This window comes from Ochotona princeps, chromosome 26 (genome assembly GCF_030435755.1).
Source record: "Ochotona princeps isolate mOchPri1 chromosome 26, mOchPri1.hap1, whole genome shotgun sequence".
Lineage (NCBI taxonomy): Eukaryota > Metazoa > Chordata > Mammalia > Lagomorpha > Ochotonidae > Ochotona > Ochotona princeps.
In genome coordinates, this window is record NC_080857.1 from 17,477,537 (window position 1) to 17,599,432 (window position 121,896).

The 121,896-nt window shown below is 50.7% G+C and overlaps 2 protein-coding genes across 2 annotated transcripts; one reads left to right on the plus strand and one right to left on the minus strand.

Annotated features, from left to right (window-relative positions):
- Window positions 1–25,736: 25,736 nt before the first annotated feature.
- IFT43 (intraflagellar transport 43) lies at window positions 25,737–97,855 on the minus strand. Its single transcript, XM_058655527.1, has 8 exons — window positions 97,734–97,855; window positions 95,543–95,641; window positions 70,146–70,210; window positions 42,222–42,274; window positions 26,943–27,015; window positions 26,600–26,675; window positions 26,175–26,237; window positions 25,737–26,037 (listed from the first exon to the last, which is right to left on the minus strand). Exons 1-8 carry the CDS (start codon window positions 97,785–97,787, stop codon window positions 25,918–25,920), a joined length of 603 nt encoding a protein of 200 aa, XP_058511510.1. The 5' UTR covers window positions 97,788–97,855; the 3' UTR covers window positions 25,737–25,917.
- A 4,473-nt stretch (window positions 97,856–102,328) lies between these two features.
- On the plus strand, window positions 102,329–119,964 carry TGFB3 (transforming growth factor beta 3). Its single transcript, XM_004584383.2, has 7 exons — window positions 102,329–103,793; window positions 109,383–109,546; window positions 109,810–109,939; window positions 115,012–115,119; window positions 117,097–117,268; window positions 118,694–118,847; window positions 119,769–119,964. Exons 1-7 carry the CDS (start codon window positions 103,442–103,444, stop codon window positions 119,925–119,927), a joined length of 1,239 nt encoding a protein of 412 aa, XP_004584440.1. The 5' UTR covers window positions 102,329–103,441; the 3' UTR covers window positions 119,928–119,964.
- The last annotated feature ends 1,932 nt before the right edge of the window (window positions 119,965–121,896 follow it).

The following is a 121,896-nucleotide window of genomic DNA, read 5'->3' on the forward strand; positions in this document are numbered from 1 at the left end:
CCAAGTGGCCGCATTGGTTGGAGCTGCACCAATCTGAAGGCAGGAGCCAGGAGATTCTTCCAGGTCTCCCACATGGGTGTAGGGTCCCAAGGCTTTGGGCCATCCTCTATTGTTTTTCCAGGCCACAAGCAGGGAGTTGGATGGGAAGTGGAGCAGCTGGGGCACAAACTGGCACTCATATGGAATCCCAGTGCTTACAAGGTGAGGATTTAGCCACTGAGCCAATATGCTGGACCACTTTCACCTATTTCCATAAACTTTGTGAAAAAAAACTGCTGAATACTAAGTATGGAGGAAATTTGGGAGCAGCTTTTGCTCCACTGCACCTATTATGGCACATGCCAAAGGACAACACACAAAGTTCTAAAGATGACAGGAAGAACGAGGCGCGAGAAGGAGCTTCCTTCGTCTAGAGACTGTGTGCATGTCTGTGCCTGACCTCAGGGGTGGCAGGCCACCAAGACGGGGATGGGTAGGTTCGGATTGCTTCAACTGAGCCAAAACTTCAGAAACCTAAGAAGTAGTCAAGCCAAGCCTGTGATGGAAGATTCTGGGCAGAATCGGAGCCTGGTCAACCTACGGGAATCAGAAGGCAACAGGCCCCTGAACTGCAAGGACGCCCCTGTCAGAGCCAGGTGAGCAAGCATGCACAGGCTCGGTGGATGGGAGGGGACTCATTCCCCTCTCGCGCATCCCTTAGGAAGCACCAACTCCCACCCACCCAAGCAGGGTCAGCCCAGACCGCAGCAGCGTTCTTACTTGAAAAGGAGTCACCATAAGGTCCCAAGGTAAGAGAGGGAGTGAGAGACACCCTCCCCTCCTCTCTTCCCAGCGGGGTCTGGGCCTCGGCAAAGCTGCAGTTCGCAGCTCCCCTGCACTCCCCCCATCTGGCATTTAACGATGATGGAAGTTGCTGTCAGTGCATGGCGACAGTAATAAACACTCTTCTTAATAACACAGGGTGTACCTCTTATTAAAATGAATGGACTCCCACGGCACAGCCCAGGCCTGTACGACTGGTCGCCAGCTGGGGATGACAGCCCTCCATGGCAGCCGTTTATCTGCCGTAATTATGGACAGGACAACGCAGTCAGTGGGGTAAGTGGAGCTGGGTGTGTGTGTGTGTGTGCTGGGAGAGGGCCCAAGCTCCGGCCATGCACAAACAGGTTCGCAGACCTGGAGATGCTTTCACAACTCTTGGGGGAACCCCAGCCAGAGCTCAAGCCAACTCAGGGCTACACCATGCCAGATCTATGGGCATACAAACACTCCTCCGCTCCAGGAAACACACATACACCTGGGATTGACACAGGATCCTGGGATGGGATGCCTGAAGTGGCAAAAAGCACCCACAGTAACAAAACCCCTCAGACTGTTATGCCTTCAGGGTTATCCATATACAAAGGCCTACGTGGAGGGCAAGGGCTCAGACCCAGGCAGCGCATGGAGGGCTGCACGAGAGTCCCACCTGTGTGCATAGATAAGGAGGAACTGCAAAAGGTCAAGGTAAAATAGGACTGCAAGATAAGCTTAGGAGTGAGTGCTGTGGCACAATGGGTTAGCTGCAACACTGGCATCCCATATCAGAGAGCCAGTTAGAGTCCCGGCTGCTCCACTTCTGATTCAGCTCCCTGCCAATGTGCCTGGGAAGGCAGCAGAAGATCGCCCAAGTACTTGGGCCCCTGCCACTCGTGGGGGAAACAGATGGGGTTCCTGGCTCCTAGCTTTAACTTGGTCCAGTTCCAGCCATTGCAGTCATTTGAGGAGTGAATAGAAGATCTGAAGATCTCTCTTTCTATGTTTTGTATTTCATCTTCTTTCTCTCTCTGGAGCTCTGCTTTTTAAGCAAATATATCTTCAAAAAATCATAAAATTTTGTCAGGCCTGACCAGGCAGCTGCATTCACTGGTACCTGTGTTGGCTGGTGTGGAAGATGGACTAACCTTGACCCTGCACTAATGACCCACACAAGTCAAGTCTGAGGACTTCCCAAAGTTTGTAGGGAGGCTCCCCAACTAGACCAACAGAATCAAACCCCATCATCAGGGAAAACCACAAGAATTGTCGTCCAACCTTGGAGTGCATGTGTCAATACTGGGCCTCCTTGGTTTCTAATGCCCATACAGTGGACAACATGCCCAGATGCACACGTGAGACAGAAAAGCCAGATCATCTAGGCTAGCAGAGGACATCGAATGTCTCATCAGACTATGGCAGGCAGAACAGGCTACACAACTCTTATTCGCAACAAGTGCTCACTGAGCAGTTCATATCAAGGCCTAGAGGTAGAGCATCTGGGACTCCAACCAGCATCCCATGGATATGGACACAGCAACCAATGAATTATACACTACACTATGCTGGACTGTGTGACTGCTTTTAAAGATGCCTGCAGGGACCTGGCAAAATAGTCTAGTGGCTAAAGTCCTCGTCTTGCATGCGTCAGGATCTCACATGGGCACTGGTTCATATCCTGGCTGCTCCACTTCCCATCAAGCCCCCTGCTTGTGGCCTGAGAAAGCAGTAAAGGACGGCTCAAGCCTTGGGAACCTGCATCCACATGGGAGACCCAGAAGAAGCTCCTGGATTTTGATCAGCTCAGCTCAAGCCGTTGTTGGGGAGTGAACCAGCGGATGGAGGATCTTTCTGTCTCTTCTTTCTGTAAATCTCACTTGCCACCCATGATGGATTTTAGGGCCCAGGAATAGTCCTGTGGATGAGGTTTCCATGAGCTCTACTTTGGATGCCTCCAATATGTGTGTCTTCAGTTAGAGGGAGGATGTAAGCTGTGGGCAGGAAAGAGACAGGCTCATTTGTCTCCAATGGATGCTGGGCACCTGTTTCACTCCGCACATCTCTGTCGCTCACATTGTGGTCCCTGGATCAGCAGCACTGGTACGACACGGAGTTTGTAGGACATGTAGCATCTCAGGCCTGGAGGCTCAGAACCCTCGCTCCATCATGGTGAGCACTGAGGAACATCAGGTTAGAACATCCCAGCATGTGCTGCAATTTTGTTTCCCTTTGGATGTTCCAAGTGAAAACACTGAGGCTGGGCCAGGTCGGGTAGCTTGTAGGTGGTCACACAGGTGGGAAATGGCAACTCTGGGATTCAAACCCTTGGGCAGCATAGCTTGGAAAACAAGACAGCAATGATGGGGGCTGATTTCTCTGACCCTGCCCCTTAGGGTTCTGCTTTTACAGCCTCCTCCACAAAAATAAGGATCTCTTACCTTCACTTCCGTAGTTCCACAGGAATCTGCAGGTGTGCACAAGGAGCCCAGCTCCCCCAGCAGACAGAGGCTTCAGCCACTTGCCCAGTCCCTGGGGCAGGAATACATCCTTTGGCCCCTCCCACGAAGCCAGCGACATCTCTGCCCAGTGGGGCTACGGCACACACTGCGTCTCATTCCCAGCCCTTCAATCTTCCCATTAGCTGAGATTGCAGGTGCAGCACACCAGCATCGCCGCCTGTCACTGCCACTGCACATCAGCCATCAGCCGGGAATGGTCTCGTCTCCTTCAATCCATCACGCAAGGTTTCCATTGCTCTCGGCCAAGATCCATAGGGAGTCCTAGGGGATTGGCTGCCTGATGAGGCTGCAGGAAGGAAGTGGAGGAGGCTGGAGACCACAGGTGCAGCCTGTTCCAAGAGGAAGGAACAGAGGGCCTCCCTGACCAGTCCCAAGACCAGGGCCCCTGGAGATGTGGTTACTGCTGTGAGACTCGCAGGGTTGGGACCTCACCTTCGGCTGGGGAGTAAGCAGTGACCAGGAGACTCTAGGGGACAGGATTTAGGATGATAAGCTAAAGGGTAGCCAGAGGTGAGCATTTGGTGCAGTGATTAATGCTTCGAGGCTAAGTCACCACTGGCAATAACTGATTCAAGTCACAGCTCCTCTACTTCTGAGACCAACTTTCTGCTAATGTGTATCCTGGGAGGTGACAGGTGATAGCTCAAGTGTTTTGATCTGTGTTACCCATGGGAGAGACTCAGACTGAGTTCCTGGCTTCTGGTTTCAACCTGGCCCAGCCCCGACTGTTATGGGCATCTGGGAAAATTATGGAAGATATCTTTATTTCTGTGTTTCAAATAAATATGTAAAATATGTGTATTTTTTTCTAAAGGGTAATCACATTGGAACCTGGAGGAAGCTAATGGAGATTATGAGGTTTGAGAATATCCCTCTGAAGTGGCATTGGAGTACCAACTAAAAGTGTGTATGAAAATAGGGCACTGTGCACTGAGGCCAAGGGACGCGCAAAGGTCCCAGTGGCAGGAAAGGGCTTAGCCAGCCCAGGGGGCAGCCAGTGGGAATGGAGAAGAGAGAGCTAGGAGAGGCCAACCCTAGGAAGAAAGTGGGTGACTCTGCTCCTACACAGACCATAGTGCCTAGACTCAAGCATCCGTGTGTGGAAATTGGGACCTCCTGCTACACAGCTCCTGCCCTCAATCCATCCCCTGTAATTGTCTCAGGGGGCTGGCCAAGACCTCACTAGGCCCTCTCACCTGTCCCCAGCAAACTCTGACACTGGGCCTGGCTAGGTATGTAGGAAAGGAATAGCTGGCCCACATACTTGGGGAAGGAGGGGCTTCTCCCCTGGGACCACAGATGCCTGGGGTCCCTGCACCTGCTTGGGCAGCCTTGACTCCACACACAGCTGGACAATGAACTCAAGGATGACGCTCTGCAGAGAGCCAGCTTCCCACAGGTTCCATTTAGAATCCCAAAGCAGGGGAAGCAGGATAAGGTGGGGTAAGGCTGTGTGGGAATTGGGGGGAGTGGGGAACCCTAGGAGCAGTAAGGTAGGCCTTGGGCTCTGAATATGAACTGCTCTCCCAGGCCTGAGAGCCAGCCAGGAGTGCTGGCCAAGGATTACTTCTGGTACCAGGAGTCTAGCTCAGCCTGGATGGAGCCTGTTTCCCTTTCTTGGCTTTCCAAGATCTCCCTGGGGTTTCACATTAAGGCCCTATGGTAAATCAGGAGGAACAGGCATTTGGCATGGAAGCTCAGACACTGCTGGGAAGCTCCTTGTCAGCTCCCAGCTGGCAGCTACACCCTGGGAAACAAAAGATGATGACTCAAGAACTTGGGTCCCCAGCACCCATATGGAAGACCCAGATGGGAGTTCTCAGCTCTTGGCTTTAACCTCACCCAATGCTGACTGGGGGCAGGGCTGGCTCAGGATGCAAGAAACAACGTGGCCAGTGCCAGCCAGGGCTCCGGGCACAGGGGAGTAATTAGGGTGAGATGGGGTTGTAAGGGTGGGGCTCTCACATCGGAATTGGTGGCCCTCTAAGAAGAGGAAGACCTGAGCTAGCACACTTTGCTCCCCTCTCTCCACCATCACTGACTCATAACCAGATGCTCCATAAGGAGGCACTATCCAGGTGCCAGCACCTTCATGTTGGACCTAGAACGGAGAGAAAGAACTGTCTTCTCTCCGTAAATTACTTGTATGTGGCATTCTGGGTTCAGAGAGTATCTGGACCCCAAGGCCCTCTCTGAGGAACCAGCCCTCCCCTTCATTCCAATTCTGTGTTTCGTGTGGCTGGGGTTATAGACCCAAGCCAGTCCCAGCCCCCACCATTCTGGACCTGTTCTCAGGGCTCACTCAGGATCAGCAAGGCATGAGGGCATCCTTCCTGGGAGTCTGACACTGAGGACGTGCAGATCTGGAACTGGCACTGCTGCAGCTACTTGGTGAGGCCATGGGGAGTAGGGCAGCACACCAGAGCCCCTCGGTTCCAGGCTGGTGGGAGGTAGTTCTGGCTTCCTGCCTGGAAGCTCTGTCTCTGGCTCTGTGGTGGTGGTGGTGTTTAGAAGGGAGCAGAATGACAACTGGGTGAGAAGGGGGGGGGCGTGTCGTTACGGAAACCAATACAAGACTTCTGGAAGCCTGGAGAGGTCAGAGGTCACCAGCTGGGGTGCTGGAGAAAAGAGAAGCAGCTGCTGGATTTGGCACTGGGGTGGAGAAGGGTCACTGGTGACCTCAGGTAGAGTGTCTTCGTGGAATAGAAGCTCAGCCCCATTGGAGTGGATGGGAGGAGAGGGGAGACAGAGCAAGGGAGGCAGATGCCCCATGAGCTGTTAGGGTTGGAATAGGATCCAGTTTCCCGACCTCAGGCAGACATCAAAACTACTGCGTCCTACATGAAGGGGTGCCTGGAACAGCGCCACAGTTGAGGGATTAAGGGGGAGACTTGACTTCACCCTGGGGGTTGGAGGGTGAGTGCTGAGAGGCTGCGAGTTCACGGGGTGTGTGGCCTGGGAAGGTTGCTCTCTCATGCGAGAGAATCAATTACACCTCCAAAGCAGGGTCTGGCTTCCCTGTCTGCTTCCTTGCTGCCTGATCATCCACCACCCACCTGCTTCAGATGCCAGGTGAAGGAGGCTGCTGGACCCGGGACTGGGAAACCCTTCCACTGTGAGTTAACATCCATCCCCCGCCTTCTTCCCTGGACGCTCCCCCAAGTGTTGGCTGGAACAAAGAGAACTGGCTTGCACAGCACCGAGCTTTTCTGAGCCTCAGTCCCCTCATCTGTGGAATGGGTACAGCCTTGACATACATTTCACGAGACAGTGAGGAGGAGCCTGACCAGAGGCAGAAAAGCTTTGGAAACCATAAAACCTGGGAAGACTGCAAATGCCTGGGGGCTCTTGAGTAGGGGGCTCGGGCTTGCTCCCCCTTGAACCATCTGTCTCTCCGATCTGGAATCTGTTCTGCCTGCCCCCTAGCTGACCGCAGGCGTCCTTCTCCCTCCATCCCACCATGCCTCCCCCTCTCACAGCCCTGGCAGGGCATTTGTGGGGAGCGAGGAAGAGGGGACTCCTGGTGGAATATGCAGATGCCTGCTGAGCCAGCTGGCACCTGTCTTCCAGAAACACATGTTCCAAAGTCCTCTGCTTCGCCGGGGACAAGGGGACCAGAGCCTCTCTCTGCCCCTCCACAGGCCCGAGAGGACGAATCAGCAAGCAACCAACAGCAAGCTTCTGGTCAAGAGCTGCCAGGTGGGGGAGACCAGCAGGTGAGGAACCGGTAACGCGGATTGAGCATGGGTGAGGCGGCACAGGGGTGGGCATGTGCCCATGCACACAAGGGCACACTGACCACTGTGCTACCCTTTGGGACTTCTGTAGAAAATACTAAAGGGCACCAAATTCCATTGGATTTGCAAAATTGGCCTTGCCTATAGCAAACAGATTGCATATTTATTAAAACTATTTACTTCTATGGGAAGAACTTAGAAATGACATGAAACTGAAAAAAATTACACCTCCCTCCACCACTACATTTAGACATAGATCCTGGTACCCAGTCGCCCTCCCACCCCCACCTCAACTCCCAGACTCCCAGAAAACACTGCAATTGCACTTGAGCCTCTTCCTTCCTGAGAGTGGATTCCTGAATAGGATGTAACATCATCTCACATGGTTGTGATTTTGGGGGGTATAAATGGCCACGGAATAGTTTACCTTTCTTTTTTGTAACTTGCTTTCTTGGCTACACATCCTCCTAATGGGACCTACGGGTGGTGACAGCTCGCTGCCATCTCGTTCCTGTTTTCCACAGTACCCCTAGGCTGAGACAGCACATTTAGTTCAAGACTTTAACCTTCTGTTTAGACGCAGACTCCAGGGGAAATTCAGCACCCATCTCCGGCATGGAGCTGGGGCCTGTTTCTGTCTCTGCAGCTACTGGTCCTGTGAAGGCTGGTGATGGAGGAGATTCGTGGGCAGGGAGGCAGAGCAGCAGGGGAAGGGAGGAAAAAGCAGAAATCTCTGTTTTTCCCAGCAGGCCCTTCACTAGCAGCAATCCTGGGGGCAGGTGTTTAACTCAGCCGGTAAGCTCTTGCTTGAGATGCGTACATCCCCTATCGGAGTGTTTGCGTTCAAAAAGTTCCAGCTCCAGCTTCCTGCTAACAGACACCTTGGAAGGGAAGCCAGCAGGTGATGGCTCAAGTGCTTGGGCTTCTGCCACTCACCTAGGAGATCCAGTCCTGGGTTCCTGGTGACCACTTAGCTAGTCCAGCCTGTTAAGGACATTGGAGAGTAAAGGATGGGCTCTCTCTCTCTCTCTCTCTAATTCTGCCTTTCATATATATGTGTGTGTATCAACTTTTCCTGCTATGTGTATATACATTGTTTTTATATATAAAGTTTATATAGATCAACTTTATATATATGTAAAACTTCAAAACCCTGAAGCTGGAATTGATCAAATTTTCCCTTGTTATGAAATTTTTCTCATGATTCCCCCCACCAAATATTTAAGATAAAAAAAAAAATCCTTTCTTAAACCATGGTCCCTGGGTACTATGAGCAGGGGTTTCCAGCTGGTCTGCAAGGCTGGAGTTCGCTGCTCTAGAAACAAAAGGCTGGACTGCAAAGCTGACAGGTCCCGGATCTGAATGACTTCTCTGATGCATTTTTTTAGCTGTGCAATTGTGGGCAAGGACTTAACCTCTGAATTCCTGGGCCTAAGATGCACTCCACTTATGGCTCTTCCCCCACAACTCTTATGCCTCTCTTCCCCTACTGTCATTGGTCAGAAAAAGTGTCCCGTGTGTGTGATGCAGAGGGGCTCCCCGTCTTGGCAGAAGTTGAAGTTCCCCACCCAGGAACTGCCCAGTCAGTACTGGTGCTGAACACTGAGCTATGAGCTATAGAAGAGAGCCCATCTACCTCTCCCCAGGACAAAGGGATCAAGCTGAGAAAATTCCAGAGCATTCTAGAGGATCTCAGGAGACATATGCTTTTCCTCACAAGACCCACCCAACTGAAAAAGTCAAGGGCACTGTCCACATTCCTTTCTTTTCTCCTCTGCCCTTGGCCCTGGGTGACCTCTGCACCTGCTGCTCAGAGGGTCATGTTTAGGAGTCATTGTGTCCCACCAGCCTTCCCAGGGTTCTTGGGCTCATTGGGCTTGCCCTGACAGGCAGGCAGGCACATCTGGTGCCAAGGCCACCCACCAGGCAACAGAGGAGGCTGCTCTCCCCAGGCCCTGACAAGCTCTTCATTCACTTCCCTGACCAGGAGGCCTTCAGATGTCAAGTCACCAGTTATGGTGCCAGGACTGCAGCTTCTACAAAGGCTGGGAGCCTTGCTGTGTCACTCACACCAGACACTTTTTCCAATCCGGGGGCGAAGAGGCTCTTAGGAGTGGAGGGAGGAGCCAGAGGTTGGGCAGCACAAGGCGGTGAGTCAGGCAGGTCCAGGGCCTGGCACTCAGCTCTGAGCCCTGGGAAGAACCATATGGAGCCAGCTTCCTCCCTCCACACGCATGCTGGGGCAAACTGGCCGCCCCAGGAAGATGAAGCATCTGGAATTTCTCTTTTTGGTGTTCTCCAAGCACATTTTGTTCAGGCCTAGGGCTGGAGGGGGCGACCTACACCCACAGCACAGTAGGGCAACCACACCGAGCTCTCTACCGGGGGAGCCTTCCACAGCTGGCGCCTACTCCCCCACACTTCCACAGGGTCAGCTAATGGGCTGCCTGCTTACTGTGTCCTCAGGGGACCTTTCCTCTAGGCACGTGCACGCCGAATGTCTCTTTGGGTGCTCAAAGTCCTCTTCCCATCACAACATCACTCAGATTGGATGAGGGCCCAGCCCTATGATCTTATTTAACTTCCTCTTTAAAAGCCTTGTCTCTAAATGCAGCCACCTTCTGGGGTACCAGAAATGAGGGTTCGGTGTGGGCATTGTTGGGGGGACATTGTCAGCCCATTAATGCCATCATCCCACCTTCAAGCCTGAGCTCTTTGCAGGTTCCCCGGCTGCCCCATCCTGTGAAGATGTGTCTGCCCAGGGAGCCCAGCTGCCTGGGGACCTTACAGGCCAATGAGTGTCTCTGGCAGATGGCTCTGCAGTGCTTGGGAGGTATCTAGGCAAAAAGGGGCTCCATCCTTGACACCAGTGATTCTGAGGAAGAACAGACTACAAGGCTCCCAGAACATGACTTTACAGAAAGGTTTGTTTATTTGAAAGTCAGAGTAATACAGAGGGCCTCAGTTGGGAGGTAGAGTTTCTCCATTCCCTGTTCTACTCTCTAAATGGCAGGTGCTAGCCCAGACCAAAACCAGGGTCCAGGAACTACACTGGGGTATCCCATGTGGATGGCTGAGCCAAGCCCTGGGAGTCATCTTCCACTGCTTTTCCAGGCACATTTGCAGGGAGTTGGATCAGAAGTGGAGCAGCCGGAACTCAAACCTGTGTTCCTCCTATGTGGCATGCTGGTGCTACCTGCTGTGCCGAGACACCTGTGGAAGCTGGGACACCTATGGAAGCCAGGACACCTGCAGCCCCAGAGTTGCACCTGCACTGTAATACATGGCCCCTTCTGCCCCCGCTCCACCCAAGTTTTGATACAAGCAGTCTCCTTCATGGCAGCCTGTTTAAAAGCACATGTTCCTCCCCTCGGCTCCTGGGTGTGGTAGAGAGGGCAGTGGCGAGCCATGCAGGGTGTGGGAGTGAGGATTCCCTGTAGCAAGGTTTGTAGAGAGGCCCTGTGAACACAGCCAGCGACTCCAGCTCACCTCAGGCTGGGCCCCTTTTCCTTTCACTGCCACATGCCAACCAGAGAACTTTCTCCAACTTACAGGCTTCCCTTCAGCTCTCCTCCCCCTGCTGCCACCCCTCCCCTTGGCTGTCCCTTCCCTTCCTCCCTCCCCAGCAGTTGCAGGAGGGCACCGGCAGGCTGGGAGCTGGCGCACATGCTGCCTGTCCCTTTATGGGTACCTCCTGGTACGATTATTAAACGCAAATTACAAAAGACGTGACCCAAGCGATCTTTATTTCTTCTTTCAACAAGTGTTGCCTGCGGGGCCCTGATTCCAAATTCCGTTTCAATTATCTCGGCCATTTTAGACTTAAAGCGACTGGTGTTTATGATTATCAGCTAGGAAGGAGGCAGCGAGAGGGAAGTCTGGAGGCTCTAGCACCCACGTCTGCCCTCCGATCTGAACTTGCGCAAGTGGCGATGAAGACACCCAAGGCAAAAGACAAACCCATTCCCGTACACACCATGACCACGTGGCCACATTACAGATTCCCAAGTCTCGGGTTTCACATTCCCTTCAAGCACAAGTCAGAAGGCCCCTCCTCTGCTCCCAAGAGAATGAGCTGCAGAAGTCCCTCACTCCCTGTTCCCCTCCCTGGAAGCCCCCGCATCTCCAAGGTGGAGATGTTTTAGGATGGACCAAGAGCAGGTGCATGGGCCCGGCGGCGTGGCCTAGCAGCTAAAGTCTTTGCCTTGAAAGCACTGGGATGCCATATGGGCGCCGGTTCTAATCCCAGCAGCTCCACTTCCCATCCAGCTCCCTGCTTGTGGCCTGGGAAAGCAGTTGAGGACAGCCCAAAGCCTTGGGACCCTGCACCCACGAGGGAGACCTAGAAGAAGTTCCTGGCTCCTGGCTCTGGATTGGTGCAGTACCGGCCAATGTGATCACTTGGGGAGTGACTCATCTGATGGAAGATCTTCCTCTGTGTCTCTCTTCCTCTCTGTATACCTGACTTTCCAATAAAACTAAGTAAATCTTAAAAATAAATAAATAAATATTAACAAAAAAAGCAGGTGCAGCCTCTGATTGCAGGTTCTGGGGAGCAAGACACACATGTTCTTTCCCTTGGCCACTGGTGGTACGGGTGTCCTGGAGACGGAAGCCAGTGATGGGCTTGGTTGCAATCTGGTCCCCAGGACATAAACCCATTAACATTTGGAGAATGGTGCAGCCTGGTGCCACCCACACAAGATGTGGGAGGGGAAGCCCAGACCTGGGAGGCAGGTGGGCTGCCTTGTGACTCTAGTTTGCCACTCAACAGGCAGGTGACCTTGGGCAGGTTGTGCGATCTTGTGACACCTCTCGCAGGCTCACTACCTATGGAATAGGGGACTGGTATGTGGCATCCACACCTCTTAGGGTTGTAGTGGGGATTTCAATAAGAGGGAATGTGAATTTTTAGCACAGAACCTGGCACGTGCAAAGTGAGCAGTAAGTGTTGGTGGTGGGAATAATGGCCTCGTCCATTAAGAGGGGTTCCAGAGGCCAGTATTTGGTGGCAATAGATAAGACGCTTATACTCCGTATCAGAGTGCCTGGGTCCAAGCCTTCACTCTGCTCCTGACCCCAACTTCCTGCTCATGTACCCCTGGGGAAGTCGCAGGGCTCAAGCACTTGGGTCTCCATCACCCAGGAGGCAGACGCACATACAATTCTTAGCTCTTGGTTTAGGCCTGTCCCAGCCTTGGCTGCAGAGGGCATTTGAAGAGTGAACTAGTAGGTGGAAAATTTCTCTCTCTCCATTTCAAATAAATAATTTTTTAAAAATCAACAAAAAGATGTGCTCTAGTCAGTGCCACAGGTGGGATCATTACAGTTCACCCTCCCCCACTACCGTGTGCACCCCACTCTAGTAGAGATACCCATGACCCCAGGAAAGCCCTGGGGTGGGCACAGAGCACAGTTCTGCTCCCCTGCGGGGAGGGGCGATTTACAGCGGCGCTTAGCGACGGCCGGGCAAGTCATTTGTCACGCAGGGTCCGGGCACCTTGTTTTACCTGTGTTGAGTGTGTTTTATTGGTGTTGAGCAGAGCGAGGCCAGAGTGGAGTCGGGGATAGGAAACCCACTCAAGTGAAAAATGAGGAAAGCCAAATGGGATTGAGCAGCAGGAAGGGGGGAGAGACAGCAGGCAGGGAGGTGAAGGGGCGGATTGTAAAACAAGACAAATGGGTGCTGGACAGCCCCCCGGGTTACTGGCTGGAAAGGGCTCCCACAATGCACCTTGCAGAGGTCCTGGGGAGCCACTTGAGGCTGCAATACCTGGGAGGTCAACAGTCCCATTTCCCCAACTGCACTGGGTGCTGGTTCCAGACATGGGTGGGCCTACCTGGCAAAGGGTTGGGGCCAAAGAAACAGCGTTTCCGAGAGAAAAGCAAACTCCAGTCTGCCACTCCCTTCCACAGCCACCTCCACTGCCATCATCACCACCCTGGAAAATGGAGGCCGGGCCCGTCTGCTCAGACTCCAACCCTCAGCAAGGAAGCTTCCAGTGCAAAATCACAAATGAGATTTAGAGATGTCCCTGTTAGGAACAAGGAGAGGGAGAAAGTGAGGGGGAGAGAGAAGGGGAAGATAGAGAGATAGACAGCGGGCTTTGTGCCTGCAACAAGCCACTAAAGGTGCATTTTTAATTAAATTTATACAAAATGTGTCAGTTTTATCTCTCGGTTTCAAACCTGACTCTTTTCTATCAAAGAGGAGTATTGATCTCCACTGCCCTGGAGCTACCTGACTGAATTAAACAGAATAAATAGGAGGAGGACCGGAAGGGCTCGTTGGCAGCACCGCACAGAGGCAGCGTCTAATGGCTCCACAGTCATTTGCTGCAATTAAAAAACAAAACCATTTAGAGGGCCTGTTAACACCTTGAAGTCAGAAAACTCCGGCTTCAAAAAAATAAAATAATAATTTGGGGGGAAAAAAGGCTCCCAACAGCTCCCAGGCAAAACATTTTAATTTTAATTGCTACAAATCCTTCCATCTTGGCCCAGCACTATCTGGGCAGCTTTGTGTCTAACCTGGGCAAGTTGGTGCAGCATTCACATCCCATGCCGCCTCCAACCATGGCAGCTCCCAACTCTTTCTGGTCCTTTGTATCCAGACCTGGGGTTGGGGAGCAGCCCTCAGCCTCAGGCATATGCTCAGGCTTCCCAGGCTGGTTTTCCTCACTTGCTGGATAAGGAACAGAGGCTCCTTCTTCCTCAGTCTTCCTATCTGTAAGACGGGTTGGTAACATGCTTTTTAGGATTGTTGGGAGGACAGGAGAACTTCCTGCTCCGCTTATAACCGTAAATATATAGGAGAGGTATGGTGGTTAGGGAACTGATTAAATCAACAGTTACCTGCTGTATCCCATATGGGAGCGCTGAGGTTCCGGACCCAGCTCCACTTCAAATCCAGCTTCCTGCTGGCACCCTGGGAAGCAAGAGGTGATGGGTGAAGTACTCACATAGGAGGCTGGAGTGGAATTCTCAGCCCCTGACTTCAGCCCCAGCCCTGGATGTTCTGAGCATCCAAGGCGTGAACCAGCAGATGGAAGATCTCTTCTCTCTCTGCCTTTCAGATTAACAGAAGTTAAAGCACAGACACAACTTCATGCTTCCTCTCACTGCCTGGCCATCAATAAGCTTTCACCATTCTCTACTCCAGCATTAACTTCATGGTCAGCGCTTCCCTTCCCAGTCCTGGACAGTCCCCCTCAGTCACGGAGGACTACAGCAGCCTCCTGTAGCATTCTGAGGCTTGCTAAATTGCAGAAGCTCCTTGGGGGGGGGGGTGCCTTCACTCAGCACCCCTGCTCCCAAGCTATTCCAGAGCCCCTGAGGTTGGGGTCCACTCTAGGACTCCCCCATACCCCGTGTTTCTCTGGGTCTTAAGGCCATCACGTCTCTGCCTTATCAGGAGAGCTGATCACTGCTGGGGCCACAGGGGGCAGTGGCGGGCTGACCAGCTGGCTTAATTAAAAGCAGGAGGAAGAGGGGGAAAGATGGGGTCTGTGCCAGAGAAGCAAGTGGGATTAGGACAGAAAGAATGCACAAGGGGCATGCTGTCAGCACCTGGCCTGGCCAGAGCGATTATTAATAATGATAAGCAGCAGAAGATGGAACAATCAAGGAATAATGAAGTGAGAGTGACAGGAGATGGAATCTGACAGTGGGCTGAGCCCCGGGGCAGGACTGGGGGTGGGGGAGAGACAGAGCAGGCAAGACTGCCTGCAGTGGAAGCTCTGGTTGGGCCCTGGGATGGGCCTGTTTCCTCTAACCAGGCCAAAAAGTCAGGGATCTGAGCAAACAACCTCACTACCTGAATACAATGCTGATGATCACTCCAACACTTACCTAGTGTACTAGACTTCACCTCCATCTTCAGTGCTGGCATCCCACATGGGTGCTGGTTGGAGTCCTGGCTGCTCTACTTCTGATCCAGCTCCCTGCTAACAGCCTGGGAAAACAACAGAAGGTGGCCCAAGTTCTTGGGACATACAGGAGAAGCTCCAGGCTCTGGGCTTCAGACCAGCCCAGCTCCAGCCATTGCAGCCATCTGGGGAGTGAGCCAGTGGAACCAGAAGACCTTGGTCTCTCTCTGTCAAGCTGCTCACCAAATTAAACAAACAAATAAATCTTTAAAAACAATGCACCTGGGAACTATGTTTAACATGTACACTCGCACGCTCTTCCTCAGAGATTCCCATCCCTAGTGAGGCACACCTGGCCCCAGTCAGCAGCCATGGCTAAGTGACGGCTGGCCGCTATTGCATGCCTACTTCCAACTGCAGGCTAGAAGCTGGGCCTTGGCGGAAGGATCTAGTGCAGGTGGTTCACGGCCAGGGAGGGACTTCAACCCACAGCAGGTGTGCAGAATCCTTCCCCAAGTACTTCTGGCAGTAGCTGCCAGAGGACACGCAAAGCAGGCTGGGAAGGGGTACCTGTGCCTCTTACATAGATTCAACAAAGCAGGATGAAGGTGTCGAGCTGCAGACAGGAAAGCAGAATGCTCTGGAATTGATCTTGTTCACCAAGGCTTGCTTGCTCGCTTGGCAATGGTGCAGATGAGCAGTAGCCTTACTGTTTCTTTGGTAGTGGTCACAAGCCCAAAGTGTCCACAGAAGCCGGGGGGAGAGGCTAGGCAATTAGAGAGGGCAGCCCTGGCACAGCTCTTGAAGGTGGTGCAGCATGGAACCCAGCACGGTCAGATCTTTCAGAGAAGACAAGGTGTCTGCGTTCCCTCCACCATTCAACCTGTCCAAGACTGACTGACTGCTTTGAAAGGCAGGGTCAGAGAGAGGAGAGTCAGAGAGAGAGAGCTTCCATTCATCCGCTGGTTCACTCCCCAAATGACAGCAAAGGCTGGGGCTGGGCCAGACTGAAGCCAGGAGCCTGGAACTCCATCCGGATCTTCCACATGGGTGGCAGATGTTTAAGAATCAGGGTCTTCTGCTGCTTTCCCCAGGTCATGAGCAGGAGCTGGATCAGAGGCAGAGCAGTCAGGCCTCCAACTGGCACTCCTACCCGATGTTGGGGATGCAAACCGTGGCTGCAGCCTCCAGGTCACAACTCCCACTCTAGTTGGCTAGTTTTGACTATGAGCCAGCATTTGCAACCTCCACCTTAAGCAAAGGTTCTCCAAAGGGGAGGGGCTTAGGGAGCTGTTTGCTTAAAATTCTTAAGCAGAGTGGAGCTTGTGGTACATCCCATCAAACTGCTTCTTGGGATGCCCACACCCCATATCAGACTGCTTGCTTTGGGTCCTGCCTCCTTATGACCGATTCCAACATACTTGCTAGTGGGTACCCCTGGTCAGCAACAGATATGCACCAAGGAGCTCTGGCTGCTGTGGGCACTTGGGAAATGAACCAGAGAATGGAAGATCAGTCTCTCGCTCTTTCTTCTCCCCCTAACTCCTGAGCCCTGCCCCCCACCCTCTGTCACACTGCCTCTCAAATGAATAAGTACTTTACAAACATGAAATGCATTCTCTCAGGACTTCCTTGTCCCAGACTCTATCCCAGTAAGCCAGGGAGCCCAAGGACCTGTAGTGCCATCAGCTCTGCAGGTGCCTCTGTTGCATGTGGGCTCTGGGCAGGTGGACTTCCCCGAGAAGGCCTGCCTTACAGGTGTAACCACTTTGCTTCTAGAAAAACACCATAACTAGCCCACTAGCAGGAGGCCAGAAGGAGAACCTGCTGTCCTTGACTCAAAGGCTGGCTGGCCACCAAGGTCAGAGCTTCTGTTACATTGAGTCAGCAGGCAGAGCCATTCAGCACTGGCCATACCCATCTACCCTTGCTTACTGATGGGGACCCCCCAGCTGCATCCTCAGTCAGAAGGGGCCACCCCAACACTGCTAAGCCTCAGTTCCTGCTCTTTCTGCAACAGGCATGAAGGAGAAGACTGAGCAAGATCAAGTGCACAGAGCATTCTGTTTGCTGCCCCACAGCTGGGGAGAGCGGCATAAAAGCCCCTCACTGCTAAGTTAGGTATGTTACCCATGAGCAAGGACACACCCACAAGGACACTGTGAGGACATTTAAAAAATATTTATTTCTCTGAATGGCAGAGTTATAGAGAGATAGATAAATAGATTTTCCTTCTGCTGATTCACCTCCCAGATGCCTGCAACAAGTGGGGCTATGGCAGGCCAAAGGCCAAGTCTCCCTTATGGGTGGCAGGGGCCCAAGCACCTGGACCATCTTCCAATGCTTGTCTGGATGCGTTAGAACGGAGCTGGATGGGACACGGAGCAGCTGAGACTTGAACCTGGGCTCACAGCAATAGCAATGCCAGCCCCAGGACTTGGTTCTTAGTCGTCCCCCGGTCGCAGAATGCATGAGAAGCCAATGTGCAAAAATCCCACCCGAAGACAGCCCTGCCTCATCCTGTAAGACCCCAGAGGGCCCTGGCTTGTCTCTGCCAGGGCTGCCATGTCACCTCCCTTGCAGCCTCACTCTCTGTGCTCCTCAGCCCCTCGCCTTGGAGGAGGTGTCCCAAGGACTGGCGTTCCTACCTCTGTTTGCCTGCGAATGGCTAAGCAGGAGACTGGCAGAGGCAGGAGGGCAGTGTCTGTGATGGTCCAGGGCTGGGGGAACAGGGACCCCCGGTGGCAGGTGTAGGCTCTGTCCAAGAGACCAAACCTGTGGAAGGGTAGTGAGGGAATGGGAAGTGGAGAACAATCTGGAATCGTTTGCACCACAGAGAACAAGGAGGAAGGTCCTGAGAGCAGGAGTCTTGCAAGGGGTCCTGTTACAGGGGCGAGTGTTTGGCCTGGTGCTTCGGCCACTGGCTGGACACCCACGTCCAATATCAGAGAGCCTGAATTCTTGCTTCTTTTCTGACTCTCAAATAAAAATATAACGTTCAAATGGTTTATTTAAAAAGAAAAAAAGTATTCTGGGTGGTTGTTATTGTGGTGCAGCAAGGAAGGCTCTCCCTACAACATTGGCATTGAGTATGAACATTAGGGGTTCGAGTCCCAGCTGCTCCACTTTGGATCCAGCTTCCTGTTAATGGCCTGGGAAAGCAGCAGAGGATGATCTAAGTGCCTGGGCCTCTGCATCCATGTGGGAGACTTGGATGGAGTTCCTGGTTTCTGCCCGGCTATTGCAGTCACGTAGGGAGAGAACCAGCAGATAGAAGAAGCCTATCTTTCCCACTCTGTATCTCTGTCTTTCAAATAAATAAAATGAATATTTTTCTAAAAAGATGTCAAGTTGTAGGCTGTGTTTGTAGGATGATTCCAGTTATACAAATGAAGCCAAGCTCTGGTCTCTGTGGGCCCATACTCATGCCAAGGCAGGAAAGACCACTCTGTTCATCTCAGGGCAGGGCTGTACAGTGAGTGGGGGCAGGGTTAAGTAAGAAGAGATTTCTCATACTATTTCAACACAGTCTTAACTTTAGTGATCTTGTGTTAATTGTCTAACATAATATCTTCAAAATATTCAAAAGATCATGAGTTCTTTGACATTAGCAAGCTATGCTATAAAGATCTGACGTCAACAGTTCTGAAATTCTGCAGCCAGCACAGTTGTAGAGTAAGCAAAGCCTCCATCTGTGGCGCTAACAGCCCATAATGGTGCTGTTTTGTGTCCATGCTGCTCTACTTCCCATCCAGCTCCCTGTTAATGAGCCTGGGAGAGCAGCAGAGGATGGCTCAAGCACTTGGGCCTTTGCATCCACGAACCTATATCGAGTTCCTGGCTTCCAACTTTGTCCTAGCTCAGCCCCGGCCATTGCAACCATTTGGGGAGTGAACCAGCAGATTAAAGATCTCTCCTTCTGTCTTCTAAATGAATAAATCTTTAATAAAATCACCTTGATTAAAACTGACTTGTAAATGAAAAGTATAATAAATATAGCAAGCACTCATGAGTCACCACTAAAACAAACATGGGGGAGTTTTCTTTTTCAAACACCCCCAAAAAGCCCCTCCTGTCTCCTGGAGCCAATCCCTGCCCTGCCCATGGCCCACATCCCCTCGTTGCACAGCTGCACTGTTTGTGCTTCTCATTGCCTCCATGTCCCCACTGAGCTCGGGCTGTGACCTCTCAGCCCCAGGGAACCGAAGGGCTGCCACCTCTACCCACTCCTACCCACTAAACAGGGTCCTCTGTTTAGTGCCCTCCCAGGAAGCAGACACCAAAACGGGGTTACAAGTGCAAGAGTGATTGGAGGTGCCACTAGCTGTGCAAGCTTAAGGGCAGAGGCAGCAGGAGTAGAGGCCAAAGCCCTTGCTCAGGTGGGGATGCAGATCTGACTTCTGAGAGACCAGGGAGGATGGGGACCCGGACAGTGTGAGCCTCAGATTGTGGCACAGGTAAGAACAGGTTATGGCAGCCATACAGGAAGCTCTGGGGCCCAGGCCACCAGCAAGGAGCCCTGCACTGGTGGGCAGTCAGTGGTGAGCCCTGGTGTCAGCCACACTCAGAGCTGCCCAGGTACAGCCTGGACACTAAGGCCCATCTCAAGGGCACTGGCGCTAGGGGGCAGCAGCTAACCGTGCCACCTCATCCAAGCTCCCTCTGGAAGGGTGGTCTGGGTGGCTGACCATAGAGACACTGTTGGCCTGCCCTGCCCATGGAGAGTGAGGGCAGGGCGCATGCTCCAGCAAGGAAGCCTGACAGCCTCGCTGCCCTGCCTCCCACCTTCACAGTGCCTTGCTTGCTAGGAGGACCCAGGCCACCATGGCTGGGTTTTAATGGGAAATCTTTATTTGCTTTTATTTATTTTAAATAATTGTTATTTGAAAGACAAAATTACTGAGGGAGGGGGTCCCTCATTTTCTGGTTCACTCCCTAGATGGCCACAGTGACCGGGACTGTGTCAGGCAGAAACCAGGAGTCAGGAGCTTCATTTAGATCTCCCACATGGGCAGCAGGGGTCTAGGCACTTGAGCCATCTTCTGCTGCTTTCCCAGGCTATAAAAGGGAGCCAGATTGGAAGGTGGGCAACAGGGATTCGGACTAGTGCCCATATCGTATGCTGGTATTGTTAAGTGGCAGCTTAATTACTATGCTACAATGCTGGTCCTTTGTTTTATTAATTTTTAAGATTTTTATTTATTTTGGAGACAGGGTTCCTGAGGACAGAGTTCCAACAGCTAGTTCATCCCAATATGACCATGGCTGATGGGTCCCAGCCAGGATGAAGCTGGGCCAGGAACCCAACCCAAGACTTCCATATGGGTAGCAGGGACCCAGTCACTTGAATCCTTGTCTGTGGCTCACAGTGTGTGCGTTAGAAGGAAGTGAGATTGGAGAGTGAAGCTGGGACTCGAACCTGCGTCCTTCAATGTAAATCATGCCATCTAGGTCTAATGCCCACCCCCTTTCAGTTTCAGATGCTGATCATTAACTGAACAGTTGTTAGCTCTCCTGAAGGTCAGCCTGGGTCGCAGGCCTTTGACTGTGAGTTGCCGGGTGCTGCTCACTCAGGTACTGAGTTCTAAGCACCCCAGACTTCCAACTGGGAGGCTGCCCTGAGTTGAGTGTGATCCGAGCTCATCTTTACTGGCAGATGACTTCATGCGGGTCAGGTACCACAACAGATGAGGAAACCGAGGCACGTAGAGGTACAAGAATGCATCCAAGGTGCTGCCCCATCTGACTGCAGGAAGAGCTCACACGTGAGCCTGGCACCCACCTTGCACCTGGCCCCTGACCACCCGCTTCTGCTCTGCTTTCTCAACGTAGGCCGCCAATTCCCAAATCATGCTCCGTCACTCCACGTGCCCAAGAGCATTGGCTGCATCCTGGTGCCAGCATTTCAGAGGATGCCCCAAGATACCCATGCATACCCATCTGGGCAGTGCACAAGCCTGCAGTTGGGCTCTGGGAGAGACCAGGTTCAGCAAGACCCCAGACACCCCCCCTTTCCTGCCCCCCAGCATGGCTCACACAGATGCTCCAGCGCACACCAGCCGGCCACTGTGCCGCGAGATCCAAGGGCCCCTACAGCCGGGAATTCTGAGCTAATGCTCAGGCCTGGCACGGTCTGCTCTCCCGCTGACCTCTCCCGTCCAGGTCGCTGTGACAGATGCTGGGAACATATGCCGTGAATTAATTCACTCCAGCACGGCCACACAAGAGCAGCCGCTGCCTCTGTCTGCTCCTGCCACCCTTGTCTTCCGATTTCAACCTCGCCTAAAAAAAAAAAAAAAGGAAGGAAAATTAACCCCACCTTGACTCTCCCCGTTGTTTGCTTCTAACACCCTTGCCATGGGCTCTCTCTGGGAATCTGCAGCCTCACTGGACTCCTCAATTCCTCAATTCCAAATAGCTCACAAGAGCTGAGAAGGACCCAGACATTCCCCCTAATGTCCTTTCTTAAGGGAAACAGGTCTCCATTTCCGCTAGGGGGCAGAACCTCTCTACCCTGCCACAGTCTTCCCTCCCATCAACAGCTGCTGCAATGGGTTTACGGAAACAGCAGGTGCACTATGGGAGCTTCCGAGTGTCCGGATTTCTCATCTGCATGTGTCATGTAAGGATTTTTAAAGATTTATTTATTATCTGACAGGTAGAGTGACCTAAAGAGAGAGAGAATCTGTTATCTATAGGTTTACTCCCCACATAGCCACAGCAGCAACCAGGGCTGGGCTCGGACAAAGCCAGAAACCAGCAACTCCACCCAGGTCTCCCACAGGGGTGGCAGGGACCTAAGGATCTGGGCCATCTTCTGCTGCTCTCCCAGGCACATTAGTAGGAGGCTGGACTGCAAACTGAGCATCCAGGACTCAAACTGGTGACCCCAGTATAGGATGCTGATGTGCACAGCTTGCTGTGCCACCATGCCAGTCTAGCAAACTTCTGTGCAGGTGTGGAAGGTATGTATTTTGGACTTTGCAGGCCAGACTGTCTCTAAGTGTTAAGCACACTGAATAGCTATACACACGCAGCATCACATGGACCAGGCTGTGCTCCAGCAACACTGTGAAACACTGTGAAAACAACACTGGGAAAACTACACTGGGAAAACAACCAGCTGCTTTGGGCCTTCGGGCTGCAGGCTGCCTGAGCTTGCTCAGGGCAAAACAAGTCAGCCTGCTGTTCCCTGGGGGACATGGGCGCCCCCTACCCTGCTTCCCTCCTCTCAGTTGAACTGAGCAGCGGATCCCATGGGCTCCTCATGTTTTGCTCTACCAGCTTGTGCACTTCCTGAGGTCAGGAACAGGCTCTGTTTGACCTTGAACTCTTGGAATCAGCATGGAGCTTGGTGGAGCTGCAAACACCCAGCCTGAGGTTGCAAGAGCTTCCGGGTTAGTGTGGGAAACAGGAGACAGACGGACTCCACATTCTCAAAACCGAGATAAAGTTCAACGACAGAAGGGAGAGAAAGGAAGAGAATCAGTGTGATGTGCCTCCTACAAAGTCAGTAGCAACCTTCGGGAAAAGCAAGGAAGACAAGAAAAAAGTGAGTCGTTAATTAACCCTGCCACCACAAAGCACTGAAAACAACAACAAACAAACCAATGCCATGGAAAAAACAATTCAGCAGGCTCTTTTTTTAAAATTAAGATTTATTTATTTTTATTGGAAAGGCAGACATACAGAGAAAAGGAGGCACAGAGACAAGATTTTCCTTCCACTGATTCACTCCCCAAATGGCCGCAACAACTGGAGCTGAGCCAATCTGAAGCCAGGAGCCAAAGCTGCTTCTGGGTCTCCCACGCAGGTGCAGGGTCTCAAGGCTTTGGGCCGTCCTCGACTGCATTCCCAGGCCATAAGCAGGGAGCTGGATGGGAAGTGGAATTGGGATATGAACTGGCGCCCATAAGGGATTCCGACGCATGCAAGGTGAGAACTTTAGCCATGGGGCTATCACACTGGGCCTTCAGCAGGTTCTTAAATGTTAAGCATAAACACACCGTTAAGACTTTGTCATTTCACACGTAGGAAATCTACCTGAAAGAAATGAAAATATCTGTCCAAATGGACAGGTGGAAAAATGCCCAATGCAGCAGCTCTGTGCATGATAGCCCCACGCTGCCAACACCCAAATGTCCATCCACTGGCTGGGGAAGAGGGAGATAACATGTGTGTAGCCAGCTATGCAGTGGGACACTGGCCAGCAGGAAGAACTCGTGATAAGTGGCGTAACACACGGGGACTAGTGTTGTGGTGCACACCACATCACAGCACCTGCTGAAGTCCACTTCCCATCCAGTTCTCTGCTCATGCGTCTTGGCAGGCAGTAGATGGTGACTTCGGGCACCCATGTGGGGGGCCAGAATGGAATTATGGGCTCCTGTGCTTTGGCCTGACCCATTTCAGGGAGTGAGCCAGCAGGTGGAAAATTCTTTGTAATTCACTCTATCTTTCAAATAAATACCACCCCCAACTAAATAAATCTTACATGTATATATAAAAAAAGGAAACATGTAACGTGGATAAACCTTGGAAACATGTGGATACAAGCAGCTAGATTGAAAAGCCTTTGAAATATGTGAGATTGTTTATGTCGAATGTCCAGAAACTGCCAATGGACTACGGCAGAAATCAGACCAGTGGTTGCCGAGGGCAGGGCAGGATCACACGTCAGGGCACAATGAGGCCCTGGAGGGTGGTGGGAGGGTGCTATAGAAGGATCACTGTGTCCTAAGTAATACACCTGCAGTTTCACAGCCTGCGAACTCTCTCTCCATAGAATGTCCCAAGTAACACATCTAACACCCACCCTTCCTTCCAAGGGCTGAGAAATGCGGCAAACAGGAAGTTGCTTTTCCCTAGCAAACCACAGGCACAGCTGTGCTCAAACACCTGGTGTGGCTTTTCCTAGACCCGGTTTTTCATCTCTTCTGGCTCTACCATTTAATCCTAGCAACCAGCTTGTTTGTACTGGGCACCACAGTCCTACAGGCCAATCCTAACCCTCCCCAGTTTTCCAGAGGAGAAAATAGAATCAGCTTGGGGCTGGCACTGCGGCGCAGCTGGTAATGTGGCAGCCTGCGGTGCCATCATCCCAGGTGGGCACTGGTTTGTGTCCTAGTTATTCCACAATGGATCCAGCTCCCTACTTGTGGTCTGGGAAAGGCAGTGGATGATGGCTCAGGTGCTTGGAATCCTGTTATCCATCCGGGAGACTTGGAGGAAGCTCCCGGCTTCTGACTTTGCCCGCTTTCCCGGTCCCCTAGTTTCCTGAGCTCAGCCCCGCCCCAGAGTCAAGGACACCCCAGAGTCAAGGACACCCCAGAGTCAAGGTCAGGGGTCAGGTCTGGGGATGGGAGAAGCAGCAGCGGCTTCTCTTAGAAAACTTATAAGATGTCGCTTGTTTGACATTAGGTACCTTCCTGGGCTGAAGGTAGCAGATGTGGGGACAACAATCCACGTGTTCAGATGCAGTGGGGTCAGCCAAGTTTGGGTAAGTAGCTGGATAATCTTGGGCAATCTCTCAACCTTGCTGAACCTCAGTTTGCTCGTCTATAAAGTGGGGCTGACCACAGTCTTGTCATCACTGGCTGGCTGTGAACTAGGTGGCTCCTGGGTGTTGAGGCTAGTAGTGTCCACACAGTGGGCGCTCAGGGCACGTTCATGCTCACTGCTGTTGCTGTTGTGATGAGACGGAGTGGAAGGCAGCCACCCCCACCAAGCCACCTGCTCAGACCGGCCGGAGACCTCCAAGCTTGTCCAAGTCTCAGGGCAGCTGCGTGTGCTGCTAATGAAGGGGCTAGAAGCAGCCTTTCTCCATCGGGTTTCAGGAGGATGGACGCAAGAAAAACCAGTCCGAATGAGATTTCTCCGTGGCCGTGGGAATTATTGTAAAGAGCTATCTGGGCTCAAAGCCTGAGTCTAGAAGACTGTGTGTGTGTGTGTGGGGGGGGGGGGGCGAATGAGACCCCAAAGCCAAGAAATCCCCCAGTTTATAATTAACAGATGCGTACTGGCTCTGCGCTGGAGAAGGGCACTGCAGTCACAGGAAAATAACCCCCCAGTGGGTTTTTGATGTGCTGAGCTGCTTTGTTTTTCTGAATTTTAATGAAGGGCTTTCTAGGCAGAGGGGAGAGAAGCACTTGGTGCTCCAGTGGCCGTGGCCGAGAAGCAGGGCCTCGGTGAGTGAGCGAGCGGCCACATGCTTTGCCTGAGACTGGAATGGGATGTCTAAGGGAGAAAGAAAACAACAACAAAAGCTGCCTCTGCTTGGGGAGAGAGGTGGGCTCTGCTCTAGCTCACAGAGTCCCCTGGGGCCAGCTGGGCTGCCTGGCGGAGTGGTGGCGAGGGCCAGCCCCTTAGATTCAGTCATGAGAAGGGCCCTTTGGGAGGCTTCCAGCTTCTAACCAGAACCAGCCCAGGGGCTCCTGTAAGCTGTGGCAGAAGGGCATGGGCTGGCGTAGGTAGGAGGGGAAGCAGCAGGAGGCTCTGACGTGGCCCCGCTGTACCCACGGCTATAGGACACTGGCATAGAAAGGAGAACACAGCACAGGTTCATGGACATACCTGAAGAGCGCTGAAGATCATGGTCAGAAGGGCAGCGTCTCCCAGCCCTGCCTCCAGCGGCCTCTCCTAGCCCTGCTTCAGTGGCCAAGGCCTCTGGAGACGACCAACACTGCCGGCAGGTGCACCTGTTCCTCCCCCTCCTGGGGCAAGGTGGGGTGCTCAGGGCTGCCAACAGACTGTTCCAAGCTTCCCCCCTGCCCCAGGATCTCTCCGGGAGGATGCTGCAAAGGAATGGAAGACTCAGCCACAGAATAAACTATTTATTGTGGAGGGATCCAATGGGGGTTCTATTGAAAATAAATATTTCTTTCTTACAAAACAGTCCATATAAAAATTCCAAGTTACTTTACTGACTGGCAAGCCTCTTTAGCCTTCAGCTTCTTGTATTTTGTGTTTGTTCTCACACCTAGAGCAGAGGCTGCAGGGTCAGGTGTGCCTGGACCCTCCTGCAGGGTCCTCCTTCTCTGCCTGCAGCTGCTCCCACTCAGTGAGGAGCTCAGAGGACACCTCGGTGTACAGATGGTCCCAGTCCCAGCCAACATCATCCTGCCAAGAGGGTGTCACAGGGTAAGTCCAGGAAAGGCCCAGCCCCTTGCTGTGGCCAACTTGCACCCCCATCTGTGCTGAGGGAGGCACAGGACAGCCCAGAAGGGGAGGGAGCGGCAGTGGGCTGGTCGGCATACCTCGCGGACTTCTTGCTCAGGTGAGAGCACTTTGCTGAGGAGTTTCAGGTCGATCTCACCATCCTGTGAATGTAACGGCAGCAAGAAGCCAGGCTGGGCTCCCTGAGGGCTGTGCGGAGGACCAGTGTGTGCAGTAGGAGAGCTGCAGGGATGCCTTCATGCATGAGTTCAAACCACGAGGGAACTATGTGACTACTGGGAGACCGTGCAGGGCAAGATGGGAGCACAAAGCCAAGGGGACATGGGGGCCCTGGGCAGAGGCATAAGCTGCCATGTGGTCAGTCACGGCCATGGCAGCAACACTGGTGCAGATGGGTCAGGGACGGGGTGTGCTACTGGCAGCCTGGGGTCTCCCACAAATGTGTGTTGCCAGGCAGCCCCCTGGGTCCATGTGTGTGACACGGAGACCCCATCCCATCACTTACCAAGGTCTGAAAGGCCGAGTACTTCATGAGGTCATTGTCCAGGTCGCGGTAGGTCATCACCCGGTTCACCTGGATGCTGAAGGGAACAGAGCGGGTGAGGAGCCCTAGCAGCTGAACTGGTCCCGGAGCATCGCAGGTGGCTGGGGACAACCCAAGTGGGAACAAAATGGGTGCTCCCACGTGGAGAGGCACATCATGGGGTGGTGGGGGCAGTGGGTACAAGCAGGGTCTGCTAAGGACATGCAACAGACAGAGACAGGCAGGGGACAGGCCAGGGAGAGGCCGGGGGTAAATTCATATGTTTGCCGCCTCTTGCCGATTGCTCATTCCTAACCTGACCTACCTGGGGGGAGCTGCCACCTGCAAAACGAAGTCTTCTTCCTGGACTTCTTCCAGATCTGGAATAACTGGGATGTCTGCAATGAGAAATGAGCAAAGGCTCGTATGCTGTGCACAGGGTTTCAGCCGCCTCATCCTTTTGCTGCCTGCAAGCCCTCAAACGCCCGGCCCTGGGGCTGGGGGTGGCAAGGACCGCCGGGGCTCTCCACCCAGGGCTGTGGCTCTGAAGTGGCGGTGTGCAGGAACACTGACACAAGGCCTGCAAGGATTTCTAATGCCCACAGCTCCCCGTAGGCCCTGCTGGAGGGCAGACTCCTGGACGGGGCTCCAGGATCTATAGTCTTCCTTAAGATTTTATATTGAAAGGCAGAAAGAGAGAGAGAGTGTGTGAGAGACAGAGAAATCTTGCATGTTCCAGTTCACTTCCTAACATGTCACCAACAGTGAGGGCAGGCCAGGTCAAAACCAGGAGGACAGAACTCAACTTGGGGTTTCCCACATGGGTGACAGGGACCCAAGTCCTCACACATCACCTATTGCCTCCCTGAGCGCACATTAAAAGGGAGCTGGAGTCAAGGGTGGGGGCTGGGACTCGAACCAGGCACTCCCTTACGGATCTCATGGGCTTCCCAAGTGGACCATCTGAACTGGAGCACTGAAGCCCTGCCTTCGCTTTCCCAGGATTCCTTGGGGGAAGTGTCAGGTGATGGGCCCTTGTAGTGGGTCAATGTGAAGAAAGGAGAGGAGACCCTAGAGAGCGCTCAGCATGGGCTTGCCTTAGAGGAGGGGGAGGAAGGAAGCCGCTGAGAAAGAGGGAGTGAGGATGTGCAATGTCACCGAGTGAGTATGTTGCCACAAGCGCCACTTGCTCACGAGACAGGTGCGTCGGGAGAACAGAGCAGCTGCCAGCACCCTTTACTTGCATGTCAAGGTCATCCTACACTGAACACTAGGAACCAAACCCTCCTGTCGGGGGAGCAAGGGTCTCCATTCATTAGGTCTAATAAGGACAGCACAGAATGGCAGCTCTAAAGGTGACACTTCTGCCACCTCTTGGAGATTTCCCTGCTCTGTGCTCTTTGGACATGATTGCAGCTATATAAGAAGACACAAGACCATTCTATAATCTGTCTAACAAGGTTGTGTGGACAGAGATCACAGAATGCTCACATTCCTGAACTGTAGTGCCTGGCTAAAGGTCTCCAAAGTGCCCGTCTCCTTGTGGGGACAATCCAAAACTCCAAGAAACACTTTATTGTCTAAACAAGTATCATTTGGTGGTGACGGTGGTGAGTGGTGGGGAGAGTTGCTTTGCTTTAAAACAAGCAAAGTTGAGGATCTGGCATGATAGCCTAGTGGCTAAAGTCCTCGCCTTGTACACACAAGGATCCCATATGGGCGCTGGTTCATATCCTGGATGCCCTGCTTCCCATCTAGTTCCCTGCTGGTGGCCTGGGAAAGCAGTTGAGGACAACCCAGAGCCGTGGTACCCTGCACCCGTGTGGGAGACCCGGAAGAGGCTCCTGGTTCCTGGCTTTGGATCGACACAGCTCCAGCCATTGTGGCCACTTGGGGAGTGAATCAGCAGACGGAAGATCTTCCTCTGTGTCGCTCCTCCTCTCTGTATGTCTGACTTTCCAATAAAAATAAATAAATCTTTTTTTAAAAAAAAACAAAGTTGAGAGAGAGAGAAGGGTCAAGGGGAAGAAGGCCAAGAACACCCATCATGTGTAAACATAGAAAAAGAAATATCTCGGAGGAGAGACTAACGAATTCATTTCTGTTTTTACAAGAAACACAGAGCCACTGAGAGCAGCTGACAAGACCCCCAGCCACTCCTGGGCTCTCTGTTACTGAGACCTCACCATAGCTCAAGCCAGCCCAGGTGCCTACGGGTCAGCTCCAAGCCCAGAGTTTGTTACTACTTTCGACTGCGGAGTCACACTTAGAAAAACGAGAGCAGACATGCATGGGCGAGCCAGAGACACAGAAAACAGAACAGAACGAGGCAAAATGTTGTTGCTGGAGGAGACAAAGAAGTGATGTATACACACACACACACACACACACACGCACACACAGCACCCCACAAGGGCAAGCCACATCTGGCAGGCCCCACCTCCACCCAGGGGCTTCTAGGCGCTCACACTGCTTCTCTGTCCTGCCAGGGAACTGGAGCTAGACTCTGCGGATGCAGTTTCTCCTACGCTAACAGGCTAGCTAGCTTGCTCGCTTTCCCTTCTAGTGACTGATATGGTCTTTGTGTGGGCTGCTAACAACGCAGTGCCCTGAGCCCATGGCCAACAGGCTCAGGCTCTGTGGAGGGACAGGGGGAACTAGCTGTGCCACGTGTCATCGGCACTGTGACAGTTTTGGAGTGAGCCAGTGAGCTGTTCCTGGCTCTCCTCCGGGTGTGGAGTCCAGCCTGCGATGAATATTCAGAAGTTGCTAAGAAAAACACCTCACGCTGAGTTTGGGGCTCAGGACGGGGGTCCTCGCTCAAACTCCCCTTTCCCTGCACCACTTTACCATTTGGGTCCTGTCAGCCCTGCCCGGCCTCTTGGAGCTCAGAGGAACTGCACTGCTGCCCGTCTGCCGGCCCCTCCGACCCCCCACGGGCTTCCCTCTCGGTCCCCATGCCCCTCCTCCAAATGTGCACAAAAAAGCTCAAGGCCGGCCCATCTGTGATGGAGCAGAGGTCAGCCCGGGCCCTGGCCAAGGGGCCGCTCAGAGCGGCACTGGTGGGGCTGGCCACACAGTGGGATTTCTCTCTAATTGGAAGCCTGGTGGCCGGTAGAACCCGGTGAGGCGACTGAGTGGGATGGCGCCAGCGATGACAGCCAGGCCGGGGCAAGCTGGAACATGGTGGCGCGGCGACAGCTTGAGCCATTGCAGCAGAAGCAGCCCAGCCAACTCCCGGCTCGCGTCAGAACAGGTGGCCGGGGAGCTGGTTTGGGACAAACTTCAAAGAAGTTCACGATTCTATCACTTCTGATGTACGCTCACAGACAAGGGCTTGATTATGTGGACAAAACAGGTTCTGGGTTTTGTTGTTCTCTTTCTCTTCTTCCTGGCCTCTTCCCCATTCTCTTTCTCTCTCACATACACAGTCCAAGGAAATCTAGTAAAAAAGAAAAAGGTCTGAGAAATCCGCCTCTTCTTGCATCCTTGACAGGTTATGACTGAGATGTGGCTGGGAGGCATGCAGCCCCCAGGGTCTGCGATGTGGGCTGGTGAGCCGGCTGACTTGGCTTCTAAAGCCAGAGGCACAAAGCCCAGCACAGAGAAGGGGGCTGAGAGGCTCCCTGTGCCTTGGTTTCTGCATCTGTAAAATGGAGCCTGTGACCATGGCTGCTTCGGGTATAAGATGCAACTGTCTTTATCAAGCACCACGTGCTGTGTTCTCTGCACATTGCATAGTCAGGAACTAGTCTGATTCATTTCACAGACACTGAAAGAAGGAACACACGGAGAGGACTGTGGGGCTCCATCTTCGTTCGCTTGTTCGGTCCTGTGCAGCGTTGAGCATCTCGGTGGAAACGTGACACTAGCAAGGTGAAGCAGGTGTTGCTAGCTGAAACCATCAAAAAGTAGACAGAGCCCATCCAGCATGGCGGCAACCCTGAGCCCTCCACTTCATCCCGCCCGTGACACCTGCCACTGCCTTCTCAAACGTGACTGCCTTCCAGGACACTTCGGAGGGAGCACACACAGCTGCCTGGCTGGGGACACCTGCTACTCTGTGTGCTGCTGTCCTCGGGGTGCTGCGGCAGCTATCAGCAGGCTGAGGCCCACTGCCCACGGGTCCCTGCAACTCCCCACCTTCCTACAAGGCCACAGGGAGAAGGACAGACCAAGGGCAGGCCCATTGAAATGTCCTGGAAACACTACCCCACCACAAGGATAAGGTGGTGGGCCTAGCCCCTGGGACAGCCCCAGGAGAGGGAGAGGCGCAGGTGCAATAGGAGAGTAGTGAGATGCTTGCATGCTGGGCACCGGCGCCCTCACTTCTGTGCCCTCCGTGTGAGCTGCTTGCAGGCTCTGTAAGCTGCCCATGTGCCCCACCCAGGTCCCAGGTAGCCACACCGTGGGGAAGCGCCACATGTCTGCTTGATCACTGGCTCATTTGTTCATTCATTCATTTATTCATTCACCCAGGAGAAAGGCACCATGTCATGCGATGTGAACACCAGCAGCAACAGCAACAAAAAGACATGTGGCCCCAACTGCTATAAAGGACACACACACACAAATCTACAAGCTGCTTCCCAGTGAGAGCACATACCAGACCTGAGATAATGAACTGGACTCCATGAGAGAAACAGCAGGAAGATCCTACCGTTCCATGGTCTGGCAGCGAAAGCAACAGTGTGTGTGGTAGCAGGTGCAAACTCAATAGAAAACTGAGAAATGAGGAACCGCCCTTCCTGCCTCTCTACAGGTAATCACCACTAACAGTTTCTTACAGATCACAGCATGTGTGGCTGAGTACAGACACCTGTGATCGGCATCCCTCTCAGATGCACTTTAACACCTGTTTATTCTTTTAGGTCACTGTCTAGTTTTCTATGGCATGGGCATTCCACAGGACACTAATCCAGCCCAGAGAGGACACCACTGAAAGTACAAGGTGCAGGATAAGGAATGAGGAATTGGTCAGAGCAGCCGTGGGGCGCAGGCGGAGTAGGACTAAGCCAGGTGCGGGGATAGTGTGTGTGAAGGCACCCCAGGGAAGTCACACCACAGTAGATGGGTGTGGTTACAGCACAGAGCCCAGGAGAGGGCACAGGTGAGGATGGGGCTGAAGCAGCCAGCTGTCCACTCCACACAAGGCCCCCTCCTGGGGCATGTCAGGGGTGATCCAAGACAGATGATGCACAATGGCACAATGGCAGAGGGATGCTCGCTCTAGACATACACAGGTGTAATCAACCAGAAGATGAAGGAACACACAGGCCACTGCTGGGGAGCCAACTCCAGGTAAGAGTCACAGAACGGAGAGCTTCCCAAGGTGTCCTTCCATCATACCTGATGCGTGGCCCAGGGCAGATGCAATACTTTGCAGGAGCTCAGGAAAGCTGCTCCAAGAGCACCTCCTTGCTGGTGAGCCAGCTGAAGAGGACACAGTCCAGGGACCGGTGCCATGGTGCAGCCAGCTAATCCTCTGCCTGAGGTGCTGGCATCCCAGAGAAGCTCTGGTTCAAGTCCACTTCTGATGCAGCTCCCTGCTAATGTGCCTGGGAAAGCAACAGAAGATGGCCTAAGTGCTTGAGCCCCTGCACCCGCATGGGAGACCTGCAAGAAGCTCTAGGCTTCTCACTTTGGACTAGTCCAGCTCTGGCCTTTGGGGCCATTTGGGGCATGAATCAGTAGATGGAAGAATGGAAGATCTCTGTCTCTCCTTATCTCTGTAATTCTGCCTTCCAAAAAAAAGTACATAAACATTTTTTTAAAGATTTATTTATTTTTATTACAAAGTCAGATATACAGAGAGGAGCAGAGACAGAGAGGAAGATCTTCCGTCCGATGATTCACTCCCCAAGTGAGCCACAATGGCCGGTGCGCGCCGATCCGAAGCCGGGAACCAGGAACCTCCTCAGGTCTCCCACGCGGGTGCAGGGTCCCAATGCATTGGGCCGTCCTTGACTGCTTTCCCAGGCCACAAGCAGGGAGCTGGATGGGAAGTGGAGCTGCCGGAATTAGAACCGGCACCCATATGGGATCCCGGGGCGTTCAAGGCAAGGACTTTAGCCACTAGGCCACGCCGCCGGACCCAATACATAAACATTTTAAGACACATCTCAGTAGCTTCTGCAGGCCAAGGACTGACAAAGTAACGGCTGACTGCAGAGGAACTGAATCTGGACAACCGAGGACCCTGAAGGGCACATTTGGAAGAGCCACGTCTTGCCACCTCATCCCTGCGGTCACCAGGTAGAGGACACAGTCACAAGAATAATCCGGAGTCATCTCAGCAGACTTCCTGGACCAGAAGACATCACTTGTAGCGAGCACCATCCCTTCCCTGCTGCAGAGCTCCACACATGCGCAACAGACACCCAGTTCCAGAGGAACAGTCTTTTAGCTGGCCCACTTGGCCTCCATCCTGAGGCTGGGTCTCACTGCTCTTCGCCCACTGCCACCCACTCTGGGCACACAGGATGGCGACTCACTCACGCATGGCGGCAGCGGGAAGCCTTCATATTTGAAAAGGTGGTCATTTTGACACTAGAATATGAAGTTGCTGCCACCTGCCCAACAGATTGCCCCAGCAGGCCAGATGCCAGAGGTAAACATGTGGCATCCCAAGAAGCACTAGAGACCTTCAGATACACCAGCTGATCAGTGGTGACTGGCTGAAAGGTGCACGAAGCTGCCCGCCGCCCTGCAGTATGCTTATTATGGGTAGTGCCATCACATGCGCATCAGAACGAGGCCTATCCAGCAAAGCTCCAGGGCACTGCCATTTGGTTCCCACCAGTCTCCCTTCCAGTGGAGTGGCCCAAAGCTCACAGGACACATGGGCACAGCCTGCATTCACACCCCCTTCAGTGCCCGCTAGGACAGGAGGGGCTTAGGCCGTACATGGTGATGGGAGGGAGAAGAGAAAGGCACCACAGTGGCTCCCAGGCTGGCCCTGGGTCCCCTCCTGGCAGGGACTCCACCCTGCCACTGCCTTTAGCTGCCATTCCCGGTTGACCTTCTTGGTCAGGGAGTTCTACATGGCTTCTATAGACTTGTGAGTGCCTGGTAAATGACACAAGAGGTTGGCTAACCTTCCCATGTTCCTCCAGTTAATTGCACCTGCCCCTTGTCCCTTAGCAACTGACTTCCCCAAAGCAAATGCCCTGCTTCTTTCCTGCCCAGTGCTCTGTCCACTGCACAACATGCCTGGGCTGGTAGGAACCCCATACCCACCATTCACAGCCAGTGTCAGCAAGCAGTCCACACGGGAGGAATCTGGACAGGCTACTTCAGGTCATCCTGGTAGGCACCATGTAGCCGAGCCCCTGTGCCCTGAAGGCCACAGACCCCGTAAGCAAAAGGAACGAAGACCACAATCGTGGTTTTTGGGAGCTGGTAACTTTCAACCACAGAACATTATAATTTTTTTTCCTCTGCAGCTGCAAAACTTTGTTTTACTGAATGCTGTTACCTTCTGCATCACGTATGGGGAATTTTAAACAGGCAAATGTAAGAAGGTCTGATTGAAGATGAAGTTAAGTGAAAGAAATTGGTCTCATTTAGCACATGACAGGATTCATCTGTGTTCCCAAGTCCACTGAGGTGGCATCATGGGCGTTTCATATTCATGAGCTGCTGCGACACTGTGTCCCCTCATTTACAAAGAACCGTGTTCAGCAAATTCTGTCCCTGTGGACGCCCCGTGCATTTCATGGTCTTGTCAGAGAGACATCAAACGCTCTGGTAACCAAATACCAGAAAATGGCTTTAATTAGTGGATCTCAATCGTATAAATAATTTTTTTTCCTAAGTGAAAAAAAATTGGAGATTTTTTTTTTAAAAGGGAAGGGAAAAGCAGTAGGCAACAGGCTTCAAACACACCAAGAAACAAGGGAAGAGGCGCTCTCAGGGGGCTGCCGAGCGGCCCCCTACACTCCCCAAACCAGGGGATGTTGGGAGACGGTCCCGTCCAGGGTCCCTGGAGGGTCTACTCTATGAAGATTTCTTGTCCCTTGAGGCTTCGGCTGATTAAAGCTAGGTCCAGGCTCGGCTGATTCTGGGCAGGTGAGGAGGAGAGAGTCTGAACGCTGTGATGGTGGTCAGGGTGCCTTGCTGCAAAAGCTGTGAGCAACAGTCACCGCAGGCAAAACGTGAGCCCTGGTGGGAGTGGGGCCCAGGAGGGAGACGGGGACAGTGGTTTGCGGGTGGGGTGGGGAGATGGTGGAGGGCGGTTTTCCCATCTGTATCGCTCATGTTGAATGTCTCCCTGTTGCTGCCAAGGTGAACCTCATCAAGTGCTGTGGGGGGACAAAGCCCAAGGACTGAGGACAGGAGGACACAGGCAGTGGCTCCCCCACTCCCCAGAGCTGCAACAAGGGGAAGGTATGGGCTGATGTGGGTCTGGACCTCAGTATGGATGTGCCCTGCCGTGGACAGAGGGGCTCAGCTGCTGACCCACTGATGCCCACAGGGGGAGGGGAGCCCTTTACCACAGAAGCCACAAGCCACAGCCCCTATCCCCACCCCGAGTCTCCCACTGCAGTGGGCATAGGTGGGGTGGAGGGATACGGATCACAGTGAGCTTGGCTGGCGATGTTTGGAAGGGAGGGATGGTAACCAAGAGACACGGCAAGATCCGGCATGATTCCCCAGGAGCCCCGACCCCACTGCTCCCTGGAGCCTCCCGTGAGTCCATCCTGAGATGAGCCCAGCGTCACCTGCTGCCGTGGCCTCTGGGGAAGGCCCACCGGCTGATCCTTGATGGCTGAGGAAGAGACCCCAAGCGAGGACCTTCCCTGACGTCACGCCATACCTCGTGGCAGCTCTGACTTTTATCCCTAGATATGCGCTCTGGATAAGGAAGGGGACCGGACTTGCACTGTGACAGGGTAGTAAAGAAGGAAAAAGTGGAAGGGAGGGGTGGTAACCGAGACACAGGCCTGCCTTCTGCGGCGGGGCCAAGCTGAGTGCCAGGCTGTTTGTGCTGTGGGTTGGGCGTCTGCTCAGAGAGCCGCCAGAAGTATGTTAGAGACCAGGCGTGTCTGATTTCATTTCATCCTCTTCGTGTTACACTGGAAACAACAAGACAAACTACACTGCTTTCATTCCGAATCCTTGGGTTTTGTATTTTGTTCCTTATATATATTTATTAAAAAAAAAAGGCTCTTTTGATGGGTGCCACCCGTGCCACCCCCACATGCGCCACGCTTCTAAGCGACTCCCTCCGTGCGGGGCCACCGCGGGTGACAGCCAGCTGGTTTTGATCACAGTCACTCCAAGTCGGATTTTCATAAGATAGATGGGGAGTCTCGCTGCTGCTCGCTCTCTTATCAGATGAGAACGGAGGGGGAGGGGAAGCCGGGTCCTGGGGGAGCCGTGCAACAATCAAGGGCTGCGAGGCTCTTTCTCTGTCCCTCCGCTGCTGCAATTTTCAAAGGAGTTCGCCGCGGGCACTTTTAAATGATGGTGTCTCAATTCTGTAATCATCTTTCAAGAGCTTTCTCTTAAAGGGTCTTTTAGGTAAACCCAGTCCATCAACCACACTTATGGACCCAGGAATCACATTCCCAGTATGTGTCCTGGGCAGGCGGAGACATAGATGGGGATACCCACACACTGACCACCTGTGAATAGCTGCCAAGAGGCTAAAGCCAGAGGAAAAAGACCAACTGCCTGCCCATCATGTCTGCCCCTTATGTCCCTCTGCAATCGATCCCTAGGGTTTGCTGCCTTCAGAAACTCATCTCCATGTATGAGGGTCAGGAGTACAAGACCTTGTCAACTGAGGGCCACCTGATGGCCAAATCCAAGCCTGGACACATGTGTGCATGCACACATACACTCGTTTGCCCATCCCATCCCATCCCATCCCTGCCAGCTCTGCACCATGGGGAATGGGAAGCGTCACTTCTGGCTGTGGTTCTGAGTTCAGGGAGTGTTGGGAGCCACCCTACAGAACAGCCAGAAGAGCTTTATTCACTGCACAGAACGGTGGTCCCTGTGGCCTGACACTGATGCGCTGTGCTGCTGAGTCTGGCTTTCCCTCCAGTCAGGTGCACCTCTAGCAGCCCTGGGACCCCTGTGTGCCAGGTTTGTATCCTCGCCTCCCACAAACAGACGCTGGCACAACTCATAGATGGAGCCCTTTCTGTGCGTTCCTGTGGAGAGCATACTGCGACCTGCTTCGTTCTCCAACATGCACACGTGTGTGGCACAAGTCCTTCATATTCATTCTTCCCATTCTGCCAAGCCAGTGAGCCGCTCACATGGACGAGGGCCATGGCGTTGCAGAGAGGCACCTGTCATCCTGTGTTCTGAGCGTGCGTGTTTGTGATGGGACCTTTAGTAGGTCCTGGCATGACCTGCAGATTTCAGCGCACAAGCTGGGGTAGAGAGGCTGGGCCCTGGCTTGGCCAACACAGCAGGTGATTCTCCTTCTACAACAATGTTAACTTATTTTGTATTTACTTAAAAGCGTGTGTAAGAAGGAAACAGAGATCTTCCATCTGCTGGCTCACTTTCCAAATGCCTACAGCGTCTGGGGCTGGGCTAGGTCACAGCCAGGAGGAGCCTGAACCTAATCCAGGTGCCCAACATAGGCAGTGGGGGTGCATGCATGGGAGCCATTATCTGCTGCCTCCTACGGTGCAAGTACAACATGAACATGTTGTGCCAAAAACCTACTCCCAACAAATTGATTTTTCCCCCCAAGACTTATTTATTTTATTAGAAATGCAGAGTGACAAGAGACGGGGCAGAGGTGTCTTCCATGTATTGGTTCATCTACCACAGCCAGGGCTGCACAGGTCAAGACCAGGAACTCCACCAGGGCTTCGCATGTGGGTGACAGGAACCCAAGTACTTCAGCTACCACCTGCTGCCTGTTAGGCACATTTGGGAAGAAGCTGAGTCGGAAGCAGAATAGCCAGGACTTGACCTGGTGTTCCTGCAGGAGGTGGATGCAAGTGCCCCAGGCTGTGGCTTAACCTGTTGTACTTGAACATCTACCCTGCAACAGGTTGATTTTAAGGAGCTTCAGTAACAACAATAATAAAAAGAATCAGCAGTAGTGGTTGAGAGTTTTTAAAAATCAGGGAGGCCAACGAAGCAGGTTGAGAAACCTCTTAGTCTCACAAGCTGGACTGAGCTTAAGGAGGACATAATGGAATGTCCTGTACCAGGGGGGAATGGAGTTGAGCTATTAGGGTTCCAATGTGTCTGTCCTTGAAGAATTCATTCACTTTTGCTTTCTAGGTATTTAAGGCCATGCAGATGTAGCGTGACTCTGCTGACCACAGGTAAAGGGGTGAAGGACAAAGGGCAAGGGTTAAGCAAGGAAGACGAAGAGCGTGAGAAGGAGGGACCCAGGGTGACAGAGCAATGGGTCGTGACACGCAGAGCTCCTCCAGTTCCACTGCCAGCCTGGTGTCTCCCAGCCTCTCAGCTTCAGTGCTGGGTTGTGTACAGCCCCTTTTACCTATTTTCCCTGTTGACGTGGACAGAAAATTGAGCAATTACCCTTAAACTCGGAGCTCTCAGATCATCCAGATTGCTACACTTGCAGAATTAAGTCCCCGATTGCCCCTGGCTAGAAGTGGCTCAACTCGGCTTGTCCTGTAGGAATTCAACACTTTTTTGGTTGGCGTGAGGGATTTATTATTCCTAAGGTTGTGATATATTCAATTCTGTCAAAACCATGCTTCAGGATGCAAAGGTGCACAGCTCTCCCCAGTGTGGGTGGCACGTGCCCAGGAGCCAGGGTGCCAGAGGGAGGGAGGGAGGACCCGATCCCAGTGTTGGGTCATGCTGCCATGCTGCAGTTAAACACAGGAAAGATCTCATTCTTTCTTTTCTTTTTTTTTTTCAATCTCGCTTTCAGAGGCTTTCTACTTTTTTAAAAGACATATTTTTGGGTCTCATAAATTATAATTTGAATTTAGCTTAGTGGCAATATTCCATTATGTTGCATTTAGCTCTACATGAGAGCTGAATCCACAGCTAATCATGAGTTCAGAGATTGTTTCAACCTGCATATTCATCTTCTTCATTTTAAGGCTAAGGAATTTTTCTCCCATTTGTAGGTGACTTGGTGAAACTTAATTCAGAGCTTTCTTCCCAAGAGCTGCATCTTAGTCCTGAAGAGGCTTGCCTCCTGCCTCCCCTCCCCAGGTGATAACACTCCCTGCCTGGTCACCTCATAGAGTCCGATGTGGTTTGATCATGGGAAAGTTTCCTTGCACGTCCCCACGATCTGTTGAACGTCACTGCTGAATGAGAGCTCATGGATGACTCAGGAGCGTCACTGATGCAGTCTCCCCACCCACCGGATATTCTAAGTTCAAAGATGCAGCCTTTACCAGCCAACCAAATAATTCTCTGAGCAAAGATAATTCCAGAAACTAGTTAGATGTAACATATGATTCTTCCTGCATAATGGATTCTAAACATTCACACACAGGGAAATGGGCTAAGTCAAGTGTGAAGTGTAACATATGAACTGATTTTCCATTAAAAGACTCCAGCGTGGCTGCATGGAAAGCTGATTTATGCTGAAGAATAAGGCATCCTTCCTAGAAGGCAGAGGCAAGTGTGTGCTCTGGCAAGAAAGGGTTTTATGCTCCACACCTCCAGCCAAAACAAAGGCCAAGTCACAGACTTCATGTTCCAAGTTTATGGAGGGGAAAGGATACCAGAGGTATTCTCTGCAAATAAGTATCTTTCTGCTTTTCTTCCTTAGCAAAATTTCACCAAGCTCCCTATCCATCATTTTAGGCACTTGATGTTACACAAATCTAGAAGCCAGCATTAATGCATTCCATTCTCAGAGGGAGACACCAGAAAACATGAGGGTCATCTCCTTCCCTTCAGCCCAGAGACTAATTACGGCTCTGGGGTCAAGCTCTGTGTTGAAATCCAGCTAACACTTACTAGTTGTGTGGCCTTATGCAAGGTTGTCTTTCTTTACCTAAGTCTTCCCATGTTTAAAAATGGAGACAACATACAATCCAAGCGCTTATCAACAGATGACTACACTGTGGTATGTCCATACAATGGAGTCCTATGAAGCAATACAGACTAACTGATACACACAACAACTTGGGTGAATCTCTGAAGTATCACATGGAGTGAAGAAAGCCAAGGCTTAAAGTTTTCACACATAGGCGTCCTATGATTCTAGAAAATGCAAACTATTCCACAGTCTCTCTGTCTGTCTCTCTCACACTCACTCATTCACTTACTCACACACCCATCAGGAGTTGCGCAGGGCCAAGACAGGGGAGGGATGGAGCTGGAAGAAGCAGGAGGAATTTTAGTGGATAACAGGCATGTTCTGTTCATTGACTGGGCTGGCGGTTTCACAGGGTACAGCCACTATCAAAAAACTCTGACGGCATGCTTTAACTAAGTACAGCTGATTGTATTTGAATCTGACCTCAGTAAAGCTGACAACATAAAGTTTTGCCATAGCTTTGCTGGAAGAGTTAAACGAACACTAGACCTGGGAGCTGGCACGTGGCAAATGTTTGATAATCCATCATGAAGATGGTGAGTAGGACAGCGAGAGTTCTCTTGGGAGTCGGGAGCCTGGAGTTTCTCTTGGAGCCTTGCTGTGTTGTGTAATAATCTCTAAGCTTCAGATTTGTAACACATTCAGTGACAGATGTGGACAGGATGGCCTGCGGAGTTACGCAGAGCTGCCACCATCTGACTAAGGTGGCACCGCCAGGACGGCAGCCGGTATGGCCTTCTAGAAACCAGCATTTATAGGCTGTGCAAACTCCAGCCTTCTGAAGGCTCTGCTGCAGCGTTTAGAGTTATCCTGCGACACGCAACATTCTCCACAAGGTAAAAAAGTGGGCAACATAGGATGATGTGGGATTTCAGAAGTCCACTGAGGGAAGTGAGGGAAAGATACCGGGCAGGGCCGGGAAGAGCCAGCGCAGGATACCAGTGAGTAAACCATCTGGACATCATGGACTTAACTGTTCTCTTGTGTTTCCACTTTCCTGCCAAAAAACTCCGAGATCTTTTTTTCCTGTGAATTGAATGTTTTCTAAGTTACAAAGCGAGTCTGCTGGTGCTTTGAACAATTACTAGAGCACTTGGGGATTGAAGGAAAAGAGCTGCTCCCCACTCACCCCTAAGCCCTGCTCCAGCTCGGCCAGCTCCTCACACTACACGTCCCCTGCCTTCAGCACCTCTCCGCCATGTCCTGGCTATTCATTCCCATGTTCTCTGCTCCGTATCCACCTTCGCAGAAAGATGATGCTAAGAAAGACTGGAACACACCACAGGAGCACTGAGCCTCAGGGGCCTATGGAGTCGGGCGACACCGAGAGTCAGGAGGGGGAGGGAGGAAAAATACATCCAGAGCTACAATGACCAAACTTATCTGCATGTCATAAAAACTACAAATTTAGAGACTCGAAAAGTTCAAGCCAGATAAACACCAAGTGACCCACACCAAAGTACATCATAACCAAATGGCTGAAGGTGACGGAGAAAGCCAAAGAAACCTTCCAGGCGGCTGGAGTGGGGAAAGGCAGCATTACACGCAGGAGAGCCAGGAATGACTGCTGGCTTCTCATGAGAAACAATGCATCCCGGAAGACAACGAGCTATTGAAGATGCCCTAAGAAACAACCACAAACATGTGTCCTACAAAGTCCTCATTGGGTGAAAAACACGGGCAGTTTTAGACAGACAGGGCTGAGGGAGTGTGCTGCTGCTGCTGCAGAACTTGCTCTACTCAAACCGACAGATAACGGTAAAAACAGAATGACACCGCACAGAACTGAGGGTCTGCAGAATGGAGTGGGGAGTACGGAGAGCGCAACACCGGGACTGCGAGCACAGGAGCTTAGCAATTTCTGTCCAAGCATAGCTTTCCTGCTGCCAAATGGGGATAATGATTTACATGGCTGGGTCTCCCTGTCCCCAAATGCCTAGGACCAGAAGTATTTCAGATTGCGGAATTTTTTTCCCCAGATTTTGGAATATTTGAATATATTGAAGACATACACATATACTGAATATATATATGATATATATTGTATATGTGTATATATATATCTATAAAACCATCATTTAAAATGCGCTCCAAGTCTAAATACAACATTCGTTTCATACACAATTTATGCAGATGGTCGTGTTACACACTACTGTTAACATGCCTTTGTTTTAACTGTGACTTGTCACATACGGTCAGGTCTTGCGGCCTTGTGTCAGCATTCAAAAGGTCTTGGATTCTACAGTCCCTTGGTTTTGGAGTCCAGGGATGCTGAGCCTGCAGCACCTCCTCCTAGGGCTGTGGTGGAGGTAGCTTTCCTGCGTACATTCTGCTCAGACGGTGCCTGGCGCACACTATGCACCTGACGCATCTGCCACGGCTACCATGGTGCAGAAAGCATGTCTGAGTTAGGGAGGCAGCAGGACACGACACAGGACAAAGGAGGGGTGACATACTCCACGCAGGGGCGGTGGCCTTCGGTGAGGCGTGGAGGTGAGAACCAGCAGGTGTGGGCAATGGTGCCTCGGCCACAGCTCAAGCTTTGGGGCTCCCCGAAGCTCTTCTGACTCCCTCCCAGGGCACCCATACCTCCTCTGTCATCGGATCCATCCGGGCTCTGCTGTTTGAGACGCTGACTGTCCCTAGAAAAGAACAGGAGAGCGGCAAATGAATCTCAAACACAGAAAGCAACAACCCTGGTTTGTGCCATCTCCCCTCTAAAGATGTCCCTGCGTCTGCCTTCCTCTAGCTTCTTGGTCAGCCCTAACGAGGCCGCTGGATCTGCCACGTCCTGCTGCACAGGCTGAGTGAAGCTGACCCGGGGGCGGAGGCGCTGAACACGGGGACACAGTGAGTGCTCCCCCCAACCACCGCAGTGGGGACAGAAGGTGGCTCTGCCTCCACAGCCAACTTTATCTCGAAACCTGCTTCTTCTTTGGGGCTACGACACGTTAAGACATGGCTGGGCTAGGAAGGCTGGCATTGCTTCTGCCCACCAAAAGCTACCAGGACACACAATTCTAAGAACGAGCTGGCAGGAGCTCCAACGTGGGCATTACTGGCAGGATCCAGAGCTGCCCACATGAGCAGATGTGAATGAGGGAAACTGCTCCCCCAGCCTCGTGCACGTGGTAGGAGGACGCAAAAGGCGCACCAAGTGGGAAGCGAGTTCAAGGAGAATCGGCAAAGGGTGGGTTTCTGTACAACGTGCGTGCGAAATCACCCGTGGGTCTCTGTACGGCAATGTGCATGGGAATCCCCCACAGGCCTCTCCACAGCAGGGTGCTCAGGAGTACAACTCAAGGGGGGCTTTTTGGGCCAAAGCCCCCTTCTCAGATTCACTCCACCTGCCCAGTTCCCACCAGCAGCACAGAAACATAGAGCGCAGGTCAAGGTCACAGAATCTCGTTCAGTGTGTGTGTGTGTTTAAAGATTTATTTGTTTTTAGTGGAAAGTCAGATATACAGAGAGGAAAAGAGACAGACAGGAAAGATCTTCCTTCCGCTGATTCACTACCCAAATGGCCGCAATTGCCGGAGCTAAGCCGATCTGAAACCAGAAGCCAGGAGCTGTTTCCGGGTCTCCCACGTGGGAGCAGAGTCCTGGGATTAGAACCGGTGTCCATATGAGATCTCAGTGTTTGCAAGGTGAGGACTTTAGCCACTAGGCTATCGCACCGGGCCCGTTCAGTGTGTTTTAAATCACCAGTCACAACTCACTGGTGAGTCATGAAGTCAACTCAGCACCTTGTCACCAGCCTTTCTTTATCTTTCTTTCTTCTCACCACCCCACCCCCTTTTTTAATAGCATAGAATAGACAGTATGCCCTAAAGAGTGAGGCTGGGTATGATGCATGCCCTTGGCATTGAGTTCTAAGCACACACCGAGCCCGCCACCGTGTGGAGGGTAACTTTAAGCAATCACAGACAGGCTGAAACCAAACAAGCCAACAGCAGTCTAAAGCCGGCACTCCGACACCCAGCAAACAACCGTCAGTGAGGGCCGTGTGCTGTGGCTCCAGACCCCTGACAGGAGGTGCACAGAGATGCCAGCAGCATGGCCCAGCGCTCCCCCTCCGCAGCTGCCTCGCAGGCCTCTGCACCAAGAGTAGTGGTTCTCAGAGGGTTGGGAGCCCAACAAGAACCACAGTCATGCCAGAGAAATGCCCTTCCACACACAGGCCTTCCCAGCACTTGGTAACCATTGGGAACAAGCTAAGACAGGTTTCAGTAGCACTGTTTAATAAAAATTATCTATTTATTTGAAAGGCAAAGACAGATACACAGAGAGAAATAGGAGATACTGATCTTCCATTTACTGATTCCCTCCCAAATGCTCACAATAGCCAGGAATTCCATCTGAGTCTCCCACGTGCAGGCGGGAGCCATGTACTTGAGCCGTCCCCAGCTACCTCCCAGGGTGGGCACTGCCATTTCTGGTTTTGTCCACAGGGTATAGTTAGTTACTGAAGAGGCTGAACCTAGAAGCCGGGGACCAGCGTGGGGACACAGTAGGTTGGGCCACTGCCTGTTTCACAGTACTGGTTTGTTTCCCGCCTGCTCCGCCTCCCATCCAGCTCCCAGCTACTGCACCTGGGAAAGCAGTGGAAGAAAACCCAAGTGTTTGGGATCGCACCCACGGGGGAGACCAGGACGGAGTCCCAGGCTCCTGAGTCTGGCCTGACCCAGCCCTAGTCATTGTGGCCATTTGAAAAGTGGATCAGTACATGAAAGATATTTTTGCCTTTTCAAATAAATTTTTTAAAAAGTAAAAATAAAAAAACCAACCCTATAATCTCAATCTCCCACCTTCCACCCCTGATTTCCAACACTTTGTCCTATGCCTTTTCAAGAGCTGATTTTCTCATGTCCTTGGAACACCTGAATACTTGCCCATATTCAGTGGGTGGCTATTCCTTGGTTGCCTTTTCTTCTTCAAGAAGGCAGTGGGAGTTTGCACAGCAGTAGGTTCTCCATTTAAACAGGCAGTTCTGAGGCAATGTGCTTGATAGTCACACCTGGGAAACCTCTTCAATGTCTGTGTGCCAGGTCCTAAGTCCCCAGGCGTTCAGAGGTAGAAACTTCTAGAAATGGGGCCTAGTCATGAATAGAGAATGACTGCTCTAAACCTTCGTTCAGGTATTAGGTGGAACGCTCCAGTTGATAACAGTAACACTGAGACCTACCTGCTTCTCACTCCTTTTGAAAGACTGATTTATTTGAGAGAAGGAGAGACAAAGAGACAAAGAGATCTTCCATCGACTGGTTCACTCCCCAGATGGCTACAACAGCAGGGCTGGGCCAGGCTGAATCCATCTCCCACACGGGCGGCAGGGGCCCGAGGGTTTGAGCCAGGCTCTGCTGCCTTCTCAGGCACGTTAGCAGGAAGCTGGATTAGAAGCAGAGCAGCCGGGACTTGAACCAGTACCTGATATGGGCTTCTGACATTGCGGGCAGAAGCTAAACCTGCTGGACACAACGCTGGCCAACCTCTTCCTTCTGAGCTCTTTACCTGCTTCCACCAGCAGTGTTAATAAACGCAGCCTTGACCCAAAGGCTGTGTGAGCAAGAAATAGCAAGAGGCTGAAGGCTGCACTAAGAGCAGTCTCCGTTGCTGAGTGACCCTAGGTTGGCTTTCCTGGGAGTCGCACAAGAGTCTGAGGTGTTCGTGAAAACTAAGCAGGTGATCTCCAATGATATATTCAGATGCTGCTCAGCAGTCAAGTGCACACCACGTGGACTCTGGACAGCTCACTAAAAGCCAGGCTCCTTTCTCAGGGCTGCTCCAGTATGCATGAAGGCTCTGGTGGGACTGCAGCAGGAAGTTTTACCTTGGGCTGTGGGAGTTAAGCTTCCCCTTCTGCCTATACCTCGCGGAGCAGGTCATGGGGCAAGGACACACAGGCTTTCCCTCTTCCCAGTGACACATCCAACCCATCAGTGCCAAAAATGCTCAGTCATGAAGCTACTATGTGCTTCCAATACCAGCCTCTTGGGCAGCGGACGCCAAGGTTAAAGCATGTCTTAATAACAAAACTGTGACCCATCTGCTTCCCACTCTTTTAGGGGTTAGCATTGCAGTCCAGCATGTTAAGCCTTAGCCTGTGATGCAGGTTCGAGACGCAGCTGCTCTACTGCCTATCTAACTTCCTGCTAATGTGCCTGGGAAAGCAGATGACGGTCAAAGTGCTTGGACCTCTGCACCCACACAGGAGACCTGGAAAAAGCTTCTGGCTCCTGGCTCTGGTCTGGCCCAGCTCTAGCCATTGCGGCCATTTGAGAACTGAACCAGCAGATGGAAGACTTCCCTTAACTTCTCCTCCCCGCTTCCACCAGCCCAGCCTGTTCCCAATCCCAGTACTCATGAGTATTGCGGGAGGCGGGAAGGGGTTCCATGGTCATGCCTAGCTCAGCCTCTCACCACCCCCAGCTCTTAAGCAAACCAGAGGTTGCAGTCCCACAGGGGTGGGCCCACATGTCCCCCCCAGAATCTGCCCTGAGACCTATTTCTCCCATGTGTTGATTGGTGTCATGGCCTAGCCTAACATTACCTGTCCCCTATTCCAACTCTTTGGTGGGTACTGTGATCTAGCCCTGCCAGGTAAGCCCCCAGCCCTAGTTTGAGTGTGCCCTGGTGAGTGGTGGTTAGCACTGCTAACTAACTGCTCTGTCTTAGCCCCCTCACTTATCTGCAAGTAGATGGAAGTCCCTCAAAAATCATTCCTCACCTGCCTCTTGCTCTTCCAGTGGTCCTCCTCCCACCCATCTCCTTACCCCTTTCCCTGATCAATCCACATTCCTTGTACTCGGGAGCACATGGGTTCCCCAGCCCAGTCTTCTGGTGGGGTGGTGTGCTAGTCTGGAGTTCTGCCTGCCTGGCACGTGGGCTGACCTGGGACCTTAGCCCTCCACACACCCAAAATCCAGGCCTATTCAAAGTTCCCCAAGCGCAGTCCACCAGCACAGCAGGCCAGTATATTAAACCTTGGGCTCTCTTCTCCCTGCCCCTCACCCTGCCTGGGAGCAAGCGCATGGGGACTAAGCACCAGACTTGCTACCTCTGCCTGGATGTGAGCCCACAGGTCCCTGCACGCCCCCACTAACGTCATGCTCCAGGTTCCCGGCAAGCCTGCCGCCACAAAGCGCCTTAACTCCATTTTTGCACAAACTCTCTGAAGTGTCCTTGCATAATCAGACAAGTTAGATATAAGATTATACATGATCTTATCTTTAAAATTTATGTACCTTCATTTGAAAGGCACAGAAACAGAGTTCTCCCACCTGCTGGCTGACGCCACAAAATGCCTACAACAGCTGGGGGAGGACCAGGTGGAGTGGGACAGTCAACCCAGGTCTCCCAAGGCAATGGCAGGGACCCACAAACCTGAGAGGTGTTCATCTACCGCCTCCCTGGGTCTGCATTAGCAGGAAGCAGAACTGGGATTCAAACCCAGGCCCTCCAACTTGAACATCTGGGCATCCCAAATGGCATCTTCACCATTGTGCCAGAGGTCCACTGCCAGGACCTGATTTAATCAGCATCCTGTCTTATTTAACTCACTGTTTCACACGTGGGGAGGGTTCAGAAAAGCACCCAGCGTCATAGGTTCCCTGCCTTGTAAGTAGCAGAGTCAGCAGATCAGCCTGGAGCTGTGTGGGTCCAGAGTTCCTTTATGACCCCTGCCCAGGAGTTACTGGCAGTGCCAGGCTCTGGGAAATGTTCTGCCTACACACTCGGCTTCAAGCGCGGGTAGCATCTCCCGAGACAGGGACACACTCTCAACTTAGTGTAGGATTGGGGCTCTGTCGGGAAGTTAGAGCTGGCTTCACTGCTTCCTGTCTCACTGACAACACCGCAGCTTGAGTTATAGCAGGGAGATCCTGGCCCTGTCCAGCGAGTCACCCTTCTCTCCCGCAGTCCCTTCTCATCGCGTCTCCTCTGGTCAAGCACAGCAGCTCTCTTTGGGACTCCGAGGCCACCCTGATGTTCCATGGCAGGATTTGGTCTGCACAGGACAATCACTGTCCCACTAATGCATCCCATATCTGGAGCCGTGTGGGACCACAATGGGCACTGAGGAAGGAGGCCCTGTTGGGCATGGAGTTGGCTTTCTCTGTGCTCCCTGCTGGCTCGGTGGCCTGCTCCAGCCATTGTGACCCTGAGCCCCTGGAGAAAGGAGGGTGCAGTTATGACACCCCCCAACTGTGGCTGTCAGCTCCTGGGGCAACCCAACCCTCTTTACCTACCCCCATCCTTCATCCCATCCCGAAAGCCTCAAGCTCTGCCATGCAGTGGGCTGTGTGCTGAAGGGCGAGGGACAGGCCTAATGCAGACATCATCGCCGTGCAGACGGCTCTCCGGCATTTAATGGAGTACTGTGGAGCTGTAAATGGAGATGAAGCACCATGGCTCAGGGAGCGGCCGGGCGCTGTCTTTATGCAGCGTGACGACGCTCGTTGGCTAATTAGCCACCGTTAACCTAGCTGAGCAGGGGACATAACTGGGATAAATGGGGGGAAGTGTCCTTGAAGTCACTCCATCTCCACGGCACAGGCTACACCCTAGACTCGCCGCCTCGAGCAAGAGAGGAACAGGCACTTGGCTGTCCAAAGCCCAGGGCCCTGGGATCGTCACTGTCCCACAGCAGGCCCTCTGGTTTGCCCGTTCCCTCCCATGCCATGGTCTCTGACCCCAGGAAGGATGGTGAAGGGGGTTCAGACAAATGCTTATGGTGCCAGCTGACTCCAGGTGAGAGCACCTGCTAAAGCTACAGACCGGTCCTCCTGGGGCTCCTGTGACAAAAAGAAGGGGTTCTGCAGCCGGGGGGGGGGGGAGCTAATGTATACAGTAGAGCGGGCTGAGAAATAGGAACGAGATGCCGACTCACATGGACCACTGCCACCTTCGCGTTTTAAAGACGAGCCCCTCTGCAGAGGAACAATGAATGCCAACGTCCTTCTCCTGCGTGTTCTGCCCTCGTCAGGATCTCACCTCCAGTGAAAACAAATGTCCTAGCTGCCTCCTAAACACTGCTGAGGTCCACCTTGCCGGGGCCTGAGGCAAAGCAGGCATTCTGCCCCAGTCCCAGCCCAAGGACCCACGCTGCACCTGCCATGACTCATAGCCTGGCCCCAACCACGCAGCAGCAGCATATACAGCTGCAGTCTCGCCACACTGGCCACAGAGGGTCATGTGGTAGACTGGATAACTGGGGTCCCTCTTCTCTAAGACGACCTGCCATCCTGCTCCAGAGCCAGAGAGCCCTCCTGAAAGGAAGTCTTCCTTGGCCCGCATTTCTCTCATCACCGAAGTCACTCCTTGCCCTCAGACCCTGGTTCTTGCCAGGCACCCAGCATGGATCAGCAGTTACTGCATTTTTTTCCCCTTCTTTGGAAGGCAAGCAGCTTTCCTCTAGCACCTGGAATTTTACACTTTTGGGTGTCAGGCCACTAAGATCACAGTTCATCAGTAAGGTGCCCAGTGGCAAACTACAAACTCAGGGCAGTGTTGGCTGGCAGATGCTGAACTCCACCCACTGGCGGGACTTGGTGCACTAGAAGGCAATTCCTGGGTGAAGTCTGCCCCCTGCTGGTGAGATTAAAAGTGACACCTTTGTTCTGATTCAAATTCTACTTAAGGCCATATATTTATCAGGAAGAAGAGGGGCGAGAATGGCTAAAATAGGCAGACGTATTTTAGTAGCTAAAAAAAAAAAAGAGCAGACATGAGAACATATAAAAATGTGTGTATACACCTGCTAACAGGAAAATGTACACGCTGACACTGCTCACGGATTGGGGGAAATGACGAGCTAGAAATTAATTGTCACGGTTTTCATTTTTTACCTTCAAGTCCCTTATGTCGACACACCAAGATTTTGATGCATCGTACCCAACTAACATGCAACTTGCCTTACATTCTGCGGCACAAAAGCAGCACTAGAGGGGTTAAGTGGAAGCAGCAGCTGTTCCTCCTACTGGGATAAAGAATGAGGCAGGAAAGCAGCTAGGGAGCAGCAAGGAACTGCTCTGTGTTCCCAAGTTCCCCCTTCGCAAACTCGACAACAGCTCTATGCTGGCTGCACCTGCTGAGCTTTCTCTCTAACCAACTTCCTTAGTTTTAGCGCAACAAACTTGCTACACAGAAAAATTTCATGCCATCAACAGGAGACGATTATCGCTCAGGAACAGTGCCTGTAAAACTCAACACGGTAAGTTCTTTTTAAAAAATACACACACACACACACACACACACACACACACACACACACGGGGCCCAGCATGTGGCCTAGCGGCTAAAGTCCTTGCCTTCAACGCCCCGGGATCCCATAGGCACCGGTTCTAATCCCGGCAGCTCCACTTCCCATTCAGCTCCCTGCTTGTGGCCTGGGAAAGCAAAAGAGGACGGCCCAAAGCCTTGGGACCCTGCACCCATGTGGGAGACCTGGAAGAGGTTCCTGGTTCCCGGCTTCGGATTGGCGCAGCACCGGCTGTTGCAGTCACTTGGGGAATGAATCATCGGATGGAAGATCTTCCTCTCTGTATATTTGACTTTGTAATTAAAAAAAAATAAATAAATCTTTAAAAGACACACACACCCCCAATTTCATTGTAGTAAAACTAGGCTGCACCTGCTACTCTGGGACGAGGGGAGACTGGCATGGCTAAGGAAGTGTTAAAGACCAGCATGCAAACTTTCCACGGCTGTGATCAGAGGAACGATGGCTAATGGCCAAGACAGACAGCGTGAGCCTTGATGCTGGTCCTGGGACATGGATGGAGGATGGAGAGAGAAGTGAAACGGGAAATGGTGACCAGGGCGAGCAGGAATGGTGCTTCCACCGGTCTGGGGACAGACTTCTCAGGAAATGAGGGAAACTCTGTTGAGATTCGTTTTTAATTGCTGGATGGACAGGGTCTTCGATGATTCCTGCAGAAAATTTTCTGTTGGAGAAATCTGCAAAGACTTCCTTCTGGTCTCTAAGCCACTGATTTCTCTGCTCCTGTTTTATACCCTGTGGTCCCTATAAACTCATTAAGTCTCCTGGCAAACCCAATGGGGCCACACAGGAGGAGGCTGATGGCGAAGCTTACTCACTGCCACTGCACCTGAGGCCACTGAGGGAGGACAGGGCCGTGAGTATGTGTAGGGGGCTTCCTGGTGAGTTCTTGGTAAATAGGAACCTTGGTGGGGGGTCAGCATTATGGCACAGTGGGCAAGTCACAGCCTGTAACACCAACATCCCATATGAGCATGGGTTCAAGATGTGCCTGCTTCACTACTAATCCAGCTCCCTGTTAATGCGCCTGGGAACACAACAGAGGATGGCCCAAGTACTTAGGCCCCTGCTACTCATGTGGGAGACGCAGATGGAGTTCCACACTCTTAGCTTTGGCTTGGCATAAATCTGGCTGTTGCAGCCATTTGGGCAGTGAACCAGTGGGTGAAGGCTCTCCATCTCTCTGATTTTTCCTAGGTGTAAGTCTGCCTTTCAAACAATAAATAACGTTTATAAAAGTACATGAACCAAGTACACCTTGGCACTTCAGAACATGGTCTCTTGTATAATGCTCATTGTGGAACCACAAGTCGGCACAGCTACCAGGAACCAGCTCTGCTGGGGGGTAGCATGGATCAAAATGAAAAACACTGGCAAGCCCACAAGCCCCCAAACACCTCAGACTGCATGAGGGGCTTCCAACTCATGGGCATCCGGGGTACCTCAGAAAGCACACGGGACAAAATTAAAACCAGCACTTACTCCGGATCGGATCTTTAAGATCTATTTATTTATTTATTTTTAATTGGAGAGGCTAATCAAATTTATGGAAAGGAGGAGAAAGATCTTCCATCTGCTGGTTCACTCCTCAAGTAGCCGCAACGGTTGAAACTGAGCTGATCCAAAGCCAGGAGCCAGGAGCTTCCGCCAGATCTCCCAAGTGGGTGCAGGGTCCCAAGGCTTTGGGCCATCATCGACTGCTTTCCCAGGTCACAAGCAGGGAGCTGGATGGGAAGTGGAGCAGTCAAGACACGAACTGGCGCCAATACGGGATCCCAGCACTTGGAAGGTGAGGAGTTAGTCCACAAGGCATCGCCCAGGCCCCTGGATCAAATCTTATAAAAAAAAAAAAAAACAAACCTGGTGCCTAAAGAGGTTTTGAACAAGTTCATAGAAAATGCACATGAAGAAAAGACTGCGGGAGAAGGTGCCCCTGCACGGGCGCACGCCACTGCGTCTGTACCGAGACTGCTTTTGGCTACTTCTCCAATAAAGGACTCAACAGACGAGGGGAGGAGGAGGCGTGATGTTCAGAGATGCATTTTATTTTTGCAAGCGCAGACCCATCAAAGGGAGAACAAGGAGCTCATCCACGTCAGGGGAATGTGAACCGTGGCTGGCCTCTCTCATCACTCCCTGCTGGCTCTCGGCTACCACGCTCCCTGGCTGCAAACACCAGCCGGCGCCGGGGACACAACTTTTTCCTTGAAAGTTTTTTTTTTTTTCAATATGATGGCTTCATATCATCGACACGGCATTTCCATGAGGGTCCCGAGGGAGAGCAGGAAAGATGATTTTATTCTAACAGACTCACTCTGGCACAAACAGCAGAGTGCATGGCCTTCGCATGAACTTGAGATAAATGTGTGTCACTTTCTGGGTTGGAGGGTGGGCATGACTGTGCAAGGACAGGCTCAGTATCTTCTGCTAATTAGCCGTATGACCTTGGGCATGAGGGCAAGAAGGGCTAAGGGACGTGTGAGGGCCTTTCCAACACGGAGACACCCCTCCAATCTGCGTGGGCCGAACTCCACGACCCCCCGGGCTCCCCCGTGCGGGGAATGGTCACCCCATCCCCTTTTCCCTACCTGCCCACCGCATCGGTTCCCACCAACACTGGCCTCTATTCTGATGCCTCCCGAGCAGCCCCTCGTAGCAGCTGACCTCTCCAAACCTGACATTTCAATGAAAAGACAGTGGGAGGTGATTATTCAGGGACCCCAAAGACAGTGTGGCAGGGAGAAAGAAAAAAAGGGGTGGCAGAGAATGGAGGGCAGAAGGAAGAAGAGAGGCCTCTTTCTCTTTTCTACCATTTTCAGGGACAACACCATTAAGCCAAACTCTCTGCGAATTTACAGCATTTTCCTCCTTGGTTCTTCTTTCCCCTTATTAAGCTATTCTCAGAACCTATTCCAACCTTGCCGACTGCGTGTAGGATTCTGCTTGCCCTTCTCACTCAAATCCTTCATCTGCTCGCCTTCCTGCTTCACCCACCCCATCACATCCCACTCCCACCTCAAGAAGTTGGAAACAGGGTGTCTACACAGGCTGGCTGGCCCCTCTGAATCACCAAGCCGGGGAAGGGCAGCTCAGAAACCAACCCTCCTGTGTCTGGGGTCAGGGAGGACTCAAAGAAGCCCGGATTCAATCGCCAAGGGCCCCACCAGCTGACAGGTTTGCTGATGACCTCCTATCCTGGGCCTCCATTTACACCACCAGCCTGAAGCCAGTGTTCTCACGGGCTCTAGATGAGGCGTCATGGTTTGACATGTACTCGCTCCAAAAATTCCCACTGAACCTTAACCTCAATGTAACAATATGAGGTGCACCTTAACATACTCTAGAAGGTGCACCCAATTCATCTGAGTGAGATGTGTGGCCTATTCAAGGTGGCTAGACCACATGGGCTCTGCCTGATGGGTGGAACTGCATGCTTTTATAAAAGGTCTGGAGAAGGGCCAGGCATTTAGCCCAGAGAATAAGATACCTGCACCCTACACTGGAGTACCTGGGTTTGATTCCTGGCTCTGCCTCGTGATGTCAGCTTCCTGCCAATGCAGATGCTGGGAGGCAGCAATGATGGCTCAAAAAACAGGGCTCTGCCACCATGTATGGCTGGCTTCTGGCTTCAGCCCTGGCCACTGTAGGAAGTTGGGAAGTGAACCAATGGATGGGAGTTCTCTCTGCCTCTTCAATAAATGCAGTTTAAAAGATGAAAATGGGAGGAAAGGCAGTACAACAACTCATCTGGCTAATCCTCTGCCTGCAAGTGCCAGCATCCCATGTGGGGATCGGTTCACGTCCTGGCCGTTCCACTTCCCATCCAGTTCCCTGCTTGTGGCCTGAGAAAGCAATGAAGAATGGCCCAAAGCCTTGGGACCCTGCACCCACAAGAGAGATCCAGAAGAAGCTCCTGGCTTCAGATCAGCTCAGCTCTAACCACTGCAGCCATTTGGGAAGTAAATCAGCAGGTGGAAGATCTTTTAATCTTTCCTTCTCTTTATGAATCTTATCTTTCTTTTTGAAAAAATAAATCTGTAAAAAAAATAATAACATTTTTATTTTATTCATCTGAAGGATGGGAAAAGACAGAGATCTTCCATCCACTGGGTTACTCCTCAAATATTCACAATAGCTAGAGCCGGGCCAGAAACCAGGAACCTGAATGCAGTTCTCCACATGGGTGGCAGGGCCTGGTACCCGAGTCACCGCATGTTGCCTCCTAGGGTCTGCATTGGCAGGAAGGCGCGGTGGTAGCAGAGCTGAGTCGTGAGCCCAGACACTCCGATAGGGGATGCAGGTGCCCCACGCAATGTCTGACCACCATGTCAAATGTTTAACCTCGGCTTCACCCATCACCCCCTGCCTTCCCACACACCTTGCTGGACTTGTCTGGGCTGCCCTCAGCCAGCACATCCAGCAGCTTGCCCCACCTGCCTGGCCTGCTGAAGCTCACCCTGAGCAAGAAGCAATCTGCCCCATTCATACAGCCTTGCCAACTGGCCACTGCCACCTATAACAGAACAGCCTTAACCTCTCCATCCGCAGCATGAATCTCTCTCATTTTTTTCTCATCTCCTGCCTTAACTTTTTCTGGTTTTTTGATTCTCTACTTCCATTTCAGCTGCATCTATTGATTCTTAATTAAAATAACAACTTTAAAAAAAAATAGCAACTTTGGTATTTCTCTGGCTTTCACCTCTGTGGATTCTCTACTTCTAGAATTAGAGGCATGTGTTCCTACGCTCCTTGGCCCAGCTAACCCTCCACCTCATGTGACACTGTGCTTCCTGTAGGATGGTCTTACTCCATGACCTCTGAATCTTAGCTTGACGGGGGTCACACCATAGAAAAACAACCTGCTTTGACCCAAAAGTCATTTCCCCTTCCCCTTAGGTCAAATCCCAGTTCTGTCTGGAGTGACAAGGAACTCAACTAAAAACACCCCATTGTCTGGGCTCTTCCACAAGGAGGTGTGGGCAGGTACCACATGCTGACCAATGAGGAAGATGGAGCAGCCCCCAGAGTATAAAACTCTCTTCTTTGCCTCCAAACACAAGCCCTTGGTTAAAAAAAAAAAAAAATGATGTATCCTTTGTTTTCACTTCCACACCATTCTCCCTTTTCCTGCCTGGAAAACAGAAGTGATGCCTGGAGGTCCAGCAGCCAGCAAACACCTCTGAGGAACAAGCAAGTGACCAAAGCCCAGCCACTAAGGGAAGGGTCCGCCTCCCATCCCCAACCTGCCCACCTCCTGGCTTCAGCGAGCTGCTACACCAGCCCTGGGCCTCCTGCTTTCTGAGACAAACTCCTTCCTGCTTACACCTGTTAACGGTGCTCTCTGCTCGCCTGCAGGTGAGCACAGCCCCAGTCGACAGAGGAGCCCACACAGCCCACGGGAAGCAGGACTCCTGTGAGCAGGCACCCTTAACACAAGCTCTCAGGAGAGACAGCAGTGATTTGCAATGGGAGCAGGTGCAATTCTCAAGGCAGGCAAGTGAGACACGGTTGGCATCTGTCAGCCAGAGAAAAGCCATCGAATGTGGCAGGAGAAGACAGGCAGAGGCCACTGCAGAAACTGTAGAGCCTGCAGATGGAAGGCCCCGCCAGAAAGCACGGTGGTGACAGAGCCCCGCAGGAGTCTGCACACTGTAAGTTACAGTAAGAAACAGACATCTCTGGGCTTCTTCCAAACATGGATGTGGCTTCCGGGCACATGATCCCTGAAGAGCCCTTGGAATTTCCGACATGCTAAGTGCCTTCCTTCTTCTCTGCTGACGGGATGACTGATGGCTGGGGGCTCCTGGACATGCTGGGGATGAAAGCTGCAACTCTCCAACACCCTCAGCCCCCGTGCTCCCCAATCTCTGGAGGCAAGGGAGATGGGCTGAAGGTTGAATTGATCGCCGATGGCCAATGATCTAATCCATCTTGCCTCTGTCATTCCCAGAAGACTAGGCTTTCAGGCAGGTGAGCAAGAATGAATTCCTGTGCTGGACAGAGCTCCCGAGCCGGGGATTCCTCCGAGCCTCACCTGACATGGAACACCTGTGCACCCTGCATCTGCCTGCTCACTGGATGGCACACTTCTAGAAACATATACAAAATATACACTATGGTGCCACATACAAGAGGCTTTCACAAGAGCTGTGTCAGCATGTCTCTTGGACCCCTGGTCACACAGGTGCTTACACCATCAGTGGTGACCATTCTCTACAGAACAAAGCTATACCTGGAGTTAAAGGCCCTGCTCTCCTAGCCCCTCCTCCTTCACTACACAGTTCCTGAGTGTCAGTCATCACTGCCACACACCTGGCTCCTGTAACAGGGAAGGCCCATCCCTGCCTCCATACAGGCCAGCTGCTGCATCTCAAGACAGTAACTCCTAGATGACAATGACCTGCTGCCAGCAACCATCTGCAAAGTATCTAATGTCCACTCGTGGTTTTTTAGTTGGGGGCAGACTTTTGAGACCACTTAGAAAAACACTGAAGAGACAGGGCCTGGTGATGCCAAGCCCGCCATAGAAGGCTGCCCTGCACTTCCATTCCCTGCTACAACCCACCCCCAGGGTCCCATACAGTGCCCGCTGCCTTCCTTGTCCCTTCCTGAAATGACAGAGACCAACTACCCTGATGTGGTTGCTACTTATTGTATATATAAAAATCAAATGTACCTTGTAAATACATACAATTATTTTTTGACAGTAAATAAAACAATAACAACAACGATGATTGGGCCTGACACCTTGCAAGTGCCGAGATCTCGTATAGGTGCCAGTTTGTGTGCTGGCTGCTCCGCTTCCCTTCCAGATCCTTCTTAGTGGCCTGGGAAAGCAGTAGAGGATGGCCCAAAGCCTTGGGACCCTGGATCCATGTGGAAGAGCCAGAGCAGCTCCTGGCTCCTGGCTTCGGACCGGCTCAGCTCCAGCCATTGCAGCCATTTGGGGAGTGAACCAATGGATGGAAGATTTTTTTTGTCTCTCCTCTCCATATATCTTTTATACATATATCTTATATGCTTTTCCAATGAAAATAAATCTTTTTTTTAAATATTTATTTTTATTACAAAGTCAGATATACAGAGAGGAGGAGAGACAGAGAGGAAGATCTTCCGTCCAATGATTCACTCCTCAAGTGAGCGCAATGGCTGGTGCTACACCGATCCAGAGCCAGGAACCAGAAACTTCCTCCAACTCTTCCACAGGGGTGCAGGATCCCAAAGCATTGGGCCATCCTCGACTGCTTTCCCCGGCCACAAGCAGGGAGCTGGATGGGAAGTGGAGCCGCCAGGATTAGCTGGTGCCCATATGGGATTCTGGTGTGTTCAAGGCGAGGACTTCAGTCGCTAGGCCATGCCGCCGGGCCCAAATAAATCTTTCTTTAAAAATATTTTGCTTTGCTGAAAAGAAACCTCAGTCTTGACCAACTTGTCACACCCAAGGTTTATACATTTGGGATTTTTCAAGAATGGTAATATCCTACAGGTCAAGGGGGAATTTTGAAATCTTCAGTTCAAATCCCTTTGGGAACCCTGGCCCAAAGAGGGCATATGACTTGCCCCAAGGTCACAGAGCAAGTGAGTGACAGAAGGGTATAAGAACGTAGGCAGATGTCCCAACTCTTGATATATCAATGGGAAAAGTGTGGCTCAGAAATGCACGCAGCAAACGGCCCCCAAGGCGGCTCTCTTGCCATAACTACCTGTTCTGGGAGCGCCTTGCTCTGGTCTACTCTGCCCCTGCCTAGCAATGGAGTCACTGTCAGAGGCTGCCAGGGCACAGGAACCAGTCCCTGGCTCCCCAGCAGGCTGCCCGGGAATGGATCCAGCTCTTGGAGGGCACTGCAGGTTAGAAGAGATGATCATTTCCAATGCCTAATTTAACTTAATGACTAGCCTAATGAAGCCTTTTCCTGGCAGGACTGCCGTGGCCTTGGCTCATGCCCCTAAGTGCAGGAGGTATCCTCTGTGCTCACCTTTGGGGGGTTGGGCAGCTGCCAGGTGCACAGCTCTGCAGGCAGGTAACCAGCCCGGGCCAGCAGGGGCCAGTACTCTGCTAAATTCTCATGGGTGCAACACGTAGCAGTGAGGGCAAGACAGCCCTCAGGAATACACAGTGAGGCTCTACCCTAGGCAAAGATGCCATGCCAGGTGCATTGGGGCAACAAAGCAACAGGCAGGGAAGCACAGGGAGCAGGACTCCTACAGTCAGACTGCCTGGGTTTAAATCCTGCCTGGCTTTTTGCAAGCTACTTAACTTTTCTGAATGCCAGCTTCCTCACCTGCAGGAACAACCCTGTAGCATGGGGTTTTGAGGATAAAGACAACAGTGGCCAGTACAAAAGCAAAGAGAAATGATGTACGGGGGGGAGTACCTGTACCATTCACTCTCACTCACAAGAGGTCTGGGGAAGACATGCGGCTGTCCACAAGCAGGTCCTGCAGCCTGCTACGCAGGGTTTCCAACGATGGAACTGCAAATCTGATAAAGACTAGGGCTGTTTCAAAAAAAAAAATCAGGAGGTTGTGGCTGGTGTTGTGACACAGTGGGTAAAACTGCCGCCTGTTGCCACTGACATCCCTATGGACACCAGTTCAGGTTTTGGCTGCCTTGCTTCCCATCCAGCTCCCTAGTAATGGGTCAGGGAGATAAGAGGGAAGAGGGCCCAAGTGCTTGGTCCCATAACACTCACACAGGAGAACTGCAGGACTCTCCTGGCTTCAGCCTGCCCCAGAGCTGGCCACTGTATCCAGCTCGGGAGTGAACCAGCCGATGGAAACATGTGTTCTTTCCCTCTAACTCTGACTTTGAAATACATAAATAAACCCAGAAAACTGGGGTTGGGAGTGGCCAGCAAAACACTAAATGTTTAGAAAGGATTATTACAGAGCTTTAAAAATGAGATCAATCTACATCTTAACACAAAAGATCTCCAGGATTTGGGGCCCAGCACAGTAGCCGAGTGGCTAAAGTCCTCCTCACCTTGCACGTGCCCGGATCCCATATGTGCCAGTTCATGTCCTGGCAGCCCTGTTTCCCATCCAGCTTCCTGCTTGTGGCCTGGGAAAGCAGTTGAGGATGGCCCAAAGCCCTGGGTCCCTGCACTTGTGTGGGAGATCCGTCAAAGGCTCCTGGTTCCTGACTTCGGATCAGCTCAGGTCCGGTCATTGAGGCCGCTTGGGGAGTAAATCAGTGGACAGATGTTCTTCCTCTCTATCTCTCCTTCTCTCTGTATATCTGACTTCCCAATAAAAATAAATCTAAAAATAACAAAAAAGACCTCCAGGATTTAAAAATACATTTTTATTTACTTTCACTTTATTTGAAAGGCAAAAAGACAGAGAGAAAGAGAGAGAGATCTTCTACCTGTTGGTTTACTCCCTCAAATGTCCACAACAGCAGGAGTGGGCCAGATGGAAGCCAGGAGCCCAGAACTCAATCCAAGCCTCCCATGGGGTGCCAGGGCAGCCATCACCTGCTGCCTCCTAAGTGAGCAACAACAAGATGGATCAGAGGTGGAGAAGCTGGGATTAGGACCAGATATTCCAGCGCGGGGTACAAGTGCCCCAAACAGTGACTTAAGATGTTGTGCCAAATGCCTTCAGGAGTTTGTCCTTGTCAATGAGAACAATGTGAGGTGAAGAATTTGGTTAACCTAATCCTATTTATGCAAATAAATAAGGGGTCCAGCGCAGCAGCCTAATGGCTAAAGTCCTCGCCTTGCATGTGCCAGGATCCTACATGGGCACCAGTTTATATCCCAGCTGTTCCACTTCCTTTTCAGTTCCCTGCTTGTGGCCTGGGAAAGCAGTCAAGAGTGCCCAAAGCCTTGAGACCCTGCACCCATGTGGGAGACCTGGAAGAAGCTCCTGGCTCCTGGCTTAGGACTGGCTCAGCTCCAGTCATTGCGCCCACCTGGGGAGTGGGTCAGCAGATGAAAGATCTTTGTATCTCCTTCTCTCTGTAAATCTGCCTTTTCAATCAAAATAAATGAATCTTTAAAAGATAAAATAATAGCACCAGGGATCTGTGATGGATGATGGATGATGGTTGGGATCCAGATTTGCAGTCATATCTCAAGGTCTCTTTAAAAAAAAATCAGTGTCCAGAATCCACCCCCGAGGTACTGTGCACCTTGACCTGCCAAGCACTACGCTGCCAGAACCAAACAACATAAACAAAAATTTCTTGTACAACTTGCTACTAGATGCCAGTAACAAAAAAGCAGACAGCTCTCAAAGAGTTAAAAAAGAAAGAGAAAGAGAGAAAGGGAGGAAGGAAATGCAGCAGGCATGTAGTAGAGCTTGGGATACCCTCACCCTACGTCACAATGCCTGGGTTTGAGTCCCTGCTCCACTCCCAATTCCAGCTTCCTACTATTGCTCACTTGGGAGATGGCAGGTGATGTTTCAAGTAGGTTAGAGCCACGCCACACAGGTGAGAGACCCAAATGGAACTGCAGGGTCCTAGCTTCAACCTGGCCCCACTCCAGTCATCAAGGGCATTTTAGGAGTAAATCAACAGATGGAAGCTCTCTGCCCGGTCCCTCATCCCACCTTTAAAGTAAGTCAGATACAGAAAGAAATGTGAAAGAAAAGGTAAAAACCGAAACAGGATTAGGGAATGAGGAGACAGCTACATGGAGATAGACACAGTTGGTTGCTGAAAGTGAGTTGCATATGGGCTTTTGCTGTACTGTTCTTGCAACCTTTCTATAGGTTTGAAAATATTGAAAGTATACACACTGGAGGGAGGAAAAGGCAGCAATTCAAATATAAACTGTATTCCAGACCACTAAAAAGTTGCTGCAAGCAAGTTCTAAGACCCCCTGAGCTTTAATGAAATCATGGTTCTAAATAACCGTCATCAAAGAAAGCTACCAACATTAGCAAGGTATGTGGCGGACTGTAAAGTGAAGGTTTACCCGCCTCTGACCCCAGTGAGCCATCACAGGTGGACTGCATGTGCAGAAGCAGGACACCTGTGCCTTCCAATGTGGCGCAACAGAAGCACGCAGCATCACCTGCAAGGCAGCACTGCCCAAACAGTGAACCTCAACTGAACCAGATCTACATCTATCAGCTTACTGAGGGAACACAGAGGACAGAACGATTAAACACCATCACTAGGAAGCAAGGAGCCAAATCCAGAATGTGGAACACTCCATGGGGTACGTCTCTTATAAAACAAATAAACAAACAAAACAACAAAGACATGGGGGAGGAGAGAAAATGTTCCAGAAAGAGACCAAAGAAACACAAAAACTACATACAACATGTAACCCTTAATTTGTTCCTTCTAATAATGTAACTGTATGAAATGGCATCTTTGAGATACTGGAAGCAACTGAGTATGAGCTGGGAATTATTATTAATTTTGATAGGCATGGTACTGGCATGATGGTTAATAAACAAAAACAGCCCTCATCAGTTAGGCAAAAATAATTCCCAGGAGGAGGAAGGGGGGGAGGGAGTCAATGACATTCTTTCCTGTCAAGCTCTTCTGCTCATCCGGGGCCTCATAAAAGACCCAGCAGCTTTTACATTCGTATGTACATCTTCTTAAGAGCAGATAACTATGTCACTTATACATCTAACCCTTCTTTTTCATGACGCAGATTCCTTACAAACAACCTCTGAATGGCAAACAGGGGTAGATGAATGGCACTTTTTATAGCCTTGGGGACTCTAGACCCAGTCCAGCAGGCCCAGGGCGGGTGCCCATATCCCATCAGACTCGCAGTCACAGTGCAGTCCCTGGCATGCATGTTAGCAAGCTGCACCTGACCCAGCCTCTGTGACATCTACCTAAGGCCCTGACTTGGATGGTCTGGAGCAGACCTGGTGTGAGAGAACAAGTGTATGTTTGCAACTGAGCTCACAAGAGACCTAGAAGCCTCAGGCCTCTTGGAGTTTTGCTTGTCACACTTTTGTTATCTACCAGGAATTAACTACTGGCTGCTCATAAGAAGGTAAAGAGACTCCAGTGTGGTAATGACACAGAGGGAGAGGACAGGAGCCCTTAGTATTCTTGGAACATCTATGCCATTAAAAGAGAGAGAGAGCAGGAGGAGGAGAAGGGGGGCAAGCTCAGGGCCAGCACACAGCAGTTGTACCGCCATCTTGATGTCCTTGACACGTGCAGATGGCGTGGAAGTGGTTGGCACCAGAACGGCCCGTGAGGAGGAATGAGCGGCCAGTGGAGATTTATGTGAGGAGAGTGAGATGGACAAGGTAAAATTGTCAGGAGGAGTTGTTAGAAAGTAAAATATATTGTGACAATTCCACTCCTGCCGTTCATCAATAAACTGACAGATCATTTAGTGTCAATTAGGAGTGATAGATGGACAAGTCCCCATGATCCTGGGCCAAAATTAATGGCTGGGAGGAAGCGGGTGATTGAAAATGACGGCTGACATTGAGAGCAAAGTCCTCAAAGTCCCCGAGGGGCCATTACTTGCCTCATTCCCTTGCAGATCAATGCAGGGACAAACCCAAAAACAGACACTTTGAGACAAAACTTAATCAGACTGCCTTTCCTTCCTCTCATTACTAAGTCTGGCTCCCTTGGGTTCAGCCCTGATTCCTACCAACCAAGTCAGTGACCCAGCAACCCTAAGTGTCCCAACACAGGCCAGCTCGGGGCCAAGGGCAGCTGGTTCCAAGATGGAAGTTTCGGCAGAGCTAGGACTCTGGCGTGAGCAGAGTGGATAGGTAGCGGCCCCAGGGCCAGGCAATTCCAGGTTCTGCTCTTGAGACGCAGGGGTGAGAACGGGAGTTCTCTAGGCACTGAGATAGGTGCTGCGCACACACTGCTCTTGCCTTGGGCAGTGACACCAAACAGAGCAAAGCAGCCTAGAACCTCCTATTTCTTTTCTGCTGGCACCTCAGCCAGATCCTGAACTGGCTCTTTGGTTTCCCACTGCTACCAACTTCTGTAAACCTTCCTTTCTTCTGACCTTCCTATCTAGCTTATGAATAGAACCTACCCAAGGAAACCGGTGTTATGTGCCTAGACGGTGACATGATGGACTGAATATTTATGTTCTCCCTCCCCGGGTTTTATGTTGAAACCCTAAACCCCAAATGGCAGTGTTGGGAGGTGGGACCTCTGGGAGGTGAGCAGGTTTGGATGAGGTTGTGAAAATGTGACTCCCATGAAGAGGGTAAGAGACATGACATCCAGGCCTGGCGGCGTGGCCTAGCGGCTAAAGTCCTCGCCTTAAATGCGCCAGGATCCCATACGGGTGCCAGTTCTAATCCCAGCAGCTCCACTTCCCATCCAGCTCCCTGCTTGTGGCCGGGGAAAGCAGTCGAGGACGGCCCAAAGCCTTGGGACTCTGCACCCGTGTGGCAGACCTAGAAGAAGTTCCTGGTTCCCGGCTTCGGATCGGCGCAGCACCAACCGTTGTGCTCACTTGGGGAGTGAATCATCGGATGGAAGATCTTTCCTCTCTGTCTCTCCTCTTCTCTGTATATCTGATTTTGTAATAAAAATAAAATAAATCTTTTAAAAAAGAGACGACATCTCTCTCTCTGCTATCTATGTAGATGCCTCTACTGCATCTTTTTCCCTCCACCTCTCTTCTAGAATGGAAATGAGCTGCTGCATGTACATCACCAGCCCCCAAATCGAGTCTCTCCTGTATTCTCTAACTTACAGCATCATTACTCAATCAGAAACATGGACTAGACACCTCGCCAGTGGCCTTCAACCTCCTCCCCTGCCCAACAACAGCACTCCCAGTGACTCCACCCCCCAAATGTCTCCCCGTCTCCTCTCCTTCCCAACCTAGTTCAGGTTTTCATCTTTCCTACACAGTATTAGCTCTCGGTAGGTCTTCCAACCTTTGAGATTTCCACTTGTCACATTGACAGCAAAGTGATCCTTTCAGAACACTCACCTGGCCCAGCCACTTGCTCAGTAAACAGAATGCTCACTGTGGATCGGGTGCTGGGGGTATGCAAATAAACCCAAATGTCTCTTCTCATGGAAATCACATCAGACAGAAAAAAGCAACATTACATGTAAGGGTGCCTGGTAAGAACGCAGCTGAGAGGAAGAGAGATGAAGGGTACTGCCTGACACACAGTGAGCTCAGGTTGGACCCTGAAAGCCAGGAGAAGGTCTTTGGGTTTTACTTTCACTAGCTGGGATGCTACTGAAGGGTTCTGAGCAGACGACGGAGATGTCCTGACGTTTTAAAAGTGTCACTTGGTGTGAAGACAATACTGAGGGAGGCCAGGGTGAGACAAGAGAGGCCCATCAGGAGGTTCTCGCTGAGTTAATACTAGGAATGATGGTGGAAGAGCTGGGTGCTGGCAGTGCAGGCAACAGATGGGTTTCACACATGGACTTCATGCGGTTTGCTGATGGACTGTATGAGCTGATAAAGGGAAGGATCTGGGCTAATTAAGATGATTTAAACGATGTGGAAGATGGGAGTTGCTACCTACTGCGATCTGGAAAAGTTTTCAGAGGCACAGGCTGTGTGAGCGTCACGAGGGGAGGACTTCAGGGAACTAAGATTTCAGTTTCCCCTGGAAACATCAGGGAGACAGATGTTTAAGGGGAAGAACTAGGCTGGAGATGCAAATGTTGGAGTCATCAGTTGGCAGATGAGATCATGTAAAGAGAAGATGAGGGGTTCTAGGCTGAGCCCCGGGGTTCCCAACACTGAGAGGGGTGAGAGCCTGTCCACAGAGTGAGAAGACAAACAAGTGAACACCTAGGAAAGGACAAGCATCTCTCTACGAGGAAACAAACTGGAGCTAGAAAAATCCTAATGCTTCCCCTGAGGAACACATGAGATAACCTTCGGTTCTCTAGGAAGCACACAGAACATGTGTCTTATTTCCATATTTTAAATTCTAAGAATTACAAACACTGAAGTCCCTAACAACTTAGAAAAGTGAGGCTCCTCTGTAAGATTCATTGGCATTTTATTGGCATATGAGGCCTACACTTCCAGGCCAATGTCTTGTTTCTGCTTAACACTATAAATCAATGTTGTGTTCTAAAATGAAGCTAGGGAGGTGCTTAATGGTGGATGAAAAGGGAGGAAGACCCTTGGAGCAGAATGACAACGTCCAAAGTGGACTCGGAGCATACAAAGAACGATACTATGATAAAGGTGGCTTTTCCAACCACTAGGGAAGAATGAGTCTTCTGCTAATGTGTCTGGGAAAGCAGTAAAAGATGACTCAGATCCTTGAGCTCCTGTACCCATGTGGGAGACCCAGAAGAAGCTCCTGGCTCCTGGCTCCTAACAGGCCCAGTTCCAACCTTTGTGACCATTTTGGGGAGTGAACTGATAGGTATCTCCTTCCCTTTTTGTAAATCTGCTTTTCAAATAAAAATAAATGGTGCTAGAATAATAGCTACTTAAAAAAAAGACAACATTGGACCCATACTCCCTTCCCTATCACATACCAGAATAAATTCCACATGGATCAGAGATCCATGTTTTAAAAGTGAATCTCGGGCATCTGGCCTGTGGCCCTTAGTTTCTTGCAAAGAAAAACTGAAAAAGAAACATTTGTATGTTGATTTCTGCAAACTGAAGAACAGGACTGATAGATCATAAGTGAACAGGCCAACTACACAGGAGGGATACAGATGAAGTAGAAGGTACGAGGGCAGGAGTAGAGATTCCTACGTGTGTCATTTTACAGATGTATAACTTTTAGTCTATGTAAATGTTGTAAATATCCAAAAAGTAAATTAAATGGGGGCCAGCACCATGGCATAATAGATTAATCCTGTGCCTCTGATATTGGCATCCCACATGGGTGTTGGTTCAAGTCCTGTCGGCTCCTCTTCTGATCCAGCTCCCTACTTATGGCCTGAGAAGGCAGTGAAGGGCAGTTTCAGTCCTTGGGCCCCAGAGCCAGCATGGGAGACCCAGGAAAAGCTCCAGACTCTTGCCTCCTGGCTTCAGACTGGCCCAGCTCAGGCCGTTGAGGCCATTTGCGGAGTGAACCAGTGGGTGGAAGATCTCTCATCGCTCTCTCTCTCTCCTTCTTTCCTCCTGTCCCCATAAATCTTTCAAACAAAAATAAATAAATATTTTTAAGTAAATAAAAAAGAATGGGGGAAACCTTAAAACTAAACACAAGGGAAATAAATAAACCCAATTTATATTCAATTGGAATGCTAACTCGCATGGTTTTAGAAGTCAGATAACTTCTAAAAACAGTATTCTGAATATCCATGTGATACATTCTAAGGACAAAAGAACTGTAATAAAACCTGGAGTCTTACTTGGGAGATTTATGATTAGAAATGACATTCGTGTAGGAATTGTGAAACTACTTGTGCATTTCAAAGGATAGAGGACATTTCGAAAAATGTTAATTCCTAGCTCAGTTCTGAGAAAGCCAAGAAGCAGCAATTTCCCAACAGCAATGAGCAGTGCGTGTCCAGATCTTGAATTCTGAAATGATTCTCTGCCAAAAGCAGCCAGGGATCCTTGAAGAAGTGGTTGACTCCAGGACCAGCCAAGGAGAACACAAGGTAACCACAGAAAGGCTCCCTGTCTCAGGGAGCAAGCAAATGCTCCCACACGAGCAGCGAGGACCAGAGGCAGAGAACTTGAACGAGCTCCCCTGGCCAGCCTCGGAATCATCTCAGTATTATTAGCATCTGATTATAACAAGAAAAGAAAAAACCCCAATAATACTGAAAATAGATTGTAACACAATAAACAACAACAAAAACCCCATAATTCATGATGTGAAAAATAGACAGCAAAAGAAAGAAGTGAGAAAAAGGAAAATTGTTCTTTATAGCAAAACTGACATTTTGCAATGCTTAATATTCTAAGAACTGCTTTGGGTGTGGATCACGGATAGTGCCTGAGATGACTAGATGAAAGGCTGGTGGTGAGCAGGACTCCCAGCAGCACCCTGGTGCATCACAAATGATCTTTTTTTAAGATTTATTTATTTTTCATTGCAAAGTCAGATATACAGAGAGGAGGAGAGACAGAGAGGAAAGATCTTCCATCTGATGACTCACTCCCCAAGTGTTTGCAATGGCCAGTGCTGCGCCAACCTGAAGGCAGGAACCAGGAACTTCCTCCAGGTCTCCCATGTGGGTGCAGGGTCCCAAGGCTTTGGGCCGTCCTCAACTGCTTTTCCAGGCCACAATCCAGGAACTGGATGGGAAGTGGAGCTGCTGGGATTTGAACTGGCAACCACATTGGATCCCAGCACATTCAAGGCAAGGACTTTAGCCACTAGGCCACCACACCGGGTCCACAAATGATTTCTACAGAAAGAAAGGACCTCCATAAGGCAGAGCTGGACAGGTCACTGCCTAAACCAAGTGAGCAAACTCAGGAACGCCAGTAGGGACAGGCTGGTAGTAGGGCCTTCCTGATCTGATACGCTGACAAGTGTACAATTTCACCTGTCATGGCCAAAAAACCTTCTAGTCCAATGCAATGGTGAAGAGTCAAGTCAGAGAAATCCGGAATCTGAAACATTCCATATGACTGCTGGTCTAGATTCCTCAAAGGAGTCAATGCTTTGGGCAAGGGGTAAGCGAGGGAACTATTTTAGGTTAGGAGGGACCAAAGAGACAAAATGATCAACTACAGGGCCAGTGCTGTAGGGGCAGCTCATTAAACCTCTGCCTACAGTACCAGCATCCAACAGGGTTGGTCCTGGCTGCTCCATTTCCGATCCAGGTCCCTACCATTGTGCCTGGGAAGACAGCAGAAGATGGCCTAGGACCCTGGGCCACCCATGTGAGAGACTTTAAAGAAGTCCCTGGCGCCTGGCTTTGGCCTGGCCCAGCTCTGGGTGTCTCTCCTCTCTCTGTAGACTCTGCTTTTCAAATAAACAAATCTTACTTTTAAAAAAGAAAAAAAATTTTAAACCAAAAAACCTACCAAATGCAACATGTAAATTGATTAGGTCCCAAGGTTATATGTTTTGGGGACAAATGGGAGATTTAAATATAAGGTATGTATTAAATATTACTAAATGGCTACACAGTATTCTAGTTGTAACCATTATACTATGATTATCTAAAGAATGTCCTTAATCTTTTTTTAAAGATTGATGTACTTATTTGAAAGGCAGAGTGACAGAGAGGAGGTTAATGAGAAAGCAGGGGAAAGACTGTCCATCTGCGAGCTAAAAACCCCAACAAAAACCCTGTTGCATGACCCCACGAGATGGGCCTGCAGCAGGAGGAAGCCAGGTAACAGGCTGGCCATGTGGGTGACAGGGACCCAGGTACTTGAGCCACCATCTGCTGCCCACCCAGGGGAGTACATCAGCAGGAAGCTGGTTAGAAAGCAGCATTGGGACAGGATCCCAGGCAATCCAATATGGGGTGCTGGGCTGCACTAAGTAGGGCTTAACTTGCTGTAGCACAGTGCCTTAACCCTGACTTTGATCTTGAGAGATGTACACTGAAGTGTCAGGTGTGCGCTGATACAATGTCTAAAGCTTACTTTCAAGCGGTTCAGAAATAAAAATCCAACTCTGTGGATATGTAGTATGTACATGCAGCAGAAATTTGGAGAAGAGAGGAAGTGAAGGAAGGGAGAAAAAAATTAAGAAAAACAAGAAAAAATACTTCATGGTACTAGAAGGGGCCAGTACTGGGTTACAGCTGGGCTGTCGTTCCTTGTAATGCTAGCATAACATACGGGTACCAGTTCAAGTCCTGGCTACTGTATTTCTGATCTAGTACTGGTAATGTGCCTGGGAAAGCAGTGGAGGATGGCTCATATACTGGGCCCCTACACCCATACAGGACACCCAGATGAAGCTCCTGGCTCCTGGCTTCAGAGCAGCCTAGGTCTGGCTGTTGTTTTTTTTTTTTTTGGATTTAAGATAAATCTTTTTTTTTTTTTAAGAATTATTTATTTTGGGCCCGGCGGCGTGGCCTAGCGGCTAAGGTCCTCGCCTTGAACGCACCAGAATCCGATATGGGCACCGGTTCTAATCCAGGCAGCTCTGCTTCCCATCCAGCTCCCTGCTTGTGGCCTGGGAAAGCAGTCGAGGTCGGCCCAATGCATTGGGACCCTGCACCCGTGTGGGAGACCTGGAAGAGGTTCCTGGTTCCCAGCTTCGGATTGGCGCGCATCGGCCCGTTGTGGCTCACTTGGGGAGTGAATGAATCATCGGATGGAAGATCTTCCTCTCTGTCTCTCTTCCTCTCTGTATATCTGACTTTGTAATAAAAAATAAATAAATCTTTAAAAAAAAAGAATTATTTATTTTTATTGCAAAGTCAGATACACAGAGAGGAGGCGAGACAAAGAGAAAAATCTTCCATCTGATGATTCACTCCCCAAGTGACCACAACAGTCGCTACTGCGCCGATCCAAAGCCAGGAGCAAGGAATTTCCTCCAGGTCTCCCACGCGGGTGCAGGGTCCCAGGGCTTTGGGCCGTCCTCCACTGCTCTCCCAGACCATAAGCAGTGGTCACAGTTGTTAACAGGAACAGGGTTTCTTTGGGAGAAGCAGTGATTAAAGCATGTTCACAAACTGATTTTGTTTTCCTGTGTGCATTATTTTTCATAACTGAAATTTTATTATTTATTTATTATTATTTTCCATGATATGTCTTTGTAGTTATAATAATTCCCCCATCCACTTTACCTTCCTCCCTCCACAACCTCCTCCCCTACAATTTTCCCCATATTATTACAATAGAGTAGTCCTTCAGCAACAGCCACAAGTCCAATATTCGCTATTTAAATGTATTATGACACTGTTGGTGTAGGCGATGGTAGGAAATCTAGTATCATATTGTCAAGGTATATGTAACAGGTTCTAACAGGTTCACTGGTAGTCCTGCTTTTACGCAGTGTCTTCACTTCCCAGTATGCTAGAACTGATTGTGTTCACATGACTCTGTGACCGCCCTAAGAATGACTAAGTTGCACACTTATTTTATTAAATTAAGGAACACTGAGGAATCATTAGTTTACACACACTGCTATTCAGTCAGCAAAAAAAAAAAAAAAAAAAACGTGTTTTCCACCAAAAATCAGGTACTGTTCTGAGTGTGTGGCAGATTGTGGCCAAGGAATAGATCAATATCCCCATCCTTGAATACAAGTAAACAAAAATAAATGAACAAGCAAATGCGGCAACCTCTGTGACTGTATGGTCTGTGAGTTACATCTCAGTAATGCTCCAACAACACGGACGTGGGGCTCCTGTCCCACCCCGCCCATCCTGCAGTCTGGGAGCTACCAGCACTCACTTGGATGACCTCGTGCAGTCGTCAGCCCAGCCTGCGTGTCTTCGTGGCGGCTTGGGAGGGGGCTCCTACAGGGAAAAAGAAGCCCAGATAACTGTCACCCAACATGTGCATTCAACAGCCACAGCCGGCTCACCAAAACCCTCTGGCTTCCTGAGAACATCTCAGTGCTGTCACACTCACATGACAGGTGTAAGAACTGGTAACATGCTTCCAGTGGTCACTCCAGGCATGTCTACTTGAAAACCTCAAAAGTGTTCACACTCTATGAGCCACCAATCCCTAACCCAGGAACTTAGCCCCAAGGAATACATCAGAGAGAAGCACAGCAGTGACCACTGAAGAATTACTAACATGGCCGGTAAGAAGGCATCAAGTCAACAGAAGAACACACAAGCAAATGGCACCAGGGAACAAATGAAAGACTATGTTAGAGTATGTACTTAGGATAAAGTCCCACGTATTTTCATTTTTTATGATTTTATGCAAAGATTCACACATAACATTTAGTGTTAAACAGCTTTATGGGCCCGACCTAGGGCGGGACTCCAATCACTGACAATTCTAACTTTCTCCTCTCTGCTAATGTACATTTTCTAGTTTTTTTTTTTAATATAACTTGGACTGCTTTTATAACAGTAATACAATAAAGGTCCAAGAGTGAGGCCTGCTGTAAAATCCTAAACTACATTTAGTGGGTTACGAATGTACTCAGAATCGGAGCAGGAGGCACACTCTTGCAGCAGGGACATGCAGCTAGATCCCCAAATGGACCAATGTTTGTGTAGCTTGTCACAGGAGCACCTAGGGAATGTCAGCTATCCCCAAAGTCATTTCCATTGGATAAAACAGTATAGAATAGTTCTTTTTGAATCACCTACCATTCTCTGGGGACTTGTCTTTGATGTATCAATTTTCTTTTTTCATATGAGTATTTTGTTCAGTGTAAGTAAGTTCTTTGAGGGACAACCTAACACAAGAGGTTAACAAATCTCTCCTATAAAAGTTAGGAGCTAATGATTTTTTGTTCCATGGGCATAAAGTCTGTTGTAACTCTGACACTGCAGAGCAATAAACAGCCAGAGGTAGCAGGTAAACAGAGAACCTGAGCTGGGCTTCTTCACTAATTAGCAGTTCTTCTCTGGCAGAGAGCATGTGGTCTGCTCACGTGCCTGGGCTTCAACAGTGAGGTTGCTGACACTTTCTTTGAAAGCCTAGCTTGGAATTTTTAAAGAAAGCACGTCCTGATCATGCCTAAATAAATGTCTTTATACTTCAGATGTTCTTGTTTCATGCCATGGTCCATGCTCTCTCCTGCTAAGAACGCACTCTGTTTAGAGGGAGCCGATCTGCTGGGAACGACTAAGAAGACCCCGAGTCCTGTAACACTTGGCATCCAGCTTAACTTCTGGGAAACATCAGTAGCACTTGAGAGAAAGCAGATTTAAGTTTTTTTATCCAAGCGAGAGGCAGGCAACAAAGCTACTTGAGGGTTCCTGTTTATTTCTGTGAGAAAGAACAAAAATACAGAAGTGGAAAGGCAGAGTTTATATCTGTGGGGGAAACCCAAGAAGATGCACTGAATCCCACCATTGCATCCCAGTCCACTTCTGGGCTTCTATGTCCACGAGGCCTTCTATGGGTGTACCTGCCATCCAGTACTTACCCATCCCTAGGCTGAAAGGGGAGGCTTTCTTTTCCACGACCCTAAAGACACAGCTGACTAAACTGAAGTCTCAGCTTGATCCAATTAGAAGGCCAAGTTGTTCAGACAACAATCAGAGCTGCAAAGATCAGTCACTGTCAGAATAACCCCAAACAATGCAAGCTGAGTAGAGGCCCTGTTGTGGTTGAAATGTTCCCTCCCCACCTAGCATCCCTTTCCCCCTTATTTCATGTGTTGGAAGCCTAGGTCTGCAACACAGCAATGCTGGCAGGTGTCTGGGTTAGGCAGGCAGAACCCTCGTGAATGGCTTAACGCTTTTTTACTGTTACCTTTTTATTTTGGGGAAAAAAAAAAAGATTTACTTATTTATTTTGAAAGAGTTACAGTGGGGAAGGGAGGGCAGCTCCATCTTGTGGTTCACGCCATGAATGGCTACAACAGCCAGGGCTGGTCCAGAACGAAGCCAGGAGCTTCATTCAGATCTCCCATAAGGATGCAGGGGCCTAAACACTTGAGCCGCCTTCTGCTGCTTTTCCCAGGCCATTAGCAAAGAGCCAGATTAGGAGTAGAGCTTCTAGGACATGAACCAGTGCCCATACAGTCTGCTGGCACTGCAGGTGGCACCTTTGCCCACTGTGCCACAAGGCCAGTCTCTTTTCCTGTGACTTCTGACTCCCATAGGACTGTATTGGTTAGCTTTGAGTTGAAGTAATCCCTTTGCACACACAAACCCACTTTTCTACTTTCCACCCTGAGTTGAGGCAACATGTGGAGCTTCCGAGATGAGGCCACCCAAACTCACACTTCCCAAGCTCCAGAACTGTGAGCCAAAATAAACCTTCATTCAGTATAGATTACGGCCTTGGGTATTCTGTTACAGCCACAGAACACAGACGGAGATGGAGACAGAATCCAGAGACATAATTTTCTTGAGTTCTTACCAACTGTGGGGTACTGTGTTTGAGGAGACTTGCAATGTAGAAGCGGGTAGTCTGTAGTGTAGTAGGTTAAGCAGTGCTTGTGATGCCCAGCATCCCGTATGGGAGCCCTGGTGTGAATCCCAGATGCTCTGCTTCCAATCAAGCTTCCTACTAATGCACACAGGAAGACAGCAGCAGACGGTTCAAGCACTTAGGCAACCAGCAGTTATGTGGGACACCTGGATAGAGTCCCTGGTTTCTAGCCTCAGCACGGCCCAGTCCTGACAGGTGTAGTCATTTGGGGAGTGAACCAATGGATGGACGATTTCTCTTTAACTGCCTTTCAAATAAATAAAATAAATCTCTTAAAAAAAAAAAAAAAACAGTGAAAGGGAACTGAAATAATTCACCTTTCAAGGATTTTTTTTAACTCAGCTTTGCCTGCAGTTTTCCTCTGCTTTTGCAAAGAACGCCTTATACACATTTCTTTACCCAAAGACAAGACCATCTTGTGATAAGGATAAACTGGTAGCCACATGTTGAGTTGGTCATACTTTCAAATTGAAACTGCTACTTAAAAACTGGAAGATTTCTGCACGAAAGTCAGTTTCCAGTTTCTACTCTAGAAAACAATGGAATACCTAGGTACGACCTGGTAGATGAGAGGTGAGCATGGCAGATGGCTGATCTCCTTCCTGCTAATGTCAAGGGACAACTGCATCTCCCACTGTGCTGCTGCTGCTGCTACTGTCTCTTTTGGTCCAGCATTCTCTCTCTGTGCCCATGACTACCAGAAGTGGGATGTGAAAGCTACACCAGGTGATTTGAGAAAAAACAGGAGTGCCTAAGTGATGGTGGGGGGAAGTGTAATGTTTTTTTTACAAGTTTGGTATGCAAACTGCCATGGTGTTGGCAGCCACTTCACTCACAGAGGCTGAACATCTGGCACGGCTGGAAGCCCAGTGTGTGACCCTCTCTGCCCCCCACTGTCCTCCCACTCCTCTCAGGGTCCTTTGCTTCCTTCTTTGCATGTCAGACACTGGGAAGCACAGATGAACCCAGGTAAAATCCAGGGAGCCACAGGTTGTGAGTGCCGACGCCTATTTGCTGTAAGCTGGCAAAGCCTGGGACAAGAAAGGGAAGAACCCACAGTTCCTGATAGCCCTCAGCATCCATGACTTGGCAATGTGGGCCTTCAGTGGAAGGTGCTGCAACTTGATCCTAACACAACAGCCTGAAAGTAAGTGCAAACGATCCATGTGGAACGGAAGCAGGTGGCTGGCTTCTGGTTGGGGTCCTTTGGCAGCGACAGTCTGTCCACTCTAAGCGGTCTGGTGACAGCTACACACCCAGTTAGCTCTGTTTCCGACACAGCCCCATGGCTTGCTCGCTCGCTCTCCTCAGGGCGATTTGAAACACAGGACACACACCCAGGCCCAGCCACTGTGGATGCTCCTTTTAGGGACAGCTGCCAAAACTTCTGTGCTTTGACTCCTGGGAGGTGCCAGGGCAGACGCTGACGGCCTGCAGGAGCTGGCATGCCCTCACAGCTCAACCGGCAGAGCTCCAGTTCCTGCCAGGCCTCGGGAGACGTGGAGGCTCTGCAGTAACAGATCTTCCCATCTGTGACACCGGGCCTCTGCTTTCCTGCCCATCAGGGTAGGGTCAGAGGAAACAAATACTGGATTCACTTTTTCTTCAATCTTTGGTGTCTGAGTCTTTTATACAACGGAGCACTCATTCAAAGGAGAAAGAATTCAATCTTGCCCCACTCTGGAAATGGGAAATGTCATCTTTAGGTAGGCTGACAATCATTGCTTTTATTTTCGTTAATTTTCTAAACCTGGAGCCCACTAGAACCTTCCCTGGCTGAGCATTTGGGGAGATGCTGGCAGTCTGCTTGAGCTGACTTTGGAAGAAGTGAACTTGTTATTCCCATGCAAGAGAGGAGGGGGGAACACATGATGGGGGCGGGCGGGGAGAGGAAGGGAAGGATTAGTTGTCAAAGGACCTTAAATGCCATGATGAAGAGATGGTGGAATTTCGAAGTCCCTGGCTTATTCTTCACATTTCTCTGCTGCTGAAATTCCAAAGCACATCCCCAAAGGCATCAGCTGGAGAGATGATTTCCAATGTTGACTAATTACTGCCAGGTAACTGACTTGTGCTCAAAAGAGAAACAGTCTTAGAACACACCAACACTCTGAGGGGCAGCGATGGGAGTGGGCGACAAGGCCCTCTGGCAGTGCACCCCTCTTTGCACGTGGTCTCTCTCTTTCTCTCAAAAGCTGGAGTCACATCTCTCAGTGTGGGAACTGAGCGTGGCCAATGGAGGCTGCCGCCCGATAGACGGGAGGGGCAGGACCCTGCATAGCTCCTCAAGAGGAGCAAAAATGTGCCTGCTCCAAAAATAAACAGCGGCCGGCAATGGCTGAGAGGAAAGAGTGGGAGGCACGTGACTGGCAGCTTCGGTCCTGAAATACCAGCTTTTGACAAAAAGGATCCTGAGAGAGGCAGAGAGCGGGAAATTCAGGAAACGGCCTCTTTATATGGTCTCATCTGAATAGGCCGCAATTCAACCAACTGCAATTACCATGTCAGAGAGCCTTCTGGGCCAGCCCCGCTTCTGATCTTTATATGGTTCCCCCAGATGCTTAAGATGCCGAAAGAGAAAAGATGCTAGAGTGCCAAAAAAGGAGCCTTTCGAGTCTAGAAACTTCTCACACACACTCCAAGGTCCTGAAGGAATCCCACCCTCACCCCCCTCCCAGAATGTGAATCAGGCTGAGAGCTTTGACTCAAAAGCTGCAACCTGTCGCAAACAGCCAGTGCACACACGGGTACACACACACACATATGAATATCCAGCAGGAAGGCATGTGATAAAGCATGATCCATGGCAAACTGCCCACCCACCCCTCCTTCAGCTTCTAGGGACATCACAACTCCATGTTGAAACTTCCCTGCTTTGCCCCAGTGATCTGAAAGGCCAGCCCAGGAAGCCATTCTTTCTGAGCTGGACAATTGAAAGATGGACACGCAGCAATACGTGCATCCGACGTGGGGAGGCAGCTTCTCTTCCAGTCTGTCTTCGTGCACTGTCCCATCTCTGCCAGGTTCACCCAGGGTCAGAAGGACAAATTCCTAACAGACCTCAGCTTTCCCGCAGTGCACTCACTGATGGTCACAGAAGGTTACCGACCATCCAGGATGTGAACTGAACTGGACATATGAAATGGACATATGAAAATGCTAATCCTATCCAGGTGTCCCAAAAATCTGATCCTCATCAATGTAAACATAGACCATGAGATGACAGGCAGGCATTGTGACACAGTGGGTCAAGCCACTGCTTAGAATGTCCATGCGCATCAGTTCAACTCCTGGTTTCTTGGCTGCCAATCTAGCATCCTGCTAATGGACCCAGGAGCCAGCAGATGATGAATTGAGTCCTTGGGTTCCTACCACCCATGTGGGAGAGTTCCAAGCTCAGCTCCTGGCTCCATGCTGGCCCAGCCCTGGCTGTCACAGGCATCTGGTGAGTCAGCCAGAAGATAGAGGGTCCGTCACTCTGTGTTCCAATAAGCAAGTACAGGAATCTTTTGAAAAAAATGAAGGAAACACTGCTCAAGAACTGGGCATTCTCATGTTACCTAAGATGTTACCCTGATGTCCTTGCTGCTTGGGAAACAATGTTCCTTAACCATGGAGAATCTAACTGGCACCCTAATTCAGTGATCAAGCTTCGCAGCATTAAGAATGGCACAAGACATGCTCCCACCAGAAGCACACAGCAGCACCCAGAAAAATAAAATTCCTGCCCAAAGTGTGTCACAGGAATCTAATCAGGCCTTCCTAACTGACTTCCAGCTCAGGTGTGAAGGACAAGACAAATGTGACTAGAAAGAATCAGTCAAATAAGGAATATGGGAAACTCTACACAACAACTTGAGCCACGGAAAAACTCGATGCTATCATGTAGGTTGAGCAAGGGAGGAGGTTGGAGACAATTCTAAATTAAAAGCCTTGAGGGCCTGGCGCAGAAGCCTAGTAGCTAAAGCCTCGTCTTGCACACACTGGGATTCCATATGGGCGATGGTTCTAATCCCAGCGGCCCTGCTTACCATCCAGCTCCCTGCCTGTGGCCTGGGAAAGCAGTCGAGGATGACCCAAAACCTTGGGACCCTGCAACCATATGGGAGACCCAGAAGAGGATCCGGGCTCCTGGCTTAAGACTGGTGCAGCACTGGCCATTGCGGTCATTTGGGGAGTGAATCATCAGACGGAAGATCTTCCTCTCTGTCTCTCCTCTCTGTATATCTGACTTTGTAATAAAAATAAGTAAATCTTAAAAAAAAAAAAAAAAAGAATCGGGTCCCTGAAGCACAACAGGCACAAGACAGCCCCTCCAACACCCTCCAGATGGCTTGTGCTGCTTGTCAGGTTAACTGACAGCGAACAGGGCACAGAAACGGAGTTTCCACACCCCACCCTTCCTACCTCCTCTCATACCATTCACGTTAATTGAAGGCACAAAAAGTGCACCCTGCCCCTCCTGCTTTCTGCATCATTCACAACTGACAGCACAGAAACTACTCTGGAGGCTCCGTGCACCTGGCCCCTCCTGCCTCTGTTGTGCTATCTTAGGTTAGTTAACTACAGGAAAACTTTGGGTTCTGGTAACTGCCCTCCTGCCTGAAACTGCATGGCTCTCAATCTGATTAAAAATGAAGGCTTAAAACCCCCTGATTTTGGCAGCTCAGCACAGTGGCTTCTGGAGTGTGGCAGGAGCTGCTGTCACCAAGCTTGGGAAAGACTCCTAACATCCTACAATTGAGTCCAGTATGATCTCTCTCTCACACTGCAACACATTCAGGCAACATAAACATTCTTCTCAGGTCTGACACGATGGGCTAGTGGTTAAATCCTCACCTTGCACGTGTCAGAATCCTGTATGGATTCTTTACCAGTTCATGTCCTGGCTGCTCCATTTTCCATCCAGCTCTCTGGTTGTGGCCTGAGAAAACAGTAGAGGATGACCCAAAGCCTTGGGACCCTGTACCCACATGGGGGACCCAAAGAGGAGCTCCAGGTTCCTGGCTTCGGATCGGTTCAGTTGCAGCTGTTGTGGCCTCTTGGAAAGTGAGCCAGAGGATGGAAGATCTTTCTCTCTGTAAAGCTGCCTTCCAATAAAAAAATAAATCCTTAAAAAAAAACTTCTCAATTTCGATCATAAATCAAAATCTACATTTTTTCTCCATTCTCTTGTAACTCCTCTTTATTTATTAAAATTAATCTAGCATGTGTGTAGCCAGAAATGCATACAATGTTAAAGGTATAGATTCCCAGCACTCTTAAGGAGCAAACCCTCTGGGCACCTGTGATTTTTTTCCCAGCACAGTCTACATTTCAGACCTCAACCAAATCCAAAGTGGGATAGCAAGAACGGGATGCAAGCAGCATTAATGCTTTAGGAAATCTGATCTCTCCCCAAGATTCCTAAAGGCAGCTAAGGAAGTGGGGTAAGAAGTGTTCACTACCTGGTCCAGCACCTACCCCACCAAGGGAAACCCAGGCAGCAATGTCCAGCTCCAGCCCCACTCTGGGTCACACAGTGGAGACACCAGGACACCACAAGTCTCAGATGGCAAATCTTGCTTTGATTGTAGCAGCGCAAAGAAGAGATATTATAAGCACAGAGCAATGTCATGGCCAGCACATCAGCATACACTTTACTGTGCCCTTTTTTCTTTTTTTAATATATTTTAATTTTGAATTTTGAATTATGTGGTACAATTTCGTACTGACAAATTTTCCCCATTTTACTACAATGGTGTAGTCCTTCATAAGGAATCATAATTCTATCAGCCTCTTATTAAGTGTACCCTGACACTGTTGGTACAATGTCAGACAGTCCAGCATCCCACTGTCTACACATGTCCAACAGTTTCATTGGGAATCCATGTTTCATCCGGAAAAAACACATTTCTTCTCACCACACTGTCAGTAAAGCAGGGGACTTTCCAACCCAAGTTAGGAAGAACACAAACGGGGATTAAATGAGTCCTTTAAAGTAAATAAACACAAGAGACACTAATCACACTGCTGTTGGTTTTCTCATTCAGGTCAAGACCCCTTCCCACACCCATGTTAAATGACCTAACAATCTCTTTTTCAGCTTACCACTTCAACCACAAGTTTCTCAGGCTCTCTTCCCATTCTCTCTCAAACCAGAGAGGCTAAGGATTAGCTCTTCTACTCCACCCAGGCAACAATGGCCTAACACAAACGGAATGGCTTACTTTTAGTCACTTAATCAACCAATTTTGCTGCTCACCTTGAGGCTGTCCACAGACAACTCCTACTCCAAAAGCAGCACAATGTCAACCCATCCAATCCTAGAGAACTTTTTATTTATTAGAAAGATAGAGAAATATAAAATGATAAAGAGAGATGTCCCAACTGCTGGTTCACTCCCCAAACTAAACAAAAAAATTCAGGACTGGGCCAGGCCCAAGTTGGGAGCTAGGAACTCAGTCCACGTGTGGCAGGACCTCGACTGCTGTAGTCATCAGTAGCTGCTTCCTGGGATGCATGCTAGTACCGAGCCAGACTTGAGCCCCAGTACTCCACATAAAATGCAGGCATCCCAACCAGTCTCTTTGCTACTGTCCAGCCTCTATTCTCAGAGGCCTCAGTTAGACAGACGTTTAATAGAGTGTCTATCTGATGGACATTCACTCACATCCTGGGTCCTCTTTCCTACCCATGATTCTTACCATGACTTCCAAGTGCGCTACTGATGTCCAAACACTTTCCATCTGAACAGCTCACATCTCCGGATACCTTTGTCATAGATCCCAAGAGAAAACTGTCACAAGCCAGCTCTACAACAACCACTTTCATTCCCTTTTCACTAATAATATCCACTGAAAAACAAAATCACTGTATTCTGGAACAATCCAAGAGCAACTGGTGGGTAATGGGAGACCAGTTTGCGCTCAACTAAATTTCACGGAAACAGCAACTATTTATTTTGGAACAAAATAAATAAAACATCCATATGAAGGCCTTGAAAGACATGCAAAAGCAGGCAGAAACTGGAGGGAACTTGATCCTTCAAAGGAAGAACCGCATTGGGTACAAACCCACATCTACATGGATTTTATCCAAGTTCATCTCCAGTCTGGTCAGAGAGACCAGGCTGCTGGAACTTGGGTAGAAGGCTGCAGTTTTATTATCTTGAGGACAAAAGTTTGGTGCTGGCTAAAAATACAGAGGTAGAAATCTTGGAAGGAAGAAGGTTCTACATTTGCATTCACAACCCATTCCCCCCCCCCATCCCTTCTCAGTACCTGAACTGCCCACGCACAGCGGAAACTCCAGGAAATCCAATAAAAACCCTTTGCTGAAAGGTTACCAAAAAACGCTGAATACAGATGAGAACTCAGTCACTGCTCACCATGGAGAAGAGGGAGCGTGGAAACGGAGTTCTACCAAATTCCAGGCGCTTGGTTGCATTTTGAGTTTTCCAATAAAGTTACAGAATGGCCTTAGTGGAAAAGACTGTCCCAAGCCTAAGGGGTTCACTCCAGGACTAACCGCAAAAACAAAACAGACCTAACAGAAGTCTCAAACCAAGCTTCCAAAAATTTGAGATATCCACAAATAATCTAACTAACTGCTAAAACAAAGCCAACCCTTTTCAGAGGAAGGTAACATAACCTTCGTTTCTACAATGAATCATCCACAATGTTCTCCCATGTATAAACAAAAGATTACTAAATGTGTAAAGAAAAAGCATGACCCACAGTCAAAAGAAAAGGCTGACCTCAAGCTGACTCAAAGGTTGGGATTAACAGACAAAGATGTTAAAGAAGTTATTATAAATATGTCCTCAGACTTAAAAACCAAATACAGTCCCAAGGAAGGAATAAGCACATGGGCAATCTAGGCAAGAAACAAATTCTATACATATAAAAAAAAAAGCGAGAAAATGGAAGCTTGGAATTTAAAAGTATAGTCTCTAAAATGGAAAACTCAGTTAAAGAACTTAACAGCAATTTGAAGATAGCAGAGAAATAATGAACATCCAATTTGAAGAATAAAAGAATAACGATGAGGGAAAAATAACAACCTTCCAGGTAGAGGGAAGAAGCAGAAATCTACGCGACAACACCAGCAGTCAGGCCTTTATGCAGTGGGAGTCCAAAGAACAAGCAGGTGGAAAATGTGGCAGAAGAGGTTTTTGAGAAACAGTAACCTAAAATTTTCCAATTCTGGGGGGAAATAGCAACCTACAGCATTATTACAAATCACAGCATGGCACATCATAGCCAAACTGCCACAAAAGGAAAGATGAAAGCCAAATTTGTCCAGCCAGAAGGGGAAGAGACACATGTCTAGGAGTAACATCATCGAAAGTGACCCAATCCAGGGGACAGGGGACAGCAGCCTGGGGACATTGGCAAAGTCCACAATTCTACAGAAATTTGTTTGCAAACAGCCTGCAAAAACAAGGGTGAAGTGGCAACCCTTCGGGACAAACCAAATAGAGAAGCTGTTCTTGACACACCTGTAGCACTAAAAAACCTAAGGTTGGATCTAAATGAGCCCCGGGCAGAAACCTGGGCTGATAGGTTGAAATGAGTAGATTCAGAGACATCCCAAGTGTCTCCAAATAACAGTGGCTTAAAGTAAAAATGACAGACTGACTGTGGGGTTTCTACCATATGTGATGTAAAAATATACAACATCAGAGACACAAAAGATGGGAGGCAGGTCAAGGGATTCAGACTGTTGCAAAAATCCTCCCACTTCTAGGAAGAGATGCAACATTAACTCCAAGCAGGGAGGAGTTAAAGGATCCTATTCTAATCCCTAGAGCACCTACTATAAAAGTTACATTTTAAAAAGTCATGTAAAAGTAGTCATTTCAACATAATGATGTAATGACATAATTCCATTACACAGGGTAAATGCAGGGGACCAGGAATATTTCATTCTATCACTGAGCATATTCAACATCAGTCATTACCCTTTTCCAGTAAAGCAACATGAAAAGATGACTGGACTGCCATCTTGTTCCTTCTTGGTAATTACTGACATGCTACCTCATGAGAAGCAATCTAGCCTAGCTAATGATTTCAACGGCGCCTTCTGATCACAAACCTTCAGGTTCCAAAGCAGATGAGTTGGGCTCTGTTCCCAATCCATACTCTCCTCTTTGCCCCTCAAAGGACTATCTTTCCCTGCCACCACCAAACCCCAGACTTCACTTCTTTTAACAGTTTTCTCAAGTATAGTAACCAGGGAAATGAGGGCACTGCCTCCCTGCTGCTGGAGCACCCTAGATCTGCCAGTGCCTCTCAGAAAAGCAAAATGAGGCTTCAGTCTGGAGGTATTTCTTTTTCTTTTTTTTTTTTAAAGATTTGTTTTTATTTTTATTACAAAGTCAGATACACTGAGAGGAGGAGAGATAGAGAGGAAGTGGAGCTGCCGGGATTAGAACCAGCGGCCATATGGGATCAAGGCGAGGACCTTAGCCACTAGGCCACGCTGCCGAGCCCTGGAGGTATTTCTTGGGAAGCATTTCTGGGAGCCTGCCTAACATCTCCCACAACAGGCATCTACAAACCCAAGACTCAAGTGACTTAGCTGCGCCCTCTTATCCCATTATAAATCGGTATTTGTTTTCATTTGGTTTTGAATTCATGAGTTTAATCTCTTTTTCTTAAAGGCAGACTCCAAACTATCTACCAGCTTCATAACCTACAAAACCTGGACCCACCTGCTTGTTGCCAAAATAATTTCTGAAGCCCGAATCTGACGGTGGTCTCTGCATGAAACACATTTGCACTTGGAGGTCGAGAAGATTTAGTGAGCCACACAAAGGAATTACAAACTCAACCTATAGGTTCTTCTTTTCCAAGCACCTGGAACCCATGCGGATGACTGTAGCTACCTCTGCTGTCACCAGCTTGTAACTTTCTCTTAAGCTCCACACTAAAATCTTCAGATGCTTACTTAATAGTCCTCCTGGAAATCCCTGAATGCAATTGAAATCCAACACACCCCCACTTGAAATAATTATCTCCTCCTGCTCCTCAACTACTAAGACCCTCAGCCTTAGAGGTGTCAGTCAACCCATTCCATTTCCTGGGTTAAGGCTCCTTCTCCCTCATCAACAGTGAACCTGTTACCATATCCTGTAAAGCTGCTTCAGAAAGGTTCTCTTGGCAGACCTCTCCCCTTCCAAACTTCAATTTGTTGTCTCCCAAAAAGACAAATCTACCACTAGTGGAAGCAAAATGTGTGCACTAAGAAAAATATAAACACTACAAACTGTTGCTTCATTCATAAGGTTTCTTTAAAAAAAAAATCTGGGCTCGGCATCGTAGCATAGTGACTAAAGTCCTCCTCTTACACATGCTGGGATCCCATATGGGCAATGGTTCCTGTTCCGGTGGCCCTGCTTCCCACTCAGCTCCCTGCTTGTGGCCTGGGAAAACAGCTGAGGAAAGCCCAAGGCCTTGGGACCCTGCACCCATGTAAAATACCAGGAAGAAGTTCCTGGCTCCTGGTTCCTGGATCAGCTCAGCTCTGGCCGTTGTGGCCACTTGGGGAATGAATCAGTGGATAGAGGCTCTTCCTCTCTCTCCTCCTCTCTGTATATCTGACTTTCCAATAAAAATAAATAAATATTACAAAAAGATGCATGTACTTATTGGAACAACAGAGTTAGAGAAAAGGATAGAGAGATCTTTCACCTGTTGGTTCACTACATAAATGGCCATGATGGCTGGGGCTGGGCCAGGCCAAAGCCAGGAGCCGGGAACTCTGTGACTCCCACGTGGATGGCAGGGGCCCAGGCACTTAGATCATCCTCTGCTGCTTTCCCAGACACATTAGCAGGGAGCTGGAGCAGCAGTGGAGCAACTGAGGCGCCAACAGGCACTCATATGGGATGCTGGCATTGCAAGTAAGAACTTAATGTGCTATGCCACAATACCGGCCCTGATAGTTTCTTTCAAAAAATAAATGCGTTTAAGTATAAAAGAAGAGTTGACTTAAAAAAAAATAGCAAAGTTAATCATGTGAATGGTATGTGGATACCAAAAGCTGTACAAACAGCCTGGGAATGCCTGAAGTTTGGGAACACTGCCCCGTTTCGTGCCACATCATCCCTTACAACTGTTCCAACCGCCTCCTACTGATCTTTGTGCCAACATCTCTCCCATTCTAGATGATTCTCCAGCACAGCTGCCAGATTTATCTTCCTAGAAAACAATCATGTCATTCCCTGCTCTAAAATCTTAGTGGGATTCCTACTACATACAAAACAAACCCCAAGATTTCCCACCTGGAATGTGAAGGTCTACATTCCAAACCTATGAAGTTGTTCAGCCCTCCATGAAAACACTGGGCCTCTGCACGGTGGCGAGTCTCAGAGCAGGCTTTCCCACGGCCACGGGTGCCCTTTTGCCCTTCCCTCTCCTTGGCAAATTCCTCCCCACTCGCTTCAACCCAGCCCAAAGGTCACCTCCTGTGTGAAGCTCTCCCTAACCTCCAAGCAGGGTTGGTGGCCCCCGCTGTTGCCATTCTCCTAGAATGCTTCTGTGTTATGGTTTTTCTAAGACTAGGGTTCCTCAACAAGCTACTTGCTCATTTTTATACTGGAAAGTATATATTCAATGTATTAGTAAGTCAATAAATGAATAAAATTCTATTTCTATCATTAAAAAAAAATACAGTCATGCATTACTCAAAGATGGAGCTTCGTCTTGAGAACTGCCTTGTTAGGCAATTGTGTCGTTGTGTGAGCAGCAGCATGTAGTGACACAGACTTAGATGGGCACGACGCCCCTAGGAAGTCATTGTCACATTCACAGTCCATCGTGAACCAAAAGGGAGTCTGGGGAGGGGTTCTCTGTTACCACTGGTTACAAGAACAGAAAGACATGCTGGAGCAAAAAGAAATAGTTGAGAAAGCAGAGAAAGGCTCATTCATACAAAGCAGAAAGATGTGTTGAGCAGGAGATGGGAAACGGGGACATGGTACAAATCCTAGTCCCAGGATCCTTTCACCAAACACCAACCGGGACCCTCTGAGTGTGTGGTGCCAGGCCCAGCACACATGGTCACTCTGCCTGCTTTCTGCCACTGCACAGACCTGCCATCACAAACTCTCTGCTGGGGCCTCCCTGGCCTGGACACTCTTGGTGGCACCAGCACCCCTCCCTCCCACAACACTTTTGCTTCTCTAGGCTTCTGCAGACCACAGCTGTCTTGTGCCATCCTCTCCTCTTTGGCACTCCGTCTCCTTTTCTACATAGCGGCTATTCTTTGGCTCTTGCGTTCCTGAAATGTGAGTATCCCTTAGCTTCTGCAGAAGTCCTCTTCATGCGCTGTGAACTCTCCGAGGACTGGGCTTCCACTGAGCCCCTCAGTGCTAATGACTTCCAATCTCTAGCTCCAGCCCAGAGGCCAACACACCTGAGTTGATCCATCAACGCCTCCTGGGCACCCACAACTGGTGGTCTCACAGGCCTCTAACCACTACGCCCTAAACATGTCATTCCTTCACATCTGTTCTTCATTTACAGGCTAAATCCTTACTGAGGACCTACAAAGTGTCAAACTCGGGAATGAGTAGGTTGGAGCTTCTAGAACTTGCAATTAGTAAGGATGATGGACCTAAAAATTATACAAACATATGGTTGGTAAGAGAAAAATAGTGAAAAAGTGCAAGTATAGAATGAGAACCAATGGGTAATACTTTTAAAGGAGTGATGCTCATCGCTTCTCGGCTTTTTGGCTAAGATCAAATGTAAGAAGTGATGTTCAAACAGAACCTGAAAGGCAGGTAAGAGTTGGACCTCCTGGACTTCTATTCTCGTCTAGCCTAATCTATCAAGTTATAGAATTCTAGGGAGACAATTCTATTTTGTTCTTGTAGAACTATAGTATTCTAGAAAGCTATTTTATTGTGTGGAAGTTTATGATTCCAGGGAGCTGTTGTATTCTGACGAGTCTATTCTAGCCTATGGAACTGTGGCATTCCAGGGTGCTATCTTAGGGAACCAGCATAAGTAAGGACTGCATCCACAGGACAGGTCTCTGCAAGGCTGGAGATGTGAGAAAGGTTCCAGTCACACAGGTTCAAGTTAAGGATTTGGGTCTTTCCATCTGCAGTGTTAATGGTGCAATGGGTATCCAGGAAAAGGTTTTAAACCTGAAATGACTGGCGAGACAGCTTCACCAGCACACTCTATCCAAACTACAGGAGCGCAGGAACACGGGCGAGGCTGCTTGTGAGACACAGCCACAGTGTTCCAATCATTTCTCTCACTCCCGTGTCTTTCTCTAACAGAAGGGCGTCCACAGACATACATTCTGAGAAGCTCTTGTTCTGACATCCTTGCCTGAACAGAAGTCTCATTATAACAATATCAGGACCATGAAAATTTCTCGACACCAGCTCCTTATTCTAAACAGGAACCAGAATCTGAACTCCTTGAGCTCACCTGAGGTTATCTTGCCCAGCCAACACAAACAGGGAAACGGCGTGTGCCGTGGCAGCATTGAAGAGGCAGCAATTAAAGACCAGGCCAGAGGACAGTGAAAGTTTGTTGTCTTATTCTCACAATATTGATAAATATTTTCATGCCATATAAGAATGCTGGCCCGGGCCCAGCGTGGTAGTCTAGTGGTTAAGTCCTCGTCTTGCATGCACCAGAATCCCATATGGGTGTCAGTTCATATTCCAGATGCTCCACTTGCCTTCCACCTCTCTGCTTGTGGCCTGGGAAAGCAGCTGAGGATGGCCCAAAGCCTTGGGACCCTACACTCGTGTGGGAGACCCAGAAGAAGTTCCTGGCTCCTGGCTTTGGATCAGCTCAGCTCCAGCTGTTACAGTGAATCAGCAGATAGAAAATCTTCTCTCTGTAAATCTGACTTTCCAATAAATAAATAAATCTTCAAAAAAAAAAGAAAAGAAATGCTGGCTCTCTCTATACAGGTCATTTATCCAAAACAGGAAAGGCGTGAAAGCCCCCCTCTCCAGCACGTATACTCAACTGCTCCACTTACAGACCCAGCGTGCTTCCTTGGCACAAGCTCATGCTTCTGCTGGGAACAGTCTTCGCCCCACTCTTCTCGGTTCACTTCTGCCATGCCTTCCAGTCTCAGCTCAAACAGGCTTTCTTCCAGGAAAACCCATCCATCCACATGTGCCTGGAGTCAAAAGGACTCAGCACTACTGCTCCTCTGTCTTTCTTGGTTCACCTCCACCTGAACTCTGTAGGCCACAAGATCAAGATTCTAGCAGGCAGACCACATGTCTAGTTTATCATTGTAGTCTCAGCTCCAACTATAATGCCTGTCACATAAAAGCACTCAGGTAAGTTACATATGAATGAAGGAAGAAAAACACCTTCTAGCCCAGGTCACTGAGTTCACCAAGGTCCTTTCTCCTCATTTTCTCATATGCCCCAAGAACAACAACATGATGCATGTATGTAATTAATTGTGGAAACACTGCCAACCCCAAGCTGACATCCAGAGGGATTGAGTTTTAAAGATGCAAAGGAATTCACAAATAGCTGGCCAGTGGCACAAGCAGAAATTCTTCACCAAATGTTTTCTTGCCCTAAAAGCAAAGTTAGTTTTAGAAAACAGGAACATTTCTGCACTTTGAACAGAAATATAGTGGGGCTACACTGCTCACACATCCCAGTCCTCATCTAACACAGATAGACAGCAGATAGCATCAGATAGCAACAGGTAGAATGTGTTGGGCACCATCTTAAGAGCCTTACACGGACACTCATTTAATCCCCCAGTGGCTCTATGAGCCAGGTACCAGTCATCTCCTCTCCAACAAAAAGGACACAAACTTACAGTGGGTAAGCAATTTGCCCAGAATATGTGCCCAGTCACTGGCATAGCTAGGATGAAGGATGAAACATCTGACGTAGATCATGGCAACAGCAGGTGGTTTCATAGTGCAGGGCTAAGACCTTGATGTGTATTTCTCATTTAGTCCTCCCCACACGTGAGGATGCATCTTAAAGTATACTTCCACTCAGGGACTTGCACCCTTGCACTCCTAGGATGCCAGCAAGAAAGGGTGCTGTCCCAGAGCCCTCCGAGAGCCTGTGCCAACACTGAGCTGCTGAGATGGCTCTGCCCCACGGGTCATTCCCTCCCATGTGGCAGCCAGCCCTGGGGAGGGGTTCATGGTGGTCATCTCCCCACTTGAGGGGCAGATCAGAACTGAAGCATGCAAAGCACGACATAAATCTGAAGTGTGGAAAACGTGGTCCCAACGAACAGCTCCCCATCAAATTCCCCACATCCCTCTCCGGCATCATGTGATCCAGCCCATTGAAGCGCAGCGACGAAAAAGGCTGAGGAATGTGGCCAATCAGGAGGGTTATTTTGGTGAGAAAGAAGAAAAATGTCACCAAAAAGGGTCAGCAGATAACCCTATTGGGCTGAAAATAACCGCCCGGCTGGCAGACCAGTCAGGGAACAAGCGGCCGGGAGACGTAATGCAAGTGCCCGGGGAGCTCCGGCCAGGGGGGCTGCTGGGATGAGGAAATTGGCCTAATTTGGGAACATGAGCCCAGCAGCATTTCTCAGATTCCTGTGAGAGGATCTGGCTAACTTTCAGTCCTGTGTCCTCGGAGGAACACCCAGGAGATGAGGGGAAAGAGGGAGGGAGCAGCTGTGACTCAACCCTGTCTTTCACCAGCTGGATGAAGGGGATGCTCCTGGGAGAAGCGAGATTCCCAGGGGATAACCCCCAAGTCTCTTAGTCTCTCCAAACGCCTCCTCTTGGGGTGGAGAGGGGAGCTCAGTGTGCCTACTATCAAGCAGGTGGGAGAAGCCTGGTAGGGTGAGACAGATGTGACTGGAGCCAGAGATGAGCTGGTAACTAATGATGACTCTGGTCAAGTTACCCAACCTCTCCATGGGTAATTAAAAATAAAAATAACAACCAGGACTACTTTAGGGCTACTGTGAGGCTTGGCTAGGACATGGCAGTGGTTATTAACAAAAGGACAATCCATAGAAAAAAGCTAAGCCCCAAAGGAGTCCTAAACCCAAAAGAGAATTGCTTATCCAAAAGCTAAAGCCCTCCTCAGGGGGGTTCACCAAAGACTACAGTTGACTGTGTGATGTCCTTCTGTGGTAGGAAACATCTGGGCCTTTTATTGAAGGACACAGGTAGGAGCAGAACTGTGTCAATCAACAGAAGGTGAGAGGTCAGGTAGGAACTCTCAGAGCTGCTCTCTCCACAGTTACATAATATACACATGCTGGACACTCGTCAGAGAACCGTCTTCCGGAAAAAGTCCTCAAGAACTGCAAGGGCAACCCGAACTGCTAACTACGTTATGCTTCTGGTATGTGACAGGTGCCGCCCCTTACCCCGACCAGCCACATGCAAAAGTACAGCTGCATTTTTCTTAGGACTCACCATAGCTTATGAGTTTTCTGGGTACTAGATACTGTGCTAAGTACTTTACATGTGCTACCCAATTTGGGCTTCATGAAAATCCCATAAAAAAAAAGCCATCATCTACATCGGCTTTGAGCTGGTGAAATGATACGAAGAATTCATCTCTCGGGCAGTTCAGTCATAAGTCGCTTGATATCTCCTATTGGAAATTTATACCACGACCTGTCTTCTTGTTTAATTTCCTAGACACAAGTGTCCCACAGACAGAAGGCCCTAGGCAATTCTGGAGATAAACAGATGGGGAAAATCGAGAAGAAATCCACACAGGCAAATCAGTCAGGCAACCTGGAACCCAGAACACCCAGTTTTGACTTTTTTTGAGGGTGAGGTGGAGATGGGGGGGGAGAGGGTTGAACTCTACACAACTTTAAATTTGAAAGCCAGAGGAATGTAGACATATTTTTATAACTACTCAAAATAAATTCCTTCCTTTTATACTCAAGCCTACCCAACCCCCACCCCTTCAAAAAAAAAAAAATCCTTCTATAAATTCTGTTTTTAGGGGGGAAAAAAAGTCATGTCAGTTTGGAACCTCCTACTCAATAGCCACTCTCCTCCCCTCCCTTACCAAAAAGTCCCAGTGTTCTGACTCGGCAAGTATCCAGTTAAGAATGACCTCATGGGGCAGGTACTGTGGCATGGCGGGTAAGCGGCCACTTGGGACTCCCACAACCCACACTAAAGTGCGGTGTTGAGTCCTGGCTCCCCCACTTCCCATCCAGCTTCCTACTAACACGCCTTGCAAGCAGCAGATAATGGTTGAAATGCTTAGGCCTCTGCCATCCTTGTGAAGGACCTAGATAGCTGCACTGGCTGTTATAGATATCTGGGAAGTGAATAACAGGATGGAAATGCTCATTCTCTCTCTCTCTTCCTGCCTTTCAAGTAGAAGAAAACAAATTAACGTTAAAAATAACAACAGTGGCCAGAGTTGTGGTGTAGTGGATTGGGCTGCCACCTGCAATAGCAGCATCCCACATCAGGATGCCAGTTGGATCCCATCACTCTGCTTCTGATCCAGCCTCCCGCTAACACACCTGGAAGAGCAGCAGATGGCCCGTGTGCTGGCCCCCTGCCACCCATGCGGGGGACCTGGAAGGAGCTCCAGCTTGTTGGCTTCAACCTGGCCCAGCCCTAGTTGCTGCAGTCATTTGAACAGCAACCCAGCAAACAAACAGATCTGTCTTTCTCTTTCTTTCTCATTCTCTCCCTCCACCCCACTCTGTTCTTGTCTGTCACTCTGCTTTTCAAATAAATGAATAAAGTGTTACGAAAAAAAGAAACAGTACTCCCCGAAAGTTCAGAAGGGGTTTTCAAGGCCAGGCCTGCGCCGCCGTGTGGACGCGGCAGAAGCTTGAGTGGCTGTGAGCTTAATGTGGACGCGGCAGAAGCCTGAGTGGCTGTGAGCCTAACCAGCCCGCACGTCTGTGCAGCACGCTCCCCAGGTGTTTGCTGCCGAGAAGGCGCATGTGAATGCGCATGCATCCTCAAGTCTTCCCTTGCTTTCTGCCTCAAACACACATCGGATCCCTGGTGAACAAACAGCCATCCAACCACCAAGAAAGCAAAAGCAAGAACATGCAAAAGTGACAAGATGGGAAGGGGCAGAGGGATGAGGACAGCCTCCCACGGTGGAACTCACTCTGTTCTGTCCTTCATGGACTCCCTGCTATGTGAGGGACAAAAAACAAAACCACTGCTGTTTGACTCAAGCATTGGAGTTGCATTTCTGTTCCATGCAGCTGCACTCAACAATAATGGATACGGAAGGAGGCCTAAAGAATCAATGCTAAAAGAGCAGGAATGTAAAACTCAAGTGCAAACAGGAGCTGGGCAGATCAAATCTAAGTAAATCTGCCCAGGTGTGTTTACGTAGGTGGTCACTTCAACAGCTGGCCACTTGTGAGGAGCCCCATTGGCAACTCTAGCCTGTGCCTCCTTGTGGGCATGCCAGGCCGGCAGTCCCATCCGGCCACAATTTTAGGTTATAAATAAAAGGCCCAAGTCTGAATGGCCAAGTTTATAACTGTTATTTCAATTTTTAAAGTTTAAAGTGTGTGCCTCAACCAAAATATGACTGTGAGCTACCTTGCGCCTGAAGGCTACCAGCTTCCAAGCATTCAGATTTTTTTTTATATTTATTTATTTTCATTGGAAAGTCAGATATACAGAGAAGAGGAGAGACACAGAGGAAGATCTTCTGTCTGATGATTCACTCCCCAAGTGACCGCAATGGCCAGAGCTGTGCTGATCTGAAGCCAGGAGCCCAGAGCCTCTTCTGGGTCTCCCATGCAGGTGCAGGGTCCCAAAGCTTTGGGTCGTCCTCAACTGCTTTCCCAGGCCACAAGCAGGGAGTTGGATGGAAAGTAATGCCACAGGGACACAAATCGCTGCCCATATGGGATCCCAGCGTGTGTAAGGCGAGGATGTTAGCTACTAAGCTACTGCACAGGGCCCATCATTCAGGTTCTGTGAGGAGCTCTCTCCCTCTCATCTCATCTTTCGTCTCTTCCTAAAGCATCCTAGCAAGTGTTACCAACGTGGAAACAGGCTTGCAGAGAAGAAGCAACTTGCTTAGTTTCCAGAGCTGATGCATGGCGCCCTCTGCACTGCAGCCCAGGGCATCCGGCGACTCAGTCTGTGTTCTTGGTCCCTCTTCCCAAGGAATGCCCACTGCAACCAGGAATCCCAGACACCTGCTCCGGGTCACTACCAGCCACGGATGGACAAAGGAGTGGCACCCAAATTGACTTCCAAAGCAGCTCAAAAACACACCCCTGCCTACCCCCCCTTTCTTTCCTGCCACTTAACACAACTCAGCAAAGCACTGTCCAGGTACCTGTGCACTCACTAAGTCACTGAGTGAACGAATGTTCGCATTGAGCTTGTTCATTTAGGAAAGAGCTTTGAAGAAGTGTGTATCTCACTTCCCTCCCACATCAACCCAGCCTGTCAACTGACAGATAATGGAACCAGAGGATTACCACCATGACTTGTTTCGCAGAGACACCAGCAGTGAGCAGAGCCCGTTCTCACAGCCCAGCATTCCCGCGCCGAGCCCTGGGCTCCTTCTGCTTCCCTAAGCTCCCAACTCCTCCGCCTCACTTTACACTGAGAACCATTTGCTTCAACTAATTCCTTCACGCTGAAGGAACTCCAGGCTGTCTGGAGCGCCCAGGTGCCGCAGTGACGTTTTCATGAGTATCTTCATCCTTGAGTTTAGCCAGCGAGAGGACAAAAATAAATGCATCATGTAATATGCTCAGCAGTGGAATGTAAATGGGCACACACACAAGTCCTGGGATCTAAATTTAGAAAGAAACAACCAGAAAGTCCCACACAGCACTGTGAGCATCTGGCCTCATGGGAGGCTGCCCACACTGCTTTAAACCTCATTTAACCCAGGAAGAAAAAGGGACCTGGAATCCTGCCTGGCATCTGGCCCTCAGAGGAGGCTGGGTAAGGACCAGGAGGATTTTCATCATGTTCTCACAGAGAAAAGCTAAAGCCCAGAGCAGAAGGGCCCACGCCTCTGCGCAATGCCCGGTCACTACAGGAGCTGTTCCTCAAAAGCTAACACACCCCAAAGGCTCACCCCATCCTCTCCGAAACCAAGGAATTCACAAAGCACTGACCTTCCCAGGAGCTGGGAGACAGGCACAGCAGGTGATCAGCAGTATCCACTGACCCCAGCCTCAGCACTGACTTGCAATGGGGCTCACGCAGGCTTCAAGGGCAGCTTGGGTCATTCCTGCGATCCTGGCCCAGCCTCCTCACCCCACCCTCCCAAGGCAGCTATAACCTCCTTCACAATCAGGCAAACTTGGCAGCAGCCTTCCATGTTGCCAATGCTCTCGACTGTAAGCTGCACTGGGGCAGGGGCTTTCGTCTCCTGTATTCACTAAAATATGCTAACCTCCTACAAGGGTGCCTGGCATACCGTAAGCTTCAGTAACCACCTGTTGAATACATCTTCAAATGACATCATCCTGTGACAGCTCTTCCAGACCCCTAAGGGATGAAATGGTCAGAAGACCAGAATAGGCTCCCACCAACCCAGTCCCAGGCTTCCTCATTTTCCCTTTATAGACATGCCTGACTGCTATTCAAGTCCCTAGAGATCCAGGGTGGGGTCTGGTATGCCTGCCTTCACCATCCTCCTCGACACCACCAGCCCCTTTCACTGGGTGCCCCCAGAGATTCGCTTTCTGCCTATTCGCCACCCTGTTCCGTAACGTAACTCAGCATCCAGTGCCTAAGGTCCCCTCACTCCTTGGCAACAGTAACCTGTGCCAGGCACTGCAACAGACAAGGGTTCAAGTCCTGCCTACCAAAAGCACACATCTTAAGAGGCAGCCAGCCGTGTAAACAATGAGAAGACAATACAACAAGCACCATAATGGAGGTGCCATGGCCAAAGTCACACATTGCCAACCCCCAGGCCCAATCCAGCCCATTCAATGATTTTAACTTGCTGACTTCTAAAGCCTTGTTACCAACTTCTACTGAAAACTCCGATGATCTGGGCCCGGCGGCGTGGCCTAGCGGCTAAAGTCCTCCCCTTGAACGCACCGGGATCCCATATGGGTGCCGGTTCTAATCCCGGCAGCTCAACTTCCCATCCAGCTCCCTGCTTGTGGCCTGGGAAGGCAGTCGAGGATGGCCCAAGGCCATGGGACCCTGCACCCGCGTGGGAGACCTGGAAGAGGTTCCTGGTTCCCAGCTTCAGATCGTCATAGCACCGGCCATTGCGCTCACTTGGGGAGTGAATCATCGGACAGATCTTCCTCTCTGTCTCTCCTTCTCTCTGTATATCTGACTTTGTAATAAAAAAAAAAAATTCCGATGATCTGCCTAGATCAGACAATGAACCTGTATACCTGTAACATCAGCCAGCATCACGTGGCTTCCAGTGTCCAGCACTGACGCCCCTTTCAGAATCTTCCAGGTCATAGGGCCAAGAGGTCAGCCACCAGCTGGTGGGCTTGTGCACCTGCCACCTTCATGAAGCTCTGTACCCCACCTACACAGTGAGTGGAAAAGTGAAAGACACAGTAACAAGGTGATGGGACAACTTCAGCGGAAGTGAACTCTCTTTCCAGGAAAGTGAAGGATTGTCCTAGACATTTGATATGTAGAGAAACTGTGCTGGAGTCACCCACCCAGCACAACTTGCTCGTGCACCTGCCTGGCCACGCCCTAGCTAAGATTCTCACTGTGTGTATTTTTAGCATTCTATACCTACTATGGGCCAACTAACCAGGCAACTCAGGTTTCCTGTTGTCTGGAATCTCACTGTCTAGTGGGAAAACACATGTAAAAAGACACTTAGAGGCACAGTAACCTAGCAGCTAAAGTCCTCACCTTGGATACACAAGGATCTGATATGAGCACCGGTTCTAGCCCCAGCCATCCCACTTCCCATCCAGCTCCCTGCATCTGGCCTGGGAAAGCAGTCGAGGACAACCCAAAGCCTTAGGACCCTGCACCCGTGTGGGAGACCTGGAGGAGTCTCCTGGCTCCTGGTTTCAGATCGGCGCAGCTCCGGCTGTTGTGGCCACTTGGGGAGTGAACCATCGGATGGAAGATCTTCCTCTCTGTCTCTCCTCCTCTCTAGAATAGAATGGGTTATGTTCTCTAGTAAGCACCATGAGAACTGAGACGAAGGGGCCCTGAGTCAGCCAGGAGAAGCGAAGGCAGAGCTACATCAGGGAAGGACTCCTGAAAAGCAGAGATTTCTTCTTGTCAACTGGACGGAGGTTGAACTGACACAAACAGTGCCCTGGAATGAAAAAGCACTGTTCGCCAGGACTTCCCCAACCTCCTCAAAGAGCGCAGAGAGTTGCCTATAATTTCTGGCTGCCTGAAGGAGTTTCAAGGCTGGCAAGGCCAGGAGATAACCCTCTTCCTTTCTGAAAACTGCAGAAAGCGTAGGTGGCCACCGAGAGCAAAGGTCCAGCCCTACGTCACCAGGATGCTTCCCTGGCACTTACCCAGGAGATTTAAAAAAACTGAATTTCTGCTGAATTCTAAAACATCCCAGTCCCTTGCTGATTCAGCTCCCAGAAAAAAAAATGGTCTTTCCTAAGCAGATGAAGAAACACATAGAAACTAGCCTGGCATCCAAACAAAATCATTCCTTTTTCACTTCCTGCAAAGGAAGGGTAATCCCAGATCCAAAGCGGAGGAAAAGCCAGTCACCATGAGAAGGAATTTGGAATTCCAAATCTTCATGCACTAAGGAATCATTAACTGAAGAAGTGCTACCTCACTTGATCTCACCCACCTCTGCATTCGGAGCTGAGGAGGGATTCTTGCCGCCGAAGGGATCCTGAACCTGAGATGGCTCCAGGTGAGCTCGGCGCCCCATCTTCATCTTGGCCACCTGTAGGGAGAGACGGAGGGCACTGCTGAACCTCAATGACAGGCAGGTGAGCACAGGTGGGACTTGGGATTCCAAGAGGGAGGAGAGCAGGGGCACTCAGATCTATTCCTAGAAAACATTCCAACCCTTCCAACAAAGTAACTGAAGTCAATTCTACTGGCTAGAAGAGGATATTCGGAGGTGAATGGTCACACAGTTTTCTCTGATCATCACCAAGGGCTGCAACAGCCCAATCACTTTCTCACCAAAAGGTAGTACAATCAGAAATTCTTCTAGATTGAACAAAGACTTCATGGCACAGATCGGAAAAGAGATGTGGGCAAAGGCTACCGTGTCCCTCAGCAGCGTTTTAGCAGGGTCTAACTTCAGGGATGCTGGTTGGTATGACAATCATCATGGAACAGGCTTTTGGAAAGCATGCCCCAATCCCATAGTAACCAGCACCAGAGACATGCAGCCCACATTTGCTTTGATACATGCACTCACTGGGATTGCATAGGGGGAAATCTCCAAGAATTGCTGGACATCACCTTTGGAAGGCAGAGTCCTTCACAACTCTGACTCACCAACCCAACCACGTGCAGGAGCATTCCCAGGTCCTCCCAGAGCTCAGGGTCTGTCATACCAACAGTGGTCTCCAGTGTCCAGTGGGGCCACCCAGGGCCATGCCACAAGGACAGGCTCTGTCTCTCAAGTTCTTCCCAGCACACACAAACAAAACTAGGCATGCTAGTGGAAACCGACATTCTTCTATTTATGCCTGTGTGCTCTGTCTTTTAGAAAGGGCACCAGCAGAAGCACTTCTCACTGTTGTTTAGCGTGGGCATCATTTGATTCTGACAGGCAGGACTGGGACTGACGGTGTGTCACAAACGCAGCAACAGAGACCCAGGAGGTGACAAAGTAGCAGACAAAGCAGCAAAGTCAGCTTCCGACTTCAAAAGCTGGGCTCTTCCCAAGACAGGTTGTTCTAAGAGTCATTGCATCAGTAAGTGGAAGGGGCTGCCAGGGAGCAGCCCAGGGCCTGCTGTGGCATTCAGACTGACAGTAGTCAAGTCAACTCCCTGGGTGGCAGTAACGATGGGAACCACCTTGCTGATAACTCCCACATCTTCGCTCCAGGTACACAATTCCATCCTTCTGTCCACACCTGCCTTTCTCCATGTGTCACATGACATTAGTGAGTCCAACGGTCTTGTCACCTGAACACCTGCCACCCTAATAACCATAGATTCTAAATGTATTTAACTTTTTGTCGGGGTTTCCCCTCAACAAGACATAAAGCCACCTGAGGTCAGGGGCTGTTGGATTCACTGCTCTATTCTTTGGTGCCTAGAACGTCTGCTACAAAGCAAGGGCCCTGTAAACACTTATTGGAAGATGAATAGGGTAACTATTACATTGAAAGTCACAGGCCACGTGAGGTGATTTTTCATCACCGGCTTTTTAGAATCTCTTCTTGTAGCGTTGAAGGTAGATCAGGTGCTACAGCCGCTCGCCTCATCTCCTAACTCATCCTAGGCCTGCACATCTGTCCTGCCATGTCGCCATCCCTGGCAGAAGCAAACGAGCCAGATCCCTCGCAGAACACCTAACCACTTCCCGTGCCGCGTTGTGGATCCTGATAATTAACTTGATGTCCTTAACAAGGACACCGAAGCCACACCCAGTTCCTGGGGACCTGCGGGCATTCCTTCCCAGCACCCCCAGACAGGATGGCTTTTAAGGAAAAGTCTCAGGAGGGACCCTGGGAAACAGGTGCCCGTCCTATCCGACCGGGACGCCCCAGACCACCTCAGATCCGGCCGTTTTCCAGGAGCTTGCCCTTGGGGCTCCCCTCGAAACATGGAAGGCGGGGGCAAGCCTTGTTTTCTACTTTTTGAGAAATTTTATAGAAAACAAGCCCTCCGCCAGCGGCGGTCCCGGGGGCGGGGCGCGAGAAGGCCGCCTCCTCTCCGGCCTCACCCCGCCAGCAGCCCGCCCGCCCGCTCAGGCCGCCTGAGCTGGGGCACCTCAGGGAAGCCGGGTCGATGGGGCTCACTCCCTTCCACCCGCCCAGTCCCGGGCCCAGGGCTCCCGCATCGGTCCTCACGGAGATGCCGGCGCCCCGGGGCCGCTCCTCGTCGAAATCCAGCACATCCTCCATCGCGGCGGTCGCCTGACGTCACTTCCTGGAAACCAAGCGGTCCAGACGCGTCCCTGACGACGGTTCCGTACGCCCTCCCCTTCCAGCCATCCCAATACTTAAAGAGTCCGCAGCACCGTTTTTGTGTTCTTTATGCACCCATAATACAGCCCACTTTGGCTGTCCCCGTGGTACAGTTAAAAAAAAAAAAGAGAGAGAGTGTCCTTAGGAATTGTCTGCATTTGTCTCTCCGCTTAAATACAGTGCCAGGCATCAGGGTGAGTGTCCTGAGCCTTCCCGATTGCGTAGCTCTTTGCAGATTCAAAGGGAAGAGATAACTAGTGTGACAGTCTTTTTGGAAAGCAAAATGAGCTGAATTGTTTCATTTTTGACTGATGAGAAAACAGTGCACAAGGGATCAGGTGTAATAAATGGTTTCAAATGAATCATAGAAGATGCAATCTATGCAACCTCTTCCTTCAAGAAATTTACGAAGAGGCTGAACCAAAACATCAAACACCTCAGTCGACACAGGTACAAACATGAGGATTTCATTGAAACCCAGTGTCCCCACGAAGGGACAGTAGTGTCCCCACTCAGCAATCGAGGAGGCTAAGGTGCCAAGACTTGATTGGAGGAATGCTCCCTGGCGCTAAGGGACAGGCCAGGTGCTTTGCTGAGACCAGATCTTGCTGGAGTGTGACCTCCCACACATCCTACTGTTGAACACAAAGGCCAACTAGGGGAGCCAGGAGGGTGCATCTATTTATTTGAAAGAGAAAGAGAGAGAATCTTTTGTTCACTTGTTCACTCCCCAAATGGCCAAACTGGACGGGGCGGGGCCAAGCTGAAACCAGGAGCCTGGAACGCTGCCGTCCAGGTCTCCCCTGTGGGTGGCAAAGGCCCAAGCACTTGAGCCATCTTCCATTGTTTTCCCAAGCCTATTTCCAGGGACCTGGATGGCAAAGGAAGCAGCTGGGACTCCAGCCCATGTCCTACGGGATACAGGTTCCACAGGCGTTGACTTAACTTGCTAAGTGCATTATCACACAAGTTCTGTGACTCTTTATGCAAGCTCCCCAAGCCCACACCACTGATACCCTGGCCCCACATTGCCAAAAGTGAGCAATGTGCCCAAGACCATGCTAGGAATAAAGCCTCATGGCCCAGGAGTCAAAGCAAGAAGTGGGGAATAAGACTAGGACTCCTAAAACGGAATTGCATTTGTTTTTCATTCCTTTTACAGCTTTGTTTTTTAAAGAAAACCTTCCTTACTTCTGTTTGAAAGGTAGAGTTACAGAGAGAGAAGGAGAGATAAAGAGAGAGCTTCCGTCTGCAAGTTCATGCCTTGAATGGCCACAGTGGCTGTAGCTGGGCTGGTCTAAATCCATGAGTCAGGAACTTCTTCAGGGTCTCCCCCATGGGCACAGGGTACTGAGGACTTCTGCTGATTTAGCGGTAAGATGGACTGGTAGTGGAGCAGCTGGTGTTCAAACTGGCGCCCATATGGGATACTAGCACCATAGGCAGAAACTTAGTGTGCTATGCCACAGTGCCAACCCCTTCAATAAGTTATTGCACCCAACCATTCCTTCCACATACTTGCTGGACAGGACTGTGCTTCAGCACTCCCTGTGACAGCAAGAGCAGGTGCCCTGGAGGCCAAAAAGGTTGAGTTCTCTCCCCACAGCTCTGCCACTAACCGCCTCCCTGCTACCCACCCCCGCCCCGCCCTCGGGCAGCCCAGGCGCAGCCCTCCCTCAAGCCCAGCGGCTTGTTTTGTAACTACCTCTAGAGGTTGCCCCTAAGCGCCTTTGCTCACTAACTCTGCTTCTCAGAAAATTCTGAAGAAGCACCTACTGCCAAAAAGGCAAGATGGACAGCCTAGAGGCTCCTGTGGAGTTCTTGGTCTCATCTCCCAGGGCACCAGATGATGAAGAGTTGCAGCCGTCTTTAGGGGCCCACGAGGCTGTCAACACCACGGCCTGGGAGCACCTCTCCAAGTCCTCATTGCTGCTGCTGCTGTGCCAACAGCTGCTCACCCTGGACAGAGAGAAGCCCTTTTACGAAGCCCCTGGATCACACGGCATGTCGATCCACTGCTCTTGGAGGTGTCCCCAGGGGTTTAAAACTCAAATCACTATCCTTCTCCTTCTGCAAGACTTTGCTCAAAATTCTCTCTCTGAGGGCTTCCCTGGTCACCCTATTTTCAGTTGCAACCTACATCCATCTAGCGCCTGCCTTCCTGTTTTAATCTCTTGCCATCTTTTATCACTTTACCTTTATGACCCCATTTACACAAGAATTTCATGTATGGCCTGCCCCACCCCGGCAGGTGTCAGGGAGCCATCTGTTGACTGGTTTGTTTGTTTGTTTGTTTGTTTTTAAGATTTTATTATTATTATTATTGGAAAGCCGGATATACAGAGAGGAGGAGAGACAGAGAGGAAGATCTTCCATCCGATGATTCACTCCCCAAGCTGGGAACCTGGAACCTCTTCCGGGTCTCCCACGCGGGTGCAGGGTCCCAAAGCTTTGGGCCATCTCGACTGCTTTCCCAGGCCACAAGCAGGGAGCTGGATGGGAAGTTGAGCTGCCGGGATTAGAACCGGCGCCCATATGGGATCCCAGTGCTTTCAAGGCGAGGAGTTTAGCCACTAGGCCACGCCGCCGGGCCCGACTGTTGACTGAGGCATCCACAGAGCCTAGAATGGTACCTGATAGATAGCAGTCATCACAATGACTTTCCAAATTTTGCAGGCAGGATAGTATAGCAGTCAGGTGCACAGATCAGGGCCCTGGACTTTCTAGCTGCACATCCCGGCTCTGACACCTAATGGCTATTTTAGGCAAGTTACTTTTAAGTTTTTCTTTCTTTTAAAAGATTCATTTATTTTTATTTGAAAGGCAGACTTAGAAGGAGACACACGCACACACACACAGAGAAATCTTCCACCTGCTGGTTCATTCCCCAAAGGCCACAGTGTCAGAACTGAGCTGACCCAAGCAGGAACCTGGAGCTTCTTCCAGGTCTCCCACGTGTCCCATGTAGGTCTTCCACATAGGTGCTCCACATAGGCCCAAGCATTTGTGTCATCTTTCACTGCTTTCCTAGTCCCTAAGCAGGGAGCTGGATTGAAAGTGGAGCAGCAAGGACTGGAGCCGTTACCCATATGGGATGCCAGTGCTGCAGGTGGAAGATGGGCTCACTACACCATTGTGCCAGCCCCTAGAACAAGTTACTCTTAAAGTGCCTTTGCCCAGGTTTCTTCACTAGTTATGGAAATAGAAATAACTCCTATGCAAACTAGGGAACGTGTGCTAAATGTCAACTCTGCCACGCATAAGCAATGTGGCCTCAAAAAAAAAAAAAAAAAAAAGTAAAATGCGTGTCTCAGTTTCCTCAGCAGTCAAATGGCCCTGGCCTCTGGACCCAGAAACCGGCACTCGCGCTCGCGCGCGCTCTCTCTCTCTCTCTCTCTCTCTCTCTCTCTCTGTCTCCATATATATTTTTGACCCTTCAGGCTGGAGGGAGTCATGGGGCGGGATCCATGGAAGAGCTGTGTTCCGCCAATCCGGAGCAGCGCGTGGGAAAAGACCTCCAAGCGCAGGCCTAGAAGCCCCGAGCAAATTTCCCTTCACCCATCTCGGAAATGGGCTCTGGCCAAACTGCTGACTTCGCGCTCGCTGGCGGTTCCCTGGGAAACTCGGAGAGGGGAGGGCTGCTGCTCACCTCGAGAGGACTTTGCTGTCGCAGTCGGCAGCCGGTGATCGCATTGGGTACTGGGGGCACCCTTGCGCGCCGAGGCGCGCCCGGGGCCTGTTTCCCTGGCCAGCTCCCGCAAGCCCCTGGTGGCGTCCCCGCAGCCCTGCCCGCCTTCCTAGCCCCAGACCCTCCGAGTCTGGGTCATTGGCGCCCAGGCATCGCCAGAGGGCACCCTCGATCTTCCGGAACGCGCCACCATTTTTTATTTTTTATTTTTTTCAGCGCCCCTGGAGTGTCTCCAGCGCCGCCGACTCCAGGCTTGTCAATGAGGAGTCGGGGCCGGGATCGCCGCCTGTGCTCGGAGGCGCGGGGGCCCAGCTCCCTCCCGGGACCCCTGCCCGGCGTCCGGCCTGGCCCCTCGGTGGGGTGGGGTGGGATTGGGGGGTGGCCCGGGGGCCTGGGAGGGAGGAAACGCGGACGAGGAGAGCGCGGACTGACAGCTGGCCAGAGGGCGAAGGGGATGGGGGAAGACTCCGGGAGGGAAGGGGGAGTTTTGCTTTTCCGAGTAACTTTCCAGAAAAACAGCCAACGTGTAGCAGGAGTGACTCCGGAGGGGGGGCGGGAGGGAGGGGAGTTCAGTGACCACGTCGGACGCAAAGTATTTTTCAAACGGGCTCGTCTTTTCCTGTGCCTGTTTAAAACATTAAAACCGTGCAGCGAGGGAGGCTGCGTGCGCTGGTCCCTCCCTCCCTCCCTCCCCCACCCCAGGACGGAGACGTCATGGGAGGGAGGTATAAAATTTCAGCAGAGAGAAATAGAGAAAGCAGTGTGTGTGTGCATGTGTGTGTGTGAGAGAGAGAGAGCGGGAGGGGGTAGCGGAGAGCAGAGCCAAATCCAATCCGAGGCAGCGGGCTGAGAGAGGAGAGAGAGGCGAAAGACAGGGGAAGAAGCACGCGAAAAAGAAGCGAGCCCAGCTTGCCGGCGCAGCAGTGCTGGGCTTGGCTTCCCTTGACTTGGCCAACTCGATCTTCTCAAGAGAAGCCAGGGACAGGAGCGATGGCCGAGGGAGAAGACGAGCAGCGGAGCTGGTGACCGTGGGCGTCCGAGTGGATTATTGGGGCTTCCAGTTGCGCTGAACCCCACGGTCTCAGCCAATGAAGACGCCGGGCACAGCGTGAACAGTCATTAAGAAAGCCCCCAGCAAGTGTAAACAAGAGGGCCAGCATGGATGGAGTGCCTGGGGGCCGAGGGTGCCCTGTGCTGCCCCCACCTCTAGCTTGCCCAGCAGCCGCCCAGCCCTGCCCCTCCCCACCTACTCACTTCTGATCTTTTTTCATCCTTTCCTCTTCTTTTTTTTTCTTTTCTATTCTCTCTTCATCTTCTTCTCCTTCAGCGCAAGACAACAAGGATTTTGATTTTTTTTTTTTTGGAGGTGGGGGGGACCCGGCCATGGTCCTTCCGTGCCCTCGTTAAAATACCCGCTTTCTCTCCCAACGCCCAGCGGCGATTGGCACTATCAGATATCTGCTCTATTTATTTTTACCTAAAGGAAAAGCTCCAGCTCTCTTCCCACTCCCAGCTGCCTCGCCACCCCTCCCAGCCCTCGGTTTGCCCTCCAGCGGGGCTGCGGGGAGTTCGAGCCGAGCTAAAAAACCTGTTGAGAGACGCGCGCATGGACGAGACTCGGCAGCGCTGCGAGGCGCGCGCACACACACAGTCCGCTCGCTTCTTCGGCCTCGGCGTTGCCAGCGCTTCCTGGAAGTCTGGAGCTCTCGCAGTGCAGTGAGTTCATGCACCTTCTTGCCAAGCCTCAGTCTTTGGGATCTGGGGAGGCTGCCTGGTTTTCCTCCCTCCTTCTGCGCATCGGCTGGGGTCTCCTCCTCCCCAGGCCTCTCCAGCCCCCCACCCCACCCCCACCGCGGCCTCTCTCTGTCTCTCCCCATCCACCCGCCCCTCCACCGGCTCGCCCATGAAGATGCACTTGCAAAGGGCTTTGGTGGTCTTGGCCCTGCTGAACTTCGCCACGGTCAGCCTCTCTCTGTCCACTTGCACCACCTTGGACTTTGGCCACATCAAAAAGAAGAGAGTGGAAGCCATTAGGGGACAGATCTTGAGCAAGCTCCGGCTCACCAGCCCCCCTGAGCCGTCGGTGATGACCCACGTCCCCTATCAGGTCCTGGCCCTTTATAACAGCACTCGGGAGCTGCTGGAGGAGCTGCAAGGGGAGAAGGGAGAAGGCTGCACTCAGGAAAACACCGAGTCGGAATACTATGCCAAAGAGATCCATAAATTCGACATGATCCAGGGGCTAGCGGAACACAGTAAGTCTGGATTCTCGGCAAAGCCCCTGGCACAGAAGGTCCGAGCTGGAGCAGGGTGCTGGGCGGGGGTGGTGATGGTGGGGGCAGGGGCTGGTTGGCAGGGGCCACACTACAGAGTGTCCTGGGTCTGCCAGCAGACTGGAGCTGGGAGGTAGGTGGGGAGGGAGTCAGAGCTGTTCTGCCCAAAGCCAGGCTTCAGGAAGGCTGGGTCCTGGAGTCCTAGCGCAGCCTGCACTGGTTTTTCAGTTAGCATTGTGCCATGCTGCAATGTGTGTGTGTGTGTCCTCACGTGGGATTCTGTGGGCAACTGTAAACATGTGGGGTGGCTAGCTCTCTCCTTTAAGCCCTGACAGTTCCATGAAGTTTGGAGACCCGGCGTCCCCTCCCTACTTAGCCCAGTTCACGGTGACACGTCTATCTGTCAGCTTTTCCAGTTTCTGAGTTAGAGCAGTACTTTCCCCCCAGAAGAATGTATGGGAAGTGTCTGGAAGCCCAGGCACAAGAGCGTGGGTTCTTCCATCTGCACCACACACATGACCCACGGGAGTCCACGTGTGGCGGGGGAGGGCATGCATGTGTGTTCACACATCTGTTGACTTTCAGACGATAGGCTGTCCAGTAGGCACACTGCTCAAAAATGGGTACCTTCCCAGCCAGTGGACTTCAGAGAGTGGGGGCTGTGGGACTGGGTGTGGAGGGGAGGGCTGGCGGCCCTTTGTATCTGCGTGTCACAGGTGGACGGGAGGGCTGGCCGTGGGAGCGTGGGGGTGTTGTGTCAGGGTGTGTGTCCCCAGGAGGCTTACTGTCTGCGTTCAGGAGCTGGGAGCTGTGGGCTGAGACGCCAGTGTGGTACACGTGTGGAAGTCATGTGTGTTTACTGAATGGGGATTTAAAAAACCTCAATACAAGAGGGAGAAATTTGGCAGATGTGAAGAAACTGACAGCCCAGGAAAGAGGAATGTGAGCCACTCGTGGGCCAGAGGCCCTGGGTGCAACTCTGTTTGCTTTTCCTACCAGCAGGTGTCCTCGCTGCCCTGCCCACCTCTGCCCAGGCCCACCTGGGAGCTGGGCAGTGCATGCAACCAGAGTGGGGAGCAGGCAGGGTGAGGATGAGGAGTTGGGACAAGAAAGAGTCTGGTTAGAGAAGGAGCAGGCATGGATACTGATGGGTGGACCGGCTCTGGCTATGGGAAGTGCAAAAGGCCCTGTTGGGAGCAGGCCCATACCAGGTGGAGGAGTTTGTGGTTACTGGCAGGGGTTCCTGTGGCTGCCTGGGGCGTCCTTCCTTAGGATGTGGCTACTGTGAGGGGCAGAGGCAGAGCTGGAGCTCCCTGGCCAGGCCTCTCTGGGTGGGGCCGGCTCAGGGTCTGCCAGGGATCTACCTTCCTGGGCACCCACCGGGGCAGGAGGTAGCAGCCACAAATATCAGAGGAGGGTGGGAGTGAATGTTGGAGGAGAGTGTGGGGCCAGAGGGCAGCATTGAGACCTTAATGACCCAGGCCAAGGGGAGGAGTCTGAGGGAGGAGGAGGAGTTGAGTCACTCAGCTGAGTCCACTCAGCCTAGAATCCTGAAGTGAGAATGAATGAGCTAGCCAGAGGCAAGGTCACACAAGTGCAGGTGAACATGATTTTTTTTTTTCAGAGATGTAGGGTACAAATTGTGGGTGGCCCAGGAAAATACCAAGGCCCCCACGGATGCTGGGCATTTTGTAGGCTGCAGCACTAGGGTGACCACATAACTTTGGCGCAATGCCTGGCCCAGGGCAACCCAGGGCATAGCCGTCAGGATACTGTTTGGGATGCCAGAGGAGCTGGTGTCCGGTGGGACCCAGGTGATGCCACAGAGGCTGGTGGGTGCAAACAGGAAGTGGGCTCTGCTGACTCCCTGCAGCTGCAGGTGGTGACAGGGAGGCAGAGCCGATGCTAAACTGGGCCCACCCTGCAGCTGCTCAGGTACTGAGCCCGCCCTGGAGAGGCAGACACATGGGGCCGCAGTAATTATAAAGAAGGCAGCGGGCAGGTGCACACACCCAGCAGGTGTTGCATGGGGGTAGGATCATCACCAGAGTGAGGGGAGTCTGTCTCTAATTTGTGATGGTAGGCAGGGGTTAGCAGGGGTCTGAGGTGGGCGCATCCATCAGCAGGGCCTCAATAACAGGATTTCTGCGTGGGGGTCATAAGATGATGTTCCATTCCATGTTTTATCTGTCTCGGCCACCTTGTTCCTCGGTAGCTGAGGACATGGAGGGAAGTGACAGTTGGAGATGGGACAAGGAGATAGGGGTTCCTGGAGAAGAGAAAGATTAAAGGAATAATTTCCCATGGTGCGGGACACAGGGCACCAAGATGAGAGCTAATGAGGGCCCACCCTTTGGGCTCCCCTGTCCTGGAGATCTCTTTATCTCCTTGTTACAGATAGGCAAACTGAGGCCCTAGCCAGTTAAGGAGTGTGCCCAAGTGGAGGGGGGGAGAGGGGATTAGAACACATGCTGTGAGCAGGTGTCAGATGCACATTTGAAGTCCCTCCTGCAGCCCGGAGGCCCTAACAGAATTCCACTTACAACAGAAATGGATGGGGTAAGCAGGAGGGGTCAGGAGCTGCCACCTCGGTAACCCAGGTGACAGATGGCATAGGGATGGAGGACTGGACTTGCTCGTGCTCAGCTCTGTCTGGCTTCTTTGGCCAGTAGAGCCCTCTACCACGGGCATTTGCTCATGTTCGGTGAGTTTTCTTTGTTTCATGAAGAGTCTTGGGTGGGTGAAGCAAGGAGGAGCCCTGTAAAAGTCACCCTGCCTCTATTCCAAACCTGTTTCCTCCATCTGCAAATTCAGAGACGATCCCTGGACTCCCTTTTCTACTGAAAGAGACATGTAATGACAGCGGGGCTGAGTGGGCAGGGATCCTCCTGGGGAGTCCAGGCAAGACTCCATGCTTTCCCTGGCCCATGGTGAGAAGGGACATAGGTGTCATCCTATCTCCCATATGGTGGGGTGTGAAGGAACAAGCTTCTTGTGTGTGTCAGCCAAGGGCAAAGCAAAGACAGCCAGTGAGCAGGTGGAGTTCAGACCCAATCATTATTGCCTGGGATAGAAAAAAATGATATAGATATGGAATGAACCATGATATTTTAAATACAAGAGGTCAGGTGTAAGCATTTAGCCTGGCACTGAAGATGCACTTTGGAGTCCCTGGGTTCGATCCCCGGTGCTGGCTCCTGACTTCAGCTGTCCACTGATGCCACCCCTGGGAGGCAATACTCAGATCTGAGCTCTGCCTGCTGGCATCCCTCAGCTGTTGCTGACTCACATGGAACTCTGGCCAGCACCCTCTGGGCCTGAAGAGGGCAGCACTGGAGGACTCCCCATATCATTTGCCATTTTACTAGAATCCATAGATTTTGGTGACAGGAAAGAACCATCCAAACCTGTTTCCTTGAAATTTGTGTAACCTCCTCACTGAGAGGATTCTGTCTTGGTGGCATAAATCCGTGTCTAATGGCCTTCTGGGAGTCCTTGAGCTCATGGGTTTGCTTGTCTCCTGGCTTCTCACCACCTTGTCTTCACTTTGACTGTTCTTGCCAGCAGGTGCCTTTTTAAATGTTAATACCTTAAACATTTATTTATTTGACAGGCAGAGAGAGAGAGAGAGAGAGAGAGAGAGAGAATCTTCTGTCTACTGGTTCACTCCCCCAAACAGCTACAATAGCAGGTCCAGGCCAGACTGAAGCCAGGAGTCAAGAACTCCAGTCAGTTCTCCCATGTGGGGGGTCAGGAGCCCCAGTACTTGGACAGTTATTTTCTGCTACCTTTCCAGGTGCATTAGCAGAAAGTTGGATTGGAAGTGGAGCAGCTGGGACCAGCACTCCGATATGGAATGCTGATGTTGTAGGAGGCAGCTTATCATGCTGCACCACACCAGTCCTCTCCCCCCGCCTCCTTCTATGGTATGGGACACATTGTACTCATCCCTTCTTCCTCTTGCAGCCGGTCGTTGGAGGTGCTGTCATAACTGAAGCCATATTGATGACAGATCCATCAAGACCCATCTCTGTTCTTAAGAGTGCCACTGGTTCCAAACAGCTCTTTCATATCCAGAGTGTCATTCACTATCTTATAAACCACTTATTACTGCTGGGTCTTCCCTCTGCTTTGAGCTGAAAGGCTCAGTGTTTGTTCTTTGAAGGCCAATTATCAATCAGAGCTCCGTTAGCTGGCATTCACACACTTGTTTTCCTAACATCTGTTCCACTAATTTCTCTAAGAACCTGTGTCAGGCCCACCAGATGGCAGTTTCCAGAACATGCACCCATTCTTTCCGGAAGATCAGTAGCGCATTTGCTTCTTTGCAGGCGTCTGATCTTTCCCGCCTTGCTGGTGACTTCCTAAACCACCCCTCGGGGTGATTATGAGCGCGTTCCAGCCATGTCCATTATGTGTGGAATCTACATCCAGGGGCTTGAATTTCACCTTTTGGCTATTGCAACCATTTGTGCAGAAGAAAAGCTTTCCCTGGGTATTGATGCTGCTGCAGCCTTGAAATTATCACGTGTGTGGCAGCTAAGAAGCGGAGCGTACTCTCACTCTCCTCTCTCTCTCCCTCTTCCCCTCACCACCCTGGCTCTAGCCCTGGCTGCCCTGTGGGCATGGATGGAAAGGCTAGCAGGGTGACAGAGGCTGGCATGGCACATGCTGCCAAAGGAAGAGACCCCTTAAAGAGAACAGAACCGGTGGGGACAGACCTGTGTGAGCTGAACGAACATCTGTGTGTGCCAGCCTGCAGACGTATGCTTGACACACAGAGCTGATGATGTCATTCTTGCTCAGACACCTCCCCTGGCTTCTTAACTGTTGACAAGATAAAACCCAGCCCCTCAGTCTGGCATATGGCCTTCCTACAAGGTCGGGGGTGGGCACCCTGATCTATTGTCCTCGCCTCCTCTTACCTGGCACCAGCCGTTGCTTTCCTACTTCTGTTGGCAAGTCAGATATACAGAGAGAAGGAGAGACAGAGAAGAAGATCTTCATCTGTTGATTCATTCCCCAAGCGGCCACAGTGACTGGAGCTCAGCCAACCCGAAGCCAGGAGCCCAGAGCCTCTTCTGGGTCTCCCACACAGGTGAAGGATCCCAAGGCTTTGGGCTGTCCTTGACTGCTTTCCCAGGCCCGAAGCAGGGAGCTAGATGGGAAGTAGGGCCTCTGGGATTAGAACTGGTGCCCATATGGGATCCCAGCGTGCCTAATTTGAGGACTTTAGCCTCTAGGCTATCATGCTGGGCCCGTGCTAGTAACTTTTGAGAATCTGTATTTTCTAAAAATAGTAGGAAACCCTGGCTGAAGGGCTTAGCAGAAAATGCTATTTGACTGGCCTGTCTTTAGTGTCCTGTCCAGCTACCCTATGGTGTCACTGCTTCTTGCTTTGGACTGTGTTGTTCTAGAGCCACCCAGAACCCTCCCATGCCTCCACCTTCAGGTCTGAAGCCTCCAGACCAGTAAGGCAGTCACAGGTGAGGTGATGGCCACTTGGTGACCCCACTCATGTCTCTAGGGCTCCATTCACACTGCATGTCTTCCCACTGCCTTCTGTCCTAGACGAGTTGGCCGTCTGCCCCAAAGGAATTACCTCCAAGGTTTTCCGCTTCAATGTGTCCTCAGTGGAGAAAAATGGAACCAACCTATTCCGAGCAGAATTTCGAGTCTTGCGGGTGCCCAACCCCAGCTCCAAGCGCAATGAGCAGAGAATCGAGCTCTTCCAGGTAAATCCGGAACAAAGACTGTCCAGGTGGGAAAAGCCAAGTTCCCCCTCGAGGCCTCCTTTGGGTGCAGAGTTCAGCAGATGGGGGCTCAAGTCGGAGTTTTTCTGGGGCTTGGGCCTGCATCTGTCTCCAAGAGGGGCTGGAAGGAGGTGGCCGGCCACAGCCCTTGCCTTGTGCTTTTCCGCTGCCTGCACTCCCACACCAAGCCAGTATCCATGGTGCTCTATCTGGGCCTGATGCATGGACCCTTCTCTGCCCTACAGATCCTCCGGCCAGATGAGCACATTGCCAAGCAGCGCTACATTGGCGGCAAGAACCTGCCCACACGTGGCACGGCCGAGTGGCTGTCTTTTGATGTCACGGACACTGTGCGTGAGTGGCTTTTGCGAAGAGGTAGGTTGCTCCCCCCAACCCTCACTCCCAGATGAGTATGAACCTCAGGCTCCTGGGACCTTTGGAAGACATGGGGCAGAGGACAGAATGGGCGGTGGAGGTCACAGATTGGAGGTCAGGGCCTCACTGCACTCACTCAATGAATGTTGATCGTATGCTCCTTGGGGACTCAGGAGTGACCAGGACGGAGAGGTCCCAGACCTCACAGGGTCTTCGCTCTGGTGGGAAAGACAAAGAACAAGCAAGCATACTAAGAAGGAAGACTCTTAGGAAGAATGTTTATGACTCTAGGGACATCCAGAACTTCCTCCTCTCTCTACCAGCAGGGCATCACAGATAGAACAATGGCCACTTGGTGACCCCACTGTCTCTAGAGGTCCACTCACACTGTGCATGTCGAGCTGGCCGTCTGTCCCAGAGGAATTACCTCCAAGATTTTTTTTACTTCAATGTGTCTTTAGTAGAGAAAAATGGAACCAACCTGCTCCATGTAGAATTCTGGGTCTAACAAAGAACTAAGTGTCCAAGGGTGGGGGAGGAAGAGCAGGTGACTATGACAGATAGGACCCCCCAGCAGGTGCTCAGGGATGGTCTCTAGAACGAAGGAGTTTGTGCACTGAGAAGGGAGTGATGAGAAGGAGCCAATCCTCCGAGGTCAAGGTGAAGGATGCCTTAAGCAGAGGGCCCAGTGAGGCCCATGTCCCCAGGTGGAAGACAGCTCACTCTACATGAGAGTCGCCAGTAGACTGCTGGGGATGGAGTGTGACAGCCCCAGGGAACAGAGGAGTGACTGAGATCAGGGCATGGAGGAGGACTTGTTCCAAGCATGGGGTGAGAAGTCACAGGAGTGCTGCAGGTGGGGCTGGAGGCTGAGAGTGATGCGACTTGGTGGAGAGACCCTGCTGGTGTTCTGCAGTCCCGGAAGGAAACAGAACGACCAGTTAGGGTCCACTGCAACAGCCCAGACGCAACAGGGACGGTGGATGGATTTTCTTCCATGTTTTGGAGGTAGAGATTAGGTAGGGGATGTGGAGATGAAAGAGGCATCACATATGTGATTCCTAACATTTGAGACTGAGTTTCCAAGTGGTATCACTAATAGGGAAGATAGGGAGAAGAACAAGGACGAGGGCAGGTTCTGTTTTGTCCAATTAAATTTGCAAGGCCTGGTAGTCATCCAAGTAGAGCTGACAGATCCAAGTGCATCACACTGCCCGTGTCCCAGATATCTTACCCACTCACTGTGTTTCCTCACCTGGAAAATTAGGTAACAGCTCCACCCCCGTGTACCTCACAGAGATGGTTTAAGAATCTCGAGCATCTGAGAAAACCTCATGGCTCTCGACATAGTTTTATAGGCATGAGCTTTATTTTTGAAGATTTATTTATTTGAAAGTTAGTGTTACAGAGAGAGAAGGAAAGAGGGAAAGAGAAAGAGAGAAAAAGCTCCTCCATCTGCTGGTTTGCTTCTCCAAATGGCCACAACAGCCAGGGGCTGATCCAGGTTGAGGCCGGAAGCTTGGAACTCCATGTGGGTCTCCCATGTGGGTGCAGCGCAGGGGCGGGGCTGTTCCAGGCACTTGGGCCATCTTTCCGTTGATTTCCCAGGTACATTAGCAGGGAGCTGGAGGAGCAAGTATATTCAGTTAGGTAAAGGAACTGAAGTCCAGAGAAGTGAAATGTCAGGATCAAGGTCATCCAGTCTGGCTGGAAGCCGAGTCTGCTGCTGGCTGGTCCACATGGCTCTTGACATCAAGCACTTCAGTTTCTCTCCCTTTTGCATCCCTGGTTGGTTATTGCCTGGTCTGACTGCTCAGTGGGCAGCGTTACATGTGGTGGCCCCATCTGCCCCTTCTCTTCCTCCTTGGGAAGGTTTTCTTCCATCATGAGCTGTGATCAGGCCCTAGTCCAGGGACACAAGCACCCTCTTCCTCCCTTCCTTGAGATGGAGAGGAGGTGCATTCTTGATCAGCACAGTCCTTGCCTCTCCTCCTTATTCCCTAAGACTTGATGCTGGAGCTTCCAGTATAGCATCATCGGGGGTGGGGGTTAAAGGGCTCAACATGCGTGACCTGCCGGCCTCTGCATGCATCATGACTGCAAAGTCCCCACTTGAAGGGCATTGTTAGGTGGCTGAATGGGCAGATTTTGGGCCCCAATCCCAAGGGTGGCCAGGAATTCCATCCTGTCCCTCCTTTGTCTGGGGTGTGCAAAGGGGAATTCGGCAGCAGCGCTGTTGGGAATTCTGAGTCAGACTGGCGCTCCTGCCCAGAGCCTGGGCTTGGCGACAGGAAGGCGTGGCTGGGGAAATGATTCTCTTGCTTCCCTGTCTGATTTTCATCAGCTCCACCTGGATTTCTTTGAAGCCCTAGGCACTTGAAGGAGTTCTTATTTTCACAGCTGCAGAACTCAATGAGGAGTTTGCGTTGGGAATGATTTCCATCCTCCTTGAGACATCAAAAAGATAATTTCGTAATAAAATCTATGGGTCCCCCTCCCACCATCCCTTTCGCTGCCAATTTTGAAGTTAGTTCTTCACTTGGATCCCGCAGCGCCCACTCAGGCAGGGACTGCCCAGCCTTCCCGCAAAGGGAACTGATGACATAGGCTGTGACTTCCCAGAACTCAGGGGTCTATTCAGGGTTCAAGGTCTCAAGCCAAGGACACCAGTGGACTCCAGAACGGAATAGTTGATGTGATCTTGGATTTGTTCAGCAAACACCTGAGAGCCCATGTGCATCAGGTACCCAGGTGACTTTCCGGGCCTCAAGGCTGGTTGGAGCCTGATCCAGACTTGGGGATCAGAGAGCTCAGCCCCTGGCACTGTTGCTCCTGTAGCCTGCAGCTCCTCTGTGTACAAAGCCAGGCCTCCAATAGGCTGGCCAAGGACCACTTTCAGCATCATGGCTCGGGACAGGTGGGTCTACAAGAAAGCACAACTCTTTGGCTTCTCAGTGAGTGTGTGGACAGCTTCCTTGGTGGTCACTACATTCCTCCCTCTCCGCCTTGAGTTGCCCCTTGTTTCCCTAATGATGCTAGATCTGGCATTGGCCCTACTGCATCCTGGTTAGATGCAATTGGGCAAGCCATCCCATTTCCTTACATCTGTTGTTCTCATCTGTACAATGATGGGGGGGCGTGGGGGAGTTGGTGGGAGCAATCATTGTTCTTACTTTGTAGATTCCTTCCGAAATAAAATGAATTAATACTTGTAACATCTCAGAGCACTGCATGCGGTGGACTGAGCCTGAGGTCAAACCGGGTCATCTGGTGCTTACCACTTGTGCCCTGATCCACTCTTCCTGGCATATCTGTCTGCACCTTGACTCTAACCCACAGAGTCAGAGAACTCAGCCATTCCAGGTTTCTCCCAGCCCACCTTGTACCCCCTTGAACAAGGAAGTCTGCCATGTTGTTAGGTAGTCTGTTTCAGCTCCTCTGGCTGCTGCTTCTTAATGCAGAAGGAGGACGCTCCTCACGGCTCCTTTCTGTTCACTTCTCACCAGCCAGGGCTCTTGTTGATCTGCTTCGCCCCGGGACAGAGACTTTCCTAGCTTGGCAGGTGTCAGTGTGTCCTAGAGGATGCCCAGGCTTGGGCCACAGCAGAGCTGGTTGGGCTGTGGAGTTCACAGAAGAAAGGGAGCTGGTTTGTAGCCAGCAGGACTGGGATGCCCAGGCTGAGCAAGTGCTGACCGGAATCTCAGGGCTGCTGTATCATGCTGCCCTGGACACAAGTGCTGAGCCAGGCTGGGCTCTGGGGTTTTCTTTGATGAACACCAGATTTCAGAAAGATTCTTGAAAGGCCAGATGTTCACATGCACTAGGGTGGCCCCAGGGAGTGATATACCAATGGGCACTAGAATGTCACTTCCAGTCTTTCTCATGCTCATTCTCTCTGAGCTTCTGACATGTGGGCCTTTGGCTGTGGCCTCTGGTCTGTTCTTGAATTTTTACCACTGTTTCCCAAGCTGTCCTTCTTTGGTGGACTGTCCACTTTCCCAGTGTGAATGAGGATTCCCAAGCAAGAGACCTTCAAGCACTTTTTTAACCTCATGATGTACTTGTCTGGGAGGGAAACAAGGCCAAGTGCAAGCATAATTTTCATCTTCCCTTTGGACTTGACTGCTTCCTGTCTGTGCACAGGCACAGCCATGCTAGACAGGCTGGCATCTTCTACCCAGACATGTTCTGCTCGTGGTTTGCAGCTGACCTTGCCTTGAGTGTCGGTTCCTGACCTGCAGTCTTCTGGACAGCCTCCTGTTGGTGTGCCTTGCTGTTCCCATCTCTCTGCCATTCTTCGGTTATGCCTCTACCTCGTTTCTTGTACTTCCTCTGCCTCCTCCCTTCCTCCTTCCTCAGCAGGTTGGCTCAAATGTCTTCCAACTGACACTTAGCCATTGCGAGCTTTTCTTTCTCGTGTCCTTGTCCCTTTGCCCTGAAGCAGGAAGGCCATGATTTTCTCTTAATAACATCCTTTGGAAGTGAGTGGCTCTTTTGGTCTCTTGTTTATTTTGAAAACAGGACAGTGGCAGGTTTGTGTGAGGGGAGATACAAACACACATAGATCTCTCATCAGCTGGTTCACTCTCCAAATGCCCCATGACGCTGTGGCAGGGCCAGACTAATGCTACATGTTGGGCATTCAATCCAGGTCTCCAGTGTGTGTGGCAGAGACTCAAGTACTTGGGATGTTACTTGCCTCTCCAGGGTGTATGTCAGCTGGAATCAGGAGCACTGCCAGCACTTGAACGTAGACACTCCAATACAGGATGTGAGCATCCCAAGATGCACCAAACACCTGCTCTGAGATTGGATGACTGTGACCAACCTCCTACTGCTGCCCACCAGCTTCCTCTTCCATTTGGCTATTCATGATGTGGTAGAAATACATTACATGTGGCAACGTGTGTGTGTGTGTGTGGGGGGGTCCACTCTGAGTTTTGGAAACACTTTCTGTGTGCCTGGATACTCGGCAAAGCTCAGTTTTCTGTGAGCACCACCGCAGCAGAGGCCCGACCCTCCCCACCCTACAGATGGAAATTTTCTCACTGACGCTGTGTCTTCTTTTACAGAGTCCAACTTAGGTCTGGAAATCAGCATTCACTGTCCATGTCACACCTTTCAGCCCAATGGAGATATCTTGGAAAATATTCATGAGGTGATGGAGATCAAGTTCAAAGGTAACAGACTGGACGTGTGTGGTAGGATGGGTGGGAGCTAATGGGGCAGGAGATCCTACCAGACTACAAGACAATGAGTTCAGAACTTTTGTACAGATGGTCAGCTATTTTGTATTTGGGCAGTTTTGCTCTGCCTCCAGACCAATGGACATGGTTTGCACCTTATTGATGGGGGATTGGATGGGATCGAGATTTGGACTGGAACACATTGTGGCACTAATTAGAGTGGTGCCAATCATGTGCCCAACCTGTTCAGTTTCTCTGAGCCCAGTAAGAAGACTTCAGCCACAGGATGGTTTTGCAGCTAAATGAGATGAGCAATGTACAACAGGTGCTGGGGATGCTCAGTGCAGAAGCTCACTTCGATGGCCCTGCACACCAGGACCATGATGACTGAGTCCTCCAGGTGCTGCAGGGCCCATCACATCGTTGCCTAGGCAGCATCTGGCTTCAGATGTTTGCCTCGGGGCTCAGAGATGCCCAGCTCACTGGGAGCTGATTCTGGTTTCCCAATGTTTCCAAGGGACTCAGCCCTAACAGTGTTTGGGGGTCAGGGAATTCCTGCCATAATGCCCATGTTGGCTGAGATCCGAGGCTTCTCTGGGAAAAGGTGCAGGTGGCTGTTGGCTCTGAGGCCTCAGATGTCCTTGTGAGCTGCATGGATGGTTATGTCAGAATCTTTTTCGATTTTTTTAAGCCATTGATTTTGTCATCTTGATCACAGAAGTGATCAAGAGTTCAGAAGCCCTTCAGTCTTGACCTATAGACCAGGTTAGGATGCAGTCTTCGGCTTCCAGGCATACTTCCTTCTCTCTTCTGCAGAGATTTCCAGAAAGAGGGGAGCTTGATCTCCAGATTTTCCATTTATATGGCAGACCAGGTGCCCCTTCTTGAGGTCTGTGTGAATGAGGCTCGTGGTAATCTTGCTCTTGGTGAGGTGTCCCTTTAGTTGAGACTCTTTCTTAGGTTACTTCCTGAGCCTTTCCTTTTCTGAAGAAACCAGTTCTGATGCACTCGGCCTCTCATTCCTGAAGCTGTTTGCTACGTAGCTCTTAGGTGCTTGTGATCTCATCTGGCCCAAGTGGTGAAAGCACTTCTGAACTACAAATACAATGTGAACATGAATGGTGGTAAATCAAAGGCTTGTTTCTTTGGCTCTCACCCAAACCTGTGGCCTTGTGATACCTGAAGTTCTCAGTAGAACTTCTGTGCTACCTTGACCAAGTCTTTTTTTTTTTTTTATATTTTTAAGATTTATTTTTATTGGAAAGTGAGATTTACAAAGAGAAGGAGACACAGAGAGAACGATCTTCCATCTGCTGGTTCACTCCTCAAGTGGCTGCAATGGCCAGAGCTGAGCCAATCTGAAGCCAGGAGCCAGGAGTTCCTTCTGGGTCTCCCGCATGGGTGCAAGGTTTCAAGGCTTTGGGCCATCCTCTATTGCTTTCCCAGGCCACAAGCAGGGAGCTGGAAGGGAAGTAGAACAGCCAGGATATGAACTGGCACCCGTATGGGATCTTGGCTGTTGTAAGGCAAGGACTTTAGCTACTAGGATACCACTCAGGCCTACCTTGACCAACTCTTAAGAGAAAACTCACAGCCAAGAGTCTTCAGCTTTAGGGTCCACAATGATCACCTAGTGTTCCATGTTTGGGACCAGGTGACAAGAAAACTTCATGGGCCCAGGAAGACTCCTAGGACACAGCTCATGTGGAGCTGTTATTGTTATCTTTGTGGAGAATTCTGTATGGGGTGTGTACCTGAGTGTGTGCACCTTACAGTAACATCGCTCCAATGACAACTGAGCTCTGCTCCTGGGTCCTCCGCACAGCCTTCCTCCTCTGCTGCAGCCGCAGACTTCGCAAGGCAGCTCCCCTCATGCCTCGAGCCTTCTTTTCCTGGACAGTGATGGGATGGGAGGAGATCGTGGCTCTGCTTGCCCTACTTAGAACTTGCTGCCTTCTTCCCCTTGTGTAGGCGTAGACAATGAGGATGACCATGGCCGTGGAGATCTGGGGCGCCTCAAGAAGCAGAAGGATCACCACAACCCTCACCTCATCCTCATGATGATCCCCCCACACCGGCTTGGCAACCCGGGCCAGGGCGGGCAGAGGAAGAAGCGCGCCCTGGACACCAATTACTGCTTCCGGTGAGTGTGGGGGTGCCTGGAAACAGATGTCCACTTATCCCAGGGACCCTGCTGCTGTCCACAAGTGTTTCGGGAAGATGGGGGGGATTCCTACAAACAAACGTGTGTTTCTGGGAGCCTCATGGTCTTTCTGCAAGTCTCTGCAAAGGTCTTGGGTATAGTGAATGAGAACTGCTCAGGTTGTTGGGGTTGGAGATGCTTGGTGGAAGCTTCTCCCTGGCTTGTGGTCCCAAGTACCTGTAGGGTGTGTGTGTGCGCGTGTGTGGTGATGGGGGAGGAGAGGAGGCGGCGCTAGGGGAGTGATTAGTGCAGGAGTTTCTGGTAATAAGTACTCAGTTCTCTATGAAAGACCCAAGAAAAAGAGAGAGAAAGGGTGGGGGGCGCGGGGGGGAAGGGGGAGTAGGGGAAGGGCATCTGAACAGTGAATAAAGTGAAGAACGTGGCTGGGCAGCCATTATGCAGAGCTAGAAAGTCACAGCTTCTTCCCTGACTGAGCTTTTCCCAGCTAATCTGCTGGTTTGGAAAGGAGGAGATGCTACCCATACGCACCCCAATCACAAAAAGGCAGAAAGTAGCCCCACCCAGGAGAGGTGCTGAAGGGAGGAAGATGCAGTGGGGAGTTCATGGATTCATGGTCATGGGCAAAGCCTTCAGGAGGGTGTGGAGCTAGCTCTCTGCGAGGAAGTGAATTCTGGGTATGCAGGAATCCAGGAGAAGGAAGCCCCTTGGGTCTAGGCAGGCATAAAAGGACAGTGGGGCTGGAAGGGAGGTGTGCAAGGGGCTGGCAGAACGAGTTGGGGAATCTTTCCATCTTTATGGACACCCGAGGGAGGCTGAGCTTGGCCAACAGGTGTAGGAGAGGCAGTACGATCGCTGCTCGCCTTGCGGAAGGCCAGCGGTGCGGTTTATCTGTGAGGAATGAGTGCTCTTGGCTGCCGGCATCCGTGCCTTCCACTTGAGAGCTCTCTGGCTCCCAAGAGGCCTGTGGCTGCGGGTTCAGGGTCAGAGTAGCTGCCCAGCTCTGCCAGGGACAACATAGGTTTTCTGGCTCAGAGGCTTTCCAGGGGGGTCATTCGCGAGAAGCTGGAATGGTTAGCGAAGACAGGGCACGAGCTTAAGCACTCCAACAATGGGATACGAACATCTCAAGCGTTATTTTCACTGTTTGTGCACAACACGTGTCCGTTCTGTGCTGCATTTTCTCACCCATTATGTCCTCGGGATCCTGGTCTTCAACACAGGAAACTGTTCTGGTTTCTTCAGCCCCTTGAAGATGGTATTCCCTTGATTTGGACCATCTCCCATGCCAGCCTAGGAAGACCCCTGGAGGGGATGGGGAGGGAAAGATGAGGGTGTTTGTGAAGTTTTTTTCATGATAAGGTTCCTTATAGGTTGATTTTTTTCCCTCGATACTTTTTGTGGCAGCAACCTGGAAGAGAACTGCTGTGTGCGCCCTCTCTACATTGACTTCCGCCAGGACCTGGGCTGGAAATGGGTCCACGAACCTAAGGGATACTACGCCAACTTCTGCTCGGGGCCTTGCCCATACCTCCGCAGTGCAGACACGACCCACAGCACGGTATGGGGTGGGCCAGTGCATCTGAGGGCCTTGAGGGCTGAGCCAGCCAGGCCATCTGTTAGAAAGAACGAATGAAGCCTTGGACACAGAATGAGGGGTTGATGATCTGGGGGAGCGGGGACCTGGGGGCAGTAAAGTCATCCCTCTGCTTAAGGTTCTGATCTTGGCACGTAGGGTCCGATGCTCTCCAGTCACATTCCTACCATAGTTTCTAGCAGACTTTTTATTTGCTTTGTTGAAAGCTTTTGTGCGGTGGCAATGAAGGGGCTGTCACACAGTCCCCTACATGTCAGAGATGTGTGTGCATAGTTGGCAAGCAGTGTTGGGGGGAAGAAGGCTTCTACCATTAGTTAAAGAACTCTGGTAGTTCTAGCCTCTTGGGTGCAGAGAAGTGATTCTGAAAGCTTGTGTAGAAAGCACTTGGATGAGGCTCCTATGGAAACTCGGGGCCCAGCTTGCTTTTTTCTCCAGAGGAATCAGAAATAGGACAGTGATATGCGACATGTGCTTCCTTGCAGCTCATTAGTACTGCATCCTGTTTAAGGCCCTACACTCTTATTACTTAGAAAACAACCCAAGGCAGGCTTTGGGGAGAACCATCAAACAGCAGCCCAAGGGTCAGTCATAGGTGGGAGGACTGAGACGGCAGTGATTCTTGCTAGCCCAGAACTTCACCGCCAATTAAAGTGTCTTCGTAACCACTCTGTTCACAAGCATATGGGCTCTGCCTTCTGCCATGACGAGCAAACAACAACTACGGGTCTCTCACCCAGACTATGTCCCACTGGTTTCCTTTATGCAGCAGCCAAGGACAAGGCCAGCCTGCCACTCTTGGGAGTAATCCCTTTGAACTTGTCGCATTCCTAGGGAGGTAGGCTGAGGTTGGGTGTTCCCCTCTTTAAATGCTGTGCTCCTCCCCAGGTGCTGGGACTGTACAACACCCTGAATCCAGAGGCCTCTGCCTCACCCTGCTGCGTGCCCCAGGACTTAGAGCCCCTGACCATCCTGTACTACGTCGGGAGGACCCCCAAGGTGGAACAACTCTCCAACATGGTGGTGAAGTCCTGTAAGTGCAGCTGAGGCCCCGGGACCTGTGTCGGAGGAGACAGAGAGGATCCGCTGCTCCGGGGACATAAAAGCTGCAGACCCGGCCTGGTGGCCGGCCCAGAGCCCGTTCCCTTCGGCTCCAGGCGGGTGACCGAGCCAGAGGTTTCCTTCCAGGACATTTCTCTTTCTTGCTGGCTCTGAGGATCACTGTGGTAAAGGAAGTGTGGGTTTGGTTAGGGGAAGGATGAACTCTCGAGGACACAGATTTCTTGTGATATGCATGTGGAGGTGGTGGGGACGGAGGAAGAGGGGATGGCAAGTTGACCTGTGGCATGGCAGTGGGGTTGGGGCTATCGTGGGGGTGGAGCCAGGGCACAGAATGGCAGAGTTAGGGCCAGTATGGAAGACACTTGGGACCAGAGGTCAGGTTTGTTCACTGTAGGACTGCACTCCGTGCTAGGGAAATTGGGAAGATGTCCTACAAGGTAAGCATTTGTCTTCAGACAAATCACCAAGACCCAAGTCCCAGCATTCTGTCTCCTACTACCTGGCAGGAAGGGAGGGGCTTTTGTTTGTCTTTCTACATCCATCAGCAAACCCAGACATAGTTCTGGGACTACCAACTCAGCACAAGAGAGATGCTGAATTCAGAAGCCAGGGGTGGGCATCAACCCGATCATCCCATCTGCCCGGGGGGTCCCCTCCTCTCACATTCTTCCTGGGTCCAATTCCCCCTTGGATGTTTGGCTGGACTCCTTCCAGGTCAGGACACACATATGTGGATTTGGGGTCCACGTGGCCTCAGGGCACTAAGGGTTTCTTCCTGTGGGGCTGACAAGCCCCTGTGTTCAGTTGGTGTTCCTGGAAGCAGGTGCTACAGCCCATGAGGCATTCGGGGTAGCTGCCCATGCCAAACAGTGACCTGGCCCCCAGATGCATAGACTGACATATATTAAATATAAATATTACTCTCAAAATCTTTGTATAGATAAATATTTTTGGGGAAGCTTGGATGATTTCATCTTCTGGAAGATTGTTTCTACAACAGTAAAAGCCTTATTCTGAGGTCCAAGTCTGGCTCTGTCTCCATCTTTGTTAATCCCTTCGTTCTGTGGCGACGTCTCAGCAGCTTGGGGCAGCTGGAAGCTGGAGGTGGGGGATCTCGCACACATGAGACACGTTGCTTGGCATGACTGCCCTGAGCATGGAACACTGGGAAAAGCCCATGCTATTGCAGGTGGTCCCTCGCATGCGCAGAGGCCATGGTTCCTATGTGTAGGAGGCCACTGTGTGAGGCTGTGAATGTGGGGGTGTGTACAGGGCCAGTGTTGTCACTGTAATGTTGTTGCTGCCTTCAAGCTGTCACCTCCCTTCTCAGATCAGCTTGGAATGAGATAAACTTGGGGTGGAAAGTATGAAAACTTGAGCCTCATTCTGTTAGCAGGTGCAGCTTCACCCAGCTAACCAGGGAATCCCTTTGCAGACTCAGGGCTTCTCATGAGAGATCTGGAAATGGGAGAGAGAGAGAGAGAGAGAGAGAGAAGGATGCAGTCTCCAGAGTTCTCTTGAGGTTGATCATAGATCCCAGAGCCATGGAGAAATATGTCCCTTTTTGGGAGGGGTCATCCAGCTGCTCCCCCAAAACCACGTTCCCTCAGTGACAGCACTTCACCACTGGGAAGAAAGCTGAAAGCGTACTGGAAGTGAACTCTGCTGGCTGGGGTAATGTGTACAGTGTGTGTTGCATATTGTTCCTCTGGAGTTAGTACTCCAGGAAGAAATCCTTGAGTTTGCTCTCCAAGATTTCCTTGTGCATGGCCAGACAGTTCTCATGGCCTCTCTGTCTTCACTCCCCACACCCACTGTGGCCCTCATTTACTGCCACTGTCCTGCTGGGTGGGACTGTAGTCTACCCAATCCCAGGGAGCCTCTGGGGATGCGGTGGGTGCAGCACACTCAGTGCTTCAGCCAAGGCCATTGTTGTTCCCTGCAGTGTCCCGAA

Excerpts from the sequence above, each read along its gene's own strand:
- IFT43 (XM_058655527.1), bottom strand. The coding sequence starts at position 97,787 with ATGGAGGATGTGCTGGATTTCGACGAGGAGCGGCCCCGGGGCGCCGGC. Across the intron at positions 95,642-97,733 it reads CCCGGGGCGCCGGCATCTCC|GTGGCCAAGATGAAGATGGG; the intron begins GTGAGGACCGAT and ends CTCTCCCTACAG. Across the intron at positions 26,038-26,174 it reads CTGAGCAAGAAGTCCGCGAG|GATGATGTTGGCTGGGACTG; the intron begins GTATGCCGACCA and ends CCCTCTTGGCAG.
- TGFB3 (XM_004584383.2), top strand. The coding sequence starts at position 103,442 with ATGAAGATGCACTTGCAAAGGGCTTTGGTGGTCTTGGCCCTGCTGAAC. Across the intron at positions 109,547-109,809 it reads AGAGAATCGAGCTCTTCCAG|ATCCTCCGGCCAGATGAGCA; the intron begins GTAAATCCGGAA and ends TCTGCCCTACAG. Across the intron at positions 117,269-118,693 it reads GACACCAATTACTGCTTCCG|CAACCTGGAAGAGAACTGCT; the intron begins GTGAGTGTGGGG and ends TTTTTGTGGCAG.